At 41.8% G+C, this 142,722-nt stretch overlaps 11 protein-coding genes across 13 annotated transcripts in view; 4 read left to right on the top strand and 7 right to left on the bottom strand.

Annotated features, from left to right (window-relative positions):
- The window catches only part of fam222ba (family with sequence similarity 222 member Ba), a 28,668-nt gene extending 23,098 nt beyond the window's left edge, over positions 1–5,570 (bottom strand). Inside the window, exon 1 of the mRNA XM_084028619.1 lies at positions 5,435–5,570. The gene's annotated coding sequence lies outside the window, so the exon portion shown is untranslated. The remainder of the gene's footprint in view (positions 1–5,434) is intronic.
- A 4,716-nt stretch (positions 5,571–10,286) lies between these two features.
- On the top strand, positions 10,287–15,546 carry eral1 (Era-like 12S mitochondrial rRNA chaperone 1). Its single transcript, XM_084029607.1, has 11 exons — positions 10,287–10,532; positions 11,699–11,857; positions 12,020–12,147; positions 12,251–12,328; positions 12,439–12,485; positions 12,589–12,650; positions 12,757–12,869; positions 13,360–13,665; positions 13,949–14,098; positions 14,171–14,251; positions 15,148–15,546. The coding sequence occupies exons 1-11, from the start codon at positions 10,424–10,426 to the stop codon at positions 15,268–15,270; spliced, it is 1,356 nt and encodes a 451-aa protein (XP_083885733.1). The 5' UTR covers positions 10,287–10,423; the 3' UTR covers positions 15,271–15,546.
- A 6,413-nt stretch (positions 15,547–21,959) lies between these two features.
- Positions 21,960–88,678, bottom strand: LOC311026194 (flotillin-2a). 3 transcript variants are annotated; one of them, XM_084029583.1, is made up of 12 exons: positions 88,675–88,678; positions 39,078–39,126; positions 33,579–33,660; positions 30,888–30,978; positions 27,507–27,630; positions 26,732–26,850; positions 26,502–26,615; positions 26,252–26,371; positions 25,938–26,152; positions 25,555–25,738; positions 24,727–24,876; positions 21,960–23,954 (listed from the first exon to the last, which is right to left on the bottom strand). In XM_084029583.1, exons 2-12 carry the CDS (start codon positions 39,124–39,126, stop codon positions 23,904–23,906), a joined length of 1,299 nt encoding a protein of 432 aa, XP_083885709.1. In that variant the 5' UTR covers positions 88,675–88,678; the 3' UTR covers positions 21,960–23,903. The 3 variants fall into 3 exon arrangements, with proteins under 3 accessions (XP_083885709.1, XP_083885710.1, XP_083885708.1); XM_084029584.1 differs by lacking the exons at positions 30,888–30,978; positions 88,675–88,678 and adding an exon at positions 31,495–31,585 and having other exon boundaries at positions 39,078–39,254; XM_084029582.1 differs by lacking the exon at positions 88,675–88,678 and having other exon boundaries at positions 39,078–39,251.
- On the top strand, positions 42,801–49,372 carry LOC311026009 (sodium- and chloride-dependent GABA transporter ine). The gene is made up of 13 exons (XM_084029285.1): positions 42,801–42,976; positions 43,342–43,476; positions 43,556–43,760; positions 46,019–46,151; positions 46,224–46,358; positions 46,476–46,579; positions 46,688–46,812; positions 47,458–47,570; positions 47,669–47,809; positions 47,894–47,993; positions 48,123–48,223; positions 48,310–48,477; positions 48,604–49,372. The coding sequence occupies exons 1-13, from the start codon at positions 42,850–42,852 to the stop codon at positions 48,751–48,753; spliced, it is 1,737 nt and encodes a 578-aa protein (XP_083885411.1). The 5' UTR covers positions 42,801–42,849; the 3' UTR covers positions 48,754–49,372.
- Positions 49,515–65,141, bottom strand: dhrs11a (dehydrogenase/reductase 11a). Its single transcript, XM_084029286.1, has 7 exons — positions 64,786–65,141; positions 52,520–52,729; positions 51,515–51,609; positions 50,981–51,110; positions 50,718–50,810; positions 50,562–50,627; positions 49,515–50,473 (listed from the first exon to the last, which is right to left on the bottom strand). The coding sequence occupies exons 1-7, from the start codon at positions 64,915–64,917 to the stop codon at positions 50,432–50,434; spliced, it is 768 nt and encodes a 255-aa protein (XP_083885412.1). The 5' UTR covers positions 64,918–65,141; the 3' UTR covers positions 49,515–50,431.
- On the bottom strand, positions 65,840–73,104 carry ggnbp2 (gametogenetin binding protein 2). The gene is made up of 14 exons (XM_084028387.1): positions 73,006–73,104; positions 72,057–72,182; positions 71,409–71,489; positions 71,049–71,302; positions 70,576–70,674; positions 69,060–69,173; positions 68,741–68,950; positions 68,440–68,614; positions 68,146–68,334; positions 67,872–68,010; positions 67,403–67,525; positions 67,145–67,293; positions 66,853–67,062; positions 65,840–66,629 (listed from the first exon to the last, which is right to left on the bottom strand). The coding sequence occupies exons 2-14, from the start codon at positions 72,147–72,149 to the stop codon at positions 66,426–66,428; spliced, it is 2,040 nt and encodes a 679-aa protein (XP_083884513.1). The 5' UTR covers positions 72,150–72,182; positions 73,006–73,104; the 3' UTR covers positions 65,840–66,425.
- Positions 73,228–75,686, bottom strand: pigw (phosphatidylinositol glycan anchor biosynthesis, class W). Its single transcript, XM_084028974.1, has 2 exons — positions 75,554–75,686; positions 73,228–75,174 (listed from the first exon to the last, which is right to left on the bottom strand). The coding sequence occupies exon 2, from the start codon at positions 75,169–75,171 to the stop codon at positions 73,678–73,680; it is 1,494 nt and encodes a 497-aa protein (XP_083885100.1). The 5' UTR covers positions 75,172–75,174; positions 75,554–75,686; the 3' UTR covers positions 73,228–73,677.
- Positions 76,097–88,667, top strand: myo19 (myosin XIX). The gene is made up of 24 exons (XM_084029581.1): positions 76,097–76,335; positions 78,142–78,289; positions 79,108–79,256; positions 79,573–79,686; positions 81,249–81,381; positions 81,471–81,540; positions 81,616–81,718; positions 81,815–81,911; positions 82,015–82,091; positions 82,388–82,478; positions 82,581–82,746; positions 82,965–83,038; positions 83,136–83,257; positions 83,478–83,591; positions 84,362–84,538; positions 84,618–84,755; positions 84,862–84,969; positions 85,060–85,130; positions 85,449–85,528; positions 86,594–86,751; positions 86,989–87,118; positions 87,404–87,489; positions 87,694–88,017; positions 88,117–88,667. Exons 1-24 carry the CDS (start codon positions 76,276–76,278, stop codon positions 88,228–88,230), a joined length of 2,904 nt encoding a protein of 967 aa, XP_083885707.1. The 5' UTR covers positions 76,097–76,275; the 3' UTR covers positions 88,231–88,667.
- A 900-nt stretch (positions 88,679–89,578) lies between the features above and the next one.
- On the bottom strand, positions 89,579–91,994 carry znhit3 (zinc finger, HIT-type containing 3). Its single transcript, XM_084028751.1, has 5 exons — positions 91,853–91,994; positions 91,178–91,209; positions 90,984–91,049; positions 90,422–90,499; positions 89,579–89,965 (listed from the first exon to the last, which is right to left on the bottom strand). The coding sequence occupies exons 1-5, from the start codon at positions 91,918–91,920 to the stop codon at positions 89,763–89,765; spliced, it is 447 nt and encodes a 148-aa protein (XP_083884877.1). The 5' UTR covers positions 91,921–91,994; the 3' UTR covers positions 89,579–89,762.
- A 3,691-nt stretch (positions 91,995–95,685) lies between these two features.
- Positions 95,686–104,791, top strand: vkorc1l1 (vitamin K epoxide reductase complex, subunit 1-like 1). The gene is made up of 3 exons (XM_084028349.1): positions 95,686–95,965; positions 98,322–98,431; positions 100,303–104,791. Exons 1-3 carry the CDS (start codon positions 95,742–95,744, stop codon positions 100,527–100,529), a joined length of 561 nt encoding a protein of 186 aa, XP_083884475.1. The 5' UTR covers positions 95,686–95,741; the 3' UTR covers positions 100,530–104,791.
- On the bottom strand, positions 101,780–114,715 carry gusb (glucuronidase, beta). The gene is made up of 12 exons (XM_084028348.1): positions 114,464–114,715; positions 113,285–113,470; positions 112,977–113,158; positions 112,501–112,643; positions 112,164–112,351; positions 111,396–111,548; positions 111,036–111,214; positions 110,380–110,526; positions 109,880–109,964; positions 107,964–108,140; positions 107,721–107,856; positions 101,780–106,625 (listed from the first exon to the last, which is right to left on the bottom strand). The coding sequence occupies exons 1-12, from the start codon at positions 114,659–114,661 to the stop codon at positions 106,462–106,464; spliced, it is 1,938 nt and encodes a 645-aa protein (XP_083884474.1). The 5' UTR covers positions 114,662–114,715; the 3' UTR covers positions 101,780–106,461.
- Positions 114,716–142,722: the final 28,007 nt, after the last annotated feature.

The following is a 142,722-nucleotide window of genomic DNA, read 5'->3' on the forward strand; positions in this document are numbered from 1 at the left end:
CCTGTCTGGAATAACGATTCAGTTCAGACCCTATAAAACACTCTCTGGTTCCTTTATAATGGAGGTTCAATAAAAAAATAAAAACTGTTTTTGGTGCAGCTGTTGAAAACCTAATATGAATTTCTGCCTTGTTTGACTGGCTGCATTGCTATCAGGGAGATAGGTCCGCATTTGCTTCAAACAGCCAGTGAATGACATGCCAGAGATTAGCCTCTGAAGGTCACAGTCTTCGCCTATCCTTTCAGTGGCTTTTCACAACACAACCCTGGGCCTTTTTGAACAACAGGAAGAATGTCATCTGGTTACTTTTCAAGGCACGGAGATACCATTCACTGTGGCCAACAATGGCCACAAACAGGACCAGAGGGTTAAGAGGTTATAAAGGGCCCCATTCTAAGCGCCTGCTCGAACTCCAGTACACTGCACGCTCAGAGAGAAAAAAACGCCCACACACTGAGGCCTGGAGAAGTGGTGCAACCGATGATAAACGGAGGAGGGTCACGGCAAAGTGCCGCGCATTGACCGCTCGCCTGCCTCGGCCTCAGTCCCTCCCCAGCAGGCTCTTAACAAAGCGAGCCTCCGAGCATCGAGGGCGAGCTTTGTCAGGGCTTCAGATACACTCGCTGCATTGTCATCCTGGAGAATATAACCGTATGATTCCCTCAACGCCATCCTTCAGGTTATTGTGTCATCTCAAAGGTTACAAAGAGCAAAAAACTATTCCAATTTCTATTTTTGTAAGAGCTAGGATTTTAAATAGAAAATACGCATGACGTTCGGTTTACGTACGGATTAAAGTGAGGCAAGAATGATGGAATGCAACCATGTAACACAACAGGAATTCAGCCCTTAAACAATCTATATGATGTGTTCAAAGACAAGGCTTTTAACCAAAGTGATCTGCCTTCATGTTGCAAATCCCATTCCAGAAAGAATCTTTGACTACAGCCAGAGCTGAAATCCTTTACCAATTTAGTCTCTAATGAACCCTCTGAAATATTAAAAATAAAGCCCAATTAGCCGACAGCATTTTACATCTCCTCCCTCTTTAATCCTCTGGTAGCTTAGCCTTATCTAATGTCTGCGCCAACAATGACACTTTGAGCTCACTCTCCCTCTATCCCCTCCACTTGATATCCCCTACAGCTTTGCTGGCGCTTTGTTGTGGCATTCTTTCTGACCCGGCAGACCGGGTCAGACTCTGAGCCTCTCTGGTGATGGCTAATGATGCCCTGATATGTACAGTTGGCATGGACGTTGGAAAACTGCAGCAATAACCACGGACATGCTAATGGCATCTATTAGGATTACTCAAGAGTGATATGGGACTCGCCTGGCAACCTCTTATTACAGAGGGTTGGTATTGGGGGTGGAGAGTGTCAGTGGAGGGTCAGTGATCCGATTGAAGCGACCTTATCTCGTGCCATAAACAGATAACAGTATCTGCCCTGCTCTTCTGCCTGTAAGATGGAGGTGGATAAACAGCCCTGTCGTCTCCAGTTCCTCCGACAAGCCTGATCAGACAGATGCTGTGTTAAACCAAGCCTTGTTCCTCCTGCTGCTATGAACGCTGCTTTTGCCTTGAATGGCACCACGAGGCTTAGATTCTTTCCCGATTGCCCTCAAGCTGAAGACACAACATTTCCAGAAAGCCCTTTGGTGTTTGTAAAGTCAGGTTGCAGCACTACCTGGCTCGGAGCCTCGGGTTTGCCGATTACGCAAACTAGTCGGCAAGAGCAGGGCTGTTTGACCCGATAGGACCCACCGGCTAGGATGCAAATCCATGCAAAGAAAAAAAAAAACAACAACAAAAACGTAGCAAACAAAGAAAACAAAGAAAGTGTAACTTCAAATCAGGCCTGTGTCGCCATTTGGCACAACATAAATGAAGCCATGTGAAGCAAACTAAATACCACGCAACAGCTTGACCCACAGCCTGAACCCTTCAGGTCCTCATTCTCAGAGGTATACAGAACTGGCCCATGATGTCCACCTGATCTGGATGCATCATGCGGCCGCAGTTCTTTACTCCGAGCCTGACCTGCGTTTGACCCTCACGCTGGGTCTCCTGACTTTCACACAAAGGCTCCCCAACATCTGCCCTCCGTCTGAAAACAGCCACGTACAGCTGGGAAGACATCGGCTGACCTCACAGAGCGTCTCTCCGAGTGGTGGGTGGCTGAGTGGGTGAGTACTGGCTGACAGCTGCCCTGGTGACCGGAGGACTGAAAGTTGGAGCTGACTGGCAGATCATCAGTACCTGGGAAATCTCTGCCCTACTGCCCGGGACACGGGGGTCAGTCTCATTTAGCAAATGGTTGCTATTCAACAAATGCTGCTCATCTTAAACTACAGGAGGAGAGGAAAATAAAAATCTGCCACGCACATTATATTCACAGACAACACCTGCAGGAGATTTAACATACACAGGCCGCTGCAGGAATATGAAAAGGAAGAGCCGTTACACATTTCCAATTCAAGTACCTTCTCTAAAATGCAACATCAAATGACTGGCTTTGAATAAACCAAAGTGAACATCAGCCAAGTGGCTTATTCCACCACGGAAAATCGCTGCATCAAAAAAATATGCTGGTTAGACCAACCATTTCACACTCAACAATCACAGAAACAGGGCCGTTACTAATCAATGTATTTTAATGAGCTCCCTGTGAATCCCAACAACGACTGAAACACAAAATCTGCTCCAGTTCTCTGGTTCACTCTTTGTACCTTGTGATCTGTTATTCATAGTCCTGCTCTGAAATCTCCAAGAAATAAAGCAGAGCTTTGATGTTACCGTCTTATTACTGCTGTCTGTGAGTGGCCTAATGTTGGGAATCAGAACGTTGGGCTGTCACGTGGACAACCTTCTGCAACACGGAACATCTGGGATTCAGCGGAAGGTCCTCACAGTGATTGATTTTGCCCTGTGAAAGCAATCATCAATCGCCAACACCTGCTTCTATGATTTGCTTGCAAGAAGAAAGTTTAATACAGCAAGATTAGTATCTAGAAAACTGTGTGGGTGAGCATATTACATTCACAATGAACTCTTCTCACTACTCTACTTTGAAGCATCAACCCAAGTGAGCTTAAACACGTAGGTGTGTATGTTCTCTACAATAACATTTATTTTTCTGCCTTAGTTTAAACTTGTCTACTGTAGACTGAGAAGCTAAAGCAGCCAAGATGCTACCAAGTATTTTAGAGGAAATGACCGTCCTCTGCCCACAACGTAATCAATACATCCCAATATTGTCAGCGGTTGGCTGAAAAACAGACCCCGAAAAAAAAGCAAAAAAAGCAACTTGCTTTCCCGTCCGTTTGCCATCAGCAAAGAGTTTGCGGTGACAGGTCAAAGAGTCAGCACATGCCTCAGGGGCAGAGGAGGAGAGACACTTTGAAAAGCCATGCAGAGATCTAATTAACACATGCATTCAAGTGGTATTTCAATTTGGCAGAACGCCGTCATTCTCTGCAACGCTGACCAGCATGACATGAAGAAATGAGCCAGGTGCTGCATTCGACATTCAGGCTTACCCGCTCTGGTTATAAGAAAGAGCTGACACACAGCATCGGGCATAATTAGAGCTAAATACAAAGTCAAACTTCTATTTCCAATAAAGAAATACTGCAAATTCTGCACTTGTTAGCCAAGCCTTTGCATCATGATATCGCACAGCAAGTTTTGTTGCATCCTCCTCTGGTTCTTCTGGGTATCTGTCATTGCCGTCATTAGAGGCAAACTGCATTTTACAGATGGGGTGAGGCCTCGCAGTCATTTGTTTTTAAGACCTAATTAATCTTCATCGTGCTGGGAAACATAGCACCCCGATGCAAAAAGGGTTCCTTCTACACGATAATTGCAGGGAGTCTCGGGGCCTGAGTTTCCCAGACAACAAGATCTGAAATTTAATTATCTGCTCTTTGGAAAAACGTAGGGGGAAAGAGAGCTACATTAGCAATACTGCACTTTTGGGCAAGTAATGTCAGGCTGCTGTTTGAGTATCACTAAGCACATCCTCCATGCTGTCATGAACTAAACACTCACCTTTGTTATGGTAAAGGAGGAAAGAGAACGGCTTCTTTCATAACAGATTCATTAAACTTCAAAAATCGTCATGCAAATGCAGACTAAGCAGTTTTTTTTTTTTTTTTTTAATCATCTCTTGACATTTCATAGTTTTATCATCTTACCACGTGCAGAGTAAAACCGGATCACTTCCATAGTCCAGTCAACCGCGGGAGTCTTTGCTTTTACTGCGGGTTTTTAATCACGTCCGTCAAGCTCCGTGACATTATAGAGCGACTACAAACAATAAAGCCACACTCGGAGCAGCCGGAGACAACGCGGACAGGCTGTGGCAACGTTAACATTCCGCCGTGGAGGGGGAGGAACATCGATAGGATCCCATTAGTTAAGTGTGCCCTCAGGTTAGCCGAAATTTGATCAGAGAAAGACCTTTTCCTTCCAGACACCAACCATTAGACGGTATGGCAAAGAAAAAAAGAAGCTGCTCGCCTCCTCTGAAACTACTCCTCCTGCACTCCTCCTCCTCCTCCTCCTCCTCAGCGGTCGAGGTTGTGCGGCAGGATCAGGATGAGCCCGGTGACGTCAACCTTTTGTTATCACCTTTAACACTTTGCAAGGTGGGAACACTTTCCTCTGTCGTTATATCAAGGCGTGCTATTTGCAGACAGCTGCGAGCGAGGTGGGCGCGCGCGCGCACACACAGCATCTGTATCACGAGGGCCAGACGACGTTCTGATGTATGCATGCGCGTGCCGATGAGTGTGTCGGATACTCGCAGCGGGTGACAACTTAGTGACAGCTATAACATACTTTGAATAGCACAGCATCAACACACTCGCAACTTCACCCCCTCGGCTGGCTGCTTCCGGGAAATTAACTTATCATTTCTCCTGAGAGGTGGAACAAATAACTATCTGCATCGGGTTCATCGAAAAAAAATCACAGTGACGGAGATGTAATCACGATGATGATGATTTGGCAGGCAAAGGGAGCTCTGCTTAATCCTCACTGGTTGATATCATAATGCAAAAAAAAATAAAAACAACTAGCTAAACAGCTCTGAAGCCCAGTTTCATTCAGTTAACAGCAGCTTTAACAATTATTTATGGCTCATTTGGTGCCTCAATTAAAAAATGTTGGCTGATAAAAGACAGTTAGTCAAGTAACTGTACAGCCAGCACAGTGGAGCAGCATAGCAGCTGTAAACCTGCAGGTTGCCAGTCTGTTAGTGTGCCAGCTGACTGCCCAGGCTCCTGGCTAGCTAACCTAGCCAGGAGCCAGTCTGAAACATACACAGTCCCATTGTTGCCCGCTCCAGCCTCCCTTACATATATGCCACCATTTGAGAGGATGTCACGCAGTATCAGGCAACAGCCGTGTTATCAAGATACAACTACTTACTCTCCGTTTACCTCTGCGAAAGGCATCGTTTAGTACGTCGCCATGGTTTAAAACGGACAGATTTTCTCCCGTTGCCCTGCGCCGCCGAATCACTGCTGCTGCTGCTGTCTGCGGCAGCAACTTCCGGCGCATGCGCGGTGCCTGGGACCGATCCAGACTGCGCGGTGCCGCTGCGCAGGACAGCCGAGTGGTTTAAAGGGACAGTCGGTGGGACATTTAATTGGACGGCTAATGTTTTGTACGACGTTTGCCAAGCGGAAAGTTACTTTGGTGAAATGACGTGTTAAATAATCGCGCCGGATGTGTAATATCAAAAAAATACACGTAAAACTTTTAAATTATTCAAATTTAAATGATGTTATTAAATATAATGACCATTTGACCCAGTGGTGGAAATTAACTAAACGGAGGCAAAAGTACAATTTGAAGCACTTAAATTGCGAATTTCTACTTTCTGCTACTTCTACTCCACCATATTTCAGAGGGAATTATTGAGGATTTATCATATATATATAATATATATGATATAATATATGTATGTATATATATATCAGATATATCAGATATATCATCAGTTAATAAAATACGATGCATTATTTGATTGATTAAACCTCCCAACAGTGGGCCTATATATTAAGTAGTTAAACCTGGCTTCATCATCAGTTAATACAGTAACACTCCCATTATATAATAGAATAAAGTGATGATGTAGCATTTAGTAAGCAATAATGGGCCAACATGTTCGATTGAAAAAAAAGATCTTAATGGGTATCACAACCCTCCAGAGGAGCTTCACTGCTCCTTGCTATAGATTCTCCAAGAGGATTGATGAGGAAGGTCCAACATGTTTAAGAATCTCCTTTCGGAGTTCAGTGAGATTATATGGTGACTGTGACGGCCACACGATTCACATCATAGTCATATCCATCAAACTGAGCCATCGTTCCCGATGGAAACATCTGCATTTGTTGTCATTTATGCAGGTTTTTTCCTGCCTGCTCCAAAAGTAATATTGATAAAGGTCACCCAGTCTGTGTTTATACGTTTTGAGCAATGAGCCGAATGTTGCCTGTGCACTAGAATATTAAGTTTAAATTGTTTATCTGTATACAGTGTTGTTGACGGGGTGAAAGGACCATATATACATTCCATTCACTTTCATTGTATTGTGGTGGTGATGACCATGTTATTGGACACAAACTGCATGACTAGATAGCATTTTGAGGAATGTGGGACAATATGTTTTTTTTATTATTTGTTCGGTCCCTGGGTGGGAAAAACACCCGAGGAGTCCCCAAATATGTGGCGAGGGTGTCTCCAACACATTCAGCCATTTATTAATGATAATAATTATTCTTGCATCAGCATCGTCCTTTTACCTCACAAAAAAAATACATCTTGTTCTTGCATTGTTACTGGCCCAAAATGTAATGCTCATCTGGCACACGATTTGCCTCGAGCTGCATTACCCTTGCATTTTGCATCATTGTGCTCTTCACATATTGTATTATGAATCTTGCTGGGGAAGATAAAAAAAAAAAAACCCAGTGAGAAGACTCCGGCGGTCAATAGTGTCACATGCTTTGTGATTTGATGAAAGGTTCTATTTGTGCAGCCTGGTGTGTGTAGCTCCCTAATCAAACACTTATATTTCTGTGACAACTAAAATAAATTACTCCATTACAACCGCCCACCTGCCCTCTCCACAGTATTGATGCCATTTTATTACCAGAGAGAGACAGATGGACAACACCGAACACCGTGGCAAGTTATGGGAACGCTGGAGAATGTGTGTAATGTCACGTCAGGTTAGAGCTCGCACAAAAGTAATCAAGAGAGAAAATTACACACGTTCGACTCCGCAAACATTCCTGATAGAAGCGCATTGTGAAGGCCTGGGTTCCAGTACGGACTGGGCTTATTACAATACTCCAGCCAATTTAGGCCTGCAAGCTTCACTTCCCCCATCAGCGACAGAAAGAGGGGAGAATTTTGGTCTGAAAGCCCAATCACACACAGCGCTCTGAGTTCAGCAGGTGGGGAAGTAGCAGCAGCAGGCTCCATCACGCAATAATACAAAGTTAATGATGCAGAATGGTGTCTTTCTCCGTACCAAAGAAGACGTCAATACAGGATGTTTAAGGACGCTGTTCCTAATTACGCTTTTTAAATTCACCCACTGACGTGATTGATGATTTCAAAGAGACGCATTATTGATCCACTTCACAGACAAGTCCCATCGATTGCAAGTCTAGAATGAATAAAAGTTATTTTTTTTTTTTTTTTTTACCCCTTTATCTCCCCCACTGCGTGAGAGATTGTACAATCAGAGGATCAGTGTGATCTATATGGGTAGTTTGGGAGCTAAATCACCTCTTTGCATAAAAAAAAAGCAGACGTAGGGAGTGGAGGGACCTTGGAAGACCTTCGGGGCATCACGTAAGCAGTAACGGTTTGTAATGTCAACGCATTCTCATTTATCAAGTGTGCAAATTCATCCATCCACTCATTAATCTGTGGGATCCTTTACAAATAGCCTTTCTGCGTTGGAGTCCACAGCATGACAAAGTTCAGGAGCTGCTGTTTTATAGACAGTCAGCCGGCTGTGCAGCATCACGCCTCTCACTGCAATCAGCGGTGATGGAGTGATGGATGCACCGACGCGCTGACATATTGTTTTTGTTGCTCCCTGTTAACATGCCATATGGCACATTATTCAGTGAACTTTCTTATTCATCGTGAGCAGTCAGATTGTCCTATTAGTGCAGAAGCCGCCACTAATTACACGTCTAATCCCTGAGCCCAGAACGCCGGACATCTCTGCAGAAACCTCCTGCATATTCAGGGAGATTTGACCTATTCCCTATCGATGCAAAGTGTTCTGCTCGAATGACAGAAAGCCAGATTGATTAGGAATCATCAGCACGCTGAATTGGAGCAGCGGAGGGAGGTTTTCCATCACACCATGCTGACTCTCATTGGCAAGTACACTTCAAATGGCAAAGTGGGCTACAGCTTATGATTAAATGGTCTGCAGGCGAAGCCTTTTTGTCTTTTTTTTAGAGAGAGAGAGGGAGAGAGAGAGGGAGAGAGAGAGGGAGAGAGAGCTCTTTCTGAAGGCCAAAGTTAATGCAGTCATAGAAAGAACTCTGATACACTCCCACGTGAAATGGCCATGTGAGGAAAGCCCGGAGGGAGAAAAGGCCTTGAATGAATTTGAGAGGGAGAGAGATGGAGAGTGGGAGGGAGGCAGATAGAGAGAAAGTTCAAACATTACTGATCCTCAAATATCCTTTTGGTTTCTGGTTCAATTGGAATTCGGCAGTAAGTGTCTGCTAAAAGCTCCATTTTTGTTGCCCTTCCATTGCTGCGGAGCTTTTAGAGTTAGATGATGACAGATTGCCAGCTACCTGATATCCTTCATCATCCTCCCCAGTGGAGGTGTTTGTTCCGCCCTGAGCAAGTCCTCGAGGACTAACAAACAGCCGGCGTGTTTGATGGACTACGGGGAGACATCTGCTCTGCCTGGCGTTGCCATACAGAATGGAAACAACATGCTACAGTAATCAATCAATATGCAAACTGTGTCCTTTTAGTGTGATGATTAACCTTACAGACTTCATGGTTATGAAGTCATTATATCAGCTTGTCACCGGGAATTAATACTAAGGAGCGACAGGGCATGAGCGCATGCTGCGTTTCCCTCAGGTTGGCATATTGCTTTACGAGTGGATGTTCGATATATCCTCAACAACATTGTCACAACTGTGCTGCGAGCACCCTCGGGGATAAGCTCTACTCAAGGGACGGGAGGGACAGAAAAAGTCTGCACGGTGCAATCTGATTTGTGGTTACGGGCGCACCATCCCTCACAAAGTAATCTTCAGAACATCACCCCGGTCAAAAGATCCCTGTCATCCATTTTAAACGGCGAGTTGCTCATGTTGCCAGGTGTGTTTGTGCATTGCGATGAGATGATTTGGAATTGCATTTGGCTGGATTTTAGCCTCTAGATATACTACCTACCTGCTGTAGACAGGTGGCTCCCAAACTGGACCTCCCCCAGGGGTATTCTGGCAGTTACAGAGGGTGTGCTGCAAAAAAAAACAAAAAAGCACATGAGTGGACATGTAAATGTAAAATAAGGATGGATGTGAATATTTTGCATGTCAAAATGGCTTGAATGGTCTGAATTGTCTACCTTAGCCCTCATTTTGTTTCCTTCCTGTGTTTTGCCCCGATGCAACAATTTTGTCAAGTCAAGCCAAACTTTATTAGTGTAGCACATTTAAAAACAACCACAGTCGACCAAAGTGCTGAACAAGCATTAGATACGGATAAATACAAAGCAAAGAACAATAAGAACAGAGGGGCACATAACAGACATGCAGCACAACAGAAGATGAAGTCAGGCTAAAATGAATCAAATGCTAATGAGAAGAGGTGATTTAGTTTCTCTGCAGTGTTTCTATGAATCAGTAGGCTGTTCCAGAGAATAGAGGCGTGGTCACTTTATTTATGTGTCTGGTTCTGGGGAAGTCCAGGAGCATCTGAGTTTCTGGTCTTAGATTTTACTCAAATGTATTCTCCCAGTGCAGCCTTCGTTGAGTCACTCTGGATAGTATTCTGGCTAAATACCAACATATAGGTTACATGCAGCCTAAATAACATCAAACAATAAACATTTCAGTCTGGGTTATTGTGAACAAAACCCGTTAAACCAGGCCTCCGTGGTCAAATGGTACTTGGCTGTAAGAGTTTCTGAGGACCACTACATGAGGAGCGTCTTGGTGGTTGTAACACACACTCTGGTCGCCAGGGGGCGGTGTCGCTTCCACACGACCCTCCGCGGGGACGCTCTTCTACCGGAAGACGTGTCTCTTTGGTCAAAGCAACATGGTTTCACCCTGTAGGTGAACGTGAATGTAAACAAGCGGCTCGCCCCTGAAACCGTCCCCTCCTCCGGAGTTAAAGCCGCGCCGGTTCTCGATGTCTCTGCGGGTCTGCGCTCGGCTCCTCGGGGACTCCGCCGTCCTCTCCAGGCTGCTGCTCGGTCCCGCCCGGCACGGAGGGCCGTCGGCATGGCTCCTCACAGCGGGTCAGTCTCGAACAAGCTGCGGCTTTATTTCTATTTCACGCGACATATGACAGATATATAAGGAGGAGCAAAGTATGGGACACATGAAGAAGCTGCTCCCTCAACACTGACGTTTTTAAGACGACATAAAACAGGACAGGTGGAATAAATGACAGATATGACACGCGAGGTGTACACACGTGACTCCCCTACATGTCCAAGATATACGAGTGTGTCAGACTTTTCACTCAACATGCCTCTTCCTTAGTTTGGGTGTTTGAGCCTCACTGCGCATGTCCGTGTCTGTGCACAGTTTGACATTCATCCGCCAGAAGAGGGACGTTTCTCTGCGCAGCTTGAACCCCAGTTTAAGGCTCCTTTAGTGTTACCCCGAGGATGGACTTTCATCCAGCAGTCAGGGTCTACTTTTCTATCAAGGAGAATGAGTATATAGGAGTAGTAGTACTATAAGGCACTGCTAATGAGGTAATCAGGCAGAGTGTTTTTATGTCTTAAATATGTCTGAGAGGATGTTTACAGATTTGGCAGGCTCACATGGAGGGCAAATTGGGTTCAGGTTTTTTTTTTTTTAATGGATAAAACTGTTGAAATAGCTTGAAGACAGTCCAAACCTCAGTGATATGTAACCTTTATGTACTTTACAATTATATAAACTAAGGGGAAAGTAGCAAATCATCACATTTATAAGTCAAACAGCAAATGTTTGACATTTTTTCTTGATAATTGACTTAAACAACCGATGAGTTACCAACATTTCAGCCGACCGATTGCTCGACCAGCCAACGCTGGGCGAAGGGTTCACCTGGACAGGTTGCCAGACTATCAGGGCTGGCACATACAGACAGACAACCATTCACACTCACATATGATTTAGAGTCTCCAATTATTATAACCAATCATTTCAGGGTCTTTACCAGACGGGTCATTTTTGTGTAAAACGTTTTACACTAAAGCTTCTGTGGTTCCCAAAGGACGAATTGATCTGCAGTCACTCCAACACTCAGTTGAGATGAGAGAGTTGTGTGATTAATTTCATGAATGGGTTTGTGATGAGGACTGAATGCATTATTATACTGCGTCATGCTAACGTCCAAGTAAGGCCGATTAATCAGATACCCAGCAGCCCCGCTGGCAGCAGAGTGACAGAGATGTTGGTGTCTTTACAGGAAACGCCGCCTGCAGCCGAGGACGGAGGAACGGATTTATCTGCACTCCTGCTCGTTCTATTACATCAGAGGCATTTCTCAACAGACTGATGAAAGACAAAGCAGCCGAGGCAGACGGCAGTCTTTATCGCCTTCCAGCCTCGGTTCCCCCGGACAGCGGTAATCAGACCGCTGCCTCAGAGATTTACATCCCTAAACCCATCTGATCAAATCCTGCCGACGTCATCCTGCCAACAATCTCATCTTCTCGTTGTTTTTAAACTGCCGCTGACGCATTTATCTTATTGTCTGTCTCATGACTCATTTGTTTGTGATTTTCAGGTGAACAATTATCTTTGCTACTGAAACATCCAGATCAACCTGAGAACTCGAAGGTTTTGAAAGTGGCCATAATAGGTGCCCCGAATGCTGGGAAGTCCACATTGTCCAATCAGCTCCTTGGCAGAAAGGTCTTTGTCTTAAGTGTCCTTTTTGTTCAAACCTGCATACTGTAATGTTTCTGGAGGAAGGAAGTGGTGGTCACTTTGTAAAGCCAGTGATTATTTATTAAAGGTGTTTGCCGTGTCCAAGAAAGTGCACACTACGCGGTCCCGAGCCCGGGGCGTCCTGACGGAGGAAGATACACAGATAGTAAGTGTGTTCTCATGGCTCTTCTCTTATTATTATTATTATTATTGATATTATTATTATTGAGCCATTCAAAAATCAAACGTTAACACACATGTGTATTTTCTTTGTAGATTTTACTGGACACTCCAGGCCTCACCACTGCATCAAAGGTCAAAAGGTGCCTTGCTTTTTGTTTTATATCTTCTTTTCCCTGCAGTTTGACGTCTTCATGCAGTATTGTTCTACGATGCACTATATGAACGGACCCTCTGTTTCCACAGACACCAGCTGGAGAAGACTTTGCTCGTGGATCCCTGGAACACTGTGAAAGAGGCCGACCTAGGTATGATCTAAATTCACATCTGAGCCTTTTATTAGGTCCACTTGTGGAACGTTAATGGGGAAATATGGTGTTTTAAAGCTAATGAGGAAAGTGTGTCCCTTCCCAGTGGTAGTCCTGGTGGACGTGGCGGACAGATGGATGTGCAGCAGGCTGGACTACGAGGTGCTGAAATGCCTGGCCCAGCACCCTGACGTCCCAGCAGTCCTGGTGCTCAATAAGGTATTTTTCCCTATCCAATGCTACTGAAGATGTAAATCTTAATAAACAGCTCATGGATATATTGTTTGCAGAAGGCTAAGTAATCTGAAACATCTGTTCATCTGGGAGCTTTCAGCAAACTTTGCTCAAACAGGATTGAAGCGTGTGTTCGTTGGGGACTGTTTTCAGGTGCAGATTAATGAATGTGGTGCTCTGGTGAGTATTTACAGCAGCAGGACGGTGTGTGTGAAATGAGACTACAGGGCCCATGGTCACGGTAATGAAAGGGATGTGTCATCTGGTCCAATGCTGTGGCGCATCGATGTGTTTTACAGTGTTGGAGCTATGTGGCGATTAAGCTATATCAGGCTTTGGGAACATATGCAGTATTTGTTAAGATACAGTGGTTTTGGTGTTATCGTGAGATCTGTTGATAGTAAGAAAAACATCTAAATCCCTGCACTGAGGAGTCTTACAGATGTCTTCACCGATGCTCCTCTGTCTGCTTCAGGTGGACCTGGTTAAGGCTAAGGACAGGCTGCTGGATATGACAGCAGAGTTGACGTGTGGAATGGTGAACGGACGCAGAATGCGAGTCAGGCCGGTGATCAAGCCTCCGTGGGCTGAAAAGAGGCCGGAGAGGGATTCAGAGGAACCGCTCGATGAGGACATGGCAGGGCCCGATGGCAGCGCCGAGCCGAACTCTGCTCTCAGCAAAGAGCAGCTGAAGGAGCTGAAGAGCAAACAGGGCTGGCCTCACTTCAAGGACGTCTTCATGCTCTCCTCTGTGGACAGAGAGGACGTGGAGACGCTGAAGGTACACACTAGCTAGCAGGGAAACTGAGCCGGTATCATCAGTCATTATATGTCTATAATAAAATATAAATGAGCCCTACAGAAACTAGCAAAGCTAGGACAGAAACCCAACACTAAACTAAAATGACCTTTTTTCACATGCAATTAAAAAACCTCAGTACATTTAACCCATATTTTAAGCCAAGTATGTGTTAGTTTTACAGGAAAGCTTTAGTTGAGTGAGAGATCTGTAGCTTTTTTTCATTTAATTCAATGCTAATAATGCTTTGATCCTGTCGTCATAGAAATACTTCATGGTTGCTGCCAGGCCCGGACCGTGGCTGTACCACAGTGAGGTCCTGACGGACCAGAGTCCAGAGGAAGTCTGCACCAACATTGTCAGAGAGAAGCTTCTGGAGTACCTGCCTCAGGAAGTGCCCTATCTAATGACACAGGTCTGTAAGCCACGTGTGATGATAACTCACTGCCTTTCTTCCTTTGTTGAAACCTAAATGTTTCTGTTTCAGTCTGTTGAACTCTGGCAAGAAGGGGAAAATGGTGAGCTCGATATTTCTGTGAAGCTTTTTGCCAAGAAAGACACTCACATGGTAAGTGCTCACTGATTTTTTTATTTATTTTTTTTTTTTTTTAGATATGCGTCTCGTAAAAGCGTCTGTGCTGCCTTTTTACTTAGTGTGAAGCTCTGACTCGTCTTTAAACATCCTGTTTGTTTTGTAATGTTTGTTCCATTTTATTTCTAATGTATTTGAAACCCTGTTTTTGGCCATGAAATATCACTGATTCAGGATCAGTCCCGTAACTGGAGGAAGTGAAATGTTTCCGTCCACCTGTAGCTTCTCTGATGGCTTCTGATATTTATTTAGCGTCCCCCCCCCCGTACCTCCACACTCCCTTTTCCTTGTGTTTTCTACTTGTAAATATTTGAGCACCCTTTCTAAACCATACATATTTGATGGCAAAGAATATTTAATGCTACATCTGTGGTGCTGAAATGTTTCAAGGCCAGTGACCTCCGAGACGACCGACTCAGACCAGTCTTTAGCTTTTACATTCAATGCAGGAATGTAGATCCTGCAGAACCAACAGGGATGGGGATCTCCGGATCTCCTCTGGTTTATGAATAGTTCCTGGTCTGAAGCCGTCCTGTCCAGTTTCCTTTGACTAAATCTAAACTGACATACTTCTTTATTTTGAGAGCTAAACGCAATAGTTTAGATGGAAAACAAGCCTCACAAAAAGCCCCAGTGAGGGGCGAAAAGAGTTTATATGTAGTTAAATTAATTATTAATAATCGAGAATGCACAACGGAATAAGCATCTTATTTAAAACGTCAGATTTTTGTTATTTATTTTGGCAGAATACAGTTAAGAAATATTTCACAGAGGTATTTTGAGTTTATGTAAACCTGCACAACTCAAATACACCGAATAACGCAGATGGTCCCGTCTATTCACTGGTGCCCGGTGTTGCTGTATTCCCACAGAGGATGGTGATAGGCACAGCCGGACAGATGGTGGCGCGTATCGCCCGAGAGGCGGGTGAGGACCTGAGCCGCGTCTTCCTGAGGGAAGTGAAGCTGAAGCTCTCCGTCAAGCTGAGGAAGTGAGGAGGACGGAAGGACTTTAATGGTGGAGACGTGGAAACGGATCCTGCTGGATTTGAGACTGTATTTTTCAGACCTGACGAGTCGAACAAAGGATGAGATGTCATCATTAGTCAGATGTGGAGCTGCGAGCACAGACCCAGACCTCCTGCTGAGATGGACCTCTTTGAAGGGAAAAAAAAAAAAGTTTACTCCAAATGTTGACTTGTGCAACCTCTGTCTTCGTGCATCAGCAGCATCCGAGAAGACATTATTAAAGATTTTCATGTTGAGATGTAACTTATAAGAGGCTGTTATTATAATATTTTATTATTATAAACTGAGGGGTGCCCCGACTTTGAAGAAACCTGACACATCAGAGAAGTGGAGAAAGTGTGTCTATTAAAAGCAGCGTACACAAGCTGTAAAATAGGATCCTTGGCATTTATTTAGCAACGATATATTTTAGGCAACAAACATGACACAGACTCTCATCAAATGGATGTTTTGACACAAGTTTGACAGTGTGTTCATGGCTGAGCAGGTTTGGCGAGCTGTGAAAAGGCCGATGGTTTATCTTTGGCTCTCAGAGCTTTTTACTTGGCGGGCGCCTCGCGCCTAGCGGGACCTGCACAGTCATGTTCACTCAAATGTCCCTGATGCACCATCCACCCCTGTTCCCTCCACTCCCACATCACTTTAGCCCTCTCCGATGCCTTTGAAGTGTGGCCATCCATCCCTGCGACTATCACTTTTTGTTCCGCTGCTTTCTTCCCCTTTTTCCTCCCCCCTCCCCCCCTCTGCTTTTTTGGCTCTTATAAAGCCGGCTCGGCCCCCGAGGGCGGAATTGTCTCCCTAATGGATGGCAAAATGGAGCACTAACCTGATGCTAAAATGGGTCAGATAATGGTGATTGGATTCATTCCTGCTGCCTGTGAGTTAACCCGACAGTTACTCTATCCGGGGCATCTTGATGAATAACCAGCTAGTGGCCTGAAGCGAGGGCGACAGGAGGGAGGGAGAGGCCTTGGATGTCTCACAGACGCTGTGTCAGCCCCTCGAGCTCTCCCCGCTCTCTGCAACGCCTGCTTCCCAGTGATTAGATAGGCCCGTTGCGCGGCAGAGATCACCACTCAGACAAGCCAACTGCTGCTTGAAAAATATTATAGCCGACGTACGTCAGCCAGCACATTAAAGTAATCCTCATAGATGTGATTAGAATGCTGATTTAGACTCATACCAAAATAATGAGGCACTCGCTTGTTTGGGGGGCCATAAGCTTTATTTCACATTCATCCACAAGTACGTCTCAGATATCGTATATAACACATCAATCACCAGCTCTCCATCCTCCCGGTATCGATGACAGTGAGCGAGGGCCATATAACCCTTACCATTGCTGAAACTCAGTAATGGTAACGGTTTGACGGCCCTCCTCCGCAGCGTGCGCGGCCCATCACAGTCGGTTAGGCGTGAGTGTGAGCTGATAGTGCCGGCGGGGGAATGAAACCCTGGATAGTACATCATCTATACTGTAGTGTCTCTTTAATAAACTTACAGTATAAGATGATATCCTGTCCGGGGCACAAGACATGACAGATGGCAGCCAGTGCCGTGTCTGTTATCTGCAAGACAAGATAGTGATGTTTAGGTGAAGGTCAACCAAGGAAAATGTGCATTATAGGGTTAAGATGCTTTTCTTAAAAACATTTAAATGACAGTCAGAAGAAAACCCCCTTTTTATAGATAAGTAAAATTGATATGCAACGAAATACACCTCTCTGTCAGCTGCTGCAGAGCCAGGAAGCTCCACGAGGCCTCGGCTCCGTATGACACACTCACCTCTTTGCGTGCAGAGTTCACGGACGCCTGCAGCTCCTAACTGCTCTGGCTGCTGGGCTCCGGCACTTAAAGGCCCCCGGCTCATTAGCATACTGTGATGACATCTGGGATGGACCAGGCAGCGCGCGGTGAACTCCTTCTTATCTGGTCCTAACCTGATTGCCTCTGGTCCGATGATTGCCCACACCCTTATTACACCCGGCTGGACATGCAGACACATTACAAACGAGTCCCACTTTAAATGTTCACTGCATGTACCCTGTAATCTAAAATATGAAAAGAAGCATGGACCTACGCTCACGGAACTCTTTTGACTTCTTTCATTCCTGCGTTGATGTCATAGGAAGCCTTCATTTATCTCTTTTAATCATTTATAATGTGAGTTGATTTTTATACATGAATCAGTTTGATTAAGAGCAGCACCATAAACGCTGTCCTTAGAAGCTGAATATTCTCCACGTCCAAACCACTTTACACAATTTACTCGTGAGTTTTGACCTTCTGTTGGTCAAACACCTCGTCTCGTTAAAAGCGCCCAGCGGTGAGCCAGAACAGAGTTCCTTCATCACCTATTAAAAAGCATGGGAGCTTTATCTGCTAATGTGGTAATACATCTTAAGTCCTCTGAATCTCACGGCCCTTTGGATTTATGCGTGATGGTTCCATGGATTGGGATTTAATGCTGCGATATGTCAGCTGATGTCATGTTAGCTGACTTATTAAACCCCCTTTTTCATGCGGCTCAGCTAGAATCCGGGATATGGCGAGCGGCTGAGATCTGTTTTTTATTAGATGTGTCACACGAACGCCGCGCGTCAAAATTCACAGCATCAAATTCACGGCATCAATTTATGCCCGGACGGAGATAACGGTGTAGTTTGTCTTTAATCGCTGACAGCTTGTCCCTTAAATAACAGAGAGAAAATAAGTCTTCTTGGGAGACGTTGCTCCCTCACCTTCTGCTAGAAACTCTGGATTTGCTGCAGAAACTGGTGGCGTTCAAATTAAAGAGGTCAGAGTCATATAGTGCAGAATGTACACAAGAATACACAATAGAACCTCCTCTTGTGATACAGTGACTTAAGCAACACTGCTGAATGTCCCATCCTCAACACCCGGTCATTACCAGAGACATATTTACAGTACGCCGTCTTCAGCCGGCGCTACACCGCCGCTTTAAGGTCAAGTTCATTCATCACAGTGAGTGTGAGGGAGAGGCTCCGTCATTCTTCATATCTGACCCCAATAATTCAATTCGGCAACTTCGTCTTCTCGTGCAGGGTCAGGAGTTAGGTGGGACACGGCAGTTACCATGGCAACCCCCCCGGTCAGGGCGTGGGAGCCGGTGCTGTGGACTCAGATAAAGGTGGAGGTGGGACTATCTGGGTGGGTTGGTTTCCCTCCAGCTCCTTATCTGCGCGGCAATGCAACACTTTTTTACCCGCGCGTTCCCATTTGTGTTCACAGATAAGAGTTTTATTCTTCAACACATGTAGAGACACAAGGAGGGAGGACGCAACAGGACGGTTATATTGGGGGGGGGGGACTTGTTGGGGGTGTTTGATTAAACTGTTTGCAGTGAAGGGGAGGAACGCGTTCTCTTAAATGTATCTTAAACCACAAGCAAATGTAAGTGTTGATGCTATTACATCATGCAGTGTCCTACCCCCCCCCATAGTTTCTCTACCACCTGTTCCTAGCTGTGTCCTCCCTCCCTCATCGCTGGCTCACATCAGGGCAAAATACAACACTGGAAAGAAGTTTTTATATAAGCAGACTAATTAAGAGTTAAGAAAGGAAAAAATGGAAAGAGATTATTAAAGAGTTTGGTTTTGATCATCGGCAACATAAGTGACTTATAAAAAAACAACAAAAAAAACTGAGCGATCATTTCAGTTTTTCTTCCCTATTTGAGCCTTTTGTGTTCATCTGTCTGATATGAGGTTCATGTTTCCTTTTCAGAAGTATGAAACGTTGGACCTGGAGAAATGAGAGCTGCATCATTTTATTTCATGTTTTAGATAAGAGGCTTCAAACAGAGCTGTACATGAGTTAATGTCTCAACCAGTGTGTCGAATTACTTCCTATATTTCTTCTTTATTGACACTTATGAATGAAAGTGTATCAAACCACATCAAGTACATTTAGACAAAGAGCAGTGGTGGAATATATCTAGTACATACCGGTATGTACTTTTACCCAATCCTTGATAATTCACATTTTATGCTACTTTCTATTTCTCCTCCATTATCTTTCAGAGACAAATTATGAACATTTTACTCCACTACATTTATCTGACAACTATAATTAGTAGTTTTCATTAAAAAATAATCTCATAAACTACAAGCCATTGTTACAAGTTAAACCTGTGTGTTTTCATCTCTTCTAAAGCGTAAAGAGTGCGTCTGTACTGGCCAAAGTGTCTCAGGGACGTAAGCTGAGCAAAGATCATGGAGTCCAAAAATAAACTGGAGGATCATGTCTCTATTTGGATCCATTAATGCTTTGTGAGCTTGATTAACCCAAAAGAAATGCAATTTAATAAAGCCAACCCCATGAATAGCAGGTTTAACTGGGACGGGACGAGCTCTCAGACGGTTAGAGACACAGTGAGGTTTCCAGAGACACGTATAATTACACATTCATCGACAGGAAAATAAAGTTAAATAATTGTTGGTTGGTCAGAAAAAGACTTGAAATGCAACAGTGAGATCAAAGCACAGAATTAGTTTATTTAGGAGTTCCTGACTCAAGTAGGTTCCAGTTACTTCAGATTTGATTGTCAGAAAATACTAGTAATTAGCAGCGAGAAAAAAAAACACACATTTAAATAACTGCTATACTTGTGATCAGTTATGTGAATCCATGTGTTATTACTCACGGTAGTATCTGTGTCAGTGAGGTGACTGCCCTCTACAGGGCGATGATGAAGCGTCCGGGGGTCACGATGTACAGACGTGTCCTCCGTCAGCTGACAGCTAATGCCTTGAAGACACGCCGACTCCAGATAACAAAAAGACCCCACGTCAAAGCCATTTTCTTTATTTAAACCCACTGCATTAATCAGCATTCCTGTGAAGGTGCCAGTGTTCGCCAGCCAGCTCGTTTTCAACCACAGTCCTTCTTTGGCAAGAAGCACTCCGACTAATGAAGTGACAGATTAAGAAATACAAACAGTAAGCTGCCAAGACGACAACAATAGCAACAAAGTCAGCCTGCTGGAGCGCAGGACGCAACATTAATAACATGTCAACCACTATGAGGATATGCAGCATGGAAGGCAATATGAAGCAGCAGAGCACAAAACTATTAATAACCACGTTTTGCTCCCGTTAGATTAATTTAACCAACCAGACAGCAGCCTGCTGATAGAAATACTTGAAGGTATTAATGTTACTCATACTCATTCAATATGGATAGCATCATGAGGATGTTTTCACCACTTCGTCTTCGACCTTTGACCTCTGATAACGTCTTATTGGAGGACACATCGGCTCGCGCTGACCCGATCCCGCTTTGCATCTCCGCCCCCAGATTTATTTTGCGTGAACAACAATATCTTCCCCGTTGAATGTTCTGTAACAGACAGACAGCGAGGCCAACAGGAAGTGGTATAACATTTATTATAAGGGGGGCACACAACAACATGGAGACGTGCTTGAAATGCCATGCTCAAACAAGTTTTTCAAAAAAGGCCAGTGTAACATGAGAAGCCACAAGATAAATCCACAATATCACTTTAATAGAGGTTACAGAATATTCCCGGGACAGATGAGGACAGGAGTTAAGGCGTAGGTCAGTATAGTGTTTGGTCTTTAACCATGTTCTTCCCCAAAATGCCACTTGGAGAAGCAGAAAGTCGTCTCCATTGTCGTTAGACAATGCAAATCAGGAAATAGGATTCTTTCTGGCACCCAAAATTATGTCCAAAAGAATGAATGGAAACACTTCAAGAGGTCCAGATTCTAGACGAAGAGCGGTTAAATGCTACATTTATATTCATCATCTAACTATATATATATATGTATATATGTTCCTTTGTACATTTGCAGCACAGAATGTAAAGTACATAAAACAGAAAAGGCAGAAAGACAAAACTCACAGCTGAACATTTTATATGTATAATCTTTGTTTTACAGTGAATTCATGACAGAACACCCCATTCTCCTCCCAAGTGTATAATCATTAGTCAACAAACTGCACGTTTGAGCATGAATGAACTCTTCCTTATTTAACAAAGGCACTGTGTACAAAAACAAAATCGACTTTTCTAAATAAAAAGGAGCATAAAAAACGCCATTTTATTTAGATTCTAAAATCTGGAAACAACCACTTATAGGTGATTCATCTCGGATATGTAAAGAATGTCACGGGAGTTTCCACTTTTAAACGGATAGACAATTCTTCCAATGTTCCATTTCTCACCTTAAATGTGTTCAGAAACTACATTTGGTGGGTCATTTTGCATTTCCAGGTCAGCCAGTGTTTTTCTGGCCTTATGATAACCCGACCTGTCAATCATCTATCGCACGGCAGATTTAGAAACGACGTTTGTCTCCATCTCGCTCAGCCGTGGCGCTGACGGAGCACACTGAAGCGTGAACTGCTGGCTGCAGTGGTTTCTCAGTTTTCAAACGGGACATTGTGTCGTCGATGAGGTGATCTTGGTCAGGATTGATTGGCTGATATTTGCTTCTGCTAAATCACTTGTTAAAAAAATATACTGGCCATTTCAGACGATGGGGGTGAATATTACACATCGAGAGGTTGATATTATTTTTGTTATCTGCGGTTAGCCATGCAGCGTCTACAGACGATCAAAGAGAGGATTGTAACATTTATGTCAAAAACAGAAACAAGATGAAATCCGCTCAGACCAAACAAGCCACAAGCCTCTTGTTTATTCACAGAAATTAAAGAAAATGGATTGTATTAACTTTGCAATGGTTAGTGGGAAAAATCTAAACAACACATTTAAAAAGGTCACAGATTCTATAAAATGGTTCACGATAACTCACAATTTACTAAAGGAAAAACAAAAGATTTAAAAAGGATTTAAAAAAGGAATTTACTTCACTGCAAGCAGGCCAGACGGTGTGGCAGAACGATACAAAGTGTGATATGAAAATAAAAAAAAGGGTTTAAATTCATAGTGACAACAAAAGGCTCACTGAAGAGTAGCTCAATACGGGTTCAGCTCCTGCGACCATCCTGCCATCTAGAGGTTGAAACCTGTCGCCACCGTGTCCTCGTGGCACAAGTGAGGATGTAACACTGAACCATCACTTTGGACGTCTACCATCTGGCTTGCAACACTGAAATGACTGTAACAGACGACGCGCTTTTAGATCGAGCTGATCAGCAAGCAACGAGGAAAGAGCTTCGCTTAGATTCACATGTTGTAGCAGGAAAAACTGCTCGACATTACATTTACCCAACAGACGCCACACACGCGTCTACAAGCTGATCACATGCTCAACTCCCTTAATTAAGCGACTAATGTAACATTAAATTCCTGCTTTGTCATCATATTGGCCAGATTAAAAACACGGTGGCAACTTTCAACCCACAGAGGTGAGGGGTCACGCCCTAAAGCTACAAAATACAGTATAGTCTGCAAAAGTGAAAGCGACGTCGGAGAAGAGGAGTAACAAAATGACTGGACCCTGGACGTCTACCGTGCGCCGCTCGAGTTAAAAAGAGTTGAGAGGGCCTGGCAGGCGTCTAGGGTTATCTTAAGGCTAATCTTCTCTAGGTATGGCTTCGTGTTATGCATTTGCTCAGCGTTTACATCTGCCTTGGTGTCTAAACACGACACAAAGGAGAGTCAACAGCGTTAGTATAAGCACATGTAATGACAACAAGGAACAATAGTACAACATCGTCAGCCTATAACACAGTTATATACTCTGATATAAATCCAATAAAGCCAAACCACTGTCCTAAGGTTTGGGCACTTGAGTGGTGAACAGGCACTGCACATCGGAACGGGAACATGACAGTGTACCGTGAGGTAAGAGTGATCGCACAAGTGATTCAGATATTACCGGTATTGGAATATGCATTCGATTTCAACAATCACAGTGGGTGAAAAATCTAGTAAGCCTGAAGTGTAACGGCGGTTTGGTAATCCATCAGGTTCTCTGAGTTATGAGTTTTAAAAGCAAAGAGGAAAGAAAAAGCTGCTCATGCCCACAGTGGGCTCAGTCTGCTGCACGTTACATCACGAACTGGGCTCTGAGCGTTAGACGGCCGTTTGAGGAGGAGGAGGAGGAGGAGGAAGGAGCTGCTCCCGAGGTGAATAAATGACACCTGACAGGGAGGAGGTGCAGTCCAAATTAAAGAGCTCCAGAGGAGAGAATCATTTTCAGATTTGGCGCTCATGTTTTGACTTTCCAGCTAATGATGAACAGGGTTTTTCCTTCTTAAAAAATAATGTGTAACACCTCCACATTCATAGTGGGCCAACTCGGACTTCTGTCCCTAAAAAGCACCTGACTCCGCTTTGGATGACTGACTGGGTTGCAGCATATAATCTTGGCTAACTAGTGCAGTGTGATAAGGATCAATGTGTCTAAACTAAAAACAACAGTCTGGTCCTTTAGAAGTAAGGCTCCAGCTTTTCTTTCTTTTTTTTTTCCTTTAGAAAATAAACAACCTCTTAAAAATCTAGAAAAAAAAAACCTCTTGGTGGGTGTCAAGTGTTTCTGGTCAAAGGCAGTTGCATAAGGGGTCAGAGGCTGAAAAAACTCTTTTCATGCTTGAGGCAGATAAATGTAGAAGGATTCAGAGGAACGAGCCTCGGGCCGCTTTCTTCAGATGGCTGTTTGGCACTGTGGACCGAGCATCTTCTGGAGCAGAGGGATCTGTGGGATCCGAGAACAAGAGGATTAGCTGGTTTTAGCAGAGGGTACTGCATATAAGGGCCTCGCTCACACATATATATATATATATATATATATATATATATATATATATATATATATATATATATATATATATATATCCAAATCCAAATCCAATTATGGCAAGTTATTTTGATTTGTGACTACACACAAGTATCATGTTTCTGTAACACCAACCTCAGAATGCGGTCACAGAATGAGACAGTCAGTTTGTGCGTGTGTTGACTAAGTTAAGTTCCTACTATAATGCTTAACCAAATAAGTACAAGAGTGAAACATCAAGGCGAACACAATACATTGTTCCCTGCTTACTATTAGATCTTTCAGCCACTCAGGAGCAGCTGGACAAGCTGAAAATACAACGCTGACATACTATCCCATTATAAAGTTGTTATGGTGACTGCGTTGTCTATTTACACTAAACTATTTCCGGTTTGAAGTCAGTGCTGTTAAACTTTGTTCATATGTGGATGGTAAAGTCCTCCGTGTTTCTTCCCAGGCTGCACTGCATTCTTGTGCTATTTTGTTGGAAAGTCCCTGAAGACCAACAGCACGGAGAAGGAGAACAGTGAACAGAGTGTTGGCGGGTGTTTGTGCTTCGACGCCCTCTGGTCAAATGTTGCACAGTATTATGAGGGCTGCTATGTATGCTGTTTTTTGTTTTTGTTCAACAAGTTCAAACAGTTTCCGGCCAGGCATTCAGATCACCCTGATGAGGTGTATGAAGTCTCACCTTGGTCAGATCCACGCCGGTGAGGGCGTTGACGGACACCGGGAGCTCGGCTAATAGACGGGTCACCTCTCCAGTCACGCGGCTGCCTTCTCCACTCAGGATGACGATCTCACTGGTCCTGGCCAGAGGTGCAGCCACCTTGCCGGCAATCTGACAAAAGACAGGTGAGCATCCGCCTGTTATTTCATTGACAGAGCACTTCTCATAGCATCTACACATCAGGTTTCTATGGTTAGCTGACCAGTGCTAACAAACACCATGATGGGAAATATTTGGGGAATAGCATGACCACAAATATGAAATATGAGTACATGTAGCATCTGTATGACAGCAGGGTTAGTTTATTTTTAATGATCCTCATGTAAACCTGATAGGAGGGAACATCGGGACAACTGGCCCTCTTCACAGCAGCCATTTTGACATGTCAATGCAGGGTAAACACAGGTGTAATTAATTATGGCCCTGTTCCATTATTCTGCATGCCGTCTCAATGGAAAGGCTTTGGCACTAAATAGAACAGGGCCATAATTCATTTTATCAATTGAACCCATCCATACCCTTCAATGACACGGCTGCTGTGAAAGGGTTGTTTTAATGACGTTTGAAAATAAAAATATATTCCAACTTCGGAATACAAAGAAATGTTTCGTCTATTAATTGACTGCCTATGATAATGTATTTTTCCATGGAGAGAACGCTGTTTAAAGAACACACAGATGACATTGGCCAACCATCTGGTGGTGAAGACATTTGAGTAATCAGACCAATTAACCAGAATTCCCAAAAGCTTCTTTTCAAACCAGCGGCGTATAAATGAATACCACTCACCACGGGCAGAGCCTCCAACACCAGAGCCGTCTTGGCAGCCTCGCCGTACTGCTGGTAGGCCTCGGCTTTCAGCCTCATCTTCTCAGCTTCTGCCTTCCCCACCGCTTCGATAGAGGTGGCCTCGGCCTCACCGATGAGACGGATCTTATCGGCCTCTGCCTGCGCCGTCAGCACTCTCTTGATCCTGGGGTTGAGGGCACCAAAGGACCGTTAGTCATGTACTGTTCTTACATATACATATACATACCTAGAATGAGGACAGTGACTCTTGAAAACTAAGTAAAATGACCCCACATCAATAGCAGGAATGGAGACTTCTAGAGTTAAATGATGAGAATGTTTGCTATGTGCACTGAAGGGGGATTCGTGTGGGATCCACTCACTTCATTCCCTCGGCCAGCTGCTGCATCCTGTAGGCTTCAGCCTCTGCAGGTCTCTTCACGGTGGCGACGAGCTCCTTGTCAGTGCGTTTGACCTCCTTCTCCTCAATATCGATCTGCTTCTTCCTCTGCACCACCTCGATTTCAATCTCCTCCAGACGGATCTTCTGCTGCTCTTTGGCCGCCTGCAGCTCGTACGCCAGTTGAGCCTCTGCTTTCTAGAGAGGGCGGAGGTTTTTTATTAATACTTTACTCTCATGGTGGAGGCTTGACAATATTCAGCTCAAACCCCTAATATAAACTATACAGCTCAATACCTTTGTGTTCACTTCCTGATTAAAGGAAGCTTTCTGCATTTCCAGCTCTCGTTTGGAGTCGGCCATTAGTGTGTCAGCTAAGAACTTGACATCCATCATTTCCCTCTTACACTCTGCTTCCTGTACAAGACAAAAGATAATGACAGGGAGATAGATTAGGAGCCGTTTGTTGGTTTCTTATTAGCTAATAGCTGAATGGAGAATGGCTGTTTTTTAATTGCTCCCGTTTGTAGTTTAATTTCCTCCTTACCCTGATGCCAGCGTCTCTCTCTGCCTCAGCCACGCCGATGTCTGCATCCCTCTGTACTGCAGCTGTCTGAGTTTTTCCCAGTGAGCTCAGGTAATCCACTTTATCATACACATCCTGTCAGGAGGACGAATAAATATGGAGGTATGGCAAGTTATTCAATTATTCCAATCCCATTAGACACAGATGTTGAAAGGTAAATGCAGAATGACGCAAGCTTTGACGTCACACACCTTGATGGTGAAGCTGAGGATCTCGATGCCCATGCGGCCGACATCAGGTGATGCCACCTCTCGCACCAGAGAGGCAAATTTGTCTCTGTCTTGGTAAATCTGCTCAACCGTTAGGGTGCCTGAAAGGATGGAAACCAGTCGTTAGTGCCTTCTCATTCATAGGATTGTAAAATTGTGCACACTGACAATGATGAGCAATGGCAGCCAAAGTATCTGTGACATTGTCAGATATATACAACCTCATTGTTACCATCGACCATCCACTGATACAACACAGCGCTGATTCCAGCTGCAGCTTTTACACTGCCACACTTTAACACCTGCTCCTCTGGCACCAATTACATGTCTGCAGCAGCCATGTCTCTGAATAAACGGAAGCTGCACCTGACATCGCATCCGTCTCCTTGTGCTCACTTTGATCAAACTGGCCACCGGATTAGTGTTTTGTCCCATAATATCACACACATTTTACGTAAACTGAATTTAGACTGATGAGCTGAGTCAGCTGTCCTCTTGGCTAATGACACATTTTACCCCACAACTATCTTTCAGGTAAAATGGCGTCAGTGTTAACGCCATTTACAATCATGACCACGTTTGATCCCAAATAAATTCATAAAAAGGTTAGAAGAAGAAAAGATATGATGGAGCTATCGTCTCCCATAATCCCTCACCTTCTCAACTTTCCTAAAATATAAGTAAAGATTTAAAAGCTACATGTACTTGTTGGAAAAACAATAAAGCAGTGACGATGCAGTTTGGAGAGACTACCCACCAAGGATGGCACGCAGGTGACCCTCGAGGGTCTGCAGGATGACACTCTTGATCTCTACGACTGACTTCCCCAGGAACTGTTCGCAGGCGTAACCCAGCAGTTCATTTTCTGTCATCACCTTCACCTGGTGCCAACGTGCACAAAGATCGTCAGCTGAACACACAGTCACAATTCAAAGCACAAATACAAATACAGGCATGGGTGTGGCACACATGAAAACATGACCCTACTAGCTTTTGTGGCATCTTCTAGCAAGAATTTTGTCTCTGATCACCTAATACACATCATTCTTTTCACGGTTACACCATCAATAATGTACAGAAAAAAAGTACAAAAGAAAGCATAACATTTAGAATGGGAAATCAATTTAAAAATGTAATTAAAGAAAGGTCTTGCAATGCATGAGTGGCATGAATGCATAAAGGCTGGGTTCTAAGAATTGTCATGTTCTTTTTTATACAAACACTAAAACCACTAAAGAAAACTACATGTGCAAAATGATTTTCAAATGCTTCTTCATCATTATTCTCTCAAGACACCATACTAGCCATGCATGTACTGAGCATCATTTTTCGTCCTTACCTCATATGCATTACCATAACATAGTGACTGAAGTACGTAGTACTCTCAGTAATCAGCTAATGCTTTACGTCTGTGCTTAATGTTTGGAGATGCAGACAATTTGACCTCAAACCTGCTCCTAAATGTAAATGTTTTGGATTTACGAACAAACCATGTGATAATAATGAAAATCTGACTCTTCTTAATTCATAATAAATGCTAATTCATAATGCATAAGGATATATCTCACGTTAATACAAGTTTTAGTTTCATCTAATGGTTAAACTGAATCAATTCCCAACATCTAAGCTTGATTAATTGTAATTCAGTGCCAATCCCAATTCAGCGATCTACAGTACTGTATGTTCCTGTCACAACGTCAAAAACAATGAACAGGATCATTTACAGCCGAGGGAATTAAATGATGAAAAAAAAAAAAAACATCAGTGCAATAATTTACAATAAAATGAAACAAAAGGAAAATAAATGGCAATGGCCTGAGGTTTATGAGATCAACACAAACACAGTCAGTGGCAGTAAAAGAGATCACGTATACAGTCAAATAATCAAAACAAATGGTGTAAGACAGAAGGTTTTGGGTGACATTGTACTTCACTGGAGCTGTAAGAAAAGAGAGAGTGAGCTGGGTCCTTAGGCGAAAGGTCTGCAGATGGTTTGTTTTGCAACATGCACTCATACCAGGAATGAGGGCAACACAAAGTCAGGGAAGATGGACGTCATTCCAAGGAAACACATGTCTGAAAACAGAAAAGGCTGCAAGCCAGCCACACAACCACATACACACACACAGACAGCAGGGGGAGCCGTGCTGCGGCCGACGCTGGAATGAGGTTTTGCAGTGGTAATCTTTGGCACTTAACTCCTGACATCCTACCCCAAGACTCCCTCCCGCCCCCATTCCCCTCGTGACACCACCCTTCCTCCTTCAAAACACACAGCTCCTTCAAGATACCATACTGAAACGCACAAGCACAGGAAATGGACAGAAAAAGAATGCCATCTAAACTTCTGACAGCTGTTTGTTCAAATCATGTTGTTGCTTAAAGGCCAACGTTTTTTTGTGATAAATATGTTTGGTCCTTCAACTGAACCGCAGGCTGTGAAAGCAGGCAAAAATGCTCCTACAGAAAGTCACATGGTATAATGTGATTGAAATGTAAGAGTGTGATTTGTAACCACATGTATATTCTGCTCTGGTTTCCTGTACCTTGATTCAGCTGGGTGCCTCCCTCTTACTCTACATGTCTCTCTAATTTAACAAGGACACGCTAATCCCGTTGCCATGGGACACCCCATTTGGTTTAGGTTGGACCAATGAAAGAGTGGCACGATGAGCCTCTCTGTGAAGCGCACTGTGTGTGAGAGTGAGGGGCTGTTGAGCTCCAAACACTGGGCTCATTGTCAGCATGCATGTAGGAAAACACAGAGGAGAGATACAGAACTACAGAACTGATAGACGACACATCTTCTCTCAAACACAAAGAGAACTTCTGGCATGCAGACAAAAAAAGGGAAATGAACATGAGCAGAATATCATTTGCAAACAGAAATTCAGGAAAAAAAGCTGGTATATTATGGAATGAAAGTTGTAGAAGAGAAAATCCACCATTTAAAAAAAAAGGAATCTTATATTTGACTCAAGCGACAGACTACTTATGCAACCATTGATGAAACCACAACCACAGCAACACTTAACGGATGTATTACACATGACCAGGCCGCATCATGTGCATGTTTACTTATATTCCCCCCACCATAGTGTTTGCTTTGTTGTAATGAGTGGTGATGGAAAGGTTTGCTCCGTCACAATACTGAACCAGGAAACCATTCCCATGAAGTCAGTGTTTCTCTTCTTACATTTAAAGTAATAAGAGAGTGACAATTGCTCTGTCAACTACCATGTTCCTTCATGACAAACCAACAGCACATGTAACCTAAACTGACCAATCACAGTCAGCCTCCAGGACCATGTGGGCATCCCTGAAGCCGCAGTCACGCTGACACGCACTTCCATTTTTCAGGAATGCATGTCAGTTGTGGTGTAGCTTCCGTTTTTTTTGCACTATTTTTCATGACTTTGCATAAACTGATCTGGTCCTGTTAAGTGCTATAAATAAACAATATAATGATGTGTTATCTCTTGTTCACCCTGCTAATTTCTATTGTGTATGTGTGGAATCGATCTACGAGTTTAAATGCAAAGGTCAAATTTCAAGTATGTGTAACAATAGAAAATAACGTTTATTTTAGGATGGATTTTCTCTTTAACATCTCAAAGTTGTCAACATGAAAAAAAAAAAAATGATAATTTTGCCACCGAACGGGATCAAACAACCAAATAGCAGACAAAAATAAAACTGAGATTGACACTGAAATGCACATCAGGCTCTACAAAGACCCTTTCTCCTGTCAGACCAGGACCAGGTTCAGACTGAAAATAACACTGTACAGTGGTACGGTGTGGTGCCTTTCAGACACCTGACTTATGCCAACTCTGTGGTCTGATTGAGATGGATAAGGTTTTTTGCCTCAGTGCTACCGTCAGTCTGAATGCAGGTTTACACAGGTGGATTCTGCCCAGACATTAGTGTATCATGCAGACAACATTTGAGCCAACATTTCTGTGTGCACATCTAACTCAGTGTCCTAAGCACGAATACAGATGTGCATCTCAACTTGAGCCCTTTGTATGAATACCACCTCTGCTGTGATTATGAGGGTGATGCCAGAGAAAAGGGGAGGGGGAGGGGGGGTTAGTGGAGTCTGAACTGGCATTCCCAGAAAAGTGTAGTGATTTACCTGAGCCACCCCAGTGACAGTAATAGCTACACCCTCCGCTGTCTCTACATCATCACACTTCGGCTGCAGGGTCATAATCTCAAGCGTTATCCTGTTGAAAAATGTGGGAAAATATGGAAAAAAAATTGACATGTTCGGAGGGAAAGCAAATGAAGGGAAGGGCCAGAACACAAGGAAAAAAACAGGACAAAGTGAAACCATTCACCCAAGGACTCCAGATCACTAACAACGGAGCAAAATGAGACGCTATCCACGATTTGAACTTTGTAGGATTTCTGATTTTTGCAGCAATCATTTTTTCAAATGCAGTTTAATTCAAATAACTCAATTTGGATTCAAAAATTGATTCCTCAAAGTGTCTCTTTAGTCGTTTCTATAGCCTCCCTTTATTGACCCCGTTGCCCAAAGTGACTCAGAGTTCAGATTCATTTGGCGAAGTTAGTGACAGCTGACTGTCTCCCCTCCACTGCAGAGGAAAAAGAAGCCATGAAGATGAGAAAAGCAAACATAGACAACATTAGCTTGTTAGTTGAACCATTTTCCTGAGTCTTCCTTTGGTCTCGAGCACCAGCCAGTGCTTTTTTTGGGGTCTTTTGAAGTGCATTACCTGAGCCACCCCTGTCACCTCCAGGGGAACACCCTCCGACGTTTCGATATTCTCACAGCGACAGAGGATGGTCATAACCTCCAGAGACATTCTACGCAGGCAGGCAGGCAGGCGGGAATAGCAAAGGCAAAACAGTAAGTTGGACAGCAGCTGTTAGGAACCAAGGTCAAGAGAGAGAGGGCAGAGGGAGGGGGGTGAAAGACACAACCGGACCTCCTGTTTTTCTGGTTTTAGCCCCAAGGCCGTTTCACATTTACGTGTCGCAGCTGACGGCGTTTACAAAAGCAGTACGGTCACAGCTACAACGCAGCTTCTCTTCTCACTGTTAATGAATGTTTCAACAATCTGGGACAAAGAGCAGGATCCATAGATAAAAACTCAAAAAGTCAGTGTTGAAAGGATTCTTGAGCCAAGCGCCCCTCTCCAAGATAACATTTGTATGGAGGTTACACAAGAATGTCCTCTGCAAACAATCATCCTCCTCCACTTCAGTATTGTTTAGTGAGATTATGTTTCAGAGCTGATAAAAAAGAGCCAGAGTCATTCTTTTCCAATAAATACAGACTCAGATTCTCTTTAGTCCAAGTCAAAGACCTGGTAGGCTGATTACAGCTCAGAAGAGGACACTCCCACTTCTTTCCAGAAGATCAATGAGTCACAGGCCTGGACATTACCATGATTACTGCATCACGAACGGGAAGCCACACTGCCTCCCCCGTTTATATAACGCTGTCATCATGCACACAGGGCTTTTAGCTCAAGTGGCCACTGCTCTCATCCAAGAAAGCATATTAGATGGTGACCCAACGCACATGACCAAAATGCAGAATAAATATAAGCCACATAAGAGATTCCTGGACAAAGCCGGTCTCGTAATGGGGATTTATATACCCGGCCGTGCATCAACTTGATTTTATTGTTGAGGTCTACCATTATGTTGCCTAGCAACTAATGACAAAGAGCAGCACTTAATAGGAAATGGGTAACCCGTAGGAGACACACTAGGAGTACACATAGATGGGGTGAGATCGACACCAGACACAGCAAAGCAGGTTAGCAGAGTAGAAACAAAGAGACATACAAACCCAAATAATACACCAATTAAAAACAGGAGCTCCAGAGGCGAGGAATCGTTAGTTTGTGTTAATTAGGATTCGTCTTTCACAGATGATACAGCTAGATTTGGGGCTGTTCGTTCTAAATGTGCAATCACTCAGCCCTGAATCAGTCTCACTGAAAATGGCCATGTGACAAGCCCACACTCTGCAGACTGTGTCATTGCAAACAAAAGCTGCTTCACTGACATTAAACCAGCGACTTTGATCCCAGTGCCACCACAGGGACATATTTTAAGAGTAGCTTCAAGCTTTACAGTTGGTTAAAGGTTAAACAAATGGTTTGTGAGTTCACAAAGTCTATCTCCGTTTGAGTATCAGCGTTTCAGATGCAAGTTTTGTCTCTTGATTAGGACTAGACTTACTTTTGATTTTGGTTTGAAGTCGTGGCAGAGAAACAAAATCCAAATTCCATTTATGTGTTATAAAATGAATATCCCTTGTTAATTAATTTCAGTTTCTTTAAAACATTTTTCTGGGTCAGTGTGGGAGTTTTAACACACTACAGGGTTGACAGTTTTTTTTTTTTTACATAGTTTTGTAAATATTATGCATGAAACTTTCCCTGACCTTGCTATTATGTACCATCTGTTTATCTTTCCAGGGTTTTCTCGGAAGCTGGTTTGTTGGACAGTGGTGAGCCCCTATGTTTACACATTTAGTAAACATTAGGTTTTAATATTGATGCCTTAAATTACCATAAATGACTTGCTTATTCTTCACTGGACTGTACGACGGTAGGGACATCTTAATGATAAAATATCTGCCACGATAGACTTAATAATGACCATGTCTATGAAAATAAGACTATATTCAAAATGAAAAAAATGTAATGTTAAATTAAAACCAGTTGTGTGGACCTGCAGATACCCTGTCCTTAACAGTGATAATTGTACTATCTAAGACTGAACGACTCTGACGGAAATGTAACATTTTCTTTGGTTTGCAGCCATAGCAGGGAGGTCTTACCTCTGGATGTCAGAGATCAGCCACCAGGCCCAAGACCAGCCTCCCACAACATATGACTTCTGATCTGAGCCACAGCAACCACCTTTGGAACAATGACATGGATGTCACATGGTTATAATCAACACATTAAAAAAACAGTAACAACAGGTAATCATATGAACTTAAAGGTGATGATTGTTCACTGCTGTGTTCACAACTTGTTTCCACTACCATCTAGTGGAAAATACAGTCAGTTATGCCAGAGGCCTGTACTACGAAGCAGGGTTTGGAGTTAGCGATGTAACTTTAGGGTTAACTGGGTTTTCAGTCCTACGACGCTGGTTCACTTATTACAGTGTACATTGCCATGGTAACTTACGCTGCAGAGCTAACCGGTTAACAGGTTATGTTCCTGATAAGAGATCAATTTTTAGAAAAGCACCGCCTACTGACCAATCAGCTCTCTTGGAAGATCCCTTCATCAAAACCCTTCGTCGTTCCCTGACGATGTTTTATATGAGAGATACAGATTCTCATCGGAGGGATTGACTTATCTGTTTCAGCTCCTCGAGCCGTATGTTGCCGGGGCAACACGTCAGACGTGCGCTTACAGTGCCTTAAGGCTTGATTATGCTTCCGCGTAGTGATAACGCAACGGCAACGCAACGGCCACGCAGTTGCTTGGAGACCGTGATGGTTCTGGGTTGGGTTTACGTGTCGAAATGCAATTCAAAGCCACACCGGGAAAGGGCGCTATGTTTTTTGTAAAGACTGACCGACCGACCGAGACTCTTGGCGTATATCATCGTAAGCTTCGTTATAGCGTATTTGTTTACTTTCCGGCTTTAAACATCCACAATTTTTCAGAACTTGGTGTTTTATTTCTTTGTGCAAAAGCGAGAAGGTGCAAACAATAAAACGAGGTGAAAACAATAAAAGTAGCCTTTTAAAAGTTTAAATGGTGGTGTTTATGAGTGGAAACCGGATAGCGGTCTCCAGCGGATGTGGTTAGCGGACCAATCACAGCCAAAGCCGCTGCGTTGCTGTTGCGTTGGCGTTGCGTCGCCTCGATGCGCGTCGAGGATTTTTGGGAGGCACACGTCAGGCCCTTGCGTAGACGCAAGGGGGGTCCGCAAGGACGTAAGGGGTCCGCAAGCTCCCTTGCGTTGTGTCGACGCGGAAGCATAATCCAGCCTTTAGACTATACGCATGCACTGCGTTACTTTGCCACTACTTTTATGTATGCTGTGAATTATGTTTTTATATTTATTTTTTATACCACCGGGATTGCAGCTGATAAAATAATGAGGCTGATATTGTCATACACCATGCCACAAGAATACATCTAAGCAAAACATTATTTTTAATTAATATAATTGAAGTTATTTTTTGGCCCTTCTCTACCACTGAGCTAACACCCACAACTCATTAATTCAATGGAATACACAAATGTAATTATAGGCAGATCTACTTGTGATCTTATGATAGGGCAGCGATATTATAAGACTATTAACTTACGCATTCACACAGTCTGAGATTTTTTTTCCAGCTTTCCTTCCTGCATTTTGCAGCTGCAACCGTATTGCAAACTTCTTTCTGTATTATATGTATAACTTCTTCATATTTCTTATGGTTTGCTTCTCGTACGTGAAATATGTCGCTCTGCTGCCCGTAGACTGATCCATGTTTGCGATTGGTCAAATGCTGCAAACCCCGCCTCTTTTATGTGCACGCGCTCATAGCTGAATTGGGAACCCCTGGGTTGACTGAGTTGATAACCAGCGTCGTGTGACCGCTTATCTTTGATTGCAGTTGTTAGGCTAACTTAAGCCAGATAACAGAAAGATACCCTGGGTATGTTGAACTCACTTTGAAATACAGGCCTCCAGTTTAACACAAAACATAAAAACACAAACACCTCAATTGACTACTTTTGTGTACAATTATAATTTTGCGTGCAAGTTAATTGAACACATCCATACGTGATGTGCGCATGTAAACAAAGCAGAAATAATGTATATTAATACATACAATACATGGGCCTATTTGTAACTGTAGCAGCGGATTTGGCTTTAAACCCAATGTATCATACAATAACCCAGTTCTCATCGTCTGGTAGGATGATGGTCCTGTGCTGTTCTGAAAGTCAGAATAACAAGCAACCACAGCGCCCACAATGTTTGCTCCTTTTATACTAGGAGCATGCACATCCTCTCTGCTTTCCGGTGCCACTTTCAATCTGTTGATTGCTCTCCCACTTAAAACCCTGGTAGGTGTGATAACTGTGTAACAACAGCATTTTTTTTTTGTCAAGGGCAGGCAAGATGTATACCACCTGTATGTTCTCAATATACTGTAAATGCCTCATGGTGCAGTGTGTGTTTATCTGATTATGGTGGTTCATGTGATTCAACACAAACCATTTATCCAAATCACATCAAGATAAACTGTCCTGACAACGTCCATTAAGAAAATTAACACCTCAAACAAGCCCCTTCTTTCTAAACGGCAGAGTCCAATTATTTTCTCCGGTCCGACTATTTGATTGGACGGGTTTTTTACAGTCCTGCCACGGCCACAGATGATATTTTTTAATTTCCTTTTAATGTCAGAGCATTAAATGTATAATTTGCTATCGGTATGTTAGGAGGATTTCAAGTTATATAACAGAAAGTGTTTCTGTAAATAATCACCTAAACCTTTAACTACATACAGACCACCACAAGAAGATCCCTTTTCAAAATGTCATGTTACCCATTACCTTTCCAACATGGCACTGCAGAAATGATTCACTGACAATAGTTTGTTAGTAAATGTGAAGCCTTTCTAGATGCAATCTATGCGTGAGGAAACACGTATTATTCCCAGCCACTGGCCTTAGTCTGATAATTTAATCTGGAGTGTTTAGTGTGACATTCCCAGCTGCCTCACGTTAACTGACAGACAGAGGAGGGGGAGGATCTGGACTATCTTTACTGACACTTACTCCCCCAACAACCAAACATTACAACAGGACACACCTCTCACACCGCTGATGTATTTTTAATTTCCCATCAACAGGAAAAGTACTGTTAAAAGAAATCTCACCATTTCTCACAATATACCAATAATGTACTTTCCTGGTGTGATTGAACAATAAAACCCACAGGAAACAGTAGCATAATGTGCAGAGCAGGAAAACAGAAACAGAATGCTGCAAAACTGAGCAATACTCTCAAGACGACGATGACCTATTGGGCTAGTCCGTCTTGTGACTCTTCATTTTGCCTCAAACGATTCAGTATCTGAGAAGATGCAACACATCTTACATCAACGAATCTTACGGCACGAGGGGACACAGGTGGCGAAGCGGTTAACTCTGCCGATGATGACGTGTCTGTGCTGGGACAGGTGGTGTTATGGGCCCAGCAACTTTGTTTACGGAAAAACATATACATGTCTCTTCATTTGTGTCACTCCAGCAGGAGCAGGAAAACTAATTTCTCTAGTTTCTAATGTAGTATAATAAGGTTTTCTCACAAACATTCAGCAAAGAAGAGACCAAGGTCAGAGCCAATCAGGGACTCGGCCTTTGCTCAGACCGTGTTGATTCTTCTTCGCTGTATGCTGCTAAAAAACATTACGCTACACACATAAATCTGAAATATTAAAATATAATAAATTCTGGAGCCCTGGTAGCGCTCAAATATAATGGCGCTGATTTTTTTTATTATTAATCAATTCTTACTTTGAACTTTGCGTCCTTGAAACATTGAACCATGAAAGTCTACCATGAAAAGAGATTTTTAGAAATGCTCTCTAGCAATATAATTTAATTCATACAGATTAGAGGAGCTGCTTTTAATCAAGGAATGTGGGCGGGACTGGCTTTTACAATTTAAACCCACCTGACTTCTGCCAAATGCCATTGCCAACTAAAGTACAACAGACTGAGGACCGAGTGGAGCAGTGCACCTAAATACCCCCAGTGGCTCCAGTCCACCATTGGCATATCTGAGATTCCTGATAGCATTCACTGGGGGGGGAGGGGGGGAGGCCCCATGTGAATGAAAGACAATAGACAAGTACAACTTCAGTTTCCTTGATGAAAGGTTTTGTTATCAAATAATAATAAAATAGTGTTTTACTTGAAACATGTCGATATGGCAGAATAATTTTGCCTTTGTCAAAAAAAAAGGATATTAGTGCTCTGCCTTCCAACTTGCCCAAACACAGAGAGTCAGTTATTTTCACATATGTGGAATTTATCAGCCTTTGATTCAGGATGTGCAACTCACGCCCACTTGCCTCTGCTCTAATTCCTCTGTGTGACTGACACGCTCATAAAATACTTTGTTCACAATGGAAAAAACCCTCTACACTGTGAGTTAAACAGGAAAACTGCCCCAACAGATTCAGTTACAGGAGCTTGCTGGAGATATTTTGCGTCAATACACACTGTCATATCACATTTATAAATCAAGACAAGATTTACAAAATATTTAAGGCAAAGGTCAGTCGTTCCTAAAAGTCTAGGAACTCATATCACATGACGTGATTAGCAGTTTGGATTTGACTAAAACACAGAAATTAGCCCTGTCTAAATGTTACTAGGGGGGACTTTGCACTACATCAGAAAACTTTTTGAAAAAGGGTTGTTATTGATGTTATTTGTAATGTTCTGATCTCCCCGTGGTATCAAAAATGGTATCAAGAATGGAGTATTTTCCTGGGTATTGAGTATCGTGACAGTAGAGAATGTGTTTATCAGCTGTTGTGATGCCAGTCTGTGGGACTGACGCGGACACAAAAGGGGGCCCTGGCCTCTGAGTTTTTATATGGGGGCCCCTGAGATTATGAAAAGCCTGTGTCCTGTGTCAGGCCCCAGATACATCAGCCCTGTCCCTGTAATGTAATAACTCGGCCTGTGTTCCTCCTGCGGCAGGGAGCCACCAGGTCCTGATCCAAGAGACACAGGACATAAAATAAAGCCGTTAGTCCAGCTCCCCCCACATCCAGCCCTGTAATCAACGCTTTACCGACAAAAAAACAGCACAGTTAAACCAGATTCATGAGCAAAACGTTGCACGGATGTGGAACCAGAACCGAATTCCTGACCGAGACTTTAAGAAGAACAGCAGAGAAAACAGGTGGATGTATTACGGGGACATAACAGACGTATTTCTGAATAAAACGCTTAAGGTACGAAATGACGACACATTTCCATACATCCACATAACGTTAAACACACTTAAGGGGAGACTTGTATTATTTCAGGGATGGTGGCGTGGACCTATCGACTACTAAAGTAACGCTAGCGTTACACCAAACGATTAACGTTACGCGGTTGGTTGTGTGACACGTGACTAATGTACGCCATTAAATAAACACACGTTAAACGTCGAATGGAGGCTGTGAGTATTCTGGTTATATATGTGCTAGCCCGGGTTTCCCTCGTAGGCAGTAAGATGTCCATCGAGCCAAGGAGCCCGAGGAGCTAGCAGAGCAGCCACACATCGACCAGAAAAGCGTAATCGTTACCTGAAACCACAAGGGCCTCGTTTGGTCCGACGGTGTGGCAGTTCCCCATTGTTCCGACAGAAAAAGAACGCGTATCCAAACCTATTCGAGTCTAACGAAAGTAATTTCACTTATAAACTATGTTTATCTCGTTTTTTCCTCTCACCAACTCTCAATTATCGATGGGGTTTTTCTTCAACGGGCGAGAGTCGAGCAGCGAAAAGCGTCACTAGACCGCTATACGAGATGTCACTTCCGCTTACAACTTTCAAAATAAAAGAAACATTGATAAATGTGTGTTAAAGTATTCCCTTTTATTTTATTTTGAAGGTCACCTCCATACTTCCGTTCTTGATTCACTGCCACTTGACTCAGCTGATCAGCTACCCCTCCCTCCTTTTCTGCCCCTCCTCCGCCGTCGAGGGATAAGATACCATAATAATAAAAAGGCGTGGTTGTTTAAATTTCCTCTCACGAAAGTAACCTACACAAGAATTAAGGGTGCTTTTCTTCAGCGACGTGTTTGTGGTACTGAGCCCTTAGTAAGCAAGCAGCAAGCATCTTAGATTCGTTTGTTTTCACAAGCAGTACAATCACAATCCAGTCGAAAAACAAGCCCATTCTTCAAACGCTTAGATATTGAAAGCAACAGACGGATAAACTCTGTTGGGTGGCAGATCCACAGGACTCACTTACCTGGTCTACATTTAGACCCATGACCATGGCGTAGTCAACGTACTGGATTGACTTTTACCATTCAGACGATGCTTGATGACAGCTCATTTGTGGCTGTTAAACTACCAACCAAATCAATGCTCTCTCAATGACACGCCATGGGTCTGGATGGATCGAAACTTCTTATTTCAACATCCTCTCTTCAAAAACAAGTTTAATTTTACACTTGAGAAAAGGTATGACAAGAACTAAAGGAGTGCCCTCATCTCACCTATTGAACCCGGCCTTCAGTGGCCCAGCAGCAACAAAGACCAGGTTCAGATTTCAAGGGCCAGTCAAGTCTCTCCAACGGTGCAGTTGCTAACAGCCGTCTAGCCACCATCTCCTTAGCAACTAAACTCTTAAATCTGGTGGAGGAGCTCTGACAATGAACACTTTACCACACAGAGGCAAGAAGCTGGTGACGAAGCCCCGGAGACACAGACGGGCCATAAACCTTCTCGAGTCGAAGACAACGAGAGTGCAGGTATGCAGCGTGTCCTTCCCGCGTTGCGTGGCACAGACATGCATCTCAGCAGGTCTCCAGTGAAGGCAGAGGCTCATCGAGCCAGGCTATATCAGCAGAACTAGCGAAGGAGTCCTGGTTCAATCCCCACCACATGGACACACAACAGGAAGAACAGTTATAACTAGATAACTAGCTGCTACGATCAGACTCTACACACCTAGGTCCCTCTCCCTTGGGTGTCCATGCTGTGTTTTAGAGAACATTGAAATGTCCAACAGAAGACTTCAAGGAGGAGGAACTATCAAGTAGCTTTCCCGGTGACGTTCGGTACCCAGCAGGTGTGAAAGCAGGCCCTTCATCCAGCTGCTTGATCACTGGCTCCAGGGCATGATGTGTCGCTTGATACGAGAGGGTGCTCACCTGCGGCGCTGTCAGGATCAAGAGATTGATGTGATCCACCCTCTAGTCTTGGACCCGAGGCATACTGAAACCTAGTTGCTCATCAGGATCTCTGATTGACACCGACACCTAGGTGTAGAGGCTTTCAAGGCTCCGGGGAGGGGGGACCAGGTCTCTGGTGGAGATTAAAGTTAGGGACCGCTCCTTCATCCGAACCATCTCATCAGGCTTCCTGCTGGTGTAGAAGAAGGACTGAAGGACTCAACACACTTTGGGGGTGTGGCTGTTTGAAGATCATAGAAGGATGGGTCATTTGGGGGCCCAGCCACTTGGAGTTGCTGCCGCATACTTGGCTGAGTAAAGTCTACTTGCGCACCAGTGCATTCATGGACATGCCCCCTTTACCTCCAGGAACTCCTCACCCCCCAGACCTCCTCACGCACCCTCCGTTCTGCAACCACAAACACCCTCCAAGCCCCCAGAACCAAGCTCCACACCATGGGTGATCGGGCCTTTTCCTCGGCTGCTCCGAGGAGGTGGAACACCATGTCTTTAATGTACAAAATGTCTCTTATAGGTTCTCCTTAACTATTTTTACCTTGATCATTTTTATAGTTTGACCTGCTCTGCAGCACTTTGATTGCTGAACTGTAAAGTGCAATACAAATACAATGTATTATTATTATTATTATGAAGTGGGTGCAGCCTGATTCAGTGTTTTATTTATTCATCTGTTAGGTTTTTGTGTGCTACAGTGATTCACAGTTGATCCACTGTTTGCATTTCTGTGTGTGCATCCAGAGATATAACACACACACACGCACACACACACACACACACACACACACACACACACACACACACACACACACACACCGATCTCAGGCTTCATTATTCACAACAAGTCTTGGGGAAACATAGGGAACTCATTTCTTGGGGCAACATAGGGAACTCATTCTAGCAGGTGCTCACTGCACAATTATAACTGTGTAACTATGTACTTCATGTACTTGTACAACAGGAAGTGGGTTGCATCATTTCCACCTATCTGATGTCTCAGTCATCCCAGAGCCCCACTGCTTTACTGTTCATCCTCTGCCTCTACATACTCTTTGATTTGATTTCTTGCTGCACCACATTCCTCCTGGCAGCAGAGTTGGCTTTGGCATCAGCACAAAGACTGAGGGCTTGTTTGTCACATTACATCCCTCTGCTAAGCTGTCTTTCTCAGTTAGCCGTGTTTCCTCTTTAACCCAACTTTAATACATGACCCAGTAAATCTTCCCACCACACCTCAAACATCTCTGTTGGATTACACTGTCGTCAGCACAACATGTGTCTAATATTTTGAAAGATAACAGCCTGTAAACATCCCCAATTTTAAGGGCATTCATCTAATAATGTGTATCTCCCCATTAGCCAAATAGTTTAAATGTTTTCTCCAAAATGTCGAAACAATGAAAATATTGATCTCTCATGAATGATATGAGACAATACAGGAAATCAATGTATCCACCTGGGACACCTAATTGCAAGGAAAAGCTTTTTAGAAAGCAGCTGTGTGGTTTTACTTCTTCTTCTTCATGGTTACATATTTTAAAGAGCCACTAGTCATATCTCTGCTTATCATAAAGGTTGTTATGGGCGCAGGCATGTGGTTTGTTTGACAGCGATGACCCCACATGAAATCTACGTTACATGTGTGTCACATGTTTTTTTCAGCACGTGACACTCGTGTGATGGGTGGCATAATGCATATGAGTAACATAGTAGTCAAGAGGCATACAAGATATCTCCTTTCGTCTTTACCAGGGAGCTTTAGATTTCTCATTGTTGTAAAGATATTGATGAAACAGAGACAGAGCTTGTGATATATTGGAGTATTAAAAGTAATAATATAGTGATAAAAAATATTCAAAAGTATAGAATTGAAAAAAAAAAAAAAAATTCAAAATAAAATAAAAACACATTCACTCATAGCTACAAATCTGATGACAAAATTGCACCTTTAATGTGCCACTGTGTGTATATGGCACGCAACCGTCCCTCTTTGTGAGCCTCACGAGCCGCTGCAGTGTTTCTGCTAAGCTAATCATTAAGGATAATAAAAAAGGAAGGTTATATCACCCCGAGTCACTTAAATTTCAGCTAACTTTTCCATGGAGCTTGGCCCAGCCCAGACGAGCGACAGTGGTGATACGGGGAGCAGACATGGAGCAGCAGCTCAGCAGACCAACGTGGAGCAGGCAGATAGAGTTCACCCTGGCTGGCATCGGCTGTGCCGTGGGTCTGGGCAACGTCTGGAGGTTCCCTTATCTCTGCTACAGGAGTGGAGGAGGTGAGGCATGAAGATGAAATCAATGAATGAATCAGTGAAACCAGTACTGTACATACGCACTGGGTCCAAGAGTTAACAGGCTGTGATGTTAGAGAGCCCTGTTTTAAACACGTTGTCCTGTATTGATGCTGATTGTGTTGAAAAATGTTCAAGTTGTTCTGACTTTACCTGAGTGTGCATGTCAGTGTTAATATAATATGTGTTACAAGGCCATACTGAAACTCTGCATGTGCAGCTGGAGGGAACATTGGTTTACAGTAAAACAAGGCATTTTATGGGAATCTCACCAGGATATTATAAAACCGGTAGAAACCTAACCGAAACCAAGCAAAACATGTGTGACGGTTGACTTGCCATACTGCCAGGTGCCTTTCTGGTGCCATACCTGCTCATGCTGGTGGTGTTGGGGATCCCTCTGCTGTACATGGAGCTGACTGTGGGCCAGTACACGAGGAGAGGCCCTGTCCATGCTCTGGCTATCGTCTGCCCACTGTTAAAAGGTAATTTTCCCAGTCACTGAAAGGTGTCCAAACTGGAAAAATGGACATTATTTTTGACATAATGTTTGTCCGTTCTCAGGGGTGGGCATCGCATCAGTGGCCATCTCCTTCATCATGTGCACGTACTACAACGTGGTCATCACCTGGGCCCTCTATTATCTCTTCAGTTCCTTCCGGGCAACATTGCCCTGGCAGAACTGCAACAACACCTGGAACACACCCAACTGTACCAATCATGCCAACAACAGCAGTTACTCCTCCACGGCCAGCCAGGAGTTCTTCAAGTACGTGGGAGAAACCAGCGATAGCTTCAGAATTGTAAAACCATTTGAGATAATGCTCAGATTACAGCATGATTACAAAATCGCTATTAGTCTGGTGACTGTGACAGAGGTGAACAAATTATTTTAAAACACAACATAAAATGATTAGTCATGTGCGGGAAATCAGGTGAGAAGGTTACTGATAAGAGTTTAGAAAACATGAAATAGATTATCTTAAAGTGCCGGAAGTGTTACGTCATTTTTAACCTTGAATTTAATCACTCGTCTTATCTAAAATATGAATTTTCTGCAGCCTAGCATATGTCAGTTCTTTGGTTTTCATGTGGATATACTGGGGATGTATTGGGAATAGCTTAAAGTGCAATGACGTCCTGCTTATGAAAAAGAAGCTACATCTTCCATTGTGGATATCTTGCTGTTACAGGAGAAGAGAGGGGAAACGGCTGGTTTGCTTATTAACTTGTTTAACTGCAGATAGTGGGTAAACGTGGGAATGTGTAAAACCAGGGATGTTTCGGTGCAACACATAACTCTGTACAGTCATTTCCTTGGAAATGATTAATTCGTCAGCTGGATTTGGGTGGCAGGACAACATACCAGGTCCCTGCTCACACTATCAAACTATCTATGTTTATAGAGTCCACACACACGCAAGTGGCTCTGTTAGCCTGCAACCTATATGAATGGTTTATCATGTTGTGAGCATGAGATGTGTGTGTAGGTATTACATACACTTTATTGCCAAAAGTATTCACTCACGCATCCAAATAATTTAAATCGGGTGTTCCCATCACTTCCATGGCCACAGGTGTGTAAAAGCAAGCACCTCGGCATGCAGACTGTTTCTACAAACGTGTTAAAGAATGGGTCGCTCTCAGGAGCTCAGTGAATTCCAGCGTGGTACTGTGATAGGATGCCACCTGTGCAACAAGTCCAGTCATGAAATTTCATCACTCGTAAATATTCCACAGTCAACTGTCAGTGGGATTATAACAAAGTGGAAGTGATTGGAAACGACAACATATCATCCAAGAAGTGGTAGACCACGTAAAATGACGGAGCGGGGTCAGCGGATGCTGAGGCTTATATAACACAGAGGTCACCAACTTTCTGCAGTCAATCGCTACAGACCTCCAGACTTCATGTGGCCTTCAGATTAGCTCAAGAACAGCGTAGAGAGCTTCATGGAATGGGTTTCCATTTTTCTCTGGAGGGACGAATCACGCTCCTCCATCTGGCAATCAGATGGACGAGTCTGGGTTTGGCGGTTGCCAGGGGAACGGTAATTGTCTGACTGCATTGTGCCACGTGTAAAGTTTGGGGATGGCCCCTTCCTGTTCCAACATGACTGTGCACCAGTGCACAAAGCAAGGTCCATAAAGGCATGGATGAGAGAGTTTGGTGTGGATGAACTTGACTGGCCTCAACCCGATAGAACACCTTTGGGATGAATTAGAGAGCTAGGCCTTCCCGTCCAACATCAGTGTGACCTCACAAATACACTTCTGGAAGAATGGTCCTTCCAGAAGAGTTGAAGCTGTTATAGCTGCAAAGGGAGGACCGACGTCATATTAAACCCTATGGATTAAGAATGGGATGTCACTTGCGAGTCAAGACAGGCGAGCGAATACTTTTGGCAATATAAATATAGTGTATTTATTTGCTTCCGGATGAGCAGAAAGGACAACAAGTTCTCACGTTTGATCTGATGTTATCAGATGCAGTGTTAGGTGAGTAGAAATATAAGAAATGGGCTACGTGAAGATGTCAGATATGCAGCCTTATTATGTGAATATGTGGGCATGAACTGTTCAGTATATATACTGTATATAGCACTGGGTTTTTATCAATGCAAAGTACAATTCCGTCAAAATGTAATATTGAAATGTTTCCTTGTTTTATCTCTGAAATCAGAATACCACTTCAGGTCACAATAATTTTAACACCTTATCATCCATTTGCATCTGTGCGCATTAGGTTATAGGTATCAAACATAAATTGGCATATTATTGATATGATAGGTGCTTACGGGGTATAAAAATGGTATTTGGATGATAATATGGTCAACGATCAGTGGTGGTCAGATGATGATGACACAGCCCATCAAAGACATTAAAATCCCCAGTGGGTCAACACATGTTAACTAACTTACTACTACAAGGGAAAAGAGATGTGGGACGTCTGTTTGTTAATGCTTATAATTTAAATTATTACAATCTTCATCACTACCTTTTCTCTTTTTCTGGCTTGTTTTGAAGATATAAGATGCTGGAGCAGACGAGTGGAGTAGATGAAGCAGGAACCGTCCGGTGGGAGCTTTTCCTCATTCTCCTCATGGCTTGGATCCTCATTTACCTTTGCATTTTTAAGGGGGTGAAATCAACAGGCAAGGTGAGTGAAAAGAGAGACAAGTTGAGACAAGGAGACGGACAGTGAATAACAGCCGCTTGTCTCTGGTTGCAGGTGGTGTACTTCACGGCTCTATTCCCGTACGTCATCCTGATTGCCCTGCTGATCAATAATGTGCAGCTTCCGGGAGCATTAGATGGAATATCCTTCTTCATCGTGCCGCAGTGGGACAAGCTGCTCTTAGTGGAGGTTAGGAGGGAGACAGAGGGGATCTGTACTGGTTCTGTCTGATACTGGAGAGCAGTGCAGTTAATTCGTACTGGCAGCGATAAGTGGTTTTTGGGTGACCGTCCCTCTGTGTTGCAGGTGTGGGTGAACGCTGCAGCTCAGATCTTCAACTCCATTGGGATTGGTTTCGGCTCGCTCTTGGCCATGTCCAGCTACAACTCCTTCAACAACAACGTTCTGAAGTAATAAGCCAGCGTCCTCACACACTCAGTTTCCTCCCGTCAGCAGTGACAATGATGATCACTGGGCAGTAAGGAAATGATATAACATCATCTGCTCTCCCCCCACAGGGACACCCTGACTATATCCATCATCAACTCCCTCACCAGCATCCTGTCAGGCTTTGTCATTTTCTCTGCGTTCGGATACATGTCTCATCTGCAGGGCATCCCTGTCAGCGAGCTGGCTGTGGATGGTAAGAAATCAAAACAAGTGATTGATAAAAATCTCAACTAATATCTTCAGCTCCAGGGAGGCTGGTTTGATTTAATTCTGGTTTAGGGAGAGCCCAGTTTCCTGCAATAATACTGCCAGTGTGACTGGTAATTACTCATGAAAATGATTTTAATCCCCACCATCCAAAAAAAGAAAAGAAAATAATATTTTGCCTTTGTGAGAGTTTGTAATATTATAAATCAGGATCCTTGCAAGGCAATGCTTCACGTTGTTACTGGTTATTTCTTTATGGGAAAGTGCAAGCAGAGCTGCAATCTAGTGAAAGTCATGATAGCTGATTAAAGCCAAGGACAAACTCTCATTTTGTCCTAATTTATGACACACTTTTGCTAGAAAATACTGTTAATCACAAAACAAAAAATAATGAAAGGCTATAAGCTTAAAATATTTAGAATAAATGCATTAAAAAAACATAAATATTGATTTTATTAAATGCTGTGCTACAATATACACCATTAGTATGCATGCAGCCTGGTATCTTCCCATTCATATTATAAACAGCTGAAATCAACCATATATCTCCATCACATTTCACATGAGCTTCTTCTTTAGAAGGAAACTGACATGAGCAATGCTACACTGTCACCTCGTTTGTTGCATCCAGGTCCGGGACTGGTGTTTGTTGTTTACCCACAAGCCTTTGCCAGCATGCCAGTGGCTCAGCTGTGGGCTGTGATGTTCTTCTTCATGCTGCTTTGCCTCGGACTGGACAGCGAGGTAGCTGACAGGGAACACATCATCACATCAGTGATTATAGTCAGGTTATGTGCAGCAATACAGAGGTTCGACGGGACTCTGCTTTTCCTTTTTTCCAGTTTGCAATGGTTGAAGTGATGGTGACCAGTCTCATGGATGAGTTCTATCAACAACTGATCACATTCTTCAAGCGGAAGGAGCTGTTTGTTCTGACTATCTGTGCTACGGCGTGCCTCCTAGGAATCCCTTGCATCATGCAGGTAGAGAGACTGTAATTCACCAGGTGAGCTCGAACCAACGTACATACATGTACCTGCCGTTCTAAAGAGCGAGTGTCTTTCCAGGTGGGTATCTATGTGTTCCAGCTAATGGACCATTACACCGCCATCGTGTCCATCATGTTTCTTGCCTTCTTTGAGGTTATAGCCATCTGTTGGTGTTATGGTGAGCAGATGTTGTGTTTGTTTCCTCAGTGGCCAGTTGATGTAATAATGTATAATGTATAATATGTGACTGTAAACGTCTGTAAACGTCTGTCAACGGCTGATAACTGAAGTAGCTTTCCATGCGCAGGAGTGAATCGCCTTTCAAACAACCTAGAGGAGATGACTGGAAAAAGAGCAAACATCTTCTTCAGAATGTGTTGGCTAGTAGTTGCCCCTGTGTTGATCACTGTAAGTTAACAGCCCTTTTTAAATAGTTTCCCCCCAAATCAAAACTGAGATCCCTCTAAAGTGTCACATTAAATGTTTCTTGGCAGGTCATCCTGATTTTCTCCATCATCCAGTTCAAACCAGCCCGCTATGAGGACTATGTCTTTCCTCCCTGGGCTCAGGGGGTTGGCTGGCTCATCGCCATGGGCTCCATCATCTGGATTCCTTTGGGTGCTATACACACACTGTGGGTGCTACCTGGCTCATTCATGCAGGTGACACACATTTACCTTTTGTTTTTATGTACCTCGTCCAAAACGTTGCAGTTAGTACGCATGTGTGGCTACATCATTTTGAAAGTCAAGCTATGTGTTGATGTTTTTGGTACATTTCTCCCACAGAGACTGAAGCGGTCCGTCACACCGTACGCCCTGAATGAAATCTCAAAAATGCCGAATTATGAGAGGGGAGGAGGCACACCTGCAGGCTTAGCCGTCATCAGCTCCAACATCCACCTGCCTGAAAAACATCCTATTCAGACAAACCTATGATCCTCACGTTCCCTTAGTTCATCACAAATTAGTGTCTGTCATTAGTTTGAAATCTTCAGCAAACTTCTGGTCAAGTATCCTACAAAGAATTAACTAACATGATTTGGGAAAATGTGTTGTTGCATATCTGCCATGCAGGTATATTAAAATGGCCATTTTTGAGCGCCTGTTAATTTTATTTGTTGTTTTTACATTTGAGATTTTGTAGAACTTCTAACAGTTTGATGTTGTGAAAAGACGGCGTACAGGGTCGGTTATTGTTGTGTACATCTTTAATATCCGGCCAACAGCTTCCTCTGTTGTGACAGAGCTCCAGATGACAGGACTGCTCAGGACGCCACACGCTTCCCTAACTCAGCCGATGCAGACTTTACTTTGCAAAGGGTGCCATCTTTTGGCCAAGTCTGTTGATGCAGGTGTAAATCTGTCGTCGGGTACTTTGATTTAGTACGCACGTTTTAAACCAATAAAATTACAAAGTGATGCTGCACTCACAGTTCATACAGCCGAACCACTTCCCTTAAAAACATAAACCACTGTGGACTCATTTATTAGGTCAAATACAACAGGGCATATCTGACAAAAATGATATACGCTGGTGGTAAACAGAGGCGTACACGGGTCACACAACTCTGTCATGTCATGTCATGTAAGATGTCATAAAAACCTGTCACAAAGTCCACCACTTGTGTCTTATTTCTGCAATGACGGGCTGACTCTAACAGTCTGTCTGATGAACATAACACAGACCATGACTTACTTGGGCAATTGTTTTTATTTATTCATTTAAGGAGAAATTTCCACAGACAGGTACACATTTCTAGGGTATACATGTACACAGAGTTAGTTTCTTCCCCTGCATAATTTGCCAGTGTTTCCTTCTCATAATTCCTCATAAATGAATCCAAAGTGCAGAACGACTGAAATTACACAGGCAAAAAGGCGGATAGTAGAAATCCATGTGCAGTACAAGTACTGTACAGGTACTTTTCCTGATTCCTTATATGGGGTTGAAACGTGGATAGATCCAAACAAGGGGAACCGAATGCGTTTGTGAAAACACACAGTGAGTAAAGGTAGTGGCATGGACTGTCTGATGATGGTTAGTTACAGTAGGTAAGACAGTATTGTCTATAGTTAGTGAGTATGAGACCACGTCTATCTATGATCAAAAGTTAAAATATTTATAAAAAAAGATTTAAACAAAAAAAAAGAAGGTCATTCTTATAAACAGCAATTACTCTTTTCCATTTAATTTCAAAAAGATATGTCATATGACCTACAAAAACAGAAACAAAACATGTGCAATCAATGGCATACTCTTCCCTCTGAAGTGATGGTCGTGCAGATGACCACATAGCACAGCAGCAACTCTCCTTTCTCATTTGTTCCTACTGTAGTCTGGAGTCAGCTCAGTTCAGGACTGGGCTCAATAATCACAAACACCCGGCTGCTGCATTCAGTAGTATTTTGGTAGTGGTTTCCAAAAGTCCACGCCCTTCATTTCCTTGCACCTTAAGGCTCCAGCCCTCTTTGACCACGTCCCTGCAGATCCAACACAGCTGTAGTTGATTTGTTTCACCCCCCACCCCACACCCACCCTTGCCCAGCAGAGGTCGCTAAGGAGTCACCATGGCTGCTGTCTTGTCTGCTCCTCCTGCAGCTTCCCGTTTCACTGCTATGACACCTGCTCTACTGGCCTCATCTGCACATCTCCGATCTGATAACACAAGTAAAGACATGGATACAGAAACCTGCCACCACTCAACATGGATACATACGATGGTATAAAAGTTAGAGAGAGATACCTGGACATGAGGAGGGGCACTGAGGACAAACGTGACTGCACTGGCTATGTCTTCTGCTTTCAAACACTGAAAAGTAGAGATAAAACAGTGTTAATGATGCAACAATACACGTTCACGTTGGGAAATGCATCGTGTGAGTCACATGCCCCCTCTTACTTTCATACTCTCATACACTGCAGCTGCTTTCTCTGGATCACTGTTGTGGTGGCGGAAGGCAAACTCAGTCTCCACTATTCCAGGAGATATACACTGTAGGGGAGGTGAATGCATTAGGAATATCCTGCTTAGGTACTGACAAAACACGTCTAAATTAGGTGGGGAAAGCGTAAGGGAACATCGTATGTACAGTGATTTATGTGATACAATACGCAAGCAAAGGCTCAGGTCAAAGAGAAACCTGCACTCTCTGATGAACTTACTGTGGCTCTGATGTGGGTGTTTGCTTCCCGAAGCTCTTGCCGTATCCCCTCAGTCAAAGCAGTCACAGCATATTTAGTGGCACAGTAGAAATGCTCGTCGGCACTCGGCACCACGCGATGTCCACCCATACTGTAACACACGGAACGTTTGTACACATTTTGTAACTCAACCTTGGTTCAAAGCCGATTTAAGGTAACGCATTACTAATCTCTTGCTTGTTATTTTAAATGCCTCTACTGGCACTGAGCACAGATTAAATGTAATATACAGTGTCTCAGTGGGCTTTAAAGGTCCAGACCAGTATCCAAAAATAGACATGCTGATTCACTTAATTCATCCACAAAATGTATCAACAGGATTATAATAAATCCAATAGTTCTTCACTTTGTTCCAGGTCCAGCAGGGGGCCAGGTGGGGCAAACAATGGGCTTTACTTAACGCAGATTAAAATCACCTTGGACAAACCGTCTGAGATATTTTCAGATTAATCTATACATTTGTTCTTAGATTCAAAGGTTGTCTGTATAGCTTACCTATTAATATTGATGATGTGGCCATCGTCCACATTCCTCTCCTTCATTGATTTGTACGCCTCACGGGTGCAGATAGACAAGGCCAAGACATTCACCTGCAGGGAAAGTGCAGACAGCAACTCAATGTATGTTTCTATCAATTTATATATGCACTAAATAACACGGAGCCAAAGTTAAGGTGATACCATTTGCAGAACTAAAAAGTGATGTTGCAGAATTTAAGAATGCCAAGTGATGAAACTTTATCAGCTGACTGATGTTCACAGAGTTACTATGCTAGACCTGCTGCTCCTGTCCAGCTTGTGGGCTCTAAGCTGCTCCTGTAGTGACATTGATAGACGGCAGGTTAAAGCCAACGTGGTGGCAAGATAGGGGGGAAGTGACCAAACAAGGTCAGCGTGCAGATTAAACACAGGCTAAAAATACACTGCTGTACACTTTCATGTGGGCTGCCATGACAACAGATGGACGAGCGTTACGAATGTTGGACTCTGGAGACTTTAGAGCAGGGGGTCTTCAGTGGTCAAGAGCTCAATGAATCAGAATGTAAGGTCCAAACAAGAGAAATAGAGCTGGCTTTCATTAGTGGGCCTCTGCCGTGCCAGGGCTTCTCCTCAGAGCCAATGAAGCAGCCTCTGTGAGGGGAGGGGAATCAGTGTGTGTGTGTGTGTGTGTGTGTGTGTGTGTGTGTGTGTGTGTGTGTGTGTGTGTGTGTGTGCGTGCGTGCACTGACCCATGCGTCCACACATTTCTGCTTTAACTCTTATTCTTTGCTCTGCAAACACAACACTTCCACACTCACTGGGAAACCGTTCCCCCTCCTTCCTCCTCGTTCCTAGCTCCTCCTCCTACTTTTCGGTGTGACTAGAGCGACCATAAAAATCGACATAACACAAACACAAGGGGATCATTCTAACCATCCCGACACTAAATGAATACATCGTTTCTCTCAGGGTTGAATCGGCCAAAGCATTTATGTTTGTATGTCTGTGATGATCCACCCACATCGATCATGTTCCTCCAGCCCTCGGTTTTTCCGCTGAGCAAGGGCTCGTTGTGGGCCAGTCCGGCGTTGTTAATGCATACGTCCACGCCCTTGTGTTGCGTCTTGATGGCGGAGAACATGGACAGGATCTCCTCCTCGTTGGACAGGTCACACTTGTAAGGGATCAGTGTGCCACTGTAGCCCGCACTCTGACATTCTGCTGCCAGCTTCTGAAAAACACCAAACAGACTCAATTTAACAATTTAATATTAGATAGCACAAAAGGGAATCAATAATTAAACACATGTTGCCATAAACTGATTATCGCGACGGAGACACTGTTTGGTAAGAGGTAGAAATGATTAACCTGCAGAGTCGTGATTAAGAGTCAGTGCCATCATAAACACCCTACCTGCTCAGACAGGGAAATCAGTGAACATGCAACCATAAAATTAACCCCACACCAGTTAAGGGCAAGAGGTAACCTGACAGCACCATTGTAGCCAGAACCACTTCAGTCTGAGTATGTCTTTACCGGATAATAAAAAGCATATTCACTCCACTTTGGACTAAAATACAAATCATGACCTTGGATGCAAAGAAGCGAGCTTTTGCACAAGCCTCCTCCTTACAGCTGGGCTGAGCAGGCTGCACTCCAACCAGGTCAGCTGGCGGAGTCCACTGCTGTGGGGCTCGACACAAACTGACACAGATCCTCCTGCCAGGCACAGCTGCACCAGTCACCTGATGTCTCGTTCTGGGTGCCAGTCAGACAGGAGGGGGCGTGGGTGATAAGCGCGGGGCTGCCGGTTGACAGAGATGATGCCCCAGCACTGTAACGCTCCAAGACGACTAAATGTTTCAGAAGTCGATCATGTAAAAAAAACTAACCTTTTACACCTTACAAAAGTTCTGTGTCCTCTAATAACAAGTTCATTTTGTGATGGCATACTTTGGCGTGTTGGTCTTATTCAATACATAAACGTGAACCATTTATTCATTACTTTTAGTAAATTATTTGAACTGTTTATCCTCTACTGTTACTTCTTAGTGGAGCTTAGTTAAGGTAATTAAATTAACTAGCTCCAAATGTATCACTGAGTACATTTAGTGAACAAGTAGCTAAATATAAAAAGGCAGGATTTATGTAACTATGCCTCCACCCCAAAAGTATTGTCAGTAATGTGGGAAAACACAAACTGTACAAATACAAAAGAAGTAGTAGACTTGGTATGCAATTCACATAAAAAGAGTATGTGAGAGGGTTGGACTGGTCCTTTCAGTCCCTGCAAGGTATTGATTTGCATAAAGCCCAAAACATTCCAACTATTTCTTTAAGATCAACAACACATTCCTTCTGTGCATGGATGTTAAATACTGAGCCTTGCTTTATAGGCAGAGCAGAGCATGTTGTAAAGATAGTAAGTAAATATTCACAGCTCACAATGTTGAGTAAGCTTCCAGTCCGAATCTAAATGAAGACAGCAGCAGCAGGAAGTTGCGTGTGACAATACTACATGTGACGAAAGGTAATAAATGATCACATGTAGTAGTGTGGGGCAATGTGACTAATGTTGTGGGACTTTCTGTTTGCTTGACTTGACACCTGGACAGAAGTACTATAGTATGATGGATGTTGCTGCTGCAGCTCCTCCTTGGGAAAGCTTGTGTGAAGTCTGCTTTTTAAAATCTGAAAGAAATTGGACTGAGTGATCATTATTTTATTCTCATAGCAAAATAGTGAATGCATCATATCTCACAGTTGGAGTGTGCAGATTTCCCTGCTCTTCCTCTAAGCTGTTTAACTAGGATTATCCAGAGAGTAGGCATTACCCGAATAAAGCTGTCAAAATGCTAAAACACTGACAACACTTGTCTCATCTGTAAAGACTTAAAAACATTTTTTGCCCATGTTGTAGACGGGTGAACCATTCCCTTTTGCCCATTACCTTAAATGTGAAGCTGTGATCACGGGTCGGTTTAGTTGGAGTGACGCCTTTAAAGTGAAATATCTGAACTGCCTTCACAAAGATCTTTACTTCACACTCACTTGAATCCCTGGAGGGACAGGCGCTCAGACAGCAAGGAGCAGGCGGACAGACTGGTGGAGCGGCGCCTCTTTATTCGGAAAGGAGGTTAACATAGAGGGGAAGCTATGCCAGTCTTTTGTTAGGAGGGGGAGAAATAGTTGTGTTGACGAGGTTTAAGTGGGAGCAGCAGAGCAAACAGGCTGTGATCTTGGTCCAACGACAGGAAGTCTCAGGCTGTGAATCTCTGTGTGTGTGAGGGTTTTGGCACCAGTTTGTACCGCCATGGCCACTACCAGCCCTCATACTGGCCACGCCTACAGCAACGGCATTACAGCACCCTGTCCCACAGATAAGCAACCAGACAGCAACATCGTTGGCAAATGTCCTCTGCACACGATTCATTCATCACAGTCCAAATAAATGAAGGTGGATGTGTGCAGACATGTCTGATGTCAATTCATTTAAGTAGAAAATAAGAGAAAACCCACTAAAAACATCTAACTAGATCACACACACACACACCAGTGCTGCTAAATGAGCCTCGGGGGAACACAACATAAAACTGAAGATAAGTGTGTTTGAGGGCAAGGTGTACTGGAGGCGTGCAAGACAGACCCAAATCAATTAAGTCCAATCCAATCACTGAACTACACACTGAAGTATTTTTCTATTGACAACATTTGCAAAGTTCAAAATATTTTGCATACCTATTTTCATATTATCAGTTCATATGGTTTTGTTCTTGGGCAAAATCACTGTATGCTATTACCCAGAAAGCCTTGATAAGACCGGCGCTGAAAGATAAAACGTCTTACAATTCAAAAGACAAATGCTGTTACAACAGGTCATAAAGCCTTTACATGTTACAGTAATGGGTGTACACCCACCCACGCAGCACTCAGACACATGTGTACATGCCTACATAGTCACATTCATGGCCAGTAACCCCTGCAGGGGGCTGTTATATAAGCTCTACAATGCAAGCGACATCATTGTCCCACACCGTGTTCATCAATCATTCGCCCACTCACTCACGTGGAACTAGTGTAAATGGACCAGCAAAACAACACTCTAGAAAAGAGGAAAGATAAAAATAAAGATGCCAAAACGCTAAAGGCAGACGAGCTGTAAGTGGTGAGCCAGATCGATGGCAGAGAGAGCTGAGGAATTAGATTTGTCTCAGGTTGACTCAGGAGGTCTCACAGACAAAACATGGATTGTGTTATAGACCACTGTGCCCCCTCTTATTATCTGAAATGTCTGGTAGTTGGTTGAAAAAAAAAAAAGTGTCATGCAGTTCACATTCTGCCAGAAAAACCCCTCCTCTCTTAATTCTTCCTGTCCCAGCTCTTAAATACCTGTGACACACAAAATAATTTGCCTGTCATGTTGCATTTTCATCCTCATTACTGAAACTGTTGTCCAGTTATCACAGTGTGCAGACAGAGGGAGGAGTAGAGGCGGGTTGGCAGCCAGTAAGAGAAACAGAAGGAGAGTGATAGGGAGCAAACAAAACCTGTATTAAAGCTGACCAAACGCATTCACATTTCAGTTTGTTTTACCCAACAATGAGAGAAAAAGGCAGCACAGGCCCACGGATGGATATGGATTATATACCACACATTTCATGTCTTTTCATTGTAATTCCTGTTCATTTTGAAAAGTTATAATTAGTTGGTGGTGTATGATTTAACAATTCAGTACATATATATCTGTATTTAATTGTGACATTTTGTTTTACAAAATTAGGAAAGCTATATTTAAGTCTGGTCTGTTTTCTTTATACATATAAAAGAAGGATCCCAGTAGACACAGAATGATATGAAGATTTCATGTCATGATTATCCTGGCAAAAATAATAACAACGATATTAGACCTTTTATCATCAAAACATGCTTAAAATTCTTAGAATGGCAGCAAAACATACTAGAATCACTGAACCTCACATTAAGCCAAGAAACTTAAAAAAAATGCATCACAGATAGAGCACATTTTTTTGCACAAGTGAAGATCGTAAAGGACAAATAAAAACATGATATATGAATATAATTTTAAAAATAGCAACAGTGTATGAAGCTGTCTTCTCTGCAATGATAGCAGGCTAGACAGAATTTTCATGTCACTCGCAGTGATGTTCACACGGATCCAGATTATAGAAATGATCAATTTATTGTGTTTAAGATTGCCATCTGCAATAAAATCCTATCTCTTCCTATTCTTAAATCTCAGTCACTATCACTGAGGCATATAGCTTATTAATTAAACACTGGTATCAGATTTGTTATCAGTATTGTTCGATAGACAAAGCACGGGTATCGGTATCGGGTCAGTGCATCCCTACACAGGAAAAATCCACACAATGGATGAACTGACATAAGACTATTTTATTGCAATTATCTTCTCAAGTGTTGTAACTGGAAAGCAAGCAACACAAGCAGCGAGACAAAACTGTAAAGAGATAACATGGAGCGTGGAGCTACAACACAAATAAATAAGTAAAGGAAAATGAATTCTTCTATTATTGAGGAACACATCCAGCTGAGACGCTTTATTCTGCAAAACCTAAATCCATCTGAACTACCATTGTGTAAAATTGTGTTTCAAGTTGTAGCCTGAGCACAGTCACACTGAGTTTGGTGGTCAAAGGTGAGAGGCTGTATAATAGCAGCAGAAGGGATGGTTGTGTGATTATCTCTTCACAACTGAAAGACCGCCACCAAAAGGTCTAAAGGTTAGACAGGGTGGTTTTACAGCACTTCCTTCAGGGCCGTCTCATAAAGACAAAGATTATATATATATATATATATATATATATATATATATATATATATATATATATATATATATATATATTACATATTACATTCATTGACAGACAGTAAGTTTTAAAGAAGTGTTAAAACAGAAAACAGATGACAAGTGAGTAATGAAAAAGTCTACAACCAGGTGATGTGTAACAGACTGGTGCAACCAGTGTGGTGGCATTTTATTTCCTCAAACTAACAAAGACACAGCAGCACAACTTTACATCAAACAAGAGAGAAAGCAGTGCGAGGATGGCATTTCTGTCAGCAATTCTTCAAAAACTAGATTAACTACAGAGAGAGAGAGAGAGAGCAGTCTTTATTCACAAAGTCACATGGGTACCGTATGATAGCAGAAATGTCTGTCCAGTTCTCTTGTTTGTAGTTGAAACATGCTGCAGTGTGAAGCTTCCCTCTAGTCAACCAGCATCGTCACGTGTCCCCTCCATCTTATGTGAAGAGTTATTCCCGCACCTGATGCCGGCCATCGGTACAATGACACCGCTCTCATGCTAGAGGCGGTTCCAGCCACGTCATTATGCATGCTAAGTTTATAATAACGCCAGCCCCGAGCAGACAACAAAAACTGACTCTCTGAGGAGAGGCTCAGGGAGATGGTGTCGATCCACTGATCTGACGTATCCAAGATGAAAACCTTTCAAACTGGGCCAGACTGAGCTGGATCTATTCGGCATACGAGCTTAGAATAGCCATAAAATGTTTCCAAAATCTAACAAACACCCAGCAACAAATCCAATTTGACCGGTGTCGAAGTGACAACAATCCAATTTGCATTCTTTCTCGTCAAACCCCCTCCCTCCCCCTGAACTTGGCGAACTCCAGTTGTCTCGGTGTTTGTGCTGCAGTCTCATGAAATGCTTTCACCATAGAGTGCTTTCTTTTGCACTCTGCTCCCTCTGCTACAAACAAACATTCAATAACAAGTGCTGGCCTGCTTCTGCACTTAGCGCTTACGTGGGGATGTCTTCCCCCGTTCTCTCACAGACTGCACATGCAAAGAAGAGCTTTCCAGCAAGTCTTCAACAGGACAGGACAGGAAGCGCCCCACCTATCATAGCAGGAGGCCCAGGGAGGGAATGTCAATGCCAGTAAACCTTACACCTTGAAAAATGATAAGCGCAGAGAGGACAGCACAGCGGTGGTGCACGGAGAATGGCTCATAGGGGTCACTGAGCTGTCTGCACTCATCAGACTGTTAAATGTATGAGGCCCCGGTGATAAGTAATTAAAAACACTCCTGAAATAAGTGTTGAGAAGAAATTTAACTCATGTGTTTTTACAGTATTGCAATAATAATGTATTAATACAGGTCTGAGGAAAATATCTTTGGTGGTGGGTTATGGAGAAAGTGGCAGGTATAGCTCATCAGATTTCAGTAGAAACTACAGTCAGAAAGTATAGATGAAAATTAGAAATATCTAACTTCACCTGCTCTTAAGAGGGTATCAATCCATCTATCTCCTAGAAAAAATATACCAGACATTTCTAAACAAATGTGTTGAAGTAACACTAATCCCAGGGTGGAAATGTACTGATGGCAATAGTGTTTGCAAACTTGCGAGCATTACAGAGAAGAGAAAAGACTGATTTCCTATCAGCATCATCTCTTATATCATAAATCTGTGTCTACATACCTATGAGTCACTGATGGCCTCAAAGCAATCTGGCCTGCTGCGTTGGGAGGATTCATACATGAGGAAACGCAGTTAATAGCCGTGTTTGTGACAGTGTTGATTCTCTTAGGGGCAGAATCCGTGGAACCGTGCTGGATTATTAGTCAGGTATAAGTCTTTGTCACCTCGCAGCTCAAGTGGAAAAAACGTGCAGTCAGTGGAAAAGCTTTCTGCACGGGTAAGACAAAAGCTTGTGAGCCGAAGAAGCTGTAACCTAACTCGATGAGCTCAGGAGAAAAAGGACACGGGAAATAAAACTGCTAGTGCGTGGGTGAAGACAGCAGCGCTGCGATTTCTCTTACAGCCGATGACAAGTGATACATCAAAAAGCCCATCATGACTGGACGATTATTCACACCGTATTTAATGTACGCAAGCTAAACGGGGTCAATTTAACATTCACTTAACTCTACATTTTGCACATCACGCACACTAAAATTACAAAAGATGAATCACAAAGCAGACTAAAAGAGAGCGCGGAACATAAAGTGCAGAGGGTATCAGACAAAGAGAGTAAAGCCGTCTGACCTGACCCACTTCAAATCCGTTCTGGAGTGAAATCTATTCACTGTGAAATCACAGGACGGGCTGTCCAGACACAACCTAAAGGAGGCGGTTGAGACAGCGTCAGATTTGCAGACACAGAGACACTGATTGGCTTTTATTGTGTCACCTCAGCTTTTGAAGCATGACTGAGCGCCTTTTACCTCCTTCAGAATGGGCACAAAATCGAAGTTGGTCAGCCAAGGCCTTAAATTAACCTCCTGGCTCACCTGCCAAGGGCTTCAAGTTTTAATTTAGGATTCACTCATTTGCATAAGAGTTGCTTATGCTAGTTAAAAGAAAAGTGCAGAGGCGACTGCTTTGTGCAGAGTTGCATTAACAGGCAGCCAATTGGAAACTTTGACAAAGTCTTAGTCTAACAGGCCAAGGCCTAAAAGTGAATTTAACCAATGTATTCCAACGCTATTATCTCAAAAGGACATCAGCATCGACGGGCCAGATTTAGGGGGGAAAATCATCCATCATTCTCTGCTCCTGCGATTTCTTAACATGTTTTTCTTTATTGCTGAGCACAATCATTTTGAATAAATTATCTTCATTGGACATTTATGTCTCATCTCAATTCTCTTACTCACTGGCTCTCTGCATGCCAACCACAAATCTGTTTAGCACTTAAAACCAACAAATTATGTTTGCTAAATTTATCTGATCTAAAATTGCAGCAGCCAACGCTTTGAATTTTGACAGATGCGGCTATTGTGGGTAGCCTCAAAGCACCCAGAAAATGTCAGTTTCACTTTGGCAGTTTTAAATGGACTTACAATACAAATAGATGGATTTGTTACCTAGAAGCAGATGTTCCTTCTGCATAGCCTGGATTAACACAAATATGACAACTCCATTTCCAAGAATGGAAAATTAATTCTGCCCTGTAAAAATCAACGTCTGTTTAGCACATTGAATCATTCAAATATATTCTTTACAGAGATTGTAGGTGTACGATTTTATGAACCAATGAAGAATAAAGAACTAGTCTCTGATGATTCTTGTCGGCCTGCATACAGTACGACACAAACTAGACTTTCCAGGAATCATTGAATGCATAGGCGACCACCGATTGATTATGTGTCAAACCCCACCCCATCCCCACTCTGCCTCTCCTCCCCCAGAGCAAAAAGGTTGCTGTTGGCCTGCAGATAATACAAAAACAGAAAAGTGCAACTTATGGTTATCTTACACGGGAACGGTTTAAGCGTACACATAACAACATTGACATTAGAAACAACCAGGTTATGGAAGATTCAGAAAGCAAAGACTTTTCTAGATTTCATTACTACTCTTGGAATTACAACTTATGGAATTCTCCTGCAAAATGTGGTCGAAGAATACAAATATTTGTGGTGTAAATGAGGGATTATTTGAGTTGTTGCGATCAGCAACTGGAGTTCATCCTCCCATAACGGTGTATGTACTACTGCATCACCTTGTGCTGGGTAAGCAGATATAACAAACCCAACATATGGGCTATGTGGGCCTGAGCCAGAGTGCCTTAGAGGTCCGACAAAAAAAGCTTTAATCAACCAGTAACTACAGTAAAAAAAAAATATATATATTTCACCTCTATGTTCTTACTTAGCATATTGATCATAGCACTGTTGTTCTTAAGGTATGTTTGCTGAACATCTACTACTTTACTCAGACGAAGACCTAAGACTTGTTTCTATTTTTAGCTCCTACTTTATCGGCAATGATATGTTGTGGTTTCTTTCTTTTGACAAATGTACTTATTGTAAGTCGCTTTGGACAAAAGCGTCTGCTAAATGCCCTAAATGTAAATGTAAATCGCCTCTTCAGATATGAGCTCAGACTTAAAATTCTTCTAACATGGCAGAATTCTCAAAAGAAAAAAAAACATTTAGTTTATATTACGTCCCTGAGAGGATGCTTCCTCGGTTTGATCGTGATCTCACTGCTAAAATAAAATTCTGCAGTGCATACATACGCCTCACAATGGCACAGTTTTAAACTGCCTTAAACTGTCTTAAGGCTCTTATGCACAGAGGCCACTTTTAAACCTTTTACATCACCAGACAATACATCGTGTGTACTGTGAGGAGAATGCTCTTCCAGGGAAATAAATGCTTCTTCCTCTCAACTGTAGGGTTTCACAAGAGTTAATGAGAAGCCGTGGTGCTGCTACTTGGATGGGTCCCTGTTGTCTCCATTCCTGCACAGAGTCCATGGTGACCACACGTCTCCCTTTAACTCAACTGCTCCCCAACTGCCAACTCTATACTCACAGACAAAACAATGCTGCTGCCACATCTCTCCACTGCACGTTCTCCAGTTTTTGTTTTCAGAGAAAAACAGGAATCTATAACTTTTGAATACATTTCTATCTTCGATCACCGTTTCATCTGCTCTACTCTGTGTGTGAATATTGCTGTTGGACAAGAATGACCCTTAAAGCTTTATGTCCCCAAGTATAGAACTAAACACCAAAAGGGAAGAAGAACAAAGACTTAGTGGTGGGCACTTGCATCCCCCACTAGCAGCATGCCAGGTTTGGCACAACTACAGCAAGAACTGCAAAGAGTACAATACTGGCGTTGTCCCACAACTCCTCACACAGACGACTCGCTAAGGTCTTGTACAATGAGATGAGATCTGTCATCGAGTGGGAGAGAAGCAAACATGTCACTCTGCACAACCGCATATCAATCTCTAGTTTGGCCAAATATTTGGTTTTAATCTACCCTCAGAGTGACAAGAGTAGTTAGCATTGCTTAAGCTGTGATTGTATTATGTCAAAGTACTACAAAGAATTAAACAGTTATGACCCTGAAACAAGCTGCTGCAGTTAACTATTGACAGAAGGGGCCATGTGACCAGAGTATGAATGGAGGGAGGCCATCTATTGCGCAATTCACAATCATTGTGTGCATGTATGGGCATGGGTGTGTGTGTGTAGTCAAGGTGGAGAACATGCTTGCATGTAAAACAAAAAAACAACAACACCTAACTGAAGAAGAAGAATTCCTATTAACACTAGAGTGAAAAAAATAACTTCGACATGACGTGCACAATCTGCGCTTTCACAACAACATCATCAGCTGAGTTCCTGAGACCTTCATGTTGCTTCAATGTTCTTGCCAAAGATGGTTATTGCAAACAGTGCAGCAGCATAAACGGGTCTAACAGACACAGAACTATATGGCGTCATCAAGTGTAGTGTGATAAAAAGCCAGTTTTTTTATGGCTGGTGCCATAAAATGGAACCAGTAATTATTAATCACAGGTAGGTGACACCACCTAAACAATCAAGAGTGTTGTTAACAATGAAATGCTTGCCAAGCAACCGTACTCTGCTTTAAGGGAAAACACATTAGCTGCCTAAAATGTGGCTGAGCGTCGGCCTTCGTTAGCCCACTGCAAGGAGCTGGGACAAGTGAGGGGTGAAGCTTAATTATTGGCTGACAAGATAAGCAAGGCACAGAGCCGTATGGCTTATGGTTAGGCAAGAGTTAGTGGGGTGGGGCCACTGACACCTGCCCTGGCTTCTGCCCTCCAGTCAATACTCCCAACTAGGCATGGGACAGTATGAAAATGTCATGGTTATCCTGAACAAAATAATTGTGATACACCATATTATCGCCGATATTCATCAAAATATGTTTAAAAACTCTTCTCATCTCATCTTTTTTCTTACTGCATCACAGAGACAATACTTCTTTTAGTGAAGAAACAATAATCTAACTATTTTAAATAAGGTAATCGTAAATCATAAGGTCTCACTTCAACGATAAATACGTTTTAAAAAGGCAACATGTTAAGAAGAACAAGAACAAGTCTGTTTTACTATTACGGGCTGACATTTTTAACTCTCTACCATGGTAGCAAACTAGACAGCTTTTTCAAGTAACTTATGATGATATTTACGATTATCCCAATCATGAAAATTATCCATGATCAAATTATTGTGTATTTTTATCCTGATCTGCAATAAAATCTTATATCGTCCCATCCCTACTCCCAAGAATGAATGAATTTTTTTACAGCAATAAACTCACTGGTTCAATATGCGGGTGACTAATTCACTTGCAGTTAAGACGTAATCAACCATGACACTAATGTTTGTCTTTTACTATCATAGTGGGTATGATTTAAACTCACTGGTATGCAGCTATTTGAGCATTGACCTAAAAAAATTTGACAACGTGACGTGTATTGAAGAATAGCTGTTCAAAACCACACCAGCAATTAATGTTGCACATAAAGCCTTGATGTCAAAAATGAAATAATGGAATATATCAATGTAATGTTTGTAAAAAAAAATATTTTCTAAAGAAAATATTCATGGTCGTATAAGGTAGAAATTCTGATCATTTCTTTCAGGATCTTTTTTTTCAGGTCACCCTGAAATACACTAGACAACACTGTTAATTTAGTGTCTCATAAGAGGCCCTGGCCCTCCCGAAGGACCCATGGGTACCTGCTGGCACCTCTTTGGAAACGATGGCGAGGTATTTGACTGTTTGTTACTGTAACACTGGCAGTAGATGAAGGATGGCAGGGTGACCACCAGTTCCTGTCCCACATAATGGCCAGTTGTTAGCAGGTGTCTCCCTCGCTGGACTGCGATTTGACAAAAGCACACAGTGAATGCCTGGCAGCTCTATAAACGCTGCTCTGCTGCTGACCCTGACCTCTAACCTCACTGGAGAAGGTCAAACAAAAGAATGTGAATTCTCCTAACAAGAATTAATAATAGAGATTATTGCAGATTAAGAGGGGTAGTGATGCTGGTTTAGCGCATCACTTTTGCCTCATTTGGTGGGTGGGACTGTATGTCAATCCGCGTTACAGTAATATCCCTGTAATACTCATATGATATATCTGTATAGCTAGCTGTTTAGCTATAGTTTATAGAGCTCGTGATGTCACAGCTCCTCTATTCTAGAGTTTACATTTGTTATACCGGTACGTCAAATATGCGTCTGTAACGTTAAAGTATTTGGGTTAAAGCAACCTTGTTTTTCTTGTTTAACGTTACGTCGTTACCTAGGTTTCACAAAGAGACAGCGTCCATGTCGCCTGAACGTTGGGGCTAAAGGTTTCTAGCTGAAGTTGTGAAGCTAATGTTAGCTAACAGTTAACGTTAGTTAGCTAACGTTAGTTTGTTGTTGCTCTAGCTTCACCCGCGAGTCGCGCAGACTGTTTCACAGCTGTTAATGGTATCAAATTAAATGCCCACCTCTATTTTGTCGACATTCCTGGCACAGCCGACAACCCTCATGCCTTGCTGGACCAGTGCCCGGGCTACAGCCGCTCCGATGCCGACCGAGGCTCCGGTCACCAGGGCCACTCTGCCTTTCCACCGCTCCATCTCCTCCTGTCTATGCCGGTACTGTACGCTAAACAACGGCCCTTGTGCTGTCCCGCCGTCTGCTGAGTTTAAGCGGTCTCGGTCGCAGCTATCGGTGCGATGTGTTCAAAATGAGGGATGCAACAGTGCAGCCTCCTCTCCATCCAGGACGTCGGCGGGCAGTGTGCCTGAGCCCGGATCCATGCGCTCCTCTGGATGAAATATGAAGAGCCCTGGCGTGAGTAAATGTTTGGTTCACATCCCCTCCCACTTTCTTTTGAGCCTAGTGCCTTGAATTCTCCGTGAGGCTATCTACTGCCACCTACTGGACAAAAATTAATTTACACAATACGTGTTTTGCATGATGCCTCCCCGTAAATGTTTTACATGTATTTTCCTTTATATTAGTGTAACTGAGGACATTGACATTTCAGATGTCAACATGAATAATGAAGGAAGTATTACCTCCATGCTTGCTGAACCATTCACTCACATTCACAGTAAACTACACAAATGATTATATATAGATTGATATACATCTTATGCCTGATGAATCAACAATGAATGATTAATAGCAATCAAAGTATATTTATCACATAACTTCAGTAATATTAAAGCCTTAATTTAATTTTTTAATTTTGAGTATTGAGTAGAAATTACAAAAAAGCTACAGCCTCATGTTTAATATCGTACATATACAATTTACATTACATTACAAACTTCCCATAAATGTCCAGTATCCTTTGAGAGGACTAAAACCGATCCCAAACTTTGTCATACGTCCCAGAGATGTTGGCCCCGTTTGTAGTGTTTAGCAGTAACGGCTACAACAAAGTGGCTCGCAGAATAGGAACTCTAGAATTGATCAATCTTCTAAGATCAAAATAAACATGAACTTGTTAGGTCAATAAAAAAAGCAATAAAAACAATAACACATTTATAATGCATATTAATAAATATTTTTTATTTAGTAAATTTTGCACATGGCACTCTCAACATCACACCCAAATCCTCATTACAAATGGATGTTTGTTCTCTGTAAAATCTTCATATTTAGAATTTCTGTACACATTTAATGGTACAGCTTTTACCACTACACTGAAGTGTCACCAGAGAAAAACACAAGAGAAACAAAACACATACTAGTAAAAAGAAAACATAAAAATAAGACTCCTAAAATGATTCCCTAATGTCACAGCTTGCAAAGCTTCACTGATTACCGACACCACTGTGCTCTTACCCAACAACCCGTTACCCTAAAGAAGACCAACAATATTTAGCTTGGCTTGGTCAAAAAGAACAAATAGAGGTGAGAGTGGCCAAGAAATTAGATGGAAAAGTGTATTTGTGTACAAGTGCAAAAGAAAAAAAGACAAAAAGTAAGAATCACATTTACTTTAAAAAGGAGAAATGATTGAAAAAGACATCAAATGTACTTCTATCAAATGTAATGTATAATTGTATCTTTTCTAAAGATGTTGCAGCAATGGTCACGAGTATTCTTCCCAGGAAAGATGCCATTAGTGCAATTAGTTGACACTGGTAGTGGTAAACCACTTTCCACACACTGGCTGACTCCGCTCAGTGGCATGGCAGTATTTGGTGAACTTCTCTTTCAGGAGTTGTCGGTACTGGTGGCGGTTGCTGTAAAACGTCTGGTTTCTTTCCAAAAATGCCTGGATTTCGTCCTGCGTCAGACAGTTCTCTTCATCTGAAGTCACTTCTGCATCATCCTGCATTAAGAACAGCCAGATTGCATTATTATTAATCCATTATTTTTTTCTTATTAAGTGAAATTGAAGACAATATACCTTCCATACAGCAGACATTTTTACTGAAGTGCTTTGCATGGCAGCTAGGATTAATGTTATTAGTTACAACCGTGCATAACAAGTCAAATTGTCTCCTGTGAGAAAGGTATATTTTTGAGTATCTTAAACTGCATTTCTTACTGACCAGAAGTTCCATGAGACTTGCATTTGCCTCCGGAGGCCTTGCATCAAGGCTGAGGTTATTTTGATCTGCTGTCCATGGTAAACGTAGTGCAATGGTGGCAAATGTATTGCCACATGAGGAGGAAAAGGTTTCTTTGGTTCGGCACAGGTGCGAGGGTGGACTATGGCCCATTGTATTCCCACCTGACTTACAACCTTCACCTTTTTTTCCCTGCAGAGATATGCATACTTTAATTGGTGCAGTGTTAAATATTCAGCACAGAGCAGGTGAGTCGTACAGTGTGTTCTCTCACCTTATCGTTGAATAAACCTTTGCCCTTCCTTTTCTTCTTTTTACTCTTGGATTGAGTGGTTTCCACAGCATGAGGCCAGTAGTCTACACAACTGTCTATTCCATCCTCCTCCTTGTCTGCAGCACAGAGTTGGGCATTTGCGTCATCTCCTGCCGAGGGTAAACAAAGCCAAAATGTGAAGGAAAAAAAAACAAAACTCGAGACACTGTACGTTTAAAAAGATCCTGAAATTGTTCCTGAGAGCTACTCAAACCAGACCTGCATCATCATGGTTGCACATTCCCTCAGAGCAGGCGATATCAGACCCTTCTCGTGATCCGGGCAAACTGCCCTCCATACTTGAGTAGCCCCAGTCACTGGCATTGCCATGGGGAGACACATCTGCAGAAAAACATGGACAAACAAGAGTTTAATGGTCAATTTTTATTCAAATGAGGGACAAAAAATATCCACTCTATAATGCAACAAATGTGAAGTCATTGTGGTGCAACAGAGGATGTTCTTAAGATTCACTATCAGCTTGACCTATTGCATGCCCTATTGGCCTTTCAGTGCACAAAGCTATTGAATAAAAATGGTGGTGGACACCATGGAACAAAGCTCTGCTGTTGGGATAATCATAAACACCAAAGAATCTGTGAAGCAGAGCGTGGAACTGTTTTGGGTTCTACGCTGTAAATCGCAAAACTACAAACAAAGTCCGAAGTCAGCCTGTGTGCATTTTTACCCTGTTTGATGTTGTCTGGGAAGCTACAGGAAGTGCTGCCATTGGTGGTGACACTCTGATCACATCCGCCTTCCACCTCCTCTTCCTCATCATGGCTTCCACAGACCTGGCATGTGCCCTCCACACACTCAAGAGAACCCTGTAACACACCAAATGGGACAGACTTAAATAAACACAGGCAAACAGATGTGTAGCTGCAGATGAACACACACGCCTTGAATAAAGTGCAAGTAGCGCTTTGTGCCCCAGACCCTCACTGTTGGTGGAGGATTACCTCATCCAGGTGTTTCTCCTTGTCCTCTCCCTCCTGTTCAGATGTGTCAAAACCACACTTGTTTTTGCGACGATTCTTTCGCTTTTGCCTCTTTTTCTCCTGCTTCAGCTCTTTGGCCCTCTCCTCCTCAGACAGCTCCTCAACAAACTGCTCCAGACGACTGATCCCCTGCATCTTCTCCACGGCCATCTAGGAGCATAGTTATAAATACATTATCACACTACCGTCATACATTTATCATCTGATAAATCAGTCTGAAATTAGACCATACACACTGGCTTAGAAGTTGTGTACCTCAAAACTTTTGCGTAGTGCATCAACACCCAAATGAAACAATATTTGCCAGGTCTGCTCCTCTGCTCGGAGTTTCTGCCAGATTCTGTGCAGCCGCTCATACAGGTGAATACCAAGGCAGGTCAGGACTTCTTCTTGTGCGATGTCAATGGTCTTGGCATGACGCTCTCTACGCCTTAAATTTAAAAAGAATAAATCAACATAATATATAAATACACTGAAGGAACATAGATGAAACTGACTTAATCTGTGCTTAAGGTGAGGTGTCTATTCACTGTAAATTCACTAAAAATGTTCTTACTCATAGCCTCCTGCAAACTCAGGCTCAGCTCGGCCAAGGAGGTGAGCGATGAAGTCAGTCTCACAGCACACGTGGATGTGACGTTCGTGGGGACAACAGCATAGTCCCTCATACAACGCAGCACAATATCCCTTCTCTTTACTGCAGTCCAGCTCCCCCACCAGGATGTTGTAAGCCCTCAACACTTTACTCTTACAGTCAGTGCAAAACCTGTGGATAGGAGGGCACTAGACAGTTAATGGAGGCCTTTCTAAACCACACACACACACACAAAAACATTTAAAAAGGGGGAAACAAAGCTCTGATATACAAACATTACCTGTGTTTACGCAGGTATGTCTCCAGTGTCTCTAAGAGACAAGTACTATCAATGAGGACTACTTCATCCCTGCACTCCTGAGACATCAGCTCCCACACATCCATCCAGCTTCCCCTGTAAGAAAACAAAATGTTATCTCTTAAACTTTCAAGTCTGATCAAATACATCTCCATCTGCATATCTAAGTCCAATATTCACTCCTTTTAGCCCTGTTTTCTTTCTTCTTGAGGGTAATATCTAGCTCATGTTCTGTCTAATTTTACATTTTCAGTCAAAGTGCTCAACAATTGAGGCTGAGGTGTGTGTGTGTGTGTGTGTGTGTGTGTGTGTGTGTGTGTGTGTGTGTGTTAGAGTTGGGCGGTATCCAAATTTTGATACCGTCAAACCTCCTCCCTATTTAACCCCGGTATATGGGATTACCGTGACTCCGTGCCTCCCACCTTCCTCTTATTTTATGAAAATAGTTCACTGAAATGTGTTTCTGAAAACATTTTAGGCAAGAAATAAGCTATGCAGCTGCTGAATCTGTCTTTATTTTAGATCGACAACGGTCAGTCTAAAAGATTTTCGAGAGCTTGAGGGCGGCGGTGCTCCGTCTCTCGAAATCCGCGACGGCATTGCACGGCTTCTTACATAGACAATGAATGGGAACATTCCGTTCCCTTTTTGAATGAGTGGGGTTGGGAGTATTGAACCTAACATTCCTGTTTTTGACTTCACCCATGAAACATGTTCTGTTCTACTTTCAAATAAATCGGTTGAAATATCGGCCTAAATTAATTCATTAAATTAAATTAATTAATTAATTTCCAAAATTCCCAAGCTTAAGTTCCCGTGGAAATTTACCCGGAATTTTCCGCCCCTTTGCAACCCTAGTTCGGGTAGGGTCGGGCTTGATTTTCCGGGCCAGAACTAAGCTCTACTTCTCGTTAGGTCGGAACCCGAAATACTGCCAAACTGCAGAAGTCGTGTTCTTCTTTGAGACCAGGTCACTCGGTGCGCGACACGCCCTCTCTCTTCTCCCCCTCCCTCCCTCTCCCTCTCTCCCTCCTATATAAGTGCATTGCATTTTTTAATGACGGTATTGAAACTGATACCGTTGCTATTTTTAAGACCTGTGGTATACCATATTACCGCCCAAGCCTAGTGTGTGCGTGTGTATGTATATATATATATATAAAAAGAAACAAAAAGGTCAGATGGTATGCAGTGAAGAGAGACCTTCTGGAGGCTGGAGTTTGACGCAGTTGTTTCTAGCTTGTGTCTTTGTGAAGTTGGGGCACAAACTGTCCAATAGTGAAGAAGACCCTGCATATGACCTCTTCTAGTTTAATATTGAAAACCTTTGTACCCGCTTCATTACAGTTGGATAGAAGACAACTTAAACACATTAGTCCTGCCTGCTAGGAACACTTACTATTCCACTTCTCATAAGCAGCTTCGTATTACTAACATCCTGAATGTTGTTGAGAGAAAGAAACAACTGATACAGACAAAAAATGGTCATATTACTCACCCCAGAGGTTTAGGTTTGTGTGTGTCTAAGGAATGCAACTGGCAGCGTTTGTTCTTTTTACTTTTTGGAATGGCATCAATCATGTCATTCAACTTTGACCTAAAAAAATAACAACGATAAAACACAATTGCTTTCAACAATGGATAAAAGACAACAGAGCAAACTGTCAATTTGCTACATCTCACAGTAAAAGGGAAGAACATTACAGTGTATCAGTACCCAAGATAATTCAGTGTGTGCATAGTTTGAAGTTAATTTATTTAAACCCCCTATTCACATCCATGTCACAAAAGGACTTGAGGAGAGGGGTGGGTTTACTACGAGTGCAATAGAGCAGAATTTCATCTGGGTATAGCAGTATCCTTACATAGTATTCCAACAAACCCAGAGAGTATTTCTTTTTGATGTCACATATTGGAGGGTTTTGATTCTCTCCGTTTTAACTAACAAAAACACACTTTTGTTTATCTTACCCATGGACGTAGAAGAGGGTGTAGAGCTTCTTTACGTCTGCTAAACAGGCTTTGGTGACAGAAAGCAGGCCCGTGGGTTTCACGGTGAGGGGCTCCAGGGCTGGGTTCCCCGATTGCACTAAATGTGTGAAGAGGCGCTCCACACTTCGTCTGCAGCCCACGCATGGCACCAGCTGAGATAATGCACCGTACACCTCTCTGGATGTCACCGTCAGAGCCATATTCAAGTCCTGTTGCTTCAACTTGGAGTGATACTAAAGGACAAGGAGTCACAAATTGGTTACTACCTCGTTGGCAAGTCACATGAAGACAAACTTCTAATTTATCAACTCCTGTGTGCAGAAAATGAAAACTACTCACCTCAAAAAATTGTTTCCAATGAGATGCGTTTATTTCTTGACTGTCAAAATCCATGATACTGTCAGAAAACTCCATCACCATCTGACAACAAGGGATAATATACAAAAGTTAATGTTTATTATAGAAACAATCACACACTAACTTATTTCAGGCACGCTGATATTAACACTGGTCATCATGGGTTGTATACTTTAATGCAACAAAAACACTCACCACGGATTGGCTGGAAGGTGATTTTCTTGAAACATACACTAAATTAATGTGCCAATTTTATTGTAACTGTAAGTCACTATCACAGCAGTACTTTGGTTTCAGTGCTTTTGTTTGGTTATGTTAATATGTGGGACATTATCCTTCAAAGTGTACGACTGCAGTATGTCATGTAATAATAAAGAAAAATGTTTTTTTTTATTTATTATTATTTATTGTCATGATCAATATTGCATCTACATCAACTGATCATCACTCTGATTCTTATTTGTTCGGTTGTCTGATAAATTGTTGAATGAGGTCTGTGAACTGTTATTCCCTCAAGCAGGTTGGGACGTCACCACATTTTGGGAATAACTTAGACTTTGCTACATTAAATGAGTTGAATGCGAACACTGGTACCAAAGAGCAGCCCCAAACATGGGACAGCTTACTGACCGTGAGAGTATCATCGATATACAGGGGGATCTGTCTGGCGAGGAACGGGTAGTCCTCTTCCCCTTCCCTGCAAACTGCTACAAGACGTGCCATGACTTCTCCCAGTTTGGCTGCGGTTCAACTCGCCTGCAGGTGATAGAAAAGAAACCGACCGATCACATTTACCACCAGCACAGGCAAACACCAAGCTAATGCTTATCTATTGCAGGTCAATGAGGACTAACTGCAACGTCACCTTGTCATTGTGATCCATTTTACAGACCAACAGCCAAAAAACACAACAGGGTACAATATGCTAACCATTTACTGATGTAACGATACTGACACTGTCGAGGACACAGAGTTGTCTTGACCCAGATTTAACCAGCTAAGTTAGCAACAACAACCAGGCAAACGATAGCTTGAAGGGAAAAGGGGTAAATCGTTTAAGTTTATTAACTGAGTGTTGGCTAACATTATTTAAACAACGACAGTTTGTTCACGCTAACAGCAAACGTTAGAATGCTGGGCAGTATTTAAGCAGCAGCAGCCGGCGGCTATCCAGTTGACGTTAGCCTGCTAGCTAATTTAATTTGCCAGTACGTTTTCAGACATTGCGAAAGCCCGTCAGTGTATTGTATGCACGATATTTTCAAGCGATTACTACCTACTGACGGTAAAAAATACACTAACCAATAATATATATATATGCTGCAGTGTTGATATCGTTTGTCTACGCTTTGTCGATGCCAGCAAACTTGGCTAACTTACTAGTTAGCATCGCTGTCCTGCAAAGCTAACGTTAGCAAGCTGGAATACGGCTAATATAAAGTTGAGCTGGGTGACTGGCTACTTAGCAACTGTCACTTTCATTAGCTTATATTACTAACGTTTTAAAGGTTGACCGTAATCTGCCACCTTGACAACAGAAAGATACATTTGACATAAACCAACCATTGTCTTTCCTCACCTGCTTCTGAAAGTTGCCTTTAAAAATAATAAAGTGCGACCGCGAGTGAGGCTGCTACGGTGGCGGAATCTTCGTTACCGATGTGACCTTTGCCCCCTCTACGTCGTAGCTGACGCTGTAATGCGTAGAACCTCCAGGGGGCGCATTCTTGACACATTGAGAAAGAAAATGAGGCTAAATTAAAACAATTAAAGCTGTTCGAAATTAATAAATGAGCCATGAGGATTTTCACTTTTTATTTGCATGTTCCTTTTTATTTATCACTTTTGTATATAAATGATGTTGCTGTATTAGATCTGAACACAAGCCCTTATTTTTAAGTAATACCCGTTAACACAGTAGGCCAATCCCATATGAACAGAATGCATTCTTTACGACTCAAATGTAAAAAAATAAAAATAAATAAATAACAGAAATTTGCAAATTATTTGGCTTCAGAGTATTTTGTATTCCACATCCTCACTTTTTTGGAGACACTATTTTATTAAGACATGCATTTATTTACATAAATCAACATATGTACAACAATATTTTCAGCATTACAGATATATCTTCTTACAACATTTAATCCTCCCAGCATTTTTACTTGTTCTGAATTTCAATGTCGGTCACTCCAGCCCCAAATCTTCAAAATATATACAAATGAACCTTGTTGGTTTTATTAATGCAATTTTACCAGAATTTCACTGAAATTCCACAAAAATGTAAAACATATATTACAAAGGAATTCACAAACATGTAAAACAGCAGTACACACAGTGAAAATGAACTGCTGCAACCAAGTGTGTCCACAACTGAGTTGGTCAATCCTGTCATGACATTTGCAAGCAAGAAGAATAACAACTGATTCCTGCTGACAGCTTGAACAAGACAGTGTCTTTCTATCTCGTCTGCCTTTTTGTCAGAAACTGAGTCTGACTGTTTTTTGTACAAATTCCATGATGAGGGTAAAAAGTGACAGCCTGATGTTCTTTTGGCAAAAAGTAAAACCATATCTGCTATACACAGACAGGACATAAAAAACAAAGACTGAGCAACACTCCAGAGGCAGAAAGATAAATTGGCTAATCGGCGAGACACTGGCTCCACAAGTGTCTGACATGTGAACAAAGCAGTGTACAGGACAGAACTTCCTAACAAGAGGTTAAAAAGTGTTTTAAGCCACTGTCTAACGTGAGATCTTGGTTGCATCACATAGAGTCCAACCTGAACTCCTGCCATGTAGATGGCTACATAGCCCACTACAGAGAATATGCCCTCTTTGTTAGCATGCAGGTAATCCTTTTCTCTGTCATTATTGTGAATAATGAAAGCTTTTAGCCCTGATGTCTCCAGAATAACTTGATAAAATCCGCTGATGAGAACAGCAATTGCCCATGACTGACTGGCTGGTAATACGGCCAAAAGCACAGAAGCCACAACTCTGACGATGGCTAGTGTGAAGAAAAAATTCCAGTGGACGCCATATTCTGTGACATGCTCATGGTAGCCAGACATTTTGAGGCTCACTAGCCTCCCCATACCAAGAACAACCAGGGGCCACACAGACAATAGCTGCTTTGCAATGTGATTCACCTTGGATCCAGAGATGTTCTTCCCCCGTGCCTCTGGACAGACAAGAGCGTTTGCAAAGACATACGCCCCAACGCCAAAGTCCATAACCCCTGTCCCATAGGTTTCAGTTTTAGCATATCGCCTTGGAAAGATACTAAAGTCTACAGCAAGTATGCTGATGGCTGTTTTCACATTCACAAACACTCGAAAGTTAGTCACGAAGGGGAGCTGGAGGAATTGAACGTGACTACTAAGGAAGGTGCTGAGAGTGTTGTGTGGACGCTGACCAGAACGATCACTGTTGACCAGATGGATGTAACAAAACACACACGCCGAAACGAAGGTCAGGCTCAGGATGAATTGGTGGAGAACGCTGCTCAGAACGGTGCACGAGAGGACGAGGGGGAGGATCAGCACACAGAAGTCTAGAAGCAGGTGAGACATCAGTGGATGTGGCAGTGGGAGAGTCCCTTTGGCGTGATGATAGAGGATCAACACCAGACCTCTGTTGATGAGGCATAGTGGGGTGATAAATGAGCCCAGCACCACCTCCTGCAGACCGGTCCCGGTGAGATTACTGACAAACGCTTCCTTCAGGTCCCTCTGAGACATGGCCTGCAAACATCCAAACGTATTTTGTTATAACGCGAGGGAAACATCACAGGTATTTAAGGGCAAATATGACCATGTTCAACAGACACTAGGACATCCAACAATATTGAGGACAGTATCACGGTACCCACAATGCATTTCAAGGCCTAACGTAATGTGTACTCCTTCTGATTTAGAGAACAAGTGTTCCCTAAATGCTGTCAGCTAAAGTCGGTCTTTGTTGTTCTTTACACAAAAGAACATTGTAAAAACAGAATGAATGTAAACTATCTTCAATAAACTTTATTCCACGAGCGCCCACCACAAGTATTCAGTCATAGCTGTCTACGACAACGTCTACTACGCTAGCAAAGTGTTCTTGTGTACGGTTATCTGTACTTACCACGGATTTATCTGCTCGGCGTCGGAAATACAAACTATCTGAATCACAGTATAAGTGTTTACAGTTGCATGAAGTCCCCCAGTCAGACGTTAACCGAGCAGGCTAACTGCAGTAAGAAAACCGAGTTCCTATACTTCCGCATTCGGCCACACGACGCATTCAGGACAGCTCGGATTTCTGGAAATTTCCCACCTAACAAGACTTGAGTTTCTTGTATGAAAATAGACTACTGTATTAGACGAACTTAGTAGGCCCCTACAAACATATGCATGCTAAGGTCAATGAGCTCTGATTCGGAATAAACATACATACTAAAAACAACACAAAATATAAGATGGCCATTAATGTTTTGATATACGCAAAAGCAAATGCTGAAAATACATTTTAATTTTAAAATTTTCTTTTAATATTTGAGATTTTCTAAAGTATGAGTAATTTCAGGGAAACCATGTAATTCCCAACCAGCCGTGGGCGACAGCTGGGTCCGTGAAGTATCCGAAAGAGGGCGGGAATACGTGTGCGGTGGGACGGATGGGAGGCAGTCGGACAGGCGGCAGACAAGGGAAGTTGTCCTAAAGGAATTTCTGACAGCAATGGAAAATATTGAGGTTCAGTACTGCGGTGTAGAATAACCACAACTCATCTCAATCAGAATATAGACACGTTCTGACGCAGTTTCTGGGTTGACTTTTGAGACGGACTCAAAGGAAACGGATAAATCAATGAGTTCTGCCGACAACCGACGTCTCGTTCGAGCAGGACAGCGACATGGAGGAGCAACGGTGAGTCACGGAGGGGGAGACCCGTCCACAAGGTCTATACTAGTTGTTTTATAGGGTTTCCTTTCTCGGTTTGTAAAATGTCACTTAACTTCATAACTTGGCCGGAGCACCTTTATCAATATGTGACTTAGCCGGTTCTTGGTTTCCATTGGTCGGTTCGTATTCAAACGCGTTGTCAAACCGTAATTAACGTTTAATGCGCCGAGGGAAAATGTTGTAAATTTGGCTCAATGACGCCAAACTCAGTGTTTTTTCTGCCTGCTAGAGAAAGGGTAACAGTAACACACACACACACCTACACACACACTTTCAAATGTATTTAAAGTTATTACCAATACATTGCAGCATATAAACATGTCTTGTTCAAACGTTTTGTGATGTTCAGATAATGTCTTATAATGGACACGTGGCCACTGTATAAAACAGCATTCACTAAATTGCCAAATTCTTGACTGGAGTTTTGTGTGAGAGCAGCAGAACAGGACTAGGGTTACTCAAACAGGTGTCACAAAACCTAACAAATCATGTGGTCATCATCTATCTATATACTACCTAGTACAAGCAGTATTTATCCTCCAGCCAAATACACTTTCATAATATAACACACTGATACAACAGGATACTTTTAAATGTGATTTATGTGTTAGATGTCAATTGAATGTATGGTGTACTATGATGTTATTTGTGTAGCATAAGTTATTCAATTAATGCCATTAAGACCTTACATGGTTTAAAACTGCCCTGGAGAATGACGGCATGTTGGCTACCCGCTGTTGGATTAAATCTGTCTGCACATGTTTAGTACCTGTAGACAGTTGTCAGGCCATGTGATCTTGGCAGGATAAAGCAGGCTTCGATTTGTCGGTCTGAAGCGATTATGACTGAATGAATTACACATGATAAACTGTGTGATGATTAACAGCTGTCACAAAGCCAAGAATAAAAAACACGTAACATTTCATTGAATAGTGGGGGAATATATTTTTAAGCACGTCATAGCTCAGGAACATTTGACAGATCCCACATAATGTCTGACTTATTGAAGCACCAAATAAGATCTATTTTGGTGCACTGTTATTCGGAAATTTGTCCTTATTTTGAAAATAATGCCGTTGCAGTCAGACTTGACGTCATGATGACATCAGAGGTTTTAGCATAGCTGTTTGACTTCTGAAGAGCCCTAGATTGTAGGAATAACTAAAACATAATCACATACGGCTGACTACTCTGCTTGTCAGCTTCATCTGATGACTGTCATACGTATACCATCCCTGCCCCATACTGCTTTCTTTCTTTCATTTTAATTATGGCAGGTTAATTCTGTTTTCTAGTTGTTTGTCATATTTTCAGTATGTTTTATGTGTAATGTGTCATTTTATCTTTTACTTGTACAATGATGTGTGTATAGTTTATTTTAGGTTCATCTGGCCTGTTAACATTGGCCCATATACAACAGATGCAAAATAGCCATTTTGGCTAATTATGGTGCATTTACATATCAATGTTTATTAAAGTGCACTGTCCATGACTAAATAAACTTTAAATAAATACAAATAAAATAAATAAAACATAATCCAGCTGGGTCGGCTCCAGCCCCCCCGCGACCCTGAATACAGGCTAAGCGGTAGACGGCGGATGGAAAACATAATCCTCCTTTGCCTGACTTTCTTTTAATCATCTTGCACATTTCTTTTTTTTTCTACAATGTTATATATTTCTTATCATCATGGGCATTCACATGGCTTTACTTACAAGGTGCCATTTCATATTTTGACCACTAATATGTGTTTTGCTTCATTCACATAGGTGAAAGGCTTTGTCCAGAAAATCCAATCTACTAACCCGTCCCTAAATGATTCACTGGAGGGAGAGATTCAGGCCTTCCTCATTGATGAAGACCAACTCCACACTTATGATGACCTCACCCAAGTAAACCCAGTAACCCCAACAACAGGTAACATGGGGTTATGGCTATAAAATCACTGGGGTCTTTAAGATCACTTACTTGATGCATTATGGGCTTGCTGTTGCAGCTGCGTGACATTGCTTTTCAACTATTATAACTTTGGGCTCGTTAGGATCCCCTTCAACATGTTGGCACGTATCTTGACATCTCTCCCTTTGCAGTGATCTGTCAGTGAGTTCTGTGTGTTTGATATGTTGCATCAACGTTGTCTTTATTTACAAAAACACAGCCAGGGTGACACAGTGTTTTCCAGCTCAGGTCACCTTGAATTTCAGCATTCGCTGTGTATTATTTAACCCGGTCAAGATCAAATCTGCGGCATCACGATAAAGAGAAATGTGACTGCATGAATTACTGCTATGCTATCAACGTGCTGCAGTGTACTCAATGAGAGGGATCAGGTTTCACTCAGGTGGGTGAACCAAGGACATGCTTTACTTTGCTGGCAGGCACACGCCACACAACTCTTCTATTGCTTAGAAATGTATAAGACAGTAGGGTCATTTCTACTCTCCATTGTTTGTCTTGACACAAACATGCAGTGACACTGGCATGTAAGAAAAGAGTGTATATTTTTGTTCATATTTCAAGGTTGCCAAAGGAGAAACCGTAACGTTACAACTTATTAACAGCAGGGTCAGGGTAACAGAACCGCTGAAGTATGTTTTTCTTTTAAAGCTTTTGGAGTGATTATCCTGCATCTGTTATATGGATCATGTTGGTTTATATTGTTACATCATTTTATCATAGATAAACACATCTTTGCCATTTTAATGTTGATTTTTCTCTCATTCCTGTTCTTTCAGTGCTGAAATGCCTGCAGGCCAGGTACAGTGTGAAGGTGTTTTACACCCATGCTGGCTGCACCTTGGTGGCTCTCAACCCCTTCCAGCCAATCCCAGACCTCTACACTCCGGATGTGATGAAGGAGTATCACTTTGCTCCTCAGCCTCAGGTATTTCCAAATCACTGCCGTAACTTTTATTTCTCTATAGGATTTTAAAAAATTCTGTTGGGAAAAATGGATTGTGGTGCAAACAGGGGTGTGGACTCATGCAGACCTTCAAAATGACCCAACTGGTACGACTATGTCAACAAGTCAGCATCAAGAAATATTTCATCAGTATGTCTGATGTTTACCAACTTTGAAGAGTTCCTTGTCTGCCTCCTTTTTGTCCGCGGCAGCTTCAAACTCATTAAACTCTGGAACCTCTTCAAGACTTTGATGGTTCTTCCTGCATCTTAATAAGTCTGTATTTTTTTACCAACAGGAGTTCAAACCACATATCTTCATTGTGGCAGAAGAAGCCTACAGGAATGTTCAGGGCCAGCTGGAGCCAGTGAACCAATCCTTGGTGGTCAGCGGTGAGAGTGGTGCAGGAAAGGTAAACCAACATGTAGCGTGTTACACTTAAAGAATAATCATAACCTACAACACCAATCAGGGGTCTAAACTATCGTTTTGGGTTTGTCTTTTTTTACTTACATTGCCACAGATTGGTGTATTGTCCAATTCACAATATATAGACTAAGCTTATAATGCATTTATAAGCTGACTGGTTTCAAGTTAAATGAATTGTCAAACCAGTTAATGTGCTGCTCTGAATGCACAAAAAAACCTCTGCTGGTCACAGGAAGTGATGTGTCTTTTTATTTTTTCAGCGTCACTAGTGATTCATTTTGAATAAACACAAACTTTGGCAGCTTATGGAAATCAAGAACATTTAGCTTTTCTCTAACATCCACGTTTTTTAAAAATAACTAACCTTTCAGGGTTTTTGTTGGTCCGACCAAATAAGCAACTTGAAGAAATCAAGTAACAGCTGATTGAATTTGTCATTGTTGATCCCATTTCTGAGACTTGTTATTAGTTGGTTGGTTAACATGGGAAAGAATAACTAACATCAATAAGTAAAGTCAAACTTTATTTGTATAGCACATTTAAAACAAACACAGTTGGCCAAAGGGCTGAACAAGCAAAAATATTCAGATACATACAAAGCAAACACCAAGAAGAACAGAGGAACACGTAGTGAGAACATAACAGGAGTAAAATACATGCAGCACAACAGAAGATGAAGTCAGGCTAAAATCAATCAAATGCTAATGAGCAGCAATGAGTCGTCAGCAATGATTTATATGTATCTATATTTCTCTGCAGTTTTTATATGAATTGGTTGTTTTTTACAGAGAATGAAGGCTCGGTCGCAATGTTTTTGTGTTTGGTTCTGGTGATCCAGGAGCATCTGATTGGTCGACCTCAGTGCTCTAACTAGTATGGAGCTGCAAGAGTTCTGCTAGATAAGGCAGTGCCAGTCCATTTAAAACCTAAAAACAAGCTACTTTTGTTAAAAGTCTTAACTGGAAAAGGCTGAACTAACTTGTTTATCAAATTTGAAGGAGGAGTCAAAGATCACACCCAGATACTTAACAATCTTGTGAATGTGAGGAGCTAAAGGACCAAGAAGACCGAAGTGTTGTCTGATAGGTCAGGTTGTCCAAACTTAATGAGCATAATGTCTTATTTTCAATTATGTTTAAGAAGTTTTAGATGTGATGTAAACAGCTGAGCAAAGGATGCAATTAATATGTACTGTTAGATTTTAAGGGCAGTCAGACATGGCGACAGGCAGTTGATCTCTGGTGAAAACATACTGCAATAAAAAAAAAAAAATAATGTTGGTAGAAACAATTAATATATTTAATTGATTAGTTGATAGACAGTAAATTAATTGTCAACTATTTTGCTATGAGATTAATCATGAAATGGTGTTTACTGTTCCCTCTGAGGACCTCTTGGTCATCAAACTATTTGAAGATGTCACGTTGGGCTCTGGGTCCTTTTTCTACTATTTTCTGATATTCTAAACAGGGATGATGGCTGTAAACTGGGTCACAGAATCAGGTGAAACAATCTTTAATGGACCAGTGATCTGTTTCTTTACAGACATGGACGTCTCGTTGCCTGATGAAATATTACGCTACTGTGGCGGCCTCCTCCTCAGTGGTGAAGAGTCAGGACACAGTGGAGAGGATAGAGAGGAGGGTGCTGGACTCCAACCCCATCATGGAAGCTTTCGGTGAGATAACTGATGATCGCTGGTGTCTCGTTTATGTGAAAACAAACACTGCGAACCGTCACTCAGTCAACACTTTGCCGTCCATGTAGGCAATGCCTGCACGCTACGCAACAACAACAGCAGCCGCTTTGGGAAGTACATCCAGCTCCAGCTAGACCGGTACGTTGAACTGATCCTGCTGCACTTCATCAGTAGAAGTCGTTGGTCAGTTCAACATTTGTTTTCTACATGAAGGTGTCAGCTGTTAGTGGGGGCGTCCGTGCAAACATATTTGCTAGAGAAGACCAGGGTGGCCTGCCAGCTGGCTAATGAGAGGAACTTCCACATATTTTACCAGGTGAGTTAACAGCGTTGCACATTTGGTATTTTAGTTTAATATTAACACATCCATATGTAGAGAAGATGCAAATGCTGAGGGCATAATGTTTTCCAGATGATGAAAGGTGCCACAGATGAGCAGAGAAAAGAGTGGAAGATGCCACGCGGGGGACGTTTTATGTGGCTGCCAAATTCTGAAAAAACAGTCGAGGGTTGGTCTTTATTTTTATGTGTATATTTCATATATTTTTATTTTTATTTTATACGCTTTTGAGTTTCTCACAAGTAACTGCTCTTCATGTAATGTTTTTATAGAGGATTGTTTTGATGAGACCGTTGAAGCCATGGTCCATCTGGGCATTAATGCAGAAAAACAGAGTCAAATATTCAGGGTAAGAGCATCGACAACACTTCCATTTAACCCCTTCTATTAAGCATTTATAAAGAATATAAAGACATCTAATGAATATGTCACACTATACTCTAATTGGAAGCAGATGTAATGACATTTTGTTTGTGTCAAATAATGCACAGTATTTGTCAATAAGTATAACTCCTTCTATGAAGATATATTATATATATATATTTATACATATATACTGTATATATATACACATATATATATATTATCTGGTCTTTCTTTCTCTGCAAGTATATAATTTAATCTCTCTGTTGTTCTGTATTACAGATATTAGCAGCAATTCTGCAGTTGGGGAACGTGAATTTCTCCTCGTCAACGGATGAATTCCAAACTTGTAAAATAGATGAACAGTCCACAGGTATTGGCTTTTCACTTCCAGTAATACTAAATGATGCTGGAGGGATTTCTGAACAAACATGAGGATGTGGTTAACAGCGTTCCACTGCTGTCTGTGATTCAGCCTTCTTGCAGAAGGCGGCTGAGCTGCTGTGTGTCCCCGCTGAGGAGCTTCAGCTGTGTTTAAGAGTGAGGATGTTGCAGGCGGGGAAGCAGAGCGTGCTGAAGCCCTGCTCCCAGGCGGAGTGCAGCATGAGGAGGGACTGCCTGGCCAAGGTCATCTACGCACAGTAAGAACCAGGATTTGATAACGCAGCAGTGTGATAATATTATGTGAGAAGGACTGGTCATGCAGGAACCTGTTTATGTCTAACGTGACTAAGACTCGTTTCCACCAAACACTCAAATGTGAAACCATCATTCTCTTTTGTTTACAATAAACAGCGAGGAAGAGTCTCTTAATCCTTCTTTATATTTTGTCATTTGAGTTTGTCATTTTTTCCAACAGATTATTTGAATGGCTGGTTACATTCATCAACAACAGCATATGTGCAGACAAGTCCATGTGGTGCAACTTTATAGGTAAAAGCATTATTGTCTTATACTTCGTCCGATGTGAATACATATCTATCTGTATCTACTGTTCATAAGATGACACCGTCTTCTCTGTGATCTCCAGGAGTTCTGGATGTGTACGGGTTTGAGTGTTTCCAGATCAATAACCTGGAGCAGCTGTGCATCAACTATGCCAACGAGAAACTGCAGCAGCACTTTGTGGTTCATTATCTCAGAACTCAGCAGGTACGACATCTTTCAGTTTTCCATTTTCCCATGCAGAGATCTCAGGAGAGCCATAGTTTCTCTGCCTACTGTGTCCATCTGCAGCCCTCTGACATTCAGGAGGATCTTCAGTCTTTGTGGAATCTCTGTTGATCATAAAAACAACAACTTGTTGTACCTTTTGTGAGATGGAAAATCTATTTTGTATTTGAAAATGTATGTTTATCTCTGGTCCTGCCAGGAGGAATATGTGTCAGAGGGGTTGGAGTGGTCCTTTGTCAAATACCAAGACAACCAGAGCTGTCTGGACCTTCTAGAGGGAAACCCTGCCAGTGTGTTCTCTCTTCTTAATGAGGTATGCTGGCAATTCTTTAAATTATTATTTATGTTTAATTATCACATTTTCTATCGATAACAATAACTGGCCTAAACCCATTTGCAGTTATGCCCCCTGGAAGAAAATAGTGCTCACAAGTCAAACATTCTTGCATCTTCAAATCCAACATGAAGTCGTTGCCAATACTACCCCATTATTTGTGTCTGCTGCTTAAATCACCAAGTCATCATCAAGTATAATTGTTTGTTGGTTGTTATTCAAAGATAACCATCTCTTGGTTTCCACCAGGTCACATAACACATAAAAGGAAGTGGCTTATCAAACATGTCTTTCAATTTGAGTTGAAATTCCTGATGATTTAATTTAAATCATACAAAAATCATACAAGTTCTGTATGTAGTAGTATTAACTACTGCATACTACTATACTACTACCAAAACCAAATGCAGATGCAACCTCCCCACTGTCCCACTGAAACGCTTGTTCCTGGGTGATGTTGGGACTTTGAAAATGTATTGACTCTGAAAATCATGAGCGTGTTCTAGTCCTGCTCAATGTGTGTCCTGAGATCACTTCTGTTGTGATATTACACTATAAATTAAATTGAATTGAATTTATGGACTTTGAATTTTTTTATAGAATGCCATAAGATGAATTGTCCTCCAACCCTTGTAACTTATTGTTTCTTTGCATTCATTTTCTTGGTTAATTCGTACATTGTTTCATCATTAAATATATGTATCTGTAGTAATAGGAGTTTGAAAACGTTTTACATACCTGTCCTATAGGAGAGTCGTCTTAATCGAGCCTCAGACGCAAAGACATTGAGGGTTCGTTTGGAGAAGGAGCTCCGCGGTAATGCCAACATCAGCTGGGACAAGTTCAGCAAGGAGCCGCACTTCATCGTGGCCCATTACGCTGGCAAGGTTAACTACCAGATACAGGGGATGGTGGAGAAAAACAAGGTGCGTAGGTGTCTGTAAGAAATACTTTTAAATTGTGTTCGGAAAGTTCACTCATCTCCTTCTGGATTCTGTGTTTTAGGACCCGGTGCCACCAGAGCTCACCAACCTGCTCCAGAAGTCTGACAACCCTCTGCTTCACCAGATCTTCTCGGAGAAGGAATCGGAGAACCAAACTACCAAGGGGCTCAGCAAAGTCACTGTGGTCTCCAAGTTCAAGGTGGGAGTCAACTGATGCCTTTAATACCAGGGTTGTATGAGGTCATTGGGTGGAGTAGAGTAGAGAGAACGTTTTAGTCATGCCACTGATCAATGTCTGATTGTAGAACTCTCTGGAGAGCCTGATGAGGATCCTCCACACCACAACTCCTCACTACACACGCTGCATCAAACCCAACCCAGACTGCAAACCCATGACCTTCAAAAAGGAGGAGGTAGACGTTTCTCTTTTTCACCGCCGTACAGAGGCTTTCTATTTCCACAAAAGGAAAAAGTTTAAATGGTCATTTGCTGTCTCCTGTCAGGTTATCATGCAGTTGGAGGCCTGTGGGATTGTGGAGACTATTCATATTAGTGCTGCTGGCTTTCCAATAAGGTGAAAAAATTAACTCTGTTAACTCTAAATTTTACAGATGTTTTTTAAGTGGGGTTGTATGAGGTACTTACATATAGCCAGTGTATTATCTACAGTAGATGGGAGGCAGCATTCCCCCAGTTTGGAGAAACAAGACAGGAGTACTGGCAAAGGACCAACGCAAAGTACCAATGGACACATAGCAAAATCTATTTTAGTCACCAAACTAACCTCAAACTGTACCTCATACAACCTCACTTAAAAATATCCAAACTCTCCCTTTAATGTACGGCTTTGTTTCTCTTGGATTTTGGTTGATTTGTCATTTCTGTTGTACAGAATTCCTTTCGAAGGCATCATGGAACGTTATGGACTGATTGCAAAATATTCAAAGTTCAAGTCACGTAGTCATTGTGTTGGTAAGTACAGTTTGTTGCGGGATCAATTTAAGGTCAATTTTGGCATGTTTACTGTGGACAAAGAGTTATTTTGCTTCTTCTCTTTAGGTCTTCTGGTTTATTCAGCCTTTCCTTCAGTAGCCCTTTTAGTAAATGTGATCCTCAGTTCTCTACTCTCCTGGGGACTTTTCCATTTGGTGTATAGAAACAGGACTTTCTAACAAAATGTGCAACTTCTTATGAACTGTCCAGGTAAATGCATGCACTTCTGGCAATCAGAGCTTGCTTTGCATGTTGTTTCATGTTTTTCATTCCTGATCATTGTATGAAATGACATTCATCTTAACACACTATTCAACTGCAGCTAGCAGCATGGCTCTCTGTGGGTGGCAATGTTGGTCAGTCTGTCTGTTTGTTCTAGACTGGAATATGTCAACAACTACTGGATGGAATGCTATTACATTTTGTACAGACATTCATGGTCCACTGAGGATGCATCTTACTGATTATGATTAAATGTCTCAAACACCATTAGATTAGACAGTTGATATACATTCATCTTCCCCTCTGCATGAATTATAATATTCAAATGGGGATTCCCTGCCTTCTCCTGTAGCGTCACCATAAGCCCAAAAATTGGAATTTGTCCAATAATTTGGTTTAAGATCAAATACCTGCAAAACTAATGGCACTCCCGTCAGCCCCAGCTGCACTAAATTATCAAATATTAGCATGATAATGTGCTGAACTAAGATGAGCGTGAGCGTGGTAAACCACTAGAGCCACTAGCATGACGGTAGACTCTCAAGTTGTGTATGATTGTTCAAGGAAGCTGCTCACTTATCCTGAATGCTGCCAAATATGATCAGGTTTGAAATAACCATTGAATTCAGACTAAGTAATCACATCAGTGTATGTGGAAACTGTGCTGTTGATGCTGATGGATTTCTGGATCTCTGTGATCTCTCACGTGTCGCCTCTCACACAAATACTACGTGGTACCAATCTGGACGGCTGGAGTGCTGCACTGCCCTTACTTGAATTATGTCTCCAGTGCTGCACTCTTCTAATCCCCCTCTGTCTTAGATGGGGAGGCTAACACTGACGTCATTCTTCGCCAAGAGGTGGAGAAGCTCCTCAGCGTCGTGTTACAGCACAAGGTGTTTGACCCCTCACGCAACCTTGACAAGCCCAATTCATGGGTGCACTGCGGAAGGACTAAAGTTTTTCTCACCCAGATGATGGTCAGTCATTCATATACACAGGCATTCCCACACACAGTTTAAAGTGTATTAAAAGAGTAAGACTATGTATAACTCAGATTGAATGTCTGGGAAGTAATTTCTTAGTTTACTACATTTTGCCAAGAGTTCATTTTTGGATGTGGTCATATTGTTCTTATTGGACGTATCAGGCCTGTAAATAAAATAAGGGCTCTGGTGTGTTTTGGAGTACTGACCTGCCTGGCTGTTGTTTCACAGCTAGAATTGCTGGAGGATCAGAGGAAGAAGATCCTGTCTCAGTGTGCCTTCACCATTCAGTGCTGTTGGCTGCATTACCGGCGCCGCAGACGCCGCGCCCGCCAGCAGGCTGCCACTCGGATCCAAGCAGGTAAACTCTTAATGTCCTGGCCAGGAACTCCTGAGCAGAATCAGGCCTCACTCCCACCGAGTCTGCTGGCTTTGACCTGAGTGTCTGGCCAACAGGAACCAGCTGGCAGAGTCTGTACTCAATGTTTGCAGGCTGTCGGTTTATCCCTTCAAACAGAAGCTGCCACAACAGCTCATCTGATTAACTGTTAATGACAGATGTTCTTTTGATCTCCACAATGCACAGATTAAACCTGCAGACTGAATGGCTTGGTCAGCTGTTGAATGTGTTTTATTCGTCCTGCAGTGGTGCGGTCCTGGCTGGTCAGGAAGCAGGTCCAGAGATGGAACAGAGCAGCTGCAGTCATCCAGAACTCCTGGAGGAAGTGGAGGGTGAGATTTGTAAATTATGCATATCTGATGTTTTCATTCTTCATGGCCCAAAGTTCTATGAAGCCTTTTATGGCTATGCAAATACAGTAATGTATGACTATATATTGTAAATGAATAATAAATACTATCCTGTTGAGACTGGTGCATTTACAGAAATGTAACGAGTTAAAGATATTATGTTAAGTAGTTTTGTTTTTGTGGCAGGGACTATTGAAATCCTTGGCTGAGGCAGAACTGGATGATGCGAAGGACCTTGTGGAGGAGGACGTGCCAGAACTGACTCCTGTTATCAGGGCGCGGGGCTCAGTGCAGCTCTCCTCCATCCAGGAGCCTGTCACAGTGCGAGGGTGGCCCATGGGCCTGGCTCTGGCCTCGGCCCCGTCCATCACCATGTCTCTGACAGCCACGGGCTTCCAGAAGATGGTGTCTGTGATGGCGTCCCTCAAACTGCCCTCCAGGAAACGGGGGTACGAGGTGGTACCCAACCAGTACTCGCAGGAGCTAGCCTCCATACGAGCTCAACCCAAGGTGAGGCACATAGCCCTGTTAAAGCTCCCATCAAGTTTATATTATGTGGATGGTTTTTATGATTGGTCATTCGAGATTAAATCTTTCTTTTCACTACAGGGATCTGTAAAGCTGCACTATCAGCGATCTCCACTTCTCTATGCTGACAGGCAACCAGACATGAAGAGTGATGCGACGGGGTTCAACGCCATCCTGCTAGAGAAAACTTTGTAAGAGTTTCCCCTTTGCAGAACACTAAAGGCTGATTTCATGGACACAGATTAAGGACAAACTGGCACAGAGGTTTTTTTGCAGTCAAGCAAATATTCTTCAATATTCTGACAGAAGGAACAAACCTGATATTTTATGCTGTCATTTTGTTAAATGTGTTTAAAGGGATAATTTACAGCTTTTTAAAGAATGCCAAAATTCATCTCACTGTGTAAAACAGGAGTGAAAAGACTTGCAAAACTTGCACATTGACATAATGATATTTCAACCTACCGTACCTGGGTCAGGTAAGATGATGCAGTGTGCTGTGAACCTGACCTAGTCATAAATCATCTGTAGCCACCACAGACATGCCACATCTGACAGACAAACCGTAGAATGGGGATTGAGATATGATGATGTCACTGCAGGACGGAATATTTTAATTACATGGCACAACCTCCGCAACTTTAAAAACAGAGGATGACATGTTTTTACCTCAATGTTGTCATCACGGTATTGGGACTTTGATAAGTGCCTTTCTTAAAATCTAAACTCAAATCACAAATGTGTATTTGTAGACATAATGTTTTATGGTTGATTATTTATGTGTGATTTTATAGATTTATTTTGGGGGCAAAAACACATGGTTTTGATGCAGGTAGATGTGATTTTATACTGGGGGGGGGGGGGGTGATTAAGCAGGTATTGCACATGTAATGCACATATTGCACATTAAAACCACAGATCTGCTCACACACAGCAGCAGATGGACATGAACAAGCAGACTTATGTAAAACAGGGAAAGGATGAACCCAGGTTTATTCAAATTGCTGCTTTTTCCTAATATGCACATCTGTAAAATGTTACCACATTGTGTGGATTATAATCTGCTGCAGTCCAAAGCATTAATGCATGTACAGTAAAACATACCAAAGTGTTTTTACTCTAGTGTTTCAAACTTGTTATAGCAATCCAGTTTTTTCCTTGCATATCGTTTGTTTCTTGCTAAATCCTTTTTCCTTTAAACTTTTTCCAGCTATAGATTCACTCGAATGTGTCATTAAGTTATTATGACGGTCTGTAATGAAATCTGTGCAGTTTTATCAGCAGTATCAAGGGATCAATGAAAAACTTGAACTATGTTAATATTGAAATGACTGTTTTGTTCAAATAAATGTCAGTGTTTTAAATGTTTAATGAATGCATTTCCCAGTTTCAAAACAAACGTTTACTTGTGATCAGCCATGTGATCCACTAGTGACTATGAATCTGTAGTATATATATATATATATATATATATATATATATATATGATTTTATTCCGGACACATGAAGATCCATAGTAAAGTAGTGTTGTAGTGTTGACACTGGAACTAGTATTGTTTTAAAACATTTTAGCTTTTATTTTAAAACTATATACATAAAGTAGCATGAGACGATACAAGACAGGAAATTAGATCAACAAAAATTACACAACATGCTAACAAATCCAAAACTTTGTACAAAAATATAATCAAAAGTGATCTAATAGACAAGCTAATGCAGGCACAGTTTTAGAAATCATCAGCACCATTGGATGTTCTTGATTTTGGTTCATTTTCAACAATTTTCAAACACTGATCTGAAAATTCCACAAACAGCGGCTCCTGCATGGCAGCCTTCATCGCATCGGCCTTGCTGTAGGCACCGTCAATGGAGCGCAGCAATTGTCTCAGGTGAGGGTTGCAAAGAAGATTGCTTAGCTCTTTTGAATGACCTGTAAAGAAATAAGAAAACATTAATTGCCCACATCCGACTCCGTTTGAAAACTCAATTTATGTGGTTATTAGTAAATACAGGGTTTCCACGGGGCATTGGAATTCCTGGAATATCAGGGAATATTAAATGTCTTTTCCAGACAGGGAAGGTCAGGGGATTAGATTATTTTTGGGCTAAGTCATGAAATAGCAGGACATTTTGTTTGTTGCATGTTTACATTTTAGTTGCCATTTAAAATGAATCGGTTTAAAATACTCAGTTTTTTGTCTGCTCAACACAAAAGGTGGCCTATTTTACTGTTCTTTATACTGTAGGTTAAGGAAATTCAGCATTTAGTCATTGAAAGTCCAGGAATTTGACTTGGGTGGGAACATATTAAATGAAGGGGCGTGTGAGGTATGATGCTGCTGCCAATAGAGTTGAGAAAAGACAAAAAGTACTGTTGGAATAATACCTAACAGACTGAGCCTCTGCAGAGGCACTTTGTCAATTATGTCCTCTTCATTCAGAAGATCATCAACTGTCCATGTCTCTGCAAAGACAGGAAACAAAAGGTACATTTCACTCAGGGCATTGGAAAATTGTGATGGTTGAACTGTGTATTAAAATCCTTTCATTTCACAGCCCGTCTTTGCTGTGACTTGATCTACTAAAAGGGACAATTAACACAAATATTTCTCACCACTTACCTCCCTACTCTCTACCTCAGCATAATGTGGACAGTAAAATGTGAAGCTTGGTGACACTGTTTTATTACAATAGAATATTGTATATCGTATCACTATCAATAGTTCACAATTCTGAGAATTAAATAAGATGAACTCACTAATGTAAAAGCACAAAACGATGAGCACTCAGTTAACATGAATTAGATTTTTGTAATGTTTATTTGTTACATCGTTTCTGTTGCCCAACCCCACCTGTTAGAATATATTTTATTTGTGCTCTTGCTGGCTGATAAGGACATTGTAGAAAGAAATAGAAACACAAAAATGATCAGAGACATATCACCATACCAGTCTTGAGAGAATCCGTAACTTTGGGATCAAAAGGTCTAGGCTGCTCCACAGGAAGGCAAGTATCTATGGAAAAACAAAGAATACAGATGGTGGATCAGTGGGTGATGGGCAGCGTAATGTGTCATCTGAGTAGCAGCTTGTCTCAACGGCACATAACTCCATCACCTAAATACTGAGATCAGCTCATTTACCTTTATGCCTCTTATAACAGTCAAGTGAACAACTGAAAGACAAAAAAACAATTCAATTCAAAAACAAGTTCATCTGTCAAATTATAATAACTCGGTACATACTGTAGATCCACACACACACAGCGTGTGTGTAGATATTGTATGATGTTTCCTAAACTAAAAATCACAATGCATTTATTAATCAAGCAAACAGTTCATGGTATGACGTCATCGCCACCTGCGGAAGTAGTGGATACGACATCAAACGCAAATCGTTTTGACCGACGTAGGTTGCCGTCCAAATTGGTTTCCACGTGCTTTGTGTTGTTGTGAAAGTCTGTAATGGGGGTTTTTTTTTCCGTCAAATTTTTCTCGATCTAAATTTTAAGTTTCGGGCGTCCTTATGTTATAAAGTAATACATGCCATGCATGCTTACAAACGTACAACACCACGACGTCAGCTGTATCGTGACTTAGCCTTATTAAGCTTGGTGGATACGGCTATTTTAATATATTTACACTCTTAAGTTGTGTTATAAACTGACTAATGTGCCAGGTCAACACAAGTTATATTGGTTACTATATTCTTCATTCTCACATACCCTTTTTAAGTTTGGCCAACAAGTCGTTCGCTACTTGAAGGCTAGCTAAAGTTAGCTAACTTACAGACAGTTTGATCTCTTTAAAGTTACTTACTATCTTATTTTGCAGACTGGACATCTGTATTTCGGCGTATGTTCGCTGCACACACTGCACAGCAGCATCCTGGCGAGTAGGGGTAAAATGAATGACGAACAAATCGGTTGATATGCTAGAAGCTCCTACATGTGTGAGGACCAGGAAGTGAATCATGAATTGGTTCCGGTTGGGAAATCTTCCCTTCAAAGTAAAAGCATTCGAGTTCACCCACAATTCAACCAGTAGCCAAAACATAGTTGAAACCCAAACACTGGTATGCGTTGGTGAGCATTTGGTTCAGCTGGTTTGATTTCCAATCAATGCAGTGTATTTTCCACAACCCGAAAAGGAAAAATATTTTAAATTGCCACTTATTGTCCAGTGAAAGAAATGTATTGATTGTCCTACAATTAAATCAAGTGGCACAGTAAAAATGTCCATACAATTTGAAATGCAAAAACAAATCGCTTTCTAGGCTATGGCCCATATCTTTGAGTATTTTTGAAAGAACTGCCGTTGACCTTGGTGTCTGGATGTGCATGACAATCCTCTGGGATAGAAAACGTAATAAGAGCGGGCCCTCATCTCCCCCCAAAACAGTAGACACAGACAGGAGGGAGAAATTCATAGAGAGCATTAACATGGTCCAAATATGAGGTACAGAGAATAAATCCGGCTTTCAGAGACACTATTAAAACACAAACAGTAAAAAACCTGTAATGCATACGGATCTGAACCAGTTCAAACAATTTATATTTGTTCTGAGTTATGAACAATAGAAACACAACAACCCAATTGTGTTTAGTCAACATCACTTTTTATTGAACCAAAATACAGTATAATATAATCAGCACCCACAGAAATGACAGCATCTACCTCTATAAATTTATCAAGCACACACACCATTGACCTATATAGCTCAATACAAACTATTCTTGCACAGCAGTAACTTGAGAGTAGCAGGTCTGGCTGGAATGGAGAGCTGTCCCGTGACCGATTACCGTGCATGTTCACAGCATCGCTCCATTCACTGGGTCAGGGAAGGAAGGGAACCTTAGCCATGGTCAACATCAGGAATCCAACTTCGTATCACAGATCTGTGTGGAGATCAGACTGAAATGGTGATCAGACATCATATCCTGCATTTCTTTTGATTATATATTCATCTGCAGAGTATTGTCTTGATTGAGTTTTTAAGTGGAAAGAGTCAATCGGTTATCTAAAAGATCTCAGATCAATTGGTTGACTAATTGACTAATATTTTGTGTTGTTGTTGTTGTTCTTTCCTATGCTCTTATCTCGGTAACAAAACAAGGGAACAAATTGGTGAAGGAAAACATAATATAAGGTGAAATGCTTGATCTATCCATGGCTGTAGTTTCCCTACCAGAGTGGCCTAATAGGTGCAAGTTAAGTTTGTCTGTGATCACAAAGGCAGGCGTTGTTCAGCTGACATAAACAGGAGCAATCTACTGTAGTCTGCAGGATCTCGTGACCACTGAGGCCGATTGTTGAGTAAATAAAGGGTTTCAACGACTAATAAAAGCCACGTTCAGACCTTGTTACCTGTAAACACCGAGGGGAGTCATCAAGACGACGCGCTCTTGGTTCTCCTGCGTTTCATCTCGCTGTTGTGAAATTTCTCCGCGATCTTCCTCTCGTGTCCCGAGGGGCAATGGCGGTTTGTGTTCAGCTCGATCTCTCTCTTGGATCTCCCTTTGCCACACGCATGGCACGAGTATTCAAGCAGATTGTAATAGTCATATTGATCGTAGTATGTTTCCTCGAAACAAACGAATCTCTCCATGTCTGTCGCCATTTGGAGACGGAATGCAGCAGCAGTCATTTAGCAGCCGAGTCTGCGAGCGAGTAAACAGATGAGGTCACTCCGTGTTTATATACACGCGGTCACGTGATCCCGGCTGTGTTACTTTCTGACTGAGGAAACATTGTGCTGGTTAGTTGGAAAAACTTGTTCTGGCTTATTTGTCTTTGTGTGTATCGTTGTCCCAACATGTTCATGTACCGTGTTGGGATATGATCTTAGTTTTGTTTTGGGTTGGTGCTTTGTCCTTGCATATTTTAACTTGGTGTATTGGCAAAGTAAACAACATTCATATCAAATACATGTTGAAAATAATTGTTGTAAGATAAATCCTGCGAACATGCAAGTTCGTACATGCAAGCACTGTACTTAGTACCTCAGAATAATAACTATCAAATAATGACATAGTAATTAAAAAAAAATTAAACTCAAAATATTGACTTAATATCTCAAGATAATGAGAAACGTTATCAAAAATAATGACTTAGTATCTCAGAACGACTTAGTATGTCAGAATAATGATTTAGTGTCTCAGAATAATAACTGAAGTCTCAGAATAATGACGTAGTATCTCAGAATAATGACTGAAGTCTCAGAATAATGACTGAAGTCTGAGAATAATGACGTATTATCTCAGAATAATGACTGAAGTCTCAGAATAATGACTTAATATTTCAGAATAATGACTGAAGTCTCAGAATAATGACTTAGTATATCAGAATAATGACGTAGTATCTCAGAATAATGACTTAGTATATCAGAATAATGACGTAGTATCTCAGAATAATAACTGAAGTCTCAGAATAATGACGTAGTATCTCAGAATAATAACTGAAGTCTCAGAATAATGACGTAGTATCTCAGAATAATGACTGAAGTCTCAGAATAATGATGTAGTATCTCAGAATAATAACTGAAGTCTCAGAATAATGACTTAATATTTCAGAATAATGACTGAAGTCTCAGAATAATGACTTAATATTTCAGAATAATGACTGAAGTCTCAGAATAAATGACTGAAGTCTCAGAATAATGACTGAAGTCTCAGAATAATGACGTAGTATCTCAGAATAATGACTGAAGTCTCAGAATAATGACGTAGTATCTCAGAATAATGACTGAAGTCTCAGAATAATGACGTAGTATCTCAGAATAATGACTGAAGTCTCAGAATAATGACTTAATATTTCAGAATAATGACTGAAGTCTCAGAATAATGACTGAAGTCTCAGAATAATGACTTAATATTTCAGAATAATGACTGAAGTCTCAGAATAATGACGTAGTATCTCAGAATAATGACTGAAGTCTCAGAATAATGACGTAGTATCTCAGAATAATGACTGAAGTCTCAGAATAATGACGTAGTATCTCAGAATAATGACTGAAGTCTCAGAATAATGACTTAATATTTCAGAATAATGACTGAAGTCTCAGAATAATGACTTAATATTTCAGAATAATGACTGAAGTCTCAGAATAATGACTTAGTATCTCAGAATGACTAGTATCTCAGAATAATACCTTAGTATGTCAGAATAATGACGTATCTCAGAATAATGATTTAGTATCTCAGAATAATGAAGTAGTATCTCAGAATAATGACTCAGTATCTCAGAATAATGACATAGTATCTCAGAATAATGACTCAGTATCTCAGAATAATGACATTGTATCTCAGAATAATGACGTAGTATCTCAGAATAATGATATAGTTTGGGGACCTGCGTGACTGAGATGTGTTAAATTTGGAAATAAATAAATATCCATATCGGTGATGGTAATAATTTACATTCCACACAGTGAGGGTAGTCTTCCTGGTATCTTGCATGTAGCCATTCATAGAAACGAATGCACAAACCCTAATGAGCCACTGCACTCAACTGTTACTCTTGTGCTAGCTAGATTGTTTAACCCTGTGCGCGGTTAGAAACCCATGGCATGCATGCTAGCTGATTAAAATGAGAAAGCCGTGTTGCTGTACCGTGCTGCTCCAGTCAGCTCGGCGGCCCGCCCCTGACGGTGTGGCACGTCCTGACGCTTTTCCACGTCGCAGTCCTGTCTCCGGCGAGCTGGCTGCGTATGTATGCGTGTCTCCAGCTAGGCCAGAGAGTGATGGCGGCGCCCGTCCTGAGAGTGTCCACCCCTCGGTGGGAAAGAATAGCTAGGCTCCTGGTTTGCCTGCTGGGCATACTGTTGTCTCTATATGCCTTTCACGTCGAGAGGGAAAAGGCTCGGGACCCGAGCTATAAGGCTATGTGCGACGTCAGCAGCTCCATCAGCTGTTCGAAAGTGTTCAGCTCAAGGTAATTTGAATTCAGCAAAGAGCGCCCAATGAAGCTGCTATTGTGGCGACCGGGGAAGGGCTGCGCGGTTCAAACTGTCACAGGGTCCCGGCCAGCGGTTACCGGCTCCCCGCTGCCCGCGAGGCTAAGCGCAAACTAGGACTACCGGCGTGCTGCGAGCCGGCTCTTACTGAAATAGTCTGCCCGGTATAAGTTAACTTTTAGCTCATCGTTTAATAACCACACCATTAGCTGTCTAGCTCGGCGAAGCTAGCTCCGCTAACCGTTAGCTAACGCAACCCATTTGTTAACGTTATACTTCTTAGCCAGTTAGCTGTCAACAGTGAGCCATTGTCCAATCAATCGATAAGTTGCAGATAGGACGGCTAACTGGTCTGCTCTATCTCTCTCTGTGTGTATGAGGGGGTAACACATCTGTAACAGCCAACTTTAGCACCAAAGTTAACGATAGCGTCTTCCGACTGCCGCTCCTGTTACATGTGTGTCGGTGCTGAAGTGTCCACTCATCCCGCCGGGTGGTTAGCTGGCTTAATGTTCACTATATGAGGTAACTTTCCCACCTGGTAGCTAGCTAGCTGTCACGCTGTTGTCATTAGCTGCCATGCTAATGTCACCGGGCAGCTACTAGTCTGTCCAGGGGGTTTACCCTGCACCCAGATGAGCCGTGGAGGGGACCGGCGAGTCTCAGTGCCGCTAACCACCACACGTTGTCACCAGGAAGTTGCACAGATAAACCTGCTGCAGGAGATTTACTTTAGCTGCAGAAATGAATCCACGTTGTTTTACTCACAAACACACGAGGTTCCCATGTACAGTCGTAAAATGACAGTTGTTGCTTGAAACCAATCCTGCTCATGACTCAAGTGAACCACACCTACTGAAATCCCATTGATTGAGTCCCTGCAGGTTTTCAACAAATACTTGCAGCATGACTGGAATGTAACTTGTCTGGGACCTGTACTGTCTGAGTATTAGAGACAGGCTGGCCTAGCGTCACTTCTGGCTAAATGTGTTTACAAATAGAGAAGTAATGAGACTGAATGACAGACATGAGGGTGTCCTCACTCTCAATGAAGAGTCTTAGCAGTTTCAGCCTAAACAAGCTCCGTTTCCAACAGTCTCTAATCTCATCAAGGTCTATGAAGTGAAAACCCTATATGTGGTGATGCGGCTTATTGGGCTGTTTGTTATGCATGTTTGATTTCCTGTTTTGTGCATGTCGCTGTTTAAAAATCAAGCCTTGAAACACCAGCCAGAGGGTCTGATCTATTGAAAATAATGGGAAGCACCGCTATGTGCAATATGGTAAAAACACTGTTTATTATACACAAGGACAGTAAATGGTAAGAAGTCAACACAGACTTGGTTCTGTGGGCATGTGATAGTGCTTAAGAAGAAATTAAACAAAGGTCTCAGTTATTGAACCAGCCTCTTGTCTCTATGCTCCTGGTGTATAACCTCAAATGAGACATAGGGTTAAACTTTAAATATTCATACTGAATTAATTCTAATATTCACAAAAAATAACTGGCACATACCTGTATACTTTGCCTATTATGCAATGCATTGAATGCACTGGTGTAGCACTACAGAGCAGAAGGAAAGATTCAGATGATGTGAAAAAGTATGTGAAAAATCTGTTTGCTGAACATGTTGAGTAAGTCGAACATTCCCACTGAGTGTCACTCGTACTGCTTAAATAGCCTGAGCATAGTGACTGCACTCCTATCTTATCTTTTGTTGTGGCTTACTTTGGAAAAAATGAATCATCGCATTAAAATGACACATGGTCTCACAGTTGATGTTTTTTGTTAGGGCACGGACTGGAATAACACCTAATGTTCCATGTGGGTTTAAAGTATGAATGAACGGTATTAACAGGTTGCAACAGCATGTTTTTTTTTTTTTTTTTTTTTCCTTTGCAGCATTTGTTTTCTTCTCTTAAAAACTACTGATGGGTTTAGTTAATGATTGGTTGATCAACAGAAAATGAATGGTCATCTATCTTTTTAGACTGTTTATTGGACAAGCCGATGTCACCTTGGAAACTGCAATGGACTCTTTTTTTTGTACTGTTTTTGGAGTAATCACTCCTTGCAGCTCTTGTTCACTTAAATCTTAAATTGTTTTCTGTAAATTCACATTTTCCTATCCTAAAACACTATTTTTTTGCAAAAAGCAAACTTAATTTCTTCAGTACTTCAGGTCTCGGATAAAATACACGAGCGAGACCTGGGTCTGATTGCTGTATATTGTTTTCTTGATAGTCCTCAGTTCAGTCTGTTCACTTGATATTTCTGTAGTCGTGAAGTTAAGTTGAGACTGGCTTCTTTGCTGACGTTTTGGTGTGTTTTAGGTGGGGTCGAGGATTTGGACTATTGGGCTCAATCTTTGGAAACGACAGCGCACTGAACCAACCCAACAGTGTCTACGGGATTGCCTTTTATGTCTTTCAGCTCCTACTAGGTAAGATGTCCTTTTGTTCACAGTAATCTGTTGGTATTGCTAGTTTAGGGGACACATCCCTAGTCATTGCACTAGAAACTAGTGCTGAATCAACACTTTGCATTTCTTTGTCATTGCTGTATTTGCCGAAATCTGACTCATGTGACACTGACATCATATTTAGTGGTCATGTAAAAATATAATAATATAGTTACAAATTAAATACAAAGCCATATTGTGTGTTTTTGTACTTAATTATTATTAAAATCTACTAAGACGTAGTGGGCAAGTGGATTCATAGACCAGGATAACTGTCCTAGAGACGGTGGCTTCATCTTTTGTGTTACTCCCAGTGTAAATTGGCACAGACGGTTAATTATTCCTTCTATGTGACTTGTTTTAAGTCCCGCCTCCAGTACGTTGATGGTGTTGCTGACTGAGTCATGCTGTTTGGACATGTCTGCCTGCCGAGTGGCCTGTAGGCTCGCCTGACCACCTGGCGCTGGCTCAGAACAAGAGGTCCTTTTAGCCACAGCAGTTACCACTCATTTGACTAACACAATAGCAGCCCAGTTAAGCCAAACTGCTACAGCGGTTCAAGATTTCCATATTAAAAGCAAGACGACTGTTTCAGAAGTTTAATTATTGTTACGGCCTTGGACCGTTCAATATTTGTTAGTAGGGATGACTCCACAATCTGCATATTCAAGGTTTAACCCCTGTAATGCCATCATTGTCTTAATTTTGTACGACGTTATGGAACATTTTCTAGAAAATCAATTGAGAAATGATAAAATAACCAGAATAACCACCAAGACTGTTTGATTTTCCTAGTAATTAATTTGCTGGAATCCCCAAAAACAAAGGGCTTCATCACAATCACATGAAAATCTTAGAAATAATACGTCTATAAAGCATTCCTGGCCAAGGGCCATGCATGTCATGGAAACCTCTTTTTGCAGTTGACAAACTTATTGTGACTCCTGGTATATATTTATCAGAGTACTTCTTAAACTCTGACAATAAGTTCTGTTCTATATGTATATCATATCATATCATATCATATCATATCATATCATAGAACAGAACTTACTGTCAGATCTCCTGTACTACCACAACCGTAAAAATGTCTGGTAGTCATTGGTGTTACCGGCCCCAGTATGACCCCGCAGTGGTGGAAGCAGTACTCTGATCATTTACTTAAAGTAGCAATACCACAGTGTAGAAATACTGTTATAAAGTATCTATCTAACTATCTAGATTACTTTTACTTGAGTGAAATTACAGAAGTACCGACGGTAATAATAATAATAATAATAATAATAATAATAATAATAATAATAATAATCAATCTTCCACCAGTGGACCCCACTGCATTGTATTTATTTCAGGATGACATATTCTATCATTAATCATCATTGAAACTGACGGTGTGTAAAATGCAGATCCCAGCTGAACAACTATTATATTGAATCAAACATGCCCATTAACAGCTCTGTGGTTTCACAATGAGCCATTACAGACCTCAGATATGCAGTTTATTCACACCTTCAGAGCTGTCAATCTGTTTGACACGTGTGCAGACAAACCAGGAACTGTTCAGCTGCTTAGTCTGCCAGGAAGAGAAACCGGCAACCTACTTTTTAAGTTTTAGGTATGGAAAAGAATCACAAGCACAAACACGGAGGAAGCGTCAGAGCGATGACTGCACCTCATGTGACAACAGAATAAAACGACCAGTGTTTAAGCTAAATGTCATCACGAGGAGACGGGCTACATAAATAGAGAACTGTCTCCTGTAAAGAGCAGACTCATCAGGTTACTTGTGTGTGTAAGTTTGCCTTTTTTTAACAGTGACATGCCTAAGCTTTAGTTTGTGTTTCTCGCCGTAGGAATGACTGTCAGTGCAATGGCCGCCCTTATTCTCATGACGACATCCATCTTGTCGGTGGTGGGTTCGCTCTACCTGGGCTACATCCTCTACTTTGTCCTAAAGGACTTCTGCATCATCTGCATCACCACATATGCGCTGAACTTCATTCTCTTTATTCTCAACTACAAGCGACTGGTTTACTTGAATGAGGCCTGGAAGCAGCAGCTTCAGGCCAAGCAGGACTAAGCTGAGGAGAACGGCAAGAAAAATACGAGAAACAAACAAAAGAAAAAAAGAAATGTGACCTCTGAACATTTGACTTGCCACCAGGAGACCTTGCTTCCAAACAATGTTTATTCTGCTGTGTGTTCAAAAAATATGAAGAAATTTAACTTAAATGTTGGGCCTGACATCTCAATGTTGCAAACACGGAAGGATTCGTAAGTGACAGGTGATTTTTCTTTGAATTTCCTTTTTCCTTATTTAACATTGTACTCACTTAAAAGGAAGTGTGTGTGTGTGTGTGTGCGTGTGTGTGTGCGTGCGTGCGCGCGCGTGTGTGTGTGTGTGTGTGCGTGTGTGTGTGTGTGTGTGCGTGCACATCAACCCGAGCAAGCAGAGGCAGAAGGCCAACATACAGAACGCGGGAGGACAGCTCTCTTGAACAAAAAGGATCGCAGAATGGAAGAAAATGGGACTTATAAAGGGGTTTACTTGAAATGGTTAGAAGAGGTCCTGTCGCTCTGCAGCGGATCTTCACTAAAACTTGGAACTCGAAAAAATGGGTCCCCAAACACAAAAAAAAAATTAAAAAAAACACTCATTAGGTTATCGTACAGCTTGCGGTTGAGGTTCCACAGTGGGTTTGGGATGGGGTGGGGGGGTCAAAATGATTAACATTTATACAGAATAGTTTCTTTTCATGTTTACACTTTGTAGTACGTTTTTCTTTTATGAAGAGGACCACTAAAATTAACACAGGACAATGTGAGATATTGTGTGTAGATCAGATTGTTTGTTTTGCAAATCTGTAAATAGCTGCTGAGCAATACTCCAGTCTAGATTGTGATTTAGTGTTGACACAAACCTTTAAGGAAAACAAACAAAAACAGAGAAAACGGGAGAAAGCATCCGGACACTGGAACAAAAAGTGAAAAAGAGGTCACGGTTTGGGTGGATGAGTCTGAAGATGTGCTCGGGACATCTTCCGTCCTGTAATCCTGGTCAGGCATGCGGTTCAGAGTTGTGTGGATGTCTTTGTTGCAAGTGGTTATAAACCGAAGCCACCGACACAAGTCTTTGAAACCGAATTATAGGTTCTTTTCACCAGGTTTGCATAAATGCACCCTCACTATTTTCTTTAGATTATTTTGGGGTTACTGTGTGAAAAGCATTCCTGACCACCACACAGGTGGGATCCATAAAGACTTATGTGCCTAAAGGAGTGTTAGGATGAATTACCTTAATTTCTTTTAAGTTTTTTACACATTGTGGGTGGGGGGGTTGGGTAATGTTACGTTAACACCAGTTCTGCTCGTTGTTTTCTTGTCACAGGTCCAAGGCTTTATTTTTATGATCACAGTTTTGTAAATTAAGATACCAGTGAAGTGTTTCTCCCTCCCTAATAGAGTCTCATGAGGTAGCAAAGGCTGCTACACTGTGATCGTCTGCTGAAGTGTCGGGTGGCCTGGTGGCCGAGGCGTCTCTTATCTCGCTGTTTTTAAAATGCATTCATGCTCATCTGGTTTTTTGTTCACTCTCCAGCCTGTATACATTTGATGTCAATTGAACAGTGACGGTGATCTTGCCAAGCTGAGTTACAGTTCATTTAGAGGAAGTGAACAAAACGTGTAACGTGTTTTTTACGTTGGCATGAGCGGCAGAAGCGTGAGATTAACAGAACGGTATGTTCAGCCATAAGTGGAGTTCATGGGACTTCTGCTCCCGTAGGAAAGAGATGGAGGTCGCTGACAGCTTCCTGAGATGGACAGCTGCAGACACTGAAGCCTTTCGTGAAGTGGTTGATCTATAACGTAGTAAGGCGCGTGCAGAGATAGATCCCAGTAACAGATCCCAGTAAAGGCAACCCTGGCTGGTAGTGACTTTGATGTGACAGAGTTGGGCGGTTGAGTCTCTTTCATCCACAATCCACTGATTTATAAGCATCCTACTTGTCAGACGCATGGTACACTATTTCCTCGCTTTAAGCATATTATGTTGGCCACCGGACAAACTTACACACACTGTCGGAGATCCCAGTCGTAGTAATAACTGTAACAATGTGATTCATCTGTGGTGATAAACCAGCTTGTTAATAGTTTCCATCACTGCTAGTTTCCATGCCCTTTTACTTTGAACTCTACTTTATTTTTCTTTCTTTTTTTTGTGGGGTGAAAGTTTGTTAAAGTATTGATGATAGCAGCTGCCAGGAAAGTAATCTCAGTGGCGTGCTTCCTGTGATAACATGATGTCATCGCTTGTCTATGAAAATTATGGAGAACACCCCCCTCCCCCCTCCTCCCAGGATATTGTCAAGTGAAATTGATGTCTGTTCATTCATGTCGTAACCCGTTTACTAGTCATTCTATAGAGGCTGTGTTCACTTTTTTGCAAAGCATAATGTTTTGTTGAGGTCCTCTACCCTACAGACCGGGCAGACAATGGCTTCCATTCATTTCACCACGTCTGTGATTCCATAAACTGTACGAGACGCTTCCAGCACTTAATCCTTCACAGTGAAGCTCGAGGTCCTGTTCACTATGTCAATGTTCGTCCTTTGGGTTTCAGTGTAACTGATCAATGTGATGCAGTTTGGCCTCAAATCTAGACTTCGCTTTCACTCTGATGGATAACTTAACTTAAAGGAGTACTCCGCCAATTTAGCACACACTCCAACCACATTCATTCAAAACCGATTTGTGTTTTTTCTTTTTCATTCCATGCATTTTTCTTTCTTGTCAAAACACACGGTTTCTACATTACCCACAGTGCAACTCCATCTCCGAAAGTTCGCCCGGATATTCGGGTGTGTTATGCTAGTAGTGGCTAACTCAGCTGACATGCAGCAGTACTCCCCAACACCTGTAAACGGACGTTGATGTGTATACAAATCATATTTTAAATCACTGCAAGTCAGTTTTCATGCCACGCAGAAAAGAATGGGAACCAATGGCTGCCTGGACGAGAAACTCATTTAAACACCGGTTTGCTTTGGAAAATGGTGGGCAGTTATGAGACGATTGGTAGGAAACTGGCAAAAACACACCAGTAAAGTCCTTTTTAGCAAGCTGTATGGTCGTCCATAGAACGATTCAAATGTTTCTTAGCACGTCATTTAAGATCTTCCTTATACAGTATTGCCTTGTCGGGTTCGGTTTCATCTCCACTCAGAAAACGGTTAACAACCGCACTGTTTTGTCTTTGCCTGGGGAAAGCCCGTGCACTCACAGATAAGACAAGTCTCCTATGGATTCTCTTGCACAAGTCAAACTGACATAGCTTGCTAGTTTTTGTGGCACCAACTGTGGGTCCTGTGAGTACTAGCGACCATAGAACTGACAGCGTAGGTAGCATATCATCATGTTCACGACTCCAGTCATATGCAAGCCTGTTACGCTAGTTGTGTGCGGTTACTTTAAGAGGTGGGTGAGGAATTTGGATTTTGAGTCAAAAGTTTGAAATCTTTGGCTGGTAACACATGTTGTGTGCTGATGTAATGTCAAAAAAAGAAGGTCAAAATGATCAATACTGCATTCTCATGAATATTCATTTAGGCCCTGAGGTATAACTGCCATGTTAGTTGCATCACCAATGCCAACAAAAGTGCCTTCTGTTTGATCACCAGGCCTTGAGCCAAAGACAAGCAACAGTAATAGCCTTGCAAAATGAAGAATGGTTACTGTTAACAGGCACTTCTGCTTGCCTCCCCTAGGATGTAATCTGATTAATTTGGTCATTCCCAGTGATTTGGTATCCAGTATTGGTGCAAAAATCCATTCAGAAATTGCCAGACAAAATGCCCGTCAAATCAATGGTCATTCCCTCTTCCTTCCTGAACTCCACTTTATAATTATCATCTTTCGTTTGTCTAGCTAGGACATGTTTGTTAGCTATAAATTCACTCTGTTTAAACTACATGATTGTAATGTTGCTTTTTTCATCATTAATTATGCCCTTTAGCTGTACAGACTGTTAACATTCTGGGTTATTTTAGTGAAACAAAAGGTTGAGGGGTTGGGGAACTAGGAATCCATGTGTCAGCATAAAATGTTTATTACATTTCTTTGTGGAGGAAAACTTACTGGGTTTGCTTCTGTATTGCCAAATATGTTTTAAAATGCTGTATTTTCTTACATGGAAAAGTGTTACATGAATGGTAGGAGGGTGCAAAAAAATAATCTGTTCAAATCCATTTTACCTTAAGGGAAAACTGTGGTTGACATGAGAACATTTTTAATTGTGTCATTGTCATGTGGAAATGATCTACCATTAAAACATTCCCTCTGAAACGACCTCATTTGAATTTCTTTGACTACAATGAAATGCTGTTAAAGGTATAGAAAGTGTTACTAAACCAAAAGGGGATCACTGTAATAACTTTGTAACTGTGACTTTAAGGGATTGGTGCAGTTTGTCTGATTCAACAATAGTCAGGTCTCAACTTTTTATTTATTTATCTTATTAATTTTATCTTATTTTCACAAAGTTAGTGTTTTAAAGAGGCGGCAACCTCTGGTTCTGAAACGTGCCTTAAACTTGCATTCTCTCTGGTGGCCATCAGGGGGCGACTTCTCTGGTTGCAAAGTCAAATTGTATATATTGATAGTAATTTAGCTAATTCATTTCCCTAAATCTGCCAAGTGTTGGGGTTTAGTTTGAATGTCATTTGTTTTAAAGTTCTGATTTCAGCGTTTACCTATTTTACATTTTTCTGAAACCCAAATCGTAGTTTTAATAAGGGATTGAAGCTTTCACAATTGATAACTGAAAATACTGGATGCAGATGCAATAAAATTCTATTTAACACCAGCTTTATGTGACATAGGATATTAAAAATCACTATTTGAACACATACAGTTGAATCATGTGTCTGAACCTTTATGTCACTGAATAGAACAAGCCTCATCAGTGCTAATACAGATTAACTTAATTGGATTAGTTTAAACGTTTCACAACACATGCTGAAACAGTATTAATGACACAATAATCTCCAGTTATGCAACGATGGCTGTGTAAATAATCAATGTTGTGTAAATGTCTAGGGAGTATACTGCGATGCCAGCGACTGTATGTTGTTCATTTGTGACATGGAGGTCATCGTAAAAGAAGAAAAAAGTAAACGCACTCTTTAGATGTGCGTCACAGTGACCGACTAAGATTGCAAATTACACTTCAATGTGCTCCACAGTAAGTAACAGTGATGCTTTGGTAAATAAATACAGTTTGCATATTGAGTACATGTTTTGTCTTTAATTACTTGATATCAAAATTAATCTTTCTCTTGATTTCCATATAAAAATAAAACACCGTTGCAATTCACATGAACAGCACGCGTATTAAGAACCTTTATTCTTGATCAGCTAAAAAACAAAATGTATGCATGTATTTAAGGAAATGCGACACCAAGCAAACGGGTGACAGGAAGATAGAGGACAAAGTGTGGGAACACACCTTCCTTTACCCTTCCTTTGTAATGTGATGTTTATCTACCAGGTGACTGGAGGAAAGGTCAGAGCCAATCAGTGATGAAGGATTTTCACCTTTTTTATGATGGCAGTGGAACGCCTCACGTACAGTATGTGCAATAGGGGTTGGTCCGATATCCGGTTTCACCAGTTCGGTTCGGTGTACGGAGCTTCACCGGTTTGATTTATGCAAACCGGTTGAACCTGCATACAGGGGTATCCAACGTGAATCCAAGGTTTGTTCATCAGCAGTAAAAAACGCTTTTATGTTCTGTTGCAGATTGTTGGATGAAATGTGATGATAGTGTCGGTGGTTTAGTTCAGAGCAGCGGATGATAAGAAAATCACAGCTCAATATCACAGTGGCTTGATCGTATGTCGCTGAAATGGTTTCAAGGTGCGAATGAATTAAGTGTTCTATATGTGCTGAAGCCAAACTGCCTCAAGCATCTGAAAGCATTTTAGCAGCATTTTTTGCCCATGAGGCACATCGTTTATGTCCTGCCCTGGAATGAGCAGGGGTACTTGGCCCAAGGAGGTAGTGTTCCCGTTTCATTCGCCAGCCTCCAGTACCTCTCCTTCAGGATGAATGCTGCCGCTTTGGGCTGCCGTTGCCTGGTGAAGACACCCTTCTTGTTCCCCACCACACGGGTGATCCCTGCAGACACAAGAAGGGTCAACAAGAACCTCGTCATGCACAGGAGACGCTTTTCAAATGTTAGGCAACAGGAGAAACCTGGTTATTAAACAACATTATTCGTTTACTGGTCATCTGTGCAAGAGTGTCTTTGTTGTTTGTGATTTACTGTTGATTTACTCTGCATTGAGGTAATACAACTCCTCTAATTCTGTACAGCGTCCTTTGGTATTTTGTTCAATATTCATAGAGAGGATGTCTGTGAAAATACTGCTAAATATCATTCACATAGATTCAAAAGAACAAGAAACAAACACCTGGATTCCTAATCTGACAGATCTGCTTGAGACTACGGCTGCAAGTAATGACGATTATGATTGCCGGTTATTGTTGTTTTTTTCCTTGATAAATTGCTATAAACTGTCAGAAAATGTTTTTAAAAATACCCATCACAATTTCCAAAAGTCAAAAATTCCAAATGACAAAGAACAAGGACACCGGAAAATATTCACATTTGAGACGCTGGAATCAGTGACTGTTTTTCTTTAAAAAATATTCTGCGATTGATTTTTTTTCTCTTCAATCCATGAATCTAAAAATCTTTTCAATTAATCTTGTTGATTATTTTCTGATCCATCGATTAATCTTAAACCTCGTTTCCACGTAATATAATACAATATTGCTGTATATAATGATACAATACTACAATACAATGCTATAACATATATTAATATGATTAATAATTGAAGAGTGTTTTGATATATTATGTCATAGTTTTAGTAGCGGATGGACAAATGCACGTCAAAGTGTGACTAATGTAAATCTACATATATTTTTTTAGCTCTTTAGGTGCACAAACTGCTAACATCTTGCGAATGCGTTGCTAAAAACTCTTTTCCATGATGTTTGGACGTTGATCTCATCTCCTTTGATGCATCCAGCTGGTGGCGCTCTAGGCCACCGCCTTAAAACGTCCCCTTCTATCGCATTTACAGAACCCTCGATATCTTGTCATTATGGATGGAAATAAATATCAGAATTCGCTCAGCATGAGAACAGAAGTGGGGTTTAGTACGGTGAAATGACCTTGACCCAGGTCCTTGTGATCTCCCGTACCTTGTACAGTCATGAAGTCTGCAAAGTTCCAGATGAGTTCACCAACGACGTACTGGGTCCTCTTCTGGTCCAACACGTCGTGGTAGCTCTGCAGGACTACCTTCTGGTACTCCTCGGTAAACATCATTGGGGGATCCTTGGGAGTGAACAAGCAGCGTCTTACTGTATGTATTAACACCATTCAGTAAAATCTGATATTCACTGCAGCTTGAGCCAGATTGTTGGATGTGTATGAATCCTCACACTGTGAAGCCCCGGCACTGCATCTGCTCCATATTCACTCTGGATGATGGGTTTCTGGTACTTTCCGTACCAGTTCTCAAACTGAGTGTTGAGCTGGATGGGGATGACCTCCAGGTGACCTGGATCATGGTACCAGGAGAAGTAACTGTTCACGCAGACGACATCCACATAGGGAGCCTAGAGAACAGATTCAAGACTTAATATGACACGACACAGTTTGTTTGCTTTTTAGGAGCATTAATTAATATCTTCAAAATAAACCCCTTTTTGTAGATCAACATTCATTTATAATGAAGCAACAGATTTCTTGGAGCAGCAATGATAACGAGGCAAATAAAAAGCATCACACTGAAGTGAATGTTTTATTTACGATGGATGGGCAGCTCTCTCACTCGTGGCCGTGTTAGATTGCAGCGGCTGTAACTGCTCACATCTGATCCACAGTTATTTGCCTGGAGGTAAATGAATAGTGGCTGCAGGCACCTGTAAGCTGCCAAGTACACCCCGAGAGATATTCCTCACAGCACAGGAATGTGAGCCATGCCAACAACATATCTCACATGTTTGACATTGGATCAACAAACTTCGAGGTCAGCAGGACATCTTGACAATTTGACGTTTACTCCCTGAATTTTCTAAACAGGCCTTCATGTCAAAAGCAACCATAAGGAGTTTTAACTCTCAATTTAAAGACGATGCCTCTATATGACCTGCACACGAAAATGAGGCTATTTACGGCACGCAGACTGGAAGATCCTTTATGTTATGCTTTCACGGGCAACATTTGGCACTGAGTAGTACTTTAGCCTGTTAGAAGGAAGCAGGAGGAGCAAAGAAAAGAAAAGTAATAGAAAATAATTGACCAAAAAAGGAAAAAAGCAACAGTGATAGAACAAGATGGACAGAATTGTGGGATTTTAAAGGCTTCAAACTGATCCTGAATGCTCCTCTTTACATTACATTACATTACATTACATACATACATTGTGAGACATGGTTTTACATCAATATATGAATTTAAGTTGGTGGTTCAAACACAGTTTACTTAGTTTCACCATCGTCATATTAGTTCTACATTGTACACAGCCACAAATACATAACCTCATTGCATCCTGAAAACAGCAATATTTTAAATAAGTTGTGTCTTAACGCGGTGTGCTCATGAAAACACTCCCACTTTTGTCCACAGGGGCCGCTAAAATCAACAAAGTTGCAGCACAGAGCCACAGTTTTGGTTTCCATTCTGCAAATATTTTTCCACATGAGTAATCTTCATCCTGTCTGTGTTCTGTGTGTGCTTTCCTCACTGGTTTAAAATGGGCGGGGCACACGTTGGAAAAGGATTTTGCATTTAAATCAGAATCTGATGATCCGACGTTTTGTTTATGTTGGCAATCAAATCTGGTCAAAACACACCCACATCGTCCTAATTATGTAGAGTTTCCAAATAAATAATAAAATGTAATGTTTACTTAAAAGAAGGCTGGCACAAAACCAATGCTGTCACACAAATGTTGTATTTAATATTTGCTTGTTTGAAAAAAACCCAAACTATTGTAGTATATAGTATCTGACCTTAATGTGAGCTGTTACTCAAACGTTCTGTGTATAATCACCTGAAACTAAGAATTGTTGCCTTGCCGTTAACTTAGAATGAGCCCTTCAGATCTCTGTAGGGGGCGGGTCCGCTACCACAGTCTGCCACATTGCATCACCATGCTTCTACAGTAGCCCAGAAGGGACAAACCAAACTGTCTCTAGACAGCCTTTCACATGATCAAGTTACCTTCCCCTTTAAGTTATTGACACCCTCGGCATCAATACTAATAATGACCACTAACGTGTTGAATAATAAACAAAATGACAAATTAATGTGCAGTGATGTTTCACTTTGTCATGCTGCTGATAAGACTCACCCCTTTGTCCCTGGCATAGTTACTGTCTGTGATGTAAGTGACGGGCCGGGTTGGATCCAGCTCTTTGGTATGTTTAATCAAGGTCCTGCAAGAAAAACAAAAAAAGGAGGTGTTTACGTTGCATGTTTTTCATGATTACAGTGTTCACTAATCCACACGCTCCCCATACCACTTTACTTGACGGGTTCTGTGGTAGTTGGGCGGGACGAGTATTTTTTGGCTGTTTGTCACCCTGAAGCCTCAGGTCATTACTGAGCTCCAGATGTTCAGGGCAGGTTTATCACCACTTGTATTGCATTCCACATATCAGAGTAAAGGGCTGTGACTCAATAACAAACCAGTATCTACACTTTTTAAAAGTTTGAGGAGCTGAAAAGCTGAACAGGAGTCACATCTTAAAAACTCACTGCATAGGGAATAATCTTGCATCCGCTAAAGAGGCAGTAACTTTGTGTTCCCTTCAGTGCTTCACAGCCAGATAAAATGGAACCAGTACTCACTTGAAATAGAACTCCGCGGGGGGCATCTCTGCAGCCGGCTCATTGGCTACTGACCACATGACCACAGAGGCGTGGTTCTTGTCCCGACGTACAAGCTCGTCCATGACATCCAGGTGATGGGTCAGGGAGGCGTTCCTAAAACTGCGACTGCATCAGCACAAAAGACACAGCACACACCGGGTTGACCTTTTATGGAAAAAACTAGACGTAACACACCAGATCCGTCGCTGCAGGTTACCAGCTTTATAAACTGGTAAAGGGCTGGACTGGTCCATTTGTCTTTTAAACCTGCTGCTGTAAATTTACCTTTTATATCTGAACTCAACCAAGTTTATTTGTGTGTTTTCCTAGTAATATTCTAAATTAAAGTCATATTGTGACACTGATTTAGCAGACCGTGTGAAGACGTTCATGTTCACTGGAAGTGGGTGTGTCCGTTCTGCAACTCAGCCAGGATGTTTCGCATTATTTGTAAGAGAATTGTTGCACAATCCTAACGCAGAGAGGGTGAGGTTTCTTGCACGTGCAGGGACATTTCCTCGCCGCAATTTCACAGCAGTGGTGATGAACACCACACTCTCCTACAGCAACGCGTTGCTCACTCCGAACCCTCAAACACCCCTAAAGGTCACAGCGATGCGGGCAGTGCTACTTGCATGTCTTTGATGCCCACGCCCGGACACTCATCTATCACCACGATGCCATGGCGGTCACACATCTGCAGGATCTCCTCGGCATACGGGTAGTGGCTTGTTCGGAACGAGTTGGCCCCCAACCACTTCAACAAGTTAAAGTCTTTGACAATCAGGGCCCAGTCAAAGCCTTTACCTCGGATCTACAACACAAGATGAAGAGAGGACGTCAGGGTTGAATTATTGGACCGGATCCACTTTTTTTCCACTGAGTTTCTGTTATCGGAAAGGAAACGTCCATGTGGCCTGTTGATGTTAGATCATGTTACAACAGATATGTTGAGTCTTTTGATAAAGGTCTTGCTTCCCTCTAGCGGTACTCACATCAGAGTCCTCGTGTTTATTGACTCCATGGAAATAGAAGGGCTTGTTGTTGATGAGGAACTGTGTGCTGGTAACGACGACTGTCCGGATGCCGACTGGCAGCGTGTACACATCCTCGTACGTAGACCTTTCATCGGCTGCCCCTAAGCGAACCTGGATATTAAAAATGTGAATGTCAGAAACGTCACCTTTGGCAGAAATTGTAAGTAGAGGAGGTTAATCTCAATACCAAACAACTACAGTGAGTTGGCAAAACGGATGAAGTGCAATTTTATTTTCATCCCATTGAGATTTTTTACATATTTATAGGGAGCAAACAAAAGGATCTTTTTTATTTTTGCAAGCTGCAGCTTAGCTATGACCAACAGCGCTCTGATTCACCATCAGACATCCGAATACTGGAATTAAGTGCGATTGCTTCCTGGTGTCACCTGCGAGGAGGAGACAGCTGCTGCTCTCCAACAATGATCTGATTAAGCGTGGTTCTCCTGAACATGTAGAGCATTATAACAGAGAAAGACCAGCTGCTCAGCTTCACAGTGTACGCTAGCAGAATCTCCAAAGCAGGCAATTTACCTCGTCATAGTCAGAAAAGCATAGGTGTTATTAATTAGATGAACACTTTATCCATGGCTCTGTGCTATTGAAGCCAGAGTGGCAGTGACTCAGCGTGAGTGATCCCAGGATCCTGAAATCAGTGGCGATCGGTGCTCATGTGACCCCGCACCTGAAAGTCCCTTTGACCCGTATGTAAACATGTCGTCTTACCTCCATAGAGTAAAGGTAACCTGGATTCTCGTGCATCAGGTACGGCCACCACAAATTCACATCCACTACTTTGAGGACTCCAGATGCCTGGCTGGAGGAAGCCACACAGCGGCCATCTTTGTCCATCAGCGTGACCTTCACAGTGGCCGTGGCAGCACCTCGGACCGACACCTTGTAGTTGACAATACCTGGTAAAAATGTATATAAAATACTTTAAATGTCACATGACTACTCTCTGGTCGTTAAAACCACATGTAGCTTTATGGATCGGTTCAATAGCTGTGATTGTGATGAGTTGTATTTTTTTGTTTTCTTGTGATCACCTGTATTAACTTACCTGTGTTGTCCAAGAAGTCAGTCACCACGGTGATGTCATCCACGTAAGCCTTAGGAGTGGTATACAGCAACACGGGCCGATGTATGCCAGCATAGTTGAAGAAATCAAAGTAGATGTTTTGTACAAAATAACCATCAGGATACCTGTTGAGCAATTACATTTTCCTCATTATGCAAATACTCACTGACACGCAGCTGTGCACATTTTAATCTCAGCCAAATACGACATCAAACTAAAAAGGGCTGCATTCTCACAGAAAAAAAATTAAGCAAAATGTCTTCATGGCAGATTGAGTTTTCGAGACTTTAGAGAAGCCTTTTGTGTTTTCACATTGAAGCAATTTCTGAAAAACTGCAAAAACTATCAACAAACTGAAAAGATGTTTGAAAGTGAAAGTGCTGTGACCTGTTGAAAGTTCAAACTACTACTCAGGCCTTTAGTCGGTGTTTCAATTAGAACAGAGAGGATGAGTTTACTTGGTGCGGTCGTTCATGTGCTGGATGACTCCGGGAGGAAGAGTCTCCAGAGTCAGAGTGTTGTTGACAGCGATGGTGATCCGGCACGGCCGAGTTGGGTCCTTACGGATTACACTGCCTATCTCAGCCTCAAAAGGAAGATGGCCGCCTTCGTGCTCCGTCACTTTCACCCCGTTCACCCACTGCAAAGGGTAACGACAATTAATCCAAAGGAGCTTGATCAAAAGGACAAGAGGTGGACGATATAAAAAGGGACGGGTGTCATTTTGACAACTACACACACCATTTACACTACATGTGATACTCACCACTACTGAATTATAGTGAGCACTTCCCACTCTGATAACCACTCGTGTTCCTTCGTCGGCGATCCAACGAGCGGGCAGCACCACCTCTCGCTCATACCACACCCAGCCAATAAAATCCCTCAGAGCGGGGTCCTGGGTGATGTCATTGTAGCTGGCAGGAACCGGCATGTCAATCACCGGGCCGGACTAGGAGAAATAAAACCTCAATGAAAAGACAATATTTTATTTATGACAGTAGATCTGCTGTAGTCAGTGACGAGTTTGTTGTTACAGGGATGATAATGATCAACGCTAATAAATCCACGATACAGGAGTTAATATTGACGGAAGATGATTAAAAGATACAAAGGTAAAATATAGTTCCATTAAAATAGTGTATATTTAGGGACTTTTCTCCCTGTTTTTTTTCTTTCTAGAGAAATATTGGGATATTTTTATAACTTTAGAACTATATATATCACATATTTTATAACTACCACGCTTATGGCATAGGGAACACTGTCCTATTGTATTATAATTATGTGCCAATAGGAAGCGTGTGCCTGTAAAACTGATATGAAGTTTGATATAATATAATAAATAATGGCCATAATTAACATTAATCTAATCTTCAGTACTGTCCACTAATAGACTGTTAGAAGTAAGTTTGATCACCAGTGGTATCACTATATTCATACAGCATATGGGCGTATACAGTCAGTTGGGGGGATAGTGTAGACTTTATTGTTTGCTAAGCAGATGTACTTGACCTGTTTTGACGTATGGGATGTGTTATGGTTCTGATATACAGTATTAGGGCAGACTTTTAAAGAATTAATTCTCAGTGTCCAATGTTGCATTCAATGTTGAACATTCATTCAATTATCAAAACCACAGGACAACATCTGTCATCCTGCATAATGGAGGACATTATAGTAGGACATAATGTTGTACTGAATGACTGGAAACACTGTAGAAGGTAGCCTGCATATGAATATTACTGCTGAATTGTTTTATCTTGTATGTCCTACTCTCTTTTAGATTGCTGTGGACCCTCTTGGGAGTCTGAGTGCATTTTTCATGGAATATATATTAACATGTTTAACAAAGACAACTGAAAACTGTTATCAGGGACCATTAAAAACACTTGACACGCTGGAAAACACCGTGAGCTGTCTTGTAGCTGCGGGTCCTGCTCACCTCTGCCAGACTACTTTGATACCATGCCCTCTCGAAGCCCTGGTTCCTGTTTGGGGACTTGTCCGCCCTGAAGGTCCAGAGGCCGCTCAGCTCCTTCACCTCTCTGGAGGAAGACTCCCGGGGGAAGAGCATGCCGGTGTCGAGCACACAGGCCGCTTCAAACGCCGCTAACAGGCACAGGCTAACGGGTACGAGCATCCTCGGTAACTCTTCTCATTCCCCACGAGAAAAACTTGCTCCGCAGTCTTCCTAGCTGATTCAGTCACGTGATTGCCTCTGTGGTCACGTGACAGCATGGCGCTTTCTACTGCTGCCTTCGATGGACGTCGGGAATTTCTCAATTCAAGCGGTGAGAAATCATACACAAATAAAGGAGACAGCTGACTCATGAATTAAAAGTGCGAACTTCGTCACAAGAGAAGACGCAAACAAAAACAGATCGCACTCACACGAGGAAACAGACTTTATTCCAAATCCACATGATTTTCTAAACCGTCGTTCAAGAATGCAACAACGGACACACGACGCTAGATGGCGCCAGACACCCGGACATCAACGTCAACGGCAGTGAGACAGCGCACAGGAGCATCAGTTCACTGATTCTGCGTCCAACAGCGCCTCCACAGCCGCATATTTGCTGCTCTGGGCTCCTTTTGACGCACTGTTTATGAATATTTAGGCAAACCATTTTTTTCCAGAAACACAATGAAGTGCTCGCTTGGTTATCAATATATGACTGTGGGAGTCTCAAGTGAGTTGGGAGGATATTTTGAGATGCTAGCTAATAGTGTGCAAAACTATTTAAAACCATCCAGCTCCCTACAATCTTAGTAATAGTAATTTTAACCTGTTTATGTCTACCAATATATGAAGCAGTGGGTGATGTTTTGTGTCCTCATCAGGCTGAGTTTTGTATCAGCTGCAGGTTGTACTGTAAAATCACAAAGCCCTGGTGGCCTTGGGGTGTAGCCCACACTGACCATGAACTGCAGCGTGCCTAGGATGGGTCCATTCGCTTTGGGACCTTTGTTGCTTGTCATTCTCCATCTATCCATCCATCTATCCCCTCATTTCCTTTCCTCTCCACTATCGTATTGCTAATAAAGTACCCTTTAAAAACACATCGGGTTCCTCCATTAGGATAAAAGCACTTTTGGGCATTCACAAATATTTTCCTTGCAGCTTTGTCTACCCAGTATTGTTGTCAGTTTTAGTCTCAGTGATCTATAATATTCCTGATTCATGAGGGAACTGATGACACTATACCGTGCATTATAATTTGTGAGTGGTGCACCATGATCTTAAGATTGGATTTTAGGTGTGACGGTTTCAGTTCACAAATCTGTGACATAATTATAAATCAAACAAGTAATATTTATTTTTTATTTTTTTTTGTATCTGAAGTTGATGTGTGAAAAAAAAGCTGTTAATAATAATAATTCCAAATAAGTATTTGTGAAAGTGGCTGCAGGAGGAAAACATACAAAACATACGATGTGTGTCAGAGTGGGTGCAGTCACATACGGCGTGGCTGACAGTCACTGAACATCCATAAATGTATCAGAAAGACAGAATTATATTGTGGTGGGGTTTATATTACAGTTTTCAAAATATCCCCTAGAGGGCGCCAGGAGCCTGCGGGGAAAACAGCGTAGAAGAAGAACAAGGAGAATCCCGTATGCGAGCGAAGACGCCAGCTAGCTACGTGAGAAGAAACACGTTGTTTTACCACTTAAACGTTTATGTAGAAGTTATTCGGGACAGGATTTTGTGTTTCGGTATGTTTTTGTTCACAAGAAGTCTACGTAGGTTACTGTTGGCTTTTCTCCGGTGAGTGTATTTTCTATGTTTGTGCTAGCTCTGTACTGCTAGCTTAAACGGCACACTGTTCATTTTCATGACCGCGAAGGGAAACACTCGGTGTGTAATAGAAACCAGGCACTCTAGGAATGGCTGAATGTAAGATATTTAAATTTAAAGTTGTATTTCTTCAGAGAAAAGTGTTTCTTGAGGCGTTAATTTCGCGTTTCACTAACTGTGATTTGGTTTCGTGAACATTTAAATTAGCCAAGCGGAATTGACATGGGCCTAATTTAAACTGTACGATATGCAGGTCGATGTTATTTACGGTCGGCTTCTGAGGAAGGATGGGCGAGGATTTTCAGCTATCTGAAGGTACAACCACAACACCGCTGCCACACGTGGAGGACCCGAGGACCCGCCTTTCTCAACTTGAATTACAGATAAGCTTAAACCAAAATACACAGAACCGAACTAAAAAACCTTTATTCAAGGGAAGAAAAGACAACTTGCATCCCAGGAGGAAATTAAACAAGGACTAAATTGAATGTATTGATCCCAGATGTGATACTACTATGGTACTAACAGAAACAGAAGGATGGACAATTTAAGCTAACAGGAGCTGTGAACAAAAATGGATGGACAACAGTTGGGTTATTTTATTTTAAAGAGTCTATACTTTTTCATTGGGCCAATATAATTGAAACTTGTGGTAGGTTGAGTGAGAGGTTGTGTTCTGTCTCTTCTCAGTAGTATTTATGTCTTCTTCTTCTTGCATCATCCTCCTTACAGGGCGTACCATTCAGACATATAACTATTAAATTCATTTTGGTAAGCTATTGCAATATGATAGTTATAACCAAACATCCATCCATCCATCCATCCATTGTCTACCACTTATCCTGTATTTAGCGTTGCGGGGGGTCTGGAGCCGATCCCAGCTGTCATTGGGCGAAGGCAGGGTACACCCTGGACAGGACGCCAGTCTATCGCAGGGCCAACATGTAGAGACAGACAACCATTCACACTCACATTAACCAAACATAACACTGGAATAAAATTAAGGATAATGTCATATTAAAAATGCACCAAATTGCCCCTTTGTTAAAGTGATGGTTCGGAGTAAAATGCAGGTAATTTCCACCAAGTCCGCCCCTCGAACACAGACTGGCCAATCATAGCGGAGCTGGTTCCTGAACGTAAGCTTTTTGATTCTAACAGTAAATAAAGACCTTACTGGCTTTATAAGAACAGTTTTGTTCCTTAATTTCATCGTCTTCTGTCTCGATCATCAGGTGATGTTAAGGTTCAATTTTACACTGAGATCAGTGGGCTTTAGCTTTTATCTTTATCTTTTTAACCTGTTTCGCTGATGAATCAGTTTGACATCCTGGATATATCCAGAATATGTCTGCTTCTCCCTGAAATAGCTTTTTGTTTTTCCAAAAATGTGATATTTATGCAGGAATTGAAGTGTGGGCTCCTGAAAACATCCTGAAAAATAATTTCAACTGTCCCTAAGTCAATATAAACCATCATTTACTATTTACTATTTTTGTTATAATATTTAAAAAATCATGACATTAAAGAGTGTGTTTTTATTTGAATAATAATGTATTTTAAGCTGCTTAGAATTAGTGTTAGGAAGTTAAACATGTCATAATTTCCCCTCTAATATCTGTTATATTAATGTGAATACATCTCCTTCGACATCTATTCATAAAAGTTTCTCCCTCAAAAGTGACATTTTACAACGTTCTATTTGAACATATAATCAATTTTAATATTTGCTGAGTAGAGCTTGAACGTATCATAATTCAGGTTAATGCAACCTTCATAAATCTTAGCAGTTAGCTCCGTTATAAGCAGGGTTGTCACGGTGACTACTCTGAGCAGCATGCATGGGCATAAATTACAACATAGTAAGTCTGATGAGTCTGATTAACTTAGTTGTTCCAAATGTTTTTTTAAGGTTGTTCCTCTAAAACGTCTTTTGGACTTGCAGTTGTGAAAAAATGTGAGATTTATGTATTCCGGTCATGGCTGATGAGCTGTAAAGCTGCTGCGGCTGATCAATCGGTGCATCTCTACTAGTCATTGTAGGTTATGGTGACTATGATTGTACCTCGGCACAGTGAAAAGAGGTTGCATCCCCTCCTTAATGAATCACTGATTTAATGAACCACTGCCAGCATCCCAAGCGACCCAAATCACATCTTCCTGCCCCAAAGTTTGAGACAGAGAGACTGAGTAGAGTATTTATAGTGGGACAGATGGCTGGGGAGAGGTGAGTGACAATACCACGCTCACTGTACGAACGACAGCGCCAACAATCACTGCGTTGCCTAGTAATGTAGCGTTGTGTGCATGCGCCACACGGTGTGCAAAAACTGTAGTCCCTCTTCTTGCTTTAGCGTGTGTTTGTGGCCGCAGCTGCTGTGGACTTTCTACTGTTTATACGGCAGCCCCATGATGTCCGCCGTGGTGACATTCAATTCTGCTGTTGATTGGATAACAACTGTCAGCTTATGTAATTTCTGTGCCTTGATAATGCTTGTGCACCTGGTGTGGTGTCCATTGACTTTATATTTACTATCGGTTGTCTTTGTTTATTCGTCTGACGTTTGTGGTTAATTCTTGTGAGGGTTCACAGAAGAAGACGATTATTTTTGTAATTGATTAATAGTTTATTAATAGTTGTGTGAACAGACTGCCAGGTGCCGTCTACAGAATAGGAATTAATTGTAGGTTTGGACATGAAGGCTCGTTGATGTAATTTCGTCCCACTAGTGCAGCCATCTCCAATTAGCGGCCCGCGGGCCAAATCCGGCCCGCAAGAGCAAAGTGTCCGGCAGTGACACTGCAAAAACCTGCCATAAGGTGAAATAAAGAGTTCGGCAAAGTTGGAAATATATTCACAGATTCGGAATTCCGAGATCAATAAATCTGAAGTGAAACGTTTTTCAAACACAAATGATGCCTCTGACCCACAGTAATGACTACGAGCTACATGGACCAAAACCCTGATTTTATACAAAAATCAGCCATCCTCTGAGCTGAACGGAGAACATTGATCTATATGTGCAGCCGGCAGCTGGGCGAGTGGGCAGGGACCGTCTGCAAATTGCAAGACAAGAGCAAGACGTTGCAAATAAAGATCTATAAAGATCTATAAATCAATCAATATTTTTTTCCTCTTGTGCACCACTTGCTGTAGTGGTCACTTGCTGTTGTTTTTTGTTGTTGATCAAACTGGTCATATTTTGTTGATCAAAATATTCTCCAGGGGCATTCAAATAAATGAATCATTGATATTTGACTTATTTTCTTTCAAGTGTGCATTTTTTATCTGTCCCTCAACACAGGCTATGACTACTACAATATCTGCTACTACAACCAACTACCACTGGTAGTACTAATCAGTACAATAATAATACTTCTAATAATAGCAGCAACAATAACATTTGCACATAAAACAATGTTTAGTGGTCCAATGAAAAAAAAAACAGACAATTTGGCCCTAGACTTGGCAACCTGGACATCATTTGGCCCTCAGTGAAAACTAATCGGGGAACCCTGCACTATGTATATGTTGACAGTTAATGCAATTCATTTTGTACTTTAAATGTGTTCTTTAATGCAAAAGTGATTACATCTGTCCTCAATTAATATTCTATTGTAAAAATGAATACACTAGTGCCCTTTCATCCCCGTCTATTCCCTATTCAGGTATGTTTCCCATCCTTGATTGCCACAAATTGTTGTTTTCTTTTCCCACATAACTTCTTAATCAAAGAGGGGGTGACTCCAAAGTCACAGTACTTTGTCTATATTTCTTTCCTTTTTACTTCTGATTTATGTCTGCCATTTTTCTTTAACCCTCAGACCCCCTGGTTCCCCTCCAAAAAAATTAGTTTTGATTCCTTCTATGGGAGTAGGCTTTCTCTAAGTCTAAATATTTCACATTGACCAAGTGACATACCGGATTTAGAAAACTCTTCCCAAGAGAAAATCAAATGAAGTGAATGTAATTTTGTTGTTAAAAGTTATGCTGGCACAAAGAAGAAGCATTTACTGTTCATCTAAAGCAAAAACAAGGCAGGTTTGTAATAAAGTGCTTCTCAGAGTGACACACTCATCCAAACAAGCCATAGCACTGCCATCGGCCTGAAATTAATGTAAGGTTAATGGTGAGTTCAGTGTTAATTTCCTGTATGAAGTCTGTTTCAAGTAATTTTCCCATCAGTTAATGTGGGATGTTTCAAAACATATTTTAAATCTATTTTTGGAGCTATTCCTTTGGTTCTCATGCCAGCAATCTCTTGATCAACCGGTGTCAACGTTGCATGATCTTACCTCTTCGCTGGGAGAGCACAGACATTTATTTTTCAGGCGACTTTGGTTCGCCAAATTCCCAATGTGCAGCCTGAGAGTCTTAGCGTGGTTCAACAACATCTTCATGTTTGTGTTCTGAGGATCCATGAGCAGTTCAACTAGCTAACTGGTTAACTGCTGTCAGCAGTTACAGAAAAGGTTCATGTGTGTTGCAGAGTGCTTTAGATCATGAAACTCAATGGCAACTTAGTTTCAAGCAACTGAAGTTGCAGTATTCGCGATATAGTAATTTAATACATCTCATGTACAACATACCACGATACATCGAATATATCCTAGATATCGTCCACCCCTATCTGGTATGATTATTGTCCTTTGCTGTAAAAAGTAAAACAAATGTAATTGATATAGTTGTTATCATCATGTCTTGCAAATTTGGGGGGCAAATCCTGTGAGTTTCCAACTTCAATGTGATCCAGGTGAGATAAGACCAATTTTGTAGCATCCATCCAAATTGTGAAGCTCTAATGACACATGTTGGTTCTAACCTGCCTCACAGAGCAACAAAGGATAGAATCCCTTCACCTTGCACGCTCTTGCTCTCACTTTGCAGCTATTTCACATTTTTCTGCACTGCTTGATCCCCCTAGTCTGGTTTTCACCATACTAAGGTCAATCTTTTAGGATTGAACATTAGTCTGGGGAAGCTGCGCTTTGTTTCTACTGCTCAAGAGGCGGGATCAATGGGCATCGTTCAAATGAACGATGCCCATTATGTTTCGTCATCGTCACGTCACCGGCCAATAGCGTGCCAGGAGAGAATGGCCGTTTCTGATTGGAGCCAAAGATTCTGGCAATGTAACAGCGAAAGTAAGCCTGAGGGTGTCCAGCCTAAACTGCCGAGCGAAATCCAAATTTCCCGGAAGTTCAGGCAGGGTTCACCCAGCCTATGATCCCCCTTCACCGATATCAGATTTTCGTTACATCTCTTTGTTCTCTATCTCAAACCAAACCTCACTGACTTATAGACCTTTATGAAAGGGGGGGCATGGTGTGTCTGTCTTTTCCCATGTACCGACCATCTTTGCAGCTTCTCTGATACGGAGCCATGCAATTAAAATAAGCTATCACAATGCTCAGAGGTGTGGGTTACAAAAGAACTCATAACCTCGACTGAGAAAAAGAGCTCAGACATCCCACATCATAGGGCCATGAGACAAGGAGGCTTCATGTCATGTTATTGTCACTTTACAAGGCAGCTTTTCAGTGTGAGATAAATATTAAGAGATTTTGATGTATATTGTTGTTGTTTTTTTCAATTTAAATTGCACTAATTAAACAGGAGGATTAAAAGTGTTTCCACCTTAATATAATTTATTGGGATCAAATCTTAAATCGGCTCCAGAAGCCCAGATTGCAATGAGAAAGCACTATTAATCAAAGAGAAGCTCCTCAGTTGTCATCTTCCTGGTATTCAGAACAAGTTATTTTTGGTTCTGCTGCAGCTAATTAATTACACATGACATTGTTTCATTCATCCCATCTCACGCTGTCAACTTTAAAGCACCAGTTATTTTTGTAGTTGCCCTGCTGTTCTATTTTTACATTTTTTTGTGAATAAATGTGTTAGTTTGCAAAATACCAAAAGCGGTCTGCAGTAAAAATGGCTTTGAAAGTGGGGGTTCATCCATGCATCATTGATAAGTAAGCAAGGGGGAGCAAGAACTATAAAGTGCGAGATAGAGAATAAAGGGGGACACAATTCCCCAAAGCCAGACTTTGTGCTGATGTGCTTTTCACAGTCGTGCTGTGCTTGTGTCACAACTACCTCACAGTGGTGAAAGAGCACATGGACATTTAGTTCTGAGGAGTAAATAACAGCTTTAGTTCTGACCTGCTCAGATTGGTCAGTAAATAAGTAGCCTTCCACCAAAATGATAGTAAAAAGCACAACATGCCGAGACTGGGGATAAAAACAAAGTTAGTCACCGGCGTAAGTATAAAGTGCAGGTTTAAGGTGCAGAGTACAGCAGTTTGCACATTCTGTGTCAACGATATGAGATTCTAAAATCCTTATCTCAAACAGTATTTTGTGCAGACGTGGTTAAGCATGTTGTATCCTCTGATAACATCACAACAAGTAGATTAGATGTCCATTCAGTGTCTTCATTGATGGCTTGCATTTAGTTTTGCGAATGAAACGTAGCAGGACGTACAGTAATTTCATGCAACAGCAGTCGTTTATCTGTTGGAATGGTTTTTATGCACATCAGCATTGAAAGAGTAGGCTGACGTATAGATGGTCTTGGCCGTGAGGGTAATGGTCTGAGTTGGTTTAGCTGTTCGTGCCGTCCGTTTATTTAAACCATGTCTAATAATAGTGATCCACAGTTATTAACAGACTGCTGCTAATTAACTGGACCCAGTGTAGTGCGGATGTACTTGTGAGTTTCCTCTAGTGCTCTCTGCATCCTGTCTCTCTTCATTGTCGAGAATGTCCACTCTGCTTGGATAAACATTTACAGCTTGATGGCACATCTGATAAGGACACTGAATAATGTGGCTTTGCTCCTCAGTTCTTCAGGCCATAATCCAAACCAACATGCTTTGTGGTCGTGTGTGTGTATTACTCTAAACTCACTGATGGACAGGCTGTTCCTACAGTAAATTAATGGGGGTTTCTTGAGGGATTTCAGGAAATAAAAATGACCATGGAGAGAAGAGATTGATTAATGTCTTACTCACCAGTATCCGTCAGAGCAGTAAGGTGCTTTCTCTCTTACTCCACATCCTCTCTCTCAGTAAAGTCCTTAGTTCAACACTTGTTGTGTCGCAGCACCTGAAATATTTTCACCAACTTCTAATTACTGTAATAAGACTGTCTAGTGCAATAAAAAAGATAATAATAATAAAACCTAACAAGGGAATAAAGTTCTCATCATGTAGTTAAATGCTGAGCACACATTAATGCCGTAACTCTGCAGCCATCTAATATTTGTCACTAATAGATTATGAAGTGAGTTGAACATTATAAGTGGGTGTGTAAACGTGTCACAAGGAGAGGTTAACATGCAGGAAGCAGTTGGGATTTAGTCAGGTGTGATAGGGAGCTATGTGACCTTCTAGCAGCAGATTTTAATGGCAGAGATTTGGCAGGAGAAGAGATGGATTAAGGATCTAATAACATTACAGATTTAAGTTGTTACTGCTACATTTTAGTGACTGTGACACTTTCTCCATAAAGAGGTGTTGCCCTGGCATACTCTAGGTGTTTTATTATCAATTTGTATTTTCAAATTTCCTAAAATCACATTATACATTGTCTCCCTTCGAAGACCTGAGATATGTGGGGCAAAGGGAGGAAGCCCAAATAAGGGTGTAGCTGCACTGAAGGTGCTGGGAGGCTCAGTCAGATGGCAGTAGTGGCAGATTGGCTGTGTGGGCGCACACATGAGAGTAGGAAGTCCTCTTTTAAGTCCTGCTGTGCCTTTCTCTATGCCAGGGTTTCACACTGCCAAAGCTCCGTCTGTGATCTGGAGCCTGCAGAACCACCACCACCTCCTCCTCGGCAGAGATCGGATCTCTCCTCCACGTTTTAGTAAGGGCTACTTTCCTGTGGTAATGCCGATTTTGAGGAGGAGACATACTGGTTATTTCTGCCGTAGAGTGATTGCACGGCTCGGACCAGAGGGAAGAAAAAAACAGGGTTGCCATCTGTCAAAGTGGTGTAATGACACCAATGTGGTGTAATTTTTGTCTTGTGAATGAAAAACATCCATCCCTTTCCTGCAGATGACATACCAGCACACTGGTGCAGGCTGCTCCCAGTGGACACAGTAGCTAGTCAGCAGCTTCTGACACCATAATATTGTGTCAAATGTGAGAGTTGCAGTTGCGCAGTCAACGGACCCGGCCGATCGATTTTAATTCCAAGTCGCAATAGTCTCCCTGTCCAAACGGGGTGAAGAAGATATACTACCTGATGGCTGTATTGCAGCTGACCCTGAGAGCAGGGTCATTGTTAGAGGGAATAGTTGTGGATAACAACGTTTTCAATATCTCAGCAAAATTCCAGTCAATATCCTGTTTGTTCTGGTTTCCATAGTTATTTGTAAAAGCGAGGGACAAATCCAGCTAAAGATTAACCGTTTCACTGCAACCTGTTAATGGCCATCACAGGTCATGTGGCTTAAAGCTGTGGAAGGAAACATAATAGCTGTCATGGGAGAAAGGCCGAGCAGAGGTCAGAGACCTTTTCTGTGGATGTGGATGCCATAGTGACAGGAAGCAGGTGTACAGCTATATGCTGCTGACATTTTTGTGCCATACTTGGTTGATTAATAATTAATCAAATGACTAAATGAGAAATTGTTTGTGTTACAAGCAGAGCGCTGCAGAGATTTTAAAGAACACTATCACGTGCAGTTATTCTGTTGTTCCGTTTTTACATTCTTTGAGGGTTGAACATGCACAGTGATCAGAGGCGGGTGATCTCTCCCCATCTTTGTCCCCGCTGTGCCAGAGTGACAATCATCCATGAGGGAGGGAGTCTGAAGTGGAGGGAGAGGGGGAGAAGGGGGGAGGAAGAGAGAGAAGGAGAGAGAAGGGAAGAGTTAAGACAGGGAACAGGCATTCCTTGTGTCTTCTCTCACTGTTCTCATGTGGAAATACAAGCGTTGAATTATTCATAGCCTGTGGGAGGTGAATAATGAATACGTGCAAGTGATTAAAGGATGTATGCTGATGAGCTGGAGAGAGAGAAAGGAGGGCTTCCCCCGCTGAGTGATCTCTCACCTGCTTCATCAAATGCAGAGGAGCTAAAATAGACACGCATACATTTCATTGAGTACAAAGTGCACTGAGAGAGAGAGAGAGACACACTAGATTTTGCCGCTTGCAAGTCACGTGCCGTGCTTGATGCATTTGTTTCCTCCAATGCTGTCTGAATGCAGTGAAACTGTATAAATAGAGTGAAAAGGAGAATCCGCGGTTAAAGATGGTGAATAATGCATCGCTGCAGCATCACGCAGGGCTGTGTCTGCACGCTGGGGTTTCCTGTGCAGGGAGAGGAAGTAGAGACGGGTACATTTGGGGTTTATCTCCTCCCTATAACACACTCTGTTCCCGTGTGTGTGTGTGTGTGTGTGTGTGTAAATTATTCTCTGTGAAGTTGTCTATGCTGACACATCTGAGTCCATGCATGTGTGGTTGTTTTTGCAGAACATGGGTCATTGGTTCTAGTGTTAAAAGTAACTCCCCGCATTCACCCACGCAACACCCACTGTTACGCACAACAATTCTAAATATACACCTCACATGTATGTGAAGAAGCAACACACCCCCGGGCAAGACAAAGGAGCACGATGCACCTTTACTTATTAAAGCGATGTAGGAGGGTTGTGGTGAAGGTTATAATGGTTTCATTGAAGCTATTGCAAAACACCAGGGAGCACCGGGATGCACTGTTCAGTCTTTATTTTCTTGTATGTGTACAGCAGCATGGATTATGACAAAACGGAGTGTGTGTGTGCGTGTGTGTGTGTGTGTGTGTGTGTGTCTGTGTGTGTGTGTGTGTGTGTTAGAGGTGTAACGATTAATTTCGATGCATCGATGAATCGATTGTCAGTCCTATAGATTCTACTAAATCGATCTGCTAAAATAAATAAATAGAATGAATCGTTTTGGCTTCAACAATAATCGATATAAATGCATTTAATCGTATGAATCGTGATTCTTACTTATGATTAATGTTTTAATACGTTTAAAACACTCTCTCCCCTGCCAGCATGTAGTCTATTGAATAATGTTCAAAATAACTGAGCAATGTTTAATTACATTTTTGTATTCAGCATAAAATATTATGCAGGACTACTTTTTCTAGAATTAATATGTTATTTTTCACCTCTCAGAAGAATACAGATAGTCTCACTTGCATTATTACATGTTTATTTCATGGATATAGAATTTTGGTTACAAGTTACTGAATCGAATCGAATCGTTACAAAAAAAAAAAATCGTCCTTGAATCGAATCGCCAACTACTGTATCGTTAATCGAAGTGAAGCCAAAGATTCACACCCCTACCAATAATCGATATAAATGCGGTTAATCGTATTAATCGTGATTCTTAATTATGATTAACTTCTTTTAAGACGCTCTCTCCCCTGCCAGCATGTAATCTATTTAAAAATGTTAAAAATAACTGACAATTACATTTTTGGTCAGTGCCTCTGCCTCACTTCACACACACGCACACACACAGACACACACACACACACACACACACACACACACACACACACACACACACACACACAGACACACAGTTTCCATGACACACTACATCATATCATAGTTAGAGCCTTGATTATTCCCCCCCTGATCCCTTAGCCCTTAAAGAACAGCTGTATAACATTTAGAAATAATTTCATAATTGAATAATAATAGTTTCCATAAATATGTGTGAAATAAATGTTCTGTTTTTTATTTTCCTTTCTATATCAGTCATATGACTTTTTCTATATTCATACACCACCACAGCATGAATATATTCTGAAAGCCCAGGTTGTTCTGAAAAAAGGATGTAAAATACTTGATCTCACAGGGCAGAGATTTTCCCACTATGCCGGAAATCATGCGGGGCATGTCCTCACACCTGCTTCACAGGTGGAAATCTCAACCCCCCAATGTTCAACTCAAAGTTACGCCCTGCAACATATTCATGATGAAGAAATATGTAGGTGTTAAGACTTTCGGAGCAGCAATAAAGGTCACATTGGGTGAAAATAACTGCATAAACTAAAGGCTACATCCTCACCAAACTCGATCACGAGTGGCTACAAACAGCAGCACCTCTGATTTGTCTGCAGCCATGAGGAGGCTGAAAAATTATTTGTTTTTAATAAGTTGAGCCAAGAATATTTTTCAAGAAAAATATCTTTTTTTCCTACATATATATTTTGGTTAATTATAAGTTGGGTCGTGTTGGAAATATGTGACTTGAGTCTCTTGACGTTTCAGTTGCACGTAGGCTGGCCACCAGCGATTCCTGAGAATGATATCTGGCTGTTCACCAGCTAGTTGCTCACGTCTTCTGTTGGGTGCTGAGCTGGAAGTGTTTAGTGGCTAAAAACGGCTGCCTGCTGCTGCTGTGAATGGGGTTGAAAGGTGTATGTCACGTAAGGTCAAAATGACCTCTGTAGAGCAAAGGTCGCATTAACTGAATATTTTCTGTCATTGAACACATTTTTTTTAAATGACAGGGAAAACTGAAGACTGCGGTATTCTTGTAGCGTGCATCTGCACAGAGGAGCGCTTGCTGCGGGATATCCTCCTCGTGAAATTAATACATGCAGGATCAGGAAATGGGGATCGGCCTTCAGATTAAAATTAAAACGGCCTTGTGAAGTTGTCTTTCCGAGAAACGATTGGTGTCTCTGTTTATTTTTTCTCTTCATGCCCTTACAAATGCATCTATAAGCTTGTTCCGGTGGCTTTATTAATTATTTATAAATGCACATAAATACAGTACAGTGTAATCTGCAGCCGCGACGTGTGCCGTCTCAGTCCAAAACCCCAAAATGTATTGAACATTTTCATTTTGATGATGTTATGATCGAATCAAATATCCTGCTTTAATCCCTATTTGTGGAGGCTGGCACCTGTGTGTGTGTGTGTGTGTGTGTGTGTGTGTTTGCATGTGTGTGTGTATGTGTGTGTGTATTTGTGTGTGTGTGTGTGTGTGTGTGTGTTTGCATGTGTGTGTGTGTGTGTGTTTGCGTGTGTGTGTGTGTGTGTGTGTGTTTGCGTGTGTGTGTTTGCGTGTGTGTGTTTGCATGTGTGTGTGTATGTGTGTGTGTGTGTGTGTTTGCGTGTGTGTGTGTGTGTGTGTGTTTGCGTGTGTGTATGTGTTTGCGTGTGTGTGTGTGTGTGTGTGTGTGTGTGTGTGTGTGTGTGTGTGTATGTGTGTGTGTGTGTTTGCGTGTGTGTGTGTGTGTGTTCGCATGTGTGTGTGTGTGTGTGTGTGTGTGTGGCCTGTACTGATTGGTTCAGAGGTCCATGCCTGGTGTGGGTCAGTGCTCTCCAGAGTGGACCAGCATCATGGGGTCTTCAGCTGAACAAATAAATCAATGTTCCCTCTCTCCTTGAATCACCGAAGCTCTCCAGTCACATACCTTAACATACACTACAATAAAATGTTATCTGATTAATTAGTGATTTCACAGGAAAACCTTTCTAATGCATAGAAATGTAATGGAACAAAAGTCAATGGACAGAAGAAAAATTAAGAAAAATTACCATCAGTGCATTATGTTTTTTCATACTTACTTATCACAGTTGGCGTCACCTATTTCTATGTTCATGACATAATTTGTTATTAGATGAGTGCTCAGTTCTGATCAGTGTTTGGCTCTCACACACAATCGAACACTCAGCTTCCTCTTCCTGCTCTGAATAAGAGGCAGGCACGGCCGGCCAGCCCTCACAAAGAGACAGACACAGAGGATGTCTGGGGGACCATTCATCATGAAATCACACACTCCCACACGCACACATTCCTCTGCTCGGAAAAAAGTGCATGCCACAGACTCCAGGTCTCAGTGTGTTCAGGAGCACACGTGACAGCAGGTGTTGACTGTGAGCTCTTCTTTTAGGTAAGAGGACACATCTGGTAGCACATTCAGACCTTAAACCTTAAAGTAATGATGAAGTGAGTTGGCATCCCACGTGATTTGAGTTTTGGATTGACCCAGAGTAGCTGTTTAACCCCGAATCCAGTCTATATGCCATGCTAAGCTAATCACCTGCTGGCTGTAGTTCCCTACTTGGCACACCGACACCAAAGTGGTATCAATGATCTTCTAATCTTACTCTCAGCAAGATAAAAATGTCTTAAAGGTTTCGTTTGAATTGTGACGCAGTCATGTTTTCTCCTACCTCCACAGTTGGCTTCCTGTATGGCAGCCCACACTTTTATTGTTCCTGGCATCAGTGCAACAAACCATTTCCCTGCTGTTTTCTTGTGCTTGCTACAAGAGACCTAATCAGTGTTTCTGATCATATCACAGAGGCATTGCTTTTTAGAAGTTATTGCCAGCAAACAGCAGGGACCCCAGCATGCAGCAGGCCAAAGGTTTTTGCCAAGTCGTGACCAGCGACATGTCACAGTCTAACTCACTGAGTACCTGTCTCGCTTGACTCAACAGCCTCATTCTCGCTCCCGGCTGTATCCTGGTTTACTAAGAATGATTGTGTGCCATGACGTGATCGTCTTGATTCCCATTGTCCCAGGGTGGACAAGGTGTCTCTACCTATTCCCCTTGGGCTGCGTCATACTAACTGTACGTAGGCATTTTCCTGTGCTTCCCAAGCAGGCAAGCCCCAGTTCTCACTTCAGGTCTGTTGACGTAATATAGACCCCGTAGCCATGGCTTCACTAGCGTATTAGTCGTCTGAAAAACTCTGGGAAAACAATTACTCATTATGCTTTGAATTGAATTGCTGAGATTTATTGCCGTGACCCCAGCACCGGGGGAATGTGTGGCGATGCAGTCCCCGTCCAGGTTTCCAACTCATTGAGGCACCCTGACAGATATTAAAAGAGACGTCAAAGGGATGTTTTCAGAAAATGCTCCTGTGCCAGGTCAGCACATTGAAAGAAGTCCGTTCCATTAAAAAGTTTGGGCAAAGTTTGCCAGGGGTTATACAACACTACATGAAGATCAAGGGTGCAACGCTGTTCGGCACACGTTGATAAAACACGGTGATGAGATGATTATTGTTTTATTTTATCAAAATGTCCCATTTTAAAGGCGAGTGTTGCAGTCAAACTGTCATATCGCAGACAACTTGAATGGATTTTCAATGAAAAAATCTTTGACTTGTCAGCAGAAATCAGTTGGAGGGAAGAAACCATACAAATCTGTCTCATTGTTGATCATGACAACAAAACGTGTAGAAAAGTCCTTGACAAACTGTTCAGGACTGTGTGTGTTTGGCAAACCTGACCTTCTCTGCTCCAGCCTGATAAACCTCAATCAACAATGGCTTTGTCTGACATGACAACACACTGGTCACCACTTATCTTCACCTCAAAGACATGAAAGGAAATATAGCATCATGTTAGCAACAAACGAGGTCACACTCAGATGCACTGATTTTTGGAGCATCGACTCGTTCTCCCGTCTCCTCTATGTGTAGGCCCTGTGGACTCCACAGGGCCTACACATGCTGTATGATGTGGTCAGGCCAACATGGGGGTTATGGTTGGGGGTCTGGGAAAGGTTATGATTGAATATGCAGTCGCAGTGGTGGGAAGAAGACAGTAGATCTGGACAGAAACATCTGGAACTGCCTGTAACATCAGCAAGGTTTAGGGCTACGAGTACAACAGTTCTGTAAGATATCTAGACTGGTTTAATTATACTTGTCAGCTGTCAATTTCCAATATACGCAATGACCTAAGTAATGACTATGAAATAAGCAGATGATGTATTGTTTTTCTTATCTCAAGTTCTCTAACTCATCCACTTCCCCCGAAAACTAAAAACAAACAAGATTGTGGGTGTCTATCTCACATCCTCCCTCTGGGCTGTTGTGATGTCACTGTCTCTCAATCTGCGCCCCTATAGAGACTCATCACCAATGTCATGAGGTTGGTGACATCCTGTGTCGACTCGGGTCGTGCCCCGGTCCCTCCCCACACAATGCGTCTGAGACCTGTAGGTTGAGGTCAAGAGTTCAGGTCTGCACCCATGCATCTGCAAAAAAACAAACACTGAGAATACGGCGATGTTTGGCTGCGTGTGAAAATGTAAACCTGATTGCATGGGCAGGTCACAGGCCCACGGTTATAGTTGTGATGATGAAGATTTTCCTAGCTGGTAAATCCCAGAATGACATGCATCACAAGGTTTATGAATTGTAAGCTATCGTTTAGTTAAAGGTTCATAAGATGATTAATGCTTGAGAAACCTTTTTGGTTTCCGAGTGCTTGTGAAAGTCTATTCTCCTCAGGCAACTATATTTTTCCACTCTATCCATCCTTCACATACAGCAGCATTTTGATGGCTAATTAGAAAGCCCATGGGTCCTTATTGATGATATACTTACATTTAGATGTGCAGGCTTGATGAATTACAAGAAAGTCATGAAGTAAATTATGAAAGGGCTTTTCTCACATAATTTGCCACATCTGCCATTATATATATGTTACTACATTATAAATGAATGGTTCTTCCAGTATTGATGGTTTGTATATATTGTTAAAAGGCCTTTAATGAATGGATTTTAGTTGGGCCGACTTGTCCATTGGTTGGTCTTTCTGTAAAGTTAAGTAAAGAGCTACATAAAAAGGCAAAGCAAGTTGTGCTGGAGGAGGATATCCACCAAAGAAAGGGATTCTTCACAGCCTGGCAACCCAAATGTAGATGATGTTGAGTCTACAGTCATGTTAGCAGCTCTGTGAGGCTCTACTTAACCACGGCGGTGCTTTAAGATAACATGAATACCTGCTGCAAGAATCAATTTGCATTTGAGCAAAATCCATGCTTGAGGAAAAGTCACAAGGATGCATCTTCTGGGGATCATGAATGTTCCCCATCCAGTGGTTGTTGATATATTTAATATATAAAAAGATTTAAACATCTTTATAATTGCTCTATAAAGCATTAGAAATTAGGACTGAACAATACATTGTTTCAGCATTGCCATGTGCACATGCACAGTAGGACATGTGGCAGGACATGCGATGTTGGCAAATTAAGTGAAACACATCACGATACAACTATTTTGCCGATGTTGTATACAATATTTTTTCATGTCGCAATATATATTGCAGAAAAACACATTGCATTGTCAGTTTTGTTCCAGTATCTTGCAGCCCTATTACAAATGATTAATATATCCTTAATAAAGTCATTATTTGCAACTCCTAAAGGCCTTAAATATATTCCTTATTAGCAAGTAGTGTAGACCAGCTTTATGCCTGTTTAATACGTTGATGTCAAACACAAGTTGGGTCATTCATTATTCATCACAATCCTGCACTCTGTGGAGGTGTATTTCTCAGTGAAGTGCACAAATCTGAAAGATCATCATGTGATTGAATTGTAAAAAGCTAGTGTTAAAACCAGGCTCATAAGGAAATAAAGTGGAAGCCGCAGGGCAGATTGGTAGCCCCCGTGCGGTGGAACTGGATCTAGACAAGGATAATGGATAAATATAAATGTTGCTTGTCTCAGAGGTGATTAAACTCATCTAATTAAGAATTCCATTTATAGTGAAAATGAAATAAAACGAGCTGCGGATGAGGCCTCAGACCCATGTGTCCTGTTTTACAACACTCAAGAAGTTATTTCTTCAGAGATGGTGTTGCACATTCCACTGCTTCATGTACCGATGCAGAGCCTCAGCATTCTATACAACTGATATCATCATCTGAGTCAAAGGTCATGGCCAGCGTGGATCAGACACAAATAATGTCCCCATAGTGGCGCCCCTGTTTTTATAAATAAACAACATCAGATTTTTCAGCTAGTGACAAAATCTCATCCTATTCAGGAGAATAATTCACAGCAGGATGTGTGATGATAAATATTAATAATTCAGGGGCCTGATGTTTTGAAAACCACTGACTCCAGAACCAGAAAAACCCAAACATGCTGCAACAAGTGCCGGCATGAGTGTGGGAAAATATTAGATATGACAGACTCAGGAAGAATGATGGCTTTGTACATGGTAACTAAATGGTTTAAAGTGGCCACGACTTAAACTGACCACTAAATGATCACTTTTAATGACTGTAGATGATGATTCTTTTACAGCAGGTTTGTGTATACAATGGGTTTACATACAATGACAATCAAACGCACAATCAGCTTTTTTTTTGTCATAAATAGAATCAAATCATTCAGGTGTGAAAGGATTTCAAATGTGATACTTTTATTTAGTAATTACACTGTTTTTATTATTTTTAGATTAATTCTAACACAAGCTGCATTTTTATACTGTGGAGTTCACTTTGACCTGATAAACGATCGAAAGCTCCAGAACAGCTGTATCATTTATATGAATTTCTTTTAATTTCTTTTCATGTAATTATATCATATATGGTTCTTTACCCGGCTAAAAGGTGAATGCTAGTTAATTCTAAATTAAATATGCAAGTTTGCTTATGTCTGGCCCTGTGTATGCTTGTTTCTCTGCATGGGCATCCATCACCCATAGTTATACGTGGAGTAAAGATAGAAACTGCAAAGTGATCCTGGCACATCAGGATGGGACAGACGCTCGCGTCAACTCAAGAGCTGCTCTCTGTTCTGAGAGTGAGTCTCCTTCAAAACTGCTGCTTTAAAGTCTTCCTGCAGGAACGTTTCCTCACCCGCCAGTGCAGATGTACAGTCACTGATTTACACCAGTAAGATATACTCGAGGCCTCAATGTCTTATTTGGTTTGTGTGATCCGAGAAATCCCCAGATCAACAGCCAAGCAACCATCTGACGCTGACAAATGTTGTCATCTGTGCAACATCACTAAGGGCAGAATGAGGACACTCACTTCTCACTTGCAGCTGCAGGCAAACAAACAAATGCGGCTGGGGGTGTGCGGAGAGAGGGAGAGAGGAGCGTCACCCAGTGGGGTGCCTGCAGACTCCTTTGAAAAGTTCTCTGCTGCTCATTCCAAAACGGCACAAAGTCAGCAGAAGTACGGGAAAGAGAAGCCCCTTGTCCCCTCCAGGCCAGCAGGGAAAAAAGGCTGAATGAACTGAAAGCAGACATCTGAGAGGCTCACAGTGTCCCAAACTGCACAGCAGAGAAATTATCTGCCAAGAGCCTGCTGGACAGACGGGAGGACGTAGTGTGAGTGATATGCGGTGATAATGTAATTTGATATGTTACCGTAAAGGCGTCATACACGCCTCTTTAACGCACCGCGAGTGTCGACTTCATATTCACCCTCATGCAATCCACCACAACACCTGCAGTTATTTTTATAACTGTGTTTGTACACACAGTAGTAAGGCCATCCTCTTTGGTTTCTTGCGTGCACGCATGAAGTGCACGTGTGTGTTTGAATGATGGACTTGACCACACAAACACTCGGTAGTGCTCCCCTCCAAATTCTGCAGACGCATTCCCTTTGAAACCGAAGCGCTTGTCTAATTCAGCATGAAATCGAGGAGTTTGAATATGATCTGAACTTCTGGACGGCAGCACACAGATGCCCCTGAGCCTCATTCAGCCCGCAAACAAACGCCTGATGAGGAAGCTGTCTCTGGTTTTAATGGGTCACCACGGCACTAATGACGATCTGCTGAAAGCCCACTAACAGGAAGAAAAAGAAAGGGAAGTCTTTGATATTTCCTCTTTCCTTCCTCTGTTGTAAAGGCGTCAGAGGTGAGGGATTGTCAACCGGCCGGGTGTATGTTTTTGGCAGCCACTGAGCCACTAATCTCGCCATGGCTCCCCTGGGAAAGGTGGTGCGCTGGTGCAACAATATATGGAAGATGTTTTACAGGCTTCTGGAAAGGTCAGATCACTTTGCCAAGCAGGGTTGAGCTGAGACAAATGTCACATTGACCCGCAGCAGACTTTGCATTATCAGCTGCAATGCTTCAAAATACGAGTTCTTGTACAAGAGCGGAAAAATACATACATTTGCAAATATAAAAGATAAGTTTGAGCTTATGTTACTGTTGGCTGATGAAGAATATAGCATCTCCCGCTTTAAATCTATATTCACAGTATTTCAGGTTCTGAACCCCAACATCCAAATGTTCCTCAAAATGACATTTTCCATTCAGGGTTGGCATTGTTTTCAACAAAGTTGACGTATTTGCATACAGTTCTTACTTTTTTACGCTGTGGTATTTAATGTTGGGCGTGGTTTGCTGCTCCCATGGCCTCACATTACCTTTCTATGCACAAGGCATTCATGTGAAATGCTGCAGCATACTGATGCTGCTTCACATGAAAATCATTTTACGATAAGATCCGTTGTAAATATTGCATATACCAAATTGAGTGATATATAAACATTGCATTCCTTTAATATTCAAATAAAATACATTGTATGTTTATGGCTGCAATATGACATCAAATGAAAAATGTATGTTTTGGACTTTTTTTGAAGTCTTGCACTTGATCTTGTGCCTTGTTGGTCCTTGTTGGACCAAGCTGCTCCTTTTGGATGAAACTAGCCTTTGTAAATAACTCATTGCAACAGCTTCACTATGTGTTCATGGTTTTCTGTCTGCACAAGATTACATTCAGACTTTTGGGGGGAAAGAATGTCAATATCAAGAAATGTGATATTTTCTTAAATTTCCAAAAATGGTCAGTATCATAGGAGCTTGTTATATCTTCAGAATATTTTATTCCAGTCTGCATAACTCTCATTTTAGAAGTATTAGTTTAGTATTTTACTGTTACAATTTTCATTTCATAGTTGGCTTATATTTTAGGAAAGGGAATCATATATTATAAAGGCATTAGACATCTAAGCTTACATGCATTATACAGTTAAATGACATTATTTTCCATTATTTTAATATAAGTAACCCTGCAGATACAGTACATGCATATCTTCCTACTTGCTGTTTGCTATATTATCACTAATTTCCAGTAAATATCACAACATAAATTGTGTGTTTTCTGTTTTAAGAAGTACAAACGTCAGACCATATCAAGTGCTGTTACGTGTTTACGTCTCCAGTGTGATCCGGATCACACCTGACAGATACGTGGTTGGTTTACATGACGTAACGCTTGCTGTTGGGACACGGTGTCTCTCTCTGCTGCCGAGCTCTCTGAATTATTCCTTGTTCAGCTTGACCTAATGTTTCATTTTCAGTAAATGAAAGTGCATGATTCCTATCGTGCATGTTGTGCTGCTCTTTTACACAATCAAATACTATTTTTCACATTCAAATGTGTGTTGCTTTTTGTTGACAGTGTGTTGTGTATGTGTGTGTGATAAATAAAATAGGACAAAAGGAAATTTTGTTAGAATTTTTGTAATCTTGAGCCTTTTTTCTTACTGAACACTCAGAACAATGCATTTTTACTCTCATTGCAACACTTTTCCTTCCTTTATATGTAAGTTATAACTAGTTTTGCAATTTTGCACTCACATTTCATTGCAAAGCAACAGCTTTTTTTTTTTTTTAAAGAAGAAAAAGCTGACATGAAATCAGGCATTTTAATTCACAACAGTTTCCCCCAAAAAGCCAGCCAAATCCTGGAGGGACTGCTCAATTTCTGCCTGTGTTTTCCAGGTGGAAGGTGAGTGGTAGTGTCGTTGCAACTGAAATACCAGTTTAGTCTAGTGCAGGTGAAAGTGGGCAATGAAATACCAGTAGACATAATATCCGAATCTGAAGATCTTTTAATGCTGCAGCATGAGCCATCCCCAGTGCGACGCAGGAATGACTCATGCTGCAGCATTAAAAGATCTTCAGATTCGGATATTATGTCTACTGGTATTTCATTGCCCACTCTCACCTGCACTAGACTAAACTGGTATTTCAGTTGCAACGACAGATGGGGATTTCCTGAGACACACCGACAGGTCAACTGCGCAGCCGGACCCAAAGACTGGGTTCCGGAGCCCAAAGCTTCTTCCCAACAGAGGATCGTAACCGACCAAAGGGGTTAGAAAGGAGGGCGCCTGAATCGGTTGTGCTTCACGGAATCCTTGACACAGCAATCCAAAGTGAAAAGAACTTAAAAGGTGAGGACATAATATCTGATAATATTCAATAGTAGAGGCCTAATGGGTATTACTCGCGTGCGGGCCGACGGGTCTATCACTGATGTCTGGGACACGCTGATCGAGTAAGGAAATAACTCGCGTTTAAGGGCCGAAAGGGTCTATTATCGGCGTCTGCAGGCGCGTTAATCGAGTACTGATCTGAGGTGAAGATTTTAAAACCTTTTAGCTCATTGTTAGGTTTTACTGCCCATTTTACTGTATTGTTCAGTCTCACTTCCATCACTAAAATTTCCACTGAAGGGAAACTTGTTGTTCACACCTGTCCAGCTTCAAATGGCAGACAAAGTGAGCAGCGAATGATAGAGAAAGTCATACATGTAGCTTAGCAGCTGGGTTCAGTCTTTCAGGAGTTGCTGCAGATTTGAGTAAAAAAAACAAATGAATGTTGGACCTGGATGTTCATATCCTATCAGTTTGATGAATAAACTGAAATGTCAGTTTATTTATCTCAGTTGCATGTTTCCACCACAACAGAAGTTTCAACAATTAGTTTTAGCTAATAAACAGACATGCATGTCAAGAGCCTGAGCAGATTGGTTGTACAGAATATGATCAAGTGTGGGAAGAGAAAACAAGTGTAGGCTGTAACACCACATATACACTTCACATTATTTCAACATGCTAATGTCTCACTGCCTATACATCATATACTATACATCCATGTGTTGGTCGATAAACAATTCATTATTATTCTTGAAAATGTCTCGTAGCAAAACTGTTGTTTTAAAGGATGTTAAACATTCCTTGTTGACAATGGTGTAAGGGTGGTATGAAGACTTGAAAAAGAACAAAACAAATGTATATGAAGACTGGAAGTTATTGTTGAAAACCCAAAGTGTTTTATATTCGGTTTATAATGAGCCGAACAGAGCTCTGTGCAGCTTAAGTCAAGGACGTTTCCGTCTCCTGTCTCTTGTCCTCTCATCCTGCAGTTGGCTGGCTGTCTCCTTCCTCCAAAAATATAAATATTACTTCTTGAAAAGAACAAACTGTGTTTTTTTTCTGCTTTTAGATCAAACATTTGTTTGCTTTGGACCAACGTGTGGCTCTTTTTAGCCTTTTCCCCCCCAATGTGGTTTTATTTGTGTTCGAGGAGCAGCAGAGCCGTGTGGCGGGGAGGGAGCTGGATGGTGCTGCTTTTGTTGTGATGCACCTACAGGCAGCAGCCTTTCACTGCCATGTTTGACTGGTTAGAATGACTCATGAAATTCAATTAAAAGATGGAAAATGAAAAGCCCGATGCTTCCTCACGGCGTCTGCGTGAACAGGGTGTGCCGCCAGCCAGGACAACATTTATGGCACCAGTAGAAGGGTGGATGAATTGTATTTACAGTCATCGGACTGTAAATACAATTATTGGGTACATAATAGAATGTGCATCATCACATCCTCATGTGTGGTTTTGGGAATTCTATTACTAAGTGTAGTCTTTGGACAGGATGTGTCCTGCACACCCAAAGTTGGCAGGATTCCTATCGCCCTTGACACATTTTTGGGAATCCATTCTCTATTATTTTTTCGAAGAAATCTTCAAGAATTTACAAAGAAATGTTGACAAAAATATGAATATGGTTATTGAGAGCATACTGTACACTGGTGACCCGTACATGATTCTAATTCCTCAGCAGTTTTTCAGGAAACTGTGGCATGTATATGGTTCAGCTCAGGTCACGCTATAGCTCAATCTTCTCTCTTTTACAAGACCCCTCACCCCTGCACTGGCCTATACCCCCCGAACAATGCAGCCAAATGACATTGTTGTCAAAAATAGAGCGACTTCATCATGTTTGCCTCCGGCTCTTTGTGAGCGCTGCTACTTACGCTACCTTTGTTTCTGTTAGAAGGGGACTGTCTTTCACCCCAGCCTGAGCCTTCTTCCTGTTGATTGACGCCGCCTGGGTCCAAGTCTGCGCTAAGGTCATGATGGAGTGACACCTTAACAACAAAAGTGCAATGATATCAGCTTCCTCACAAATAACTCTGTCCATATGTTTTGATGTCTTGCCATGAAATCTCCCAGAGGACAGATAAATGAACAGTTTCTCCTGTTTACTTTACAGCGTTTGGCCATAGGAGTAAAATTTACATGAGGTAAATTCATCATATCTCTGCTGTGGCTCTCAGACAATAACAGCTTATGCCATAGGTCGTTGGGCAGAGTGTTACTTAGAAACCTAATCATATTTCTATTGTGTGGTACCATTTTATCAGTATGTACACATAAACCGATATATATCCACAAAAGAGCGACCGCGAGAGAACAGTCACGCTGCCACATCACGATCATTCCTGTATGATAAAACGTGTCAGTAGTGAATAAAATAATAAATCGGTTCCTTCCGGTTTATCTTGTCGTTTATGAAGTTAAGGAAACCACGTCCATCAAGTTCACTTTAAAGGATACCTTCATATAATTTCAAACTATCTTTAAACTATGGCTGTAATTGTTCCTCCTGTCCATATTGGCCATAAATAAATTACCTGATTCCAATGTAACTAAATGAGAGACTGACTCGTGCTGCTGGAAATTTAAAACATTGCACCGCTTTGTCTTGATGATTGCGATAACGATGTTTGTTTTTGGGCTGTGGTACTCTTGACTCAATCACAAATCCTTCACAGATCAACACCAGATACATATCTATAGAACACACAATATACATAATATATTAGAATTCACTACAATTTACACCAATACTGTATAAATTGTCAACAGATATATTGTAAACACAGGTTAACATACTATATCAAATAGAAATACATTTTTAAGAACTGATATTAATGATATTAATATTTACATTTTTGTCTGTTTTTATTTTAACTGAAAAGCGATGTTGAGTCCCATGTAAAGCACTCTATGACTAAATTGTATTATTAATATTATTACACATTATTCATAAAGTGTGTAAATGTGCTGCTCTTTTTTTGCACACTTGTATATTAGTTATATAGTATTTATTATTTAATGTGTATATCTAGTATGTTATCCTGTTTATATTTTATACGATAGTTGATATATTTATAGTATATTCTATATTCTATCTTATAGGCAAGGCCGTAGCCAGGATTTTTCAAATACCGAGGTCAATCCCAACTCAACCCTCAAAACAAAAGTCCTCCTGGCCTGAACTGCCCCCCTGACCCACCCCAAGGTCAAAAAGAAAGAAATAAGCACGAATAAAACAGATCAGTGTGGCTAATTACACTTTTATTTTCAGTAATAACTAACATGTTGAACTTCAACGTTCATTTTGTCGTTGATTGAAAAGGAAGAGGTGGAACATCAAGTGATGCTGAACATCTGGTTGTATAAACAGTCATGTAATTCTGACGTTAAGTGGATGAACATGAGGTTTTATATTAAACTGTGTGAGAGAGAAGGTTTTAACTTGATTATCATTAATTAACTGGAATGAAAATTCATGTCTTGAAATTCCTTAACATCTGTATATGGCTGGCCTGGCCTATACTACTGTGTGTGTTTTGTGTGTGTGTGTGTGTAGAGAGAGAGATTTATATTTGAGAAAGTAAAAGTATAGAATACAGTTATTTAAGATTCTGTGTGGTGTTTTTAATCATAATTTAAAAAATAATAATAATTAGGTTAGTTAAAAAATATGGGAGCCAATCCCAGCTGGGCGAAGGCAGGGTACACCCTGGACAGGACGCCAGTCTATCGCAGGGCCAACATGTAGAGACAAACAACCATTCACACTCACATTCACACCTACGGGCAATTTAGAGTCATCAATGAACTTATCCCCATCCTGCATGTCTTTGGACTGTGGGAGGAAGCCGGAGAACCCGGAGAGAACCCACGCTTACACGGGGAGAACATGCAAACTCCACACAGAAGGAACCCGGGCCGACCCGGGAATCGAACCCAGGACCCTCTCGCTGTGAGGCGAGAGTGCTACCCACTACACCACCGTGCAGCCCCACAGAAGAATCTTTTATTTTAAATCACATCAAACAGTCGCACCAATCAATTGTAAAGTGTCTGCATGGAGCGGACCTGCTGACAGAATGTGCAGCTGACAGTGACGATTTCCTCATCGCTAAAACTGTGCCACCATCTGATCTGATCCTCCCTCGTTCGTGAGGACGGGTCTCCTGGACAGTCTTTGTGCTTTTCCTATCTTCATTTCTAACCGGCTCCTTTTTGGTTTTTTTATCGGTGCCTGATCTGGTGCGTGCGCGCCGCTCGCCCCCGGTCGGCATAAAAAAATGAATGTTAATAACAATATCTCTGGAAATCCCCCACTCCCCCTTGCTTTCGAAAATGGCTCAACAAAATGACTGTGATTATCCAGATGGAAAGGATACGCTTCCACAACTCTAAAACACAAAACCGCTTTCTGAGCATTTGGGGTCCGTTCATTGACTATCTTAAAGACGTGTAATCCTTTTCTGCAGAGATGTGCTCTTGACTGTACTGCAACTTGTATCTCTGTAACACCTGGCCATGTAGATAACGGCAATATTATATTCATCTAAGACACATTTTTAATTTTGTCTGGCAGCTCTGTTGTTTTGTGTTATTTTGTTGTTGTTGTCTTTTTTTTCTCTCTTCTGTCGCTGTGTTTTGTCTACATAAAAACAGAAAAATTTGAAAATAAAATATTAAAAAAAAAACAACAATATCTCGTGAGAAAAAAATAGACTTGTCGCGAAGACAATGAAATGGAAACATTGTAATAATACCTGCGACCACGCTCTATAACAGCTGTAAAAGCTGTACCTAAGGAAAAAAAAGTCAACTTTTAAAAATTGGAAAGTGAAATCAGTGAAAAACCAAATGCCGAGGACATGACCTCGGTGTCCTCAATGGTAGCTACGGCCTTGCTTATAGGCATTCCATCCTTCCATCCATATATATCAACTGAAAGTACAAAACTGCACACAAGCAGCACCTGTACAGCGTCAACATGCTGTCACTGTAAACCTTTTAACAGAAAAGTCACATCCTGCTGCTTCTGTGGATTCTGTCCCCCATCACGTATACTGGAATCATGTCAGGACCAGGACTCAGGAGAAACCATTACGGTGAATACTAAATCTGTCAATGTGTACATGGGGGTTTACACTTGAAAAATGTCAACCTAGCTTTTGAAGTTTCTTTGGAAGAGGGGTGAGCTGATAGTTTTACAATTCCTGACAGAATCTCCCTGACTTTAGAGGGATTTTTTTAATTGAGTGATTTTCTTCTATTAGTGTGATGGGACTTTCTTTCATATGTCTGCATCCGCCTCTCATATCCCTCCATGAACTACTGTCTACAGTAGGCCAGACTAATCCAGATCACTTTCCCAAAACTGCTGCTCCTAAAAGGGATTACAGTAGTTAATCTA

Source organism: Eutrigla gurnardus (genome assembly GCF_963514095.1).
Source record: "Eutrigla gurnardus genome assembly, chromosome: 15".
Lineage (NCBI taxonomy): Eukaryota > Metazoa > Chordata > Actinopteri > Perciformes > Triglidae > Eutrigla > Eutrigla gurnardus.

Bases quoted from the DNA above. Each gene is read 5' to 3' on its own strand.
- eral1 (XM_084029607.1), top strand. From the start codon at position 10,424: ATGTCTCTGCGGGTCTGCGCTCGGCTCCTCGGGGACTCCGCCGTCCTC. The intron at 11,858-12,019 runs GTAATCAGACCG...TGTGATTTTCAG, and splicing joins CTCGGTTCCCCCGGACAGCG to GTGAACAATTATCTTTGCTA. The intron at 14,099-14,170 runs GTCTGTAAGCCA...TTTCTGTTTCAG, and splicing joins TGCCCTATCTAATGACACAG to TCTGTTGAACTCTGGCAAGA.
- LOC311026194 (XM_084029583.1), bottom strand. From the start codon at position 39,126: ATGGGGAACTGCCACACCGTCGGACCAAACGAGGCCCTTGTGGTTTCA. The intron at 26,372-26,501 runs GTAAGGAGGAAA...TGTCTTGTACAG, and splicing joins AGAGAGACGCTGGCATCAGG to GAAGCAGAGTGTAAGAGGGA. The intron at 23,955-24,726 runs GTGAGACTTCAT...CGGATCCCACAG, and splicing joins CCGGCGTGGATCTGACCAAG to ATCCCTCTGCTCCAGAAGAT.
- LOC311026009 (XM_084029285.1), top strand. From the start codon at position 42,850: ATGGAGCAGCAGCTCAGCAGACCAACGTGGAGCAGGCAGATAGAGTTC. The intron at 43,477-43,555 runs GTAATTTTCCCA...GTCCGTTCTCAG, and splicing joins CGTCTGCCCACTGTTAAAAG to GGGTGGGCATCGCATCAGTG. The intron at 48,224-48,309 runs GTAAGTTAACAG...GTTTCTTGGCAG, and splicing joins TTGCCCCTGTGTTGATCACT to GTCATCCTGATTTTCTCCAT.
- dhrs11a (XM_084029286.1), bottom strand. From the start codon at position 64,917: ATGGAGCGGTGGAAAGGCAGAGTGGCCCTGGTGACCGGAGCCTCGGTC. The intron at 52,730-64,785 runs GTGGGCATTTAA...GGTGTTTTTCAG, and splicing joins GGAATGTCGACAAAATAGAG to AAGCTGGCAGCAGAATGTCA. The intron at 50,811-50,980 runs GTAAGTTCATCA...CCTCCCCTACAG, and splicing joins ACACCCACATCAGAGCCACA to TGTATATCTCCTGGAATAGT.
- ggnbp2 (XM_084028387.1), bottom strand. From the start codon at position 72,149: ATGGCACGTCTTGTAGCAGTTTGCAGGGAAGGGGAAGAGGACTACCCG. The intron at 69,174-70,575 runs GTGAGTAATATG...GTTTTCTTACAG, and splicing joins CACAAACCTAAACCTCTGGG to GGGAAGCTGGATGGATGTGT. The intron at 67,063-67,144 runs GTGAGAGAACAC...ATATCTCTGCAG, and splicing joins AAGGTTTATTCAACGATAAG to GGAAAAAAAGGTGAAGGTTG.
- pigw (XM_084028974.1), bottom strand. From the start codon at position 75,171: ATGTCTCAGAGGGACCTGAAGGAAGCGTTTGTCAGTAATCTCACCGGG.
- myo19 (XM_084029581.1), top strand. From the start codon at position 76,276: ATGAGTTCTGCCGACAACCGACGTCTCGTTCGAGCAGGACAGCGACAT. The intron at 86,752-86,988 runs GTCAGTCATTCA...GTTGTTTCACAG, and splicing joins TTTTTCTCACCCAGATGATG to CTAGAATTGCTGGAGGATCA. The intron at 88,018-88,116 runs GTGAGGCACATA...TTTTCACTACAG, and splicing joins CCATACGAGCTCAACCCAAG to GGATCTGTAAAGCTGCACTA.
- znhit3 (XM_084028751.1), bottom strand. From the start codon at position 91,920: ATGCTGCTGTGCAGTGTGTGCAGCGAACATACGCCGAAATACAGATGT. The intron at 91,210-91,852 runs GTAAGTAACTTT...TTTGTCTTTCAG, and splicing joins CCAGTCTGCAAAATAAGATA to TTGTTCACTTGACTGTTATA. The intron at 90,500-90,983 runs GTATGGTGATAT...CTGTCTTTGCAG, and splicing joins TACGGATTCTCTCAAGACTG to AGACATGGACAGTTGATGAT.
- vkorc1l1 (XM_084028349.1), top strand. From the start codon at position 95,742: ATGTATGCGTGTCTCCAGCTAGGCCAGAGAGTGATGGCGGCGCCCGTC. The intron at 95,966-98,321 runs GTAATTTGAATT...GGTGTGTTTTAG, and splicing joins TCGAAAGTGTTCAGCTCAAG to GTGGGGTCGAGGATTTGGAC. The intron at 98,432-100,302 runs GTAAGATGTCCT...TTCTCGCCGTAG, and splicing joins TGTCTTTCAGCTCCTACTAG to GAATGACTGTCAGTGCAATG.
- gusb (XM_084028348.1), bottom strand. From the start codon at position 114,661: ATGCTCGTACCCGTTAGCCTGTGCCTGTTAGCGGCGTTTGAAGCGGCC. The intron at 113,471-114,463 runs GTGAGCAGGACC...TATTTCTCCTAG, and splicing joins ATCAAAGTAGTCTGGCAGAG to TCCGGCCCGGTGATTGACAT. The intron at 110,527-111,035 runs GCAAGTAGCACT...GTGCTGATGCAG, and splicing joins GGCGTGGGCATCAAAGACAT to TCGCAGTTTTAGGAACGCCT.